Here is a 144,179-nt window from a genome sequence, read left to right as displayed (position 1 = left end):
CAAATAAGAACACCTTATAGAAGTGATTTGTATTAAAATAATGAAAATATTGTGTTAAATAAGGTAAAAAAATGTAAAAATATGCCGATATTTAGGACAAAAAAGACAGAAAATCTTCCCGGTACCAATATACCACTTTTTGAGGATGCTTTTAAGTAACATCTGGTAAGTATTGTTTTCTTGTCTGTTAATAATGTTTGAAAGAAATGTTAATTAAAACAATAATATATCTAAAATGATTGCATTTCGTTCGTAATATACTAAAATTTTCGGTAATTGCGCATGGTGATAACGTTACGGTAATCTGTCCTCTAATTGTTGTGTAACATTAGCAGACATGATCCACTGCTAACTGTTTTAAGCCTAAACACACCTTTATTAAATCACTGGAAACAAAGACTACGTGTCGGATAAAAACAGTATTGCATGTAACAAGAAATTGGTCATTCCCGATCATAAAGTTTTTTAGGTCTAAAAATGTGTTAATGTTACGCAAAATCGATTCTGTCCCATTTTAGCATGACGATAGCACATTTTCTATTCGTGAATAATTTACACCGACTGAGGGTTAACATCCGGGTAAATTGGACTGGTTCACAGTTGACATTGAAATGATAAAAATAGTGGTGAATACCGTTGATAAAAACTTAATCCAAGTTTGGCTCATTCTGTCCTTCGATGTAACGTTAACATTATGTCACGCTAGCATTAGGACAAGCGCTTAATAAAGCGAGAAAATCGTTGAAATTTGATGACTTTCCCAGAGTCAATTATTCGAACATAACAATGTCGTCTGTAAACTATCGTTTGTAAGTATTCATTCATTAGGTAAGTAGTTTATATTGAATTCATACCGCTTTTGTGTTTGATATCGTTATTTATTGGACAGAATTAAGAATGCAAACGTTATAAAATGGACTGAAATATAGATGATAACGTGACAAATGGACATAACTGCAAATGTGACATTGGACAGAAACCTTCTTTTTTTATAAAACACATATTTATGTTTTGTTTTTTGTGATCCATTGTATGCTTTTGATACAGGCTGAACTGTTTAATACTTAATCTGAATTTGATTAAGTAAACTGAATGTTTATGTTATAATTGGGACAGAAATATGTTTGCTGATGTGACAAAAGGACTTTTCCCCTAATGTTACATAGGACAGAAGCAGAGTTTGACATCACAAAGAGAGAATGCTTGATATGAAAGTCAATATTTGTATGCTCATTTTGTGATTCATTGTGTTTCTTATTTGACCAATCTTATTTTGTACACAAACTTGTGTTATATATTGTCTCTTTACCCTATATTAGTCACCTGAATGCTAGTGTTACATTTTGGACAGAACAATGTGTGCTATTGCATGACAATAGGTCATCTCCCCTGGTGTTACTTTTGGATTTCTGTTGGAACCCCCCCCCCCCCCGAGTAAATAAAAGTTGAAGAACATTGTTTCTGTACTTCTAAAACTGTTCACTCTAGAGACTGTTTTTTATTCAATTTCAAACTGTCCCAGATTATATTAACTGAATGCCAGTGTTTTATATAGAATCTATATATATATATATATATATATATATATATATATACAATAAAAAATACGATAAATTAGTTAAAGGCCTACTTTAGGTCCATTTTAATAATAAAACATTGAAAGCTGCACAGCAGGTCTTATCTAATAAGACCTTTTTATTTTCCCTGAACCCCACCCCTGGACCTAGGGTGTGTGGTTACAATTTACTGGTGCATTATAACCAGTGGTATTGTGGCGCAAGTTGACGAACTAAATGTTGTTCCATGTGGAAGGAGTCTGATGAATAGATTTACAGATAATAAATTGACGTTGTATTCTTGTAGTATTTCAAACAAAACTGTTTTTGAATGTAGCGAAACAATAAGAAGTGTTAGTAAAAGTAGTATCTAAAATTATCTGTTGCTAAAAATTTAAAATGTTTGAATTTATGGCATTTACGTTCGAGTGTTTGTTTTAGTTTGTAAGCTCTGTGAATTTAATCTCTCATATCTGCTCCCTTGGAAGAAAACATTTCGTATTGTGTTAGTTTTGTGAGGCAATGAGAAAGTACCCCTGGTGGGGATCAAACCAAACCCACGACTTCTTGTGTTAGAGGCAGACATATATAACTTAGAACACTCTCATATCTCAATAGAAAGTATGTAATAATTTAATTTCTTTTTCAGAACCATACCCTTGAAGACAAGAAGATGATGTGTAAATCGTCTGAATTGTTTGACTCACAGTTGCAATTTACTTACATTAAACATTATTTTATAAGAATTGTCTTTCGCTGTGTCGGGTTGGATTATATGCAAAATTACTGCAGGTGGGGTGGTTCTTGTTACAGGTTTTAAAGTTCTGGATGTCTGTTTGCCTTTCTTATGATAAGATATTTTGATCAGTGTCCATGTCACTGTGTAGGCATATTCAGTTCGGGGTAAAGATTTCTGATCAATCTCTTATGACACTGTGTATTTGTACACAACCTCTGTAAATTGATCTTAATCTAATGCACCAGTCAATTGTAACCAGCCCCCCCCCCCCAAGGTCCAGAGAATAACGGGGACTTTGACTTTCGGTCCAGCAAACCCCGGGTAAAATCCCCGCCCTGCGGGGACAAACTGTTGGTAAAACCCCGGCCAAATACCCCCCGCACCCAGAGACTCCATATAAGTCAATATCTCCGCTAAATTTGGCACTAAGACAAAACCACCGCACTCACACGGCCATGCGGGGCCCCCTGGAAAATAAAACACGGCCCTTTTCCCCGGCTATCTCCAGTATACCCCCGGACCTGGGGGGTCGTGGTTACAATTGATTGGTGCATAATTGCCTAATTGTCTTATCAGATCTCCGATCTGAGTATCCTGCTGCGCAGTATGGGATATTTTAAGATAGAAATGGACCCTTAATGGCCCTGAGCCGATAAACCTACCGGTAAACACAGGAAATTGGCCCCTACTGTCAAACCAGTGTGATTAGAAGGAGATGCACAGCAGGGGATTATCATGCCAAATATTCCTTAAATTAGGCCTTAAAAGGGGGAGGGTCACTTTTAAAAGGCTTAAACTAGGCCTTTAAGACACACAACAGTCTGATCTTTAGTTCTATTGTTGGTTTTTCGTATTGGAAGTTATTCTATCCAGATTGGTATATTTTTTTACGAGATTGTTTAATCAAACTGCTGCGGGAACAGTGTTTCCAGGATTCGTCATTCAGTCTGACACCATATAAACTTAGGTCAACAGTGTATTTATAAATCAACATGAACAAAATTATTAGGAACTATATGAGAAGCAATAGAATTATATTGTAACAACAGGTTATTAAAATCTCAAATGAGTAAAACATTATAACAACATTTAAACTAAATGAAGAGCCAAAGAAACTATTTTCAACTGTAGAAGCTCATAAAATGTGTACGTCTGTCACACTGCATCTTCGTCAATCTTGTATGATTATTATGATTTTTATGTGATTATCAATTGACTGGGTTTATCAATCATTTATATAGTTTGTTTTATACTGTATCAAGCTCAAAGAGTCTGTGGTAGGTCTGTATTTTATTTTGTTGTGAAACATTCTGTCCAACTGCTTATGTGACATACTACTAATGTTACTCATTCTGTCTTGTGGTAACACCAGCACAAGCTACTCGTAATTAGCAATTTATAATATATATATTTAATATCAAAGGTAATGATAATTGCACCATACTAGAGACATTTATATCACCACAACAAAACATTTATGTTTATAGCTTATCTGATTTGATATAAAAAAAAAACCTATGTTTGCAGAAAATATTTTCTGTCTTGTTGTCCAATTTGGGTTTGTTTCAATAAATTTATTTGAGAAAAACAAAACAATCTTTATTTTTTGTCTGTACAATCTGTTTTATAAATAAATGAACCATTTAGTGCAAGATAAAATACTTCTTTGGATCAAAATATTAAAAAAAAACAAGTTTTTACCGGCAATATTGTAACACTAGCACAAATGGTATGGTGATACAAAATTCTTTTTTTTATAAAAATGCATGAATAAATCATTGCAAATGTTCTAAAATATGATAGATAAGAAATTGCTGTAAAAGATTATGTTGAAATCACAAATCTGCAATAAATATTAAAAATCAATATTCGCCGGGAACTTTTTGGTCACCAAAACTTGAAATCTGCCATATGCGGATATGGTTGGTTTTCAATAGGAACCAAGCTCTAATTGATATCTAAATACTGTACAAGTTTCATCGAGCTAGTAGAGCTAAAATCAAAATAGCACATCTTTGATCAGAGTGGATATGTAAAAGAATTGCTACAATGACTAATGTGGATATTAACCTTTGATGTAGAAGCTTTCAGCCTTCTTTTTGTAATGGTGTCTTTTGTTGACTAGCACCCGGCCTTGGCCTCTCAAACTTGGTGGATGTTGTCCATCTGAGAGGAATACTACAATGTCATCATACTCAGTGTTATCCATGGTTGAAACACAAGACTAATCACTTGTAACTAGTATTATTTGCAATAAGTACATAAAGGTTCAATAGCAAAAGTTTTCACTTCTAAATTGATATATATATATATATATATATATATATATATATATATATATATATATATATATATATATATATATATTTTGTATAGAACTACAATTAGAGCATAACATGCAAATAACTGCAGTGAGGTAATGTTTTCTAATTTACACACACACACATATATATATATATATATATATATGTGACCAAGTCTGCGAAAATGGGTCCTAATGAGGAAAAATGACATTTTCAGGTTTTTACATTTTCTGAATGTGCTATGTTTCAGAAATAAAGTCCTGAAGTTTTAAGCTGATATCTTTAAAATTGACTGATTGAGGACAAATTTCGCGATACCACTATTTGTTATAAAATGGCGAAAACAATGAAGGAAATGGAAACATAAGTAAATACAACTACCTTGATTTTAAGAGTCTGTATTCCATTGAAATAGAATGCAACACTTTTTATTTTTGTGGAAACATTATCATAACATCAATAACATCATTTATGGAGAATGTAACACTACATGTGCATTTCATAAAAACGGTTGCCATGACTACAATTTTTTCACGAGAAATTTATCCAAATAAACGCAAAAAACTGCTTAAATACATAAAATCACATTTGAATTTGATATGTTATGTTTGCAGGAAATATTTCAGTACAGCATTAAATTTTCAGCCAGCTATGTAGTAAAATAGAATGTTTACAGCAATTAACAATAGACCATGTGAAGAAAATCTGCCACTTTTCTTAAACAAGGTAAATTGATCAAAAGTAGTGAGCTTATCATTGTATTGATCAAAACACAAACACATTATTTTAAAACAAGCAATTATTTAAAAGATGTAACTTGTCTGGTGAAATCAAATTTTTTTTTATTTCAATAAGAAGACATGTTTTATTTGGTTGCCATAGAAACTTACTTATACCTAGATAGTTCATATTTTTGCTCATTTCATTAGTTTAGAGTTGTAAGATGACACAGACTGAAATGTATTTACAAGGAAAGCATTGACACACATGCCTTATTTGACAAAATTGAGAACAAACATAAAGCAAGGAACATTGAAACTATATGTATGTATAACTATAAAGTTATAACATGTAGATTTATAATGTACACTTGAATATTATACTGCAGTCATGTATGGAAAATATGAGTGCCATCATACTTTACATATAGATGGCCAACTGTTCAATGATATTCCCATAAATGAAATACACGTTTATGCATAGGTATTCAATGATCAATCAAGTTTGTTACTATTGGTTGCCATGGAAACCATACATTCCTAAAATCATAAATATTTTATCTAAAATCATAAATATTTTATCAATGTTACACTAAGAAATATATTCTTTGAATGAAAATGAAAACATTAAACTTCAACTTATACATGCCAATCTGTTTATAGCAAGACACAAACTATACCTTTTGCTGAAACACACACAGAAAGTGTTCTCAATAAAGTTACCTATTTCAACTTTTGTTTTTTGGCCTTTGAATAGCCTTCTTTTGCAACTAATGGCAAAGGGCATGTTGTGTTTTTAGCATGATCCGATCTGCAAAAGTCTCTTATTACATCATGCAAGTACCATTGCCTTTCAGCATTTATTCCCTCACCAAAGATCTGCTCTGGCATAACACAAATATCCACTTGGCAGGTTTTCAGTATGTTAATTTTCTCCTCAGGGGCATCAACAAACTTCCTTACTCTTACAACCCCAGGCTCGTTAGAAGACACCTCAAATGAATGGTATTTCGAAATGTTCTTCAATGGTTTGAACATGCCTTTGAAGAAGGTGCTCCAGTCATAGAACAACACTGGTTTGCTGTTGCCATCAACAATATGGGGGATGTTGTGGCCATTACGGGATGACATTGCTACTGTGGAAGCCACCTCCTGTTTTGAAGAAAAGCATTACATGATGAATGAATATCAGGCATAATTGATCCAATATGACATATTATAGTGTCACCTTAGTGCAAGAACTCAATATCTGCTACTATTTCTATATGCAGTTATTGTGTTATTGCTCTATGGTGATCATACTGAGCAGTACTCTTGCACAATGAAATGCCTACATGAAGTATATAGCATCAGTGAATTTATCAATTATCTATTATATCTAAATATACATGATAATACATGAACTTATTTCATATAATTATCAATTTAATATAACCCAAGTCATATATTATTATTTTCAATCTTAACTATAAAAAATCCCATTTTTTTCATGCCACTTCTTATTAGTTTATAACTGTATTGAAAAGAAGGAAATCAATAAATCTTGAAACATGTGCAAGTAATTTATGTCTATTATTATTTTAAAATATTGGTGTGGTAAACATCTAACTCCCTGAATACCTCAACTGTCTCTGCATCCATGTGTCTCCATCTGTTTTTCCACACTCCAAAATGCCAATCACATGAGAATTTGGTGTGGCCGGCTAGCATCAATGAATATTGGATTGTCTTATGCCCTCCTGTAATAGAAGTTTTAATTGTTATAAGGTCTCTTTATTTCAAATTAAACACTGAATTTTATCTGTTGTTTATTTTTTAAGTACAACAAATTGAAAACTTCTAAAGCTATACATCTGTTTCACTCATCTATAGTGTTACTGGAAACCTTTTGAGATAGTTAAAAAGCAATAACATAATTTAGTTTACATCATGAAACATATTTTATTTTTTCCACTAAAACACAACAACTCTCACCCGTCAATGTTCTCCACACAGCATAACCAAGAACTGCATTATTTTTGTTCTGTCCTTGGCAATTGTCAAAAAGGAACTGGGCATGTTCCTCACCCAGGCCGTAGTTTTCAAGGTAATGGTGGAGGTAGCTGACAACTGTGTTTGCTCCTTTGCCTGGGGCAACACCCTCATCACCAAGGTAAAACACCTGTTTCTCTGAAAAATATTTATCGTCTTATCACTGTTCTTAATCATCACCACCAGCAGCAACAGAAGCAAAATTTAACAGCACCAGCATTCAACATTAATACAAAAAACATTTCTCATAACTAACATATATATACCAAATAAATGTTCATAAACACATCCAATTCCAGATCTTGATATGTACATGATGGCTTTTGACCAATGGAAATGTTACATTCTTAATCAGTTTGTTTGAATGAAGTAAAACATTTATTGCTAAGAAGTGCTCTTTCAATTCTAAATTATTAACATTTGACACCAGGACATCTTATAATGACAGAGAACATTTTGCAATTTTAAACTGTAAAAAAGGAAATTACCAGATCCTTCACAGCAAACTCCAAATACCTCACATCTCCTGGCAGTTTTGAAATACAGGGGTCCAACCTGTAATAGATAAAAGCTTGACAACATAAATTTGACAACAGTATTTACATTCAATAAATACAATATGAAACCATTTCAGTTGAAACATACATTTACTGCAGTAAACCTAAGGCACTCAAAAGTATGATACATCATGCAAATTACTGCACAATAAATCCAATAAAAAAGATTATCTCTTGCAATAAATTGGTAAGTTCAGTGAAAAAAAATATTTCCTTGTACAGTACTTGATAGAAAAAAAACTAACCTGTTGGCTATGGTGTGGAATATGAACCTGCTGTGCAAAGTCCCAGCTGTAGTGGACGGTTGCATCTAAGGAACATGATACTGCACCTAAAATATATATTTTTCACAATTTATATTGTTGGCCTAGAAGGAAATATATAAGTAATATAAAATGATCTGATGGGTATCTTTTCATTCTGTTTCAAAATTTTATCCATGTTTTAAATATTTATACGCTCAAAGTTTACATGTCCAGTATATATATACAAGCATAACAGGCATAAAAAAAACTTCGGTAAAATGTAAAAGTCACTATTATTGATGCAGATGGACATTTTAAAAAATGATTACTCAATGGCCAGCATGTCAATTAAAATGAAATAAAGAATTTAACATATTCTATTTTAATTTTAAGACTAGAAAATCTTGAGGCATGCCATTAGACAGCTAATACTATAGCGCATAGAAATTTATTAACCAAAGCACACCTTCAACTGTAATGTTTTCACTACATGTAACTTTAGAGTCATCACACTGCATTCTATATTGCTCCCTCTGATGTCTAGCACTTTCAACATGACTTTCATATTCATCAAGAAGTGTCATTTTATCATCTTCAGAAAGGGCACCACTTTGTGAAATTTTACAAGAAAATGTTTGGCATCTAAAACACAAGTCTGTTTTTGGTTTCGCTAAGACAATATGTGGGCACAACTCCCGCCATACTCTGGTAAAAGTACTAAGACTAATACTTCTTGCACCGTCTATTTTTTCATATTCCACATGAATGTCTGCTTGTGACTTATCAGATGGCAACAACATCACTTTACTATTGCGGTGGTTTGGAAGTCTTCCGGGAAGGGGCATTGCATTGTCAGATGCATAGCAGATGAGAAACTTTCTTATATTTTCTCTCTCCTCAAATGTGATAGCATTATGAGGTAGTCTTTTGGTATTACCATGAGTCCTAGCAATCAATCCATCACTGTCAAGAGACCGACCAATTCGTTTTAGTTTCTCCTTTCCGATGTTGTATGCAAAACAGAATACTTCACGGCAAACTTCAACTCCCTTTACATAAAACTTCTGACTGGGCCTAACTCTCGCCTGCCGTTTATGTTTACTACTGTCAGTTTGTTGGCCATTTTTTCTGTGGCACAACATGGCTGATTTAATAACAAGATCAAGTTCATCTGTTTGCAAACCAGCTGAATACATACGTAAGTCAGAAATATCATTACCATCCACAACTTGACTGCATGGTTTGCCATAGAGTTTTTTACACTTGCAGGTCTGAGTAAAGAAATCATCTGTTTTCTTTCTCTGTCTTAAATCCTCTTCAGTGGGTTCTAAATCATGGTCAAAACTTTCACAATGAACAGTCTCTGTATTACATTCATCATCATCTGATTCATCATTTACAGAATTACTTTCATGGCTAGAATCATTTTCTGAATCAGACTGACTAAATTCTATCTCACTTGCACCACCCTCTGGACACAAAACTTCATGAAAATAAAGTCTATCAACTTCTAATAATTCTTCGCGAAATAAATGGTCTTGGCTTAATTCATAGGGGATGGTACTTGCTTGACTAAACTGGGACATTTTCATAAAAGTTTCAAGTGTTTTTCAAATTTTCCGCCATAATATCTGTAAACTGTCTGTTGTTACGAAAAAAATACTTCCGGGTCAAACTGTCAAAAGGTTATTTAAAATAAACATCAAATGCCAATTTAAATAAAGGATGACAACATTGATAATTGCATACATTACCTTCCAAATAATCTTTTCCGTGTAATTAATCCGAAAAACATGCTAATGCCGAGTGAATAAACCGGCAAAACCGTCATATCTTTGGTACGGATTTCGACATGTTTTCATCAAAATTGCGGAGAGCGACACCTTCAGATCAAGGGCGATTAGTCATGATTTAAGGTCAGGCAGCATGAATATTATCGACAATAATCAACTGGAAGCAGAGTGATGTTCCTTTATAGAGTGTATACACTTCGATTTTGTAAATACTTTGAAAAAATAATGTCAAAATAGTTGATTGACAAAACGATAATTGCTCAGAAAACGTGTTGTTTTTTACTCTCGCTTTATCTCGGTAACGTGATTACCTCAACAGGACTCATTTTCGCTGACGACGTCACATATATATATATATATATATATATATATATATATATATATATATATATATATATATATATATATATATATATATATATATATATATATATATTCAATGTTAAAGCAATGCAATTCTTAGTAGGCACATTTCATTGTTGAACATTAAATTGACTCCACCTTCTAAACACCATAAATATTTAAGAGAGTCTGTGTACATGGTCCCTGTCACTTCCTGTCCTTGGTAAATGGCTTCAGTGTGAGGGAAATGAAACCCATAAAAAGTGGGATCACAAAAATCTGGTATACTACCTGCCAAGATGACACTTGCTTCACCAGCCTGTCACATACTTTGCAATTCACAAGCATCAATGAGACAAAGGTAATTCCTTTCATGTTGAACAGCCCCTTAAATTGTTAAATAGAAGCAACATTTGCAATTCAAAAACATATTTCTAAAATTAATGTGTCAATATTATTGAAATTAACACTTATGCCATTGCATATAAATAAAAGATCGATTAGTGTATTAACATATCGTGTGGTTACTAAGCCAGTTCAATAATTTTGATGCACAAACTAAGTATTTAGATTATGCAAAACATGCAAAAGGCCCCAATCACACAGAACACAGCTATTTCTTGCTAATTTAATTAATATTTCTTTTAAAAAGGTCATTGCATTAGTCAAAAGCCAATACTTAAATGTATGGGGAAAACTAAGACTTAGTGGTGTTTTGCCTGTCTTGTACAAATGGTATGTGGGGTTTTGTACTCTTATCCTACAAGATGGGAGGTGTTTTTTCAAGGGGCGAGTTATTTTACCATCCAAAATATATGAGATGTTTTTTTTTTTAATTATCCAATAACTTTGCCAAAGCTACAAAATCAAATTTATATAATCCAAAGGCTTAGAAGGGTGATTTTTATAATTCAACGCAACATACAAGAATAAAAATGTAATAGCCATATCTAATTGAAAAAAACTGAATGTAGAAATCAGGACAGTCCAGAGTGTTTGCCCTCCAAGTTTATCTTTTTGATAAAGGTTAGCCAGGGTTAGTCTTTATTAACGCCTTTAATGATCATGATTGCATAGCATAAAGTCACACCAGCTATATAACTATTCTTGTTTACAATGCAATCTATATTCTCAGCCAATGAAATTGCAGATTGGCATTCAATAAGTTCTAGCCTGATTTTTGATCGGTGCCCGCTCAGGGCAGCGTTCATAGTAGGGGCAATCGGCTGAAAAGTTACAAACCGATTTACCGCCTGTCTCGGTCGAAAAAACAGTGCGGTTTTTCAATGCTTAAAACACCAGTAATATTCAATAGCTTACAAGAACATTAATAATTATGAAATAAATCTATAATTCTAAAGCATAAAGGATATTTTTAAAATACATTACTTAAGAATGCATGATTTCTTTATCTTGATTTTTTCCTGCGCGAGCTGACCGTTACATTTAATGACATTGGACCTTTTCCTTTTTTGGCACCAACCAAATTACTTGCTAAAAAATAAAACCGAACTCCAAGCTTTACTAGAATAAGGGCCAGTTTTATTAAACTTCGTACGAAGTCTGTTTTGCGTACGAACTTTGTACGATGTATCTCAGGCTGTTTAGCCGTTTTATTAAGATTTTCGTACGAACAAGCACCTATTTCTTCGTAGATCTACGGAACTTTCTACAAAAGCTCTTAGGGTGGCGTACGAACTTCGTAGACTAAAAAATGGCCGCCACAACAACAGAAATATTCTATATTGGCGATCTTTCATTTATTATGGCGTATTTTAACAAAATCAACTGCTAAAGACAGAAGACGACTCTGTGGAATCAGCAACCCGGTGAGTAACTTAACAAATCGTTACGACGCCTTTTGACTAAATTTTCAAGGGACGCAACCTCGCGCCAACTGTCAAAATGTTTTGAAAAACAAAATGCTCTTATTTCGATGCATTTCAAGAGTTTTGTTGTGATAAAAACACTGGAATATAGACTGAAATACTATCCAACCATTAGACTCATGGTATATGAATTTTACGGTGTTTTAAGGTTAGTAAAACAAACAAGCTAAAAACAGACTGATTTTATGACAGTGTTTTCATCTGTCAAAGTTTTGATCAATTTTCTATAACTTGCTTTGACTTATATTTACAAGATTATCATGTCTCTAATAGTGTTCAGAAATTTTAAATCAACATTGAAGCTTATAAATTTAATAGTTGCCTGGGGGTGGGGATGCGGGGGTGGGGGGGGGTGGGGGGTCAAAAAGTTAGTCCACTTAAATGGCCGTCAACGAGTCTTTTGACGATGTTGTTTTACTATGGCAGATTCGTGACGTCCACCATCCCAACAAAAAGTACCGAACGGTCCTTGCGCAGAGAATCTTCGCGGCCACAATTTTGAAATTATCTCCAATATAAATTCAAATTACTATGAAAATTGCCTAGTTTTAAACACATATTTATTGATGCCAAAAAACATGTTCAGGTATACTGGTTGGAGAGCAGTAGCCGGCGGACAGCAGTAGCCGTCAATCGCTTTTTATTTGTGTTTTTTTTAAATCTTCTTAAAAAAGATGAGAATGGTAAATCCAAGCAACACCATTTGCATCAATTCCAACACAAAGCGTACGTTTAAACATTTTATTTACAAAAAGTATTGGAAATGTCAAAAAGTTTGCCAACTTTCTCGAGGGGGATGATCACGTGAATGTTACTGCGCATGCGCAATTGAATAAATTTGCATATCTAATTTTAGCACTAGCATTAACCAACAGTCAATTGTTGGTTATGAACGACTATTCATCGATAAATCACAGCAAAATGTATTTTTAAAAAAGCCTGTTGAAATGATATTTTCATATTGCCCGTCAATCGCTTTCAAACAATATTGAGACATATTCAAAATTTTATGTATCCATGGTGTGGTTTTAGCGCGTTGTTAAAGCGAGACTACTCCAGCGCTTGGTTACCAGTATTACTTCCCTGTTCAACAGAGGCGCCCGATGGGGAAATTATACTTAATAAGCCGATAAATATCGGTTTTATAGTCAAGGAGCGGTACTGAAATAAAATTGCCGGGTACTGCTTCTCATAATCTGTAAATTGGCACTAATTGATTACCCCCTTTGTGGCCCCAATTAGGCACGCGCTTCGTGACAACACAAATTTTAATATTGTAAAGTTAGTAGACCTTGACCCCTAGTTTAATAAAATGTAAGTATTATTTCCGTTACATTTCGATCTACCAAGAAAATCTTCAAAAACATGCAAAAACTGCCGGCTACTGCTCTCCAACCAGTACATGTGTCAAATTTTTTTATCAAGTGTCCCGATATCTGTAAATCTGGGACAAATCTGACAGGTTGTGTACATGTGTAACGGTATTCGTGACCAAGAATATATTTATGTGAAAATAACGACTCTAATGACAAATTAAATCCAGTTTAGATCACTGTCGGGTATATATTGAACAACTTTGTCATTATTATTCAACATCGATGCATAATATAACTATTTATTCTTTCGCTCAGTGTATTTATTCTTTCGCTCAGTGTTAAATGGTAGAGAGTTCAGTTGTAGCGTTACAGGGATACATAAGAAATGTCAAAATAATAAAAAAAAGAATCGTTGATTGCTCATTATTGTAGCTAGTCAAAAAGTATTTTTAAAATATCCAGAGCAGCCAGAAGGTAAGCATAAGCTCTATTGGTCACAGTTGGGAGACTTGTTTGTCCCAAACTACATTTTTTTTCAATTTTCTTGCGGTTCTGAAAACAGTGCAGCTAGTAATGGGACTTGGACTGGGGACTCCCTGTTTGCAAGCTTGTGCTCTATCAACTTGGCTCAAAGGCCCTTAGAACTTAAAATAACTTAAAGCTTGCAGTTGGATTGTTCAACCAGCTCTACAAACTGTTCCTGATAACTTAATTTGCAACAATCTGACCTGTGTGGGTTAGTACTGGGACACACTCATGAACCGTATAATATTAGTACGGTTAACCTGGGTGCAAAAGTGGGACAGGTTCAGATCTTGAACCCCAAGACTGATGAATACTTGAGCTCAATCAATGGCTTTACTAAAACAGAAATCACCTTGCATTTAAAGAAAAATGTCAACCATATTTTAAGCTTCAGAAAGAAAACACCTGTTTATAAATAAATATATTATTCATTTTTTATTTCAGATCTTGACATTTATCCAAGATGCTGGTAACTAGGCGGGACGGATTGTTTCACAGAACTGCAGGTTTCTGACTGGGTAACTAAATTTCCATATTTCCGGTTTACTTGTGTTATTTATAATCAAGATAAAAGTTAATACACCACAAGAGCAAATCAAGTGGAAATCGTGCATTATGTATGTATTTACAGTCAGTTTGCAGCATTTTTTTTTTACCAAATCTCAATTTAATACAAACTTTTAAGCTTATCATGCATATAGTTTGATGCACATTCTATAATTATAATATTAAAGATGTGCAGCATATATATGGAATGATCCACATCACTGGATACTGTATATATGTAACATTGCTTGTGAAAATGCATAGCAACAAGTGATATAAGACTGCTGAAAAAATCACATTGCAAGTTTTCATATTTATTTTCAAAAATTGATGTTTTATGCATTTTTCAAAAACATTAATTTGCGACAGAAATATGAAAAACTGCGATAAAATCTTTTGTCAGCATTCTTGTATCGCTGGTTTTCAGATGCTTACACAAAATTGGCTCATTCCTGGACAAAAGATAAAATATTATCAAAACTGTTAATCTGTAAGAGTGCAGCCTTAAAGAAAACAAAAGAAATAAAAAGGGTTTTTAATGATGTCTAGCAGATAAGTCTTTTGTCAAAGAACCAAATTCAAGGTATCATTATAGCCGTCCGTCATGTCAGAGACAATACACTAATGTTATTGTATTATATTTGTATATGATGTATAGGTCCTAATTATAAGGTCTATAAATCCGGCTTTAAGAGATTTTGAGTTGTGCCCTTTATATAACTGAGAAAACAACAGATGTTTTATTATACGTATTTTACAAGTGGCTCTGTGAAATATTCGGTGACTGTTAAAAGGTGTAAATTTAAAATAGTTTGTATATGTACTCAATTATTTGTTTATCATTGTTATATTTGCTCTTAAATCATTTTTGTTTTTCGTTTCAGAGACTCAGCGCCATGTCACAAATACTTCAGAACCTAGAATGACAGTTACCGAAAGAGCAATAGACTTTCCAATCTCTACAAAATTCATCTTAACTGTTCTTCAAGGTGATACTTGAGACTACCAAAGACTTTTCAAGGACAGAATTCACAAAACAGTTTATGCCACCATCTCATATCAAAAGATTGTGCTTGAGTTGAACAGCCTTCAAACAGAAACTGTTTCAACACCTTCAATGGATTCATTCTGATTCAGTTTACTCTTGCTGTGATCTGAGCAACTATTTACATCAGTTCAACATTGTAAATTGTTTAAACTTGAAAATTATGTCTTCTTGCAACTCACATGAATCTATTTACTGTGGACTTTGATGTTGACTCTATACAGGAAGAAGAGACTATCTTTATACATCCTGGCATATCATTTAAAAAGGAAACAAATTTTATAACCAACATACTGCACTGTTATGTCATCTAAGGACTCAGCTACTGACTCAAGGAAAAAATGTCTCTGTCAATGTAATTACTGTTGTGCATAATAAGACATTTTTTATGATGCCCCCTTCGAAGAAGAGGGGTATATTGCTTTGCACATGTCGGTCGGTCGGTCGGTACCGTGATCTTGAAAGCAAACTCGACAATTCCTGGACCAATGGTCATCAAACTTGACATAAAGGTTGGGCCTGACCAGTAGATGACCCCTCTTAAATTTGAGGGTCATCGAGCCAAGGTCAAGGTCACAATAACCTTTAATGCAAAAAAGATAACAAATCTTCTCCCAGTGATATCTCAACAATGCCTGAACCTATGATCATCAAACTTGACATGGAAGTAGGGCCTGACAAGGAGATGACGCTTATTGATTTTATGAGTCATTGGGTCAAAGGTCAGGTTCACAGTGACCTTGAATGCGAAAATGTTTCGAGTGATAACTTGACAATGCCTGTACCCATGGCCCTCAAACCTGACTTGGAGTTGTGTCTGACCTGTAGATGACCCCTTTTCATTTTGGGGGTCATCGGGTCAAACGTCAAGGTCACAGTGACATTGATTGAAAAAAGCTTGTCTGTGTGATAACTTGTCAATGCCTGAATCCATGTCCCTCAAACTTGACATTTAGTTTTTGGTAGACCAGCTGATGACTCATATGGATTTTGAGGTCATAGAGTCACCGGGGATGAGCAAAAAAGTCACGTGACCACAAATGCAAACGCCAGTAGTATTTTGGCTCGATTGATCGTCAATCAAGTTTCTTATCGATATTTTTGTTATACGCGAGAGTTCGTTCAAATGACATAGCGCAAAAAAGAATGCATTGTTTTGTCTTTCGATCGGTGTATTGGTCACCTTTCATGTCTGCATAGTTTCCGAGAACACTTCGATACAAATTGTGTCCATAAATGCAAACGCACGTAGGTAGTGTTAAAATGTCACATATTTTGATAAATTGCCACATATAATTCAAATGTTTGTTTTTCTGTTGTTCAATAATTGTTTTTAATTGCTTTATGAATACTTTGTGCGATGCAATATGTACAAAAATGCATTTTCTGAAGTATTTCAAATTTGGCAAACGTACGTAGTCTACCTAAAATGGCAAACGCACGTAGGCATCTTATAATAAGGAGCAAACGAATATTTCGTTAGCCTTTAATTGAAGATATTTATCCGCTTTAATATTAAATATCCATCATAATGAAAGTTATATAAATTTATGATACGTAACAAACATTGACACGATATTATGCGGGAGTGTTGCGGGAAATATGAGTTCTCGAACAAACTCTCATCCGGCCATACTGGTGGTATACAGACTTATCTAACTTAACAATGCTTGTTAAATGTTTATTTCGAACATTTAGAACAGCTGTTGTAATGTCATATTTCAGGAACCACATGTTTGATACAAAGAGTCGGAGTACAGTACAGTACGGGACTGTTTTGATAAACAGAAATGCATTACAGAAGGGTGTGTGCTGGGAGCGGGCCAGACGTAACGATTCTAAGATGCTTGTAACAGATCGCATGGGGATAAACATTTAATTTGAACATAATTTAAACATCTTTAATGAACCTTTTATTTAACCATTCTTTATGTTGTGATGATAATACTGTCATGATAATTGTTAATGACAGATATTGTGATAATGATAACCATAAAATGAATTGCGATGATACAATGACAATGTATGCTCTACCCGGAACAATGTTTATATCACTGAAAATACTCTTTAAACTGTATGTATTAGTGCTGTTTTACAGAAATAAAGACATTATGATGGAAATATTCTTCATTTATTCTATAACTGTATATCTTAGATTAGTTTTATACATTGAATAAATTGATTCACAATAAAAGCGATCACAGATAATCAGATAAAATCAAAGATAAGTAATCAAATAACGTAACGATTAATTAATACACAACTCTTTTGTTATGATCTGCCTGAGATTCTACTTTCTTCCACATCAGATAAGTTGACCTAAAAATTTGGCAAGGGCCAAGATAAAACAAGTACCCGTATGGAATTTATTTTTTAATCGTCATCACACAATTACCTCCCTTGTAGACGACTGTCGTCTGTAGCATCATGGAAACATTGTCTCGTGGCAATTTTAAAAATCAAAATTGATTATTTCTCGCTTCAAATGGAGCAATAGAAAAGTTTTCGCGCTCCATTCAAGAAATAACGCTGTCCTCTTTTAAGAACTATAAATTTTTAATCATAACATAAACATAATCCGAATCACTGCACGCATATCCATAACAACCACGAATTATTACAAATCTATACGCGCATTATATTCTCTACGCACAAAAGATTTCCAGGTTTTTCCAGGATCATCGCCGCTCGTGTAAGATAGGTTCATCCCACCCCTCTCGCAGGGTGTTTTACGGAAACACGGTAAACCCCGCTTCCGCAATACACTCTATGTTCGGGTTGGGATGAACCTTGCACTCTCGGCCATGAAAGATACTTATTATCTAAAATTTGATGTTTTATTTGGTGTGTTTAATAACTTTTGCTTGCACAATCTACTTCTATGCCGATAACATTTCCCACATTCAGCGCACTGGTATGATTTCTCGCCAGTATGGCCGTCCATATGAGCCTTCAGGTCTATTTCTCCTCCATTGAAATCCCACACATGTCGCACGTATAACATGTCGTGCCATCTTCTCCTCGCCAATGCCTGTTCAGGTACGTATGTGTGGTGACCTCCTGCATGCATTTCGGGCACAGAGACTGCTTATTGGATCCATGTGTGGTGCACCTGTATAAATACATGTATGCCTTTAAAGGTATGCAATTAAAATACTTTAATTGCAATATTTTGGTAACCTTTAATAAAAACGCATGAGCTTGTGACTGGTAGATAATTACTTAATTATAGAATAATATAGAATAAAACAAGAATAATATAAGCATTTTTTAATACTAGAATACACTTACATATGGCGCGTCAAGCTCTCCGTTGTGTATAACTGTTTCTAACAGCGTGTAAATGCTTTTACACCGTCATTGCGGCGCTCATGCAATTTCAGCCCCCCATGTCGTTTTCAACGCATTCCCACAAACGTGGCAAACAAATGACATCACTGAAACAGACACTGTCATTCATTAATTAAGCGCCACTTGATTTACTTCGCAAAATATATTACACAAATTGTAGTTTGTTAAAAGAATATCATCTGTAAAAGCATTTTCATAAAAATACGTCTCGCGCAAACAAACACTTATTAAAATTTTAAAAGATGGCTTATCTAGCTAAGTAAAACGACATAAAGCGTTTCACTTTCCCTTATGCATATGACCGTAAGCATTATGATAATAATAATAATTAAATATAAATTCAAAAATCTTACAGCAATAGTTATGGATATAAAAAGAATAAAAAGTTTTAAAAGCTTTCGACATATACGATAACTCATTTTTATTATTATATAAGATGCCTCCGTGCGTTTGTCATTTTTGGTAGACTACGTGTGTTTGCCTTATGAAAATGCCAACGTGCGTTTGCCAAATTTAAATTCTTCAGAAAATGCATTTGTTTGTGCAAATTACATCGCACAGAATATTCATAAAACAAATAAAAACCATTATTGAACAACTGAAAGCCAAAACAATTGAAAAAATGTGGCAATTTATCTTAATATTTGACATTTTAACACTACCTACGTGCGTTTGCATTCATGGACACAATTTGTATCGAAGTGTTCTCGAAAACTATGCAGACATGAATGGTGACCAATACACCGATCGAAAGACAAAACAATGCATTCTTTTTTGCGCTATGTCATTTGAACGAACTCTCGCGTATAACAAACATATCGATAAGAAACTTACCTTGATTGACGATCAATCGAGCCAAAATACTACTGGCGTTTGCATTTGTGGTCACGTGACTTTTTTTGCTCATCCCCGGTGAGAGTCAAAGGTCATGGTCATAACATACTCTATTCCCACACTTTGAATGGTCATTATCTTAAAACTGCCTCAACGGCATCCAATGTCAGTGACTAATCAGTTGTCATTTTGGTCCATGCTATATCATTCAATTGTTCATATAATCCTGACAACATGGCTCTCAGGTGGGGGAATAATGTTTGACAAACATCTCTTGTTGATACTTGGCTCATTTCTTACATGTAGCTGTAACATTTTGGGCAACTTCTCAATTATTTTGTTTAAGACATTTTTCATCCAGCTCATCTAAGCCTAAGTTAGTGTTCATGTTAACTTTTATGACTGCCTGTTTATTGTACTTTTTATAACTTATTTTCAATGACTTTTTCTCAAGAACCATTTGGATAAGTATGTCTCCTCCTGAAATAGACTAATTCTTTTAGCTTGAGTTTTCTGTCTGTCCGTCTGTAATAAATTGTGTCTGCTCCATGTCTCTTTAACCTTTTGAAGGATTTGATATAACTTCCCACAAATGTACACCATATTGAGAGGAAGGGTTTATTATTATAACTGTTGAGCAGTTTCTGAACTTGACTGTATTATATCTTGCATTTACCACAAGCTGTTAAGTGAGCAATATAACATTGACCAATACAAGGAAATAAACCTTCTAGGTCACCATTTTGGAATAAAGTAATACTTAAAGCTCATATTTCCATAAGAATCTGCTCATATATAGTTTAAATAGCTTATACAAGTATATCAGTTCAACATAACATCAGATCCTCCACTGTTTCATGTTTGCAACATTTTTGCTTTAAACTTTGATTTATATATCATGACTTTTATGAACAAATACCAAACAGCAACTCACAGATCTATGCTCATTTGGGCAGAATTTTGTAAATCCAAGCATTGTCATTTGATATTCAATGCTTTTTGGCAAATTGGGGCATTTTCTGTCACATTAAAATCAATATTAACAATCAATCTCCAACTTCAATATTTTCATATTTTTTGTGCCCATTTTTGCCAATTATTTGTTTGTCTATTGGTATACATGTATGTTTATTCATACTGTTTGTCAAATTAACGAATGAATAAAATGTTTGAAATATTTGATTTGTTCATAACTTATTTAATATGACAAAAAGATGACCGCATTTTGTTTTATTTCACATCATGATCACTCATAGAGCGAGACTTGAAGAAGTATAGTGATATAGCCACAGGTGTTTGTCTGACTTTCTCCTACCCAAGAGGGCATGTGTTTGAATCCCAAGTTGGAAAACACAGTTCAAAGGTCAGTTGATGTATCCTGATTGCAGGCAAAGAGAAACACTCTATGATGGGCACCTGTAAAATAGAAGATACATAAATCTTTACTATTATCCATAAAACGTGAAAGTTGTTATTAAAATAAAAAAGAAATGGTCTACCATTTTTTTCAAATACAATTCTTGATAATATTTCTTGTAATAGCACACATTTATCTTAAGAGATAAACAAGAGGGTCATGATGACCCTGGATCGCTCACCTGAGTAATTTGAGCTACATGTTTCAAATGTCAAACTGATTCTAAAATATTAAGAAAGTAGGTCAGCAGGTCCCATTCATGGTCACTGAAAGTCAGTTTTAAAATCACTGTGCAAAACTGTATATGTCATCTAAATTTCAGGGCTGTATCTATAAAAAAACAATTGTAATTTCAACAACCAAAGTTGCCCGTTTATTATCCCCGTCATCATGGAGAGTGGGATCGGAGAGCCATCCCTACTTCTCCTTACAAAGGTTATATACATATAAATCGACAGTTTACAAAAGGAAAAGAGGTAATTTTGAGACCTGGACACTTTAAACCAAATTTGCCGAAGATCTATCAAGGGGTTCATGCGAAGAAAATGTTAAGTTTTTTTACTAATTTTAGCTCTGGTGGCCCTTAAAAGGGGCCAAACAAAATTATTTGAAAAGACCTGACAGAGGCCCATGCTAGGATGCTTCAGACTTGAAGATCCATCAAGCAGTTAATACGATCAAGTTGTTTAAAGGTTTTTCTATTTTTTGCTCTGGTGACCCCAAAACCATTTGAACAAAGTTAAGAGAGGACCATGTAAGGATGCTACATATCAAGTATGGAGTCATTCTGACCTTAACTTTCAGAGAAAAAGATGTTTAAGTGACAAGACAATGTAAAAACAAATGACCCCTGAGCAAGGCCAATTTGACCCCGGGACAATAATTTGAATACCTTTGGTGTAGGTCCACTAGGTAACACTATATACCAAATATGAAAGCTCTAGGTCTTATATTTTGGAGAAGAGGATTTTTAAAGTTTTATTATATAAGACTATATAAAAACAAATAACTTTCAGGGCGGGGCCAATTTTGACCCTGTGGCAATAATTTGAACAAATTTGATAGAGGTCCACAAGATGATGTTGTATACCAAATATCTAAGCTCCTGGCCTTACGGTTCTGGAGAAGAATATTTTGAAAGATTTACTATATAACACTATGTAAAAACAAGGACCCCCTAGGCAGGGTCAATTTTGACCCTGTGGCAATAATTTGAACAAATCTGATAGAGGTCCACTTGATGATGCTGTATACCAAATATCTAAGCCCTGGGCCTTACAGTTTCGGAGAAGAAGATTTTTAAAGATTTACTATATAACACTATGTAATAAAACTAGTGACCCCTGGGGCGGGGCCATTTTTGACCCCAGGAGAATAATTTGAACAAATTTTGTAGAGGACCACTACATGATGACACATACCAATTTTCAAGGTTCTAGGCCTTGTGGTTTGAGAAGAAGATTTTTAAAGTTTTCCCTATATAAGTCTATGTAAAACAAGTGACCCCCGGGGCGGGGCCATTTTTGACCCCAGGGGGATAGTTTTAACAATTTTGATAGAGGACCACTAGATGATGCTATATACCAAATATTAAGGCTTTAGGCCTTGTGGTTTTGGAGAAGAAGTTTTTCCTTTCTGTTGCCATGGCAACCAGAGTTCTGCATGGAATTCAATTCTTTAAACAATTTTCAAAGGGGACAACCCAAGGAACATTCCTGTGAAGTTTGGATGAAATTGGCTAAGCGGTTTATGAGGAGATGTCGTTTAAAGTAAAAGTTTATGGACGGACGGACGGACGACGGACAAACGGACGACGGACGGACGCCGGACAAATTGTGATCACAAAAGCTCACCTTGTCACTATGTGACAGGTGAGCTAAAAACAACACTACAGTACAAATTTGTTTTGTAAAAGCCATTTCTCAAATTCAAATGAAATGCCTGCCTTCACAGTGATATTTTGTATTGTGATTACATATATTGGTAAAAAATCGGTAGTTTGCAAGAAGCAGTACCAAGTATTTTCTTATTTCATACTATGTTTTAATGGCAATTGCATCTGTTTTTGAAAGACTGGGTCTTATAACAATAAAAAATCTAATAATTATCCTACTCCCCGATTACTGTTTGCATAGTTTTTGCAATAGCTGGTTTAATCATACGCTGAGATATATACAGTCATACCCAATGCTTTTCAGTGATGCAACACTGCATCTCAGATGACTGAGCTATTCTTTCAAAAGATTGCAATCAACAACAAACAAAGAGGATACTGTAATTGACAATAGGTATACCTATTTGTAATGACAAATGTCATTTGTATACTGGTTAGTATATAGAATTGTATATTAAAACATATTTGTGTGTTAACTTACATACCTTAAGATACAGTTCAAATAATATTCGCTAACTAAACTCTTTCTTAAATTTGTACTTCCGGGGTTTTCAATCAAATAGAACAAAGAATTAACGAACGTAATAGTACATTTACCTTTTGGGGGGTGTTTATTTAACATGTTAACGCCAAAACAATTATTATACACAGTACAAGCGATAAGAAATGAATATAGTTGGTATCGAATTGTGTCATAACCTGAAAACATTGCAATGTGACACAGAAACAGCTGTTTAAACGGGACAAACCTTGCCGTAGCAACCGTAGTCGACAAAAGGTTACCACCCACTATAATTATTAAAATAAATAGTAAATATCTATTTTGATTATTCGAAAAGCGAAGCAGATCAAATCACTATTTGCGATTTTTTTTAGTACTCACATCTACGGTATGTTTACATTTTTAGTCCGATTCTTCCCCCTTTTGAAGAGTAATTACGTACGAAAGCGTTGATTAAACGGTCGCAGAAATCATCGTACGCAACTTCGTACGAAGTGATCGCTTGCTTAACATGCATTCATAAAAAATAGTTATGCATGACGAAAGTTGGAGCTTGAAATTTATAACCAAACTGTCAATAGTTGATAACAACGACGATTTTGAAAGCAAGCAGCTCTCCCTGTATATTTTTCTGCACATACACCAGAGGCACCGTCCCTCAGCACTTTCAGTGCTTTGATTAACTTTCGCAAGAGTTTAAAGGTCCCCCTACTGTTACGTTTATGCCTCAGGAGGAACAATTAATTCATTCCATATTTTGTTACATCATAGGGTGGAGTCTTATGCTCTGGGACTGGTTACATTCTTCAGCCTGGTTAGGCAAAGCAGGCAATACAGCAACATGTACACTTTTGTTAATAAGATATATAAATATTTTGTTAATAAGATATAAATATTTTTATTTTTACTATTAATAATTCTTAATCTGACCTGGGGCGTCCCCTGTGGTTGGTTATATATGAGCATTTTCATGTACAGGTGCCATTTACCACCCCTTTTATTATTTTAAATCACAAATCCAATTACACCATTAACCACATGGACAGCTGCAAGTTATAATTCAACTCCAGAAACGGGACAGTACTATTTATTTCTGACGTTTCCATGTCAAAGGCATTTTTTTTTAAAATACCATTATACTTAAAAAAAACAGGTAAAAGCACTGAGGAATAATCCTCAGTGCATACCAGCACTCACAACCACTATCATTGCATTAATAGGGGAGGTTTAGGAAACTTGTTGGTATGCGATCCTTCAATTTATTGAATTTCAAACTAGCCAGATTACATACTGTCAAGAAAATATATGTTATACTTGTAGGCTGAGCCTGAAAAAAATTATGATGTTGATAATTTTATTGATATATTTTTGCTGTTCCTTTCACCCATCATTTAATGGGTATAATTGTAAGATGATATCTTTTAAAAAGATGACTAATAATTGACTTCAGATTTTTATTTACTGTGTTAAGACATCAATATAATTTATAATCCAAAGCATCCACGCTACAGTAATTGTAGTTAAACTGAGTAAATGTGACTGTGTGAATAAAAGTGCTGTTTTATGAGTTAATGTTAATAAACGTTTTAATTTCATATCAATCAATACATCAATTATAATTATTTAATATGTGCATTTTATTATACTGTTAAAATGTGTTATTGAAGAATATAGTTCTCCCTATAGTGTGCGGTGTAATTATATATAATAATTCATAATTTAACATCAATTCTTTGTTGTTTTATGTTCTTATTAGTAGTGTTGAACATGATATAAATATATATTCATCATTTACTCCCAGTGCTACGTTATTCTACAGTTTTCTTCATAGTATAGTACATTCTTGCATTTTTAATTATATGAGATTTTATAAATTGCAAATAAAAATCATCTCTAGTCTATAGATTTGTATGTGTTATTTTACGAAATTTAAGAACAATTTTTGCCAATAATCAACTATCAACGTTATTGTTACAATACACAATACATCTTCCCAACCCCAACACCATACCATTTACATCACAACAAACGATTTCAGATAAGGCCACGCCCATATAACATAACCAACCAATAACTAACCATACAAAATTTATAGTTATTAAGCATTCATTCATACCAGCCCCTGATGTAACTTACTATTGTATTTACCTTCAGACCAGAACTTTACCTTCAGACCAGAACCCATAAGAATCTAATTCACACCTTCATGTTATAATTGCATTCATCTAAATGTAAGTAAGTAAGTAAGTAAGTAAATTGTTTATTATAGTGACATGTGTATATAACATAATTACATTTTCAATACAAACATATAGTACATTTTACACCCGGCCCATCGGACCTATAAGTCACCTAAATATTAACGTTAAGTAAAGCATATATTTATAGTTATACATTTTAAATTTGTATGTAACAGTGCAGTTAATCTGGTATAGGTAATCAAGTTTATACATATATAGCATCTATGAGTTATAAATATGGAGATTGTTCAAAGAGGTAATAATTTCATTCGATAAAGATTAAATGAAAAAACGAAAGCAAACGTGTACATGCGCAAATATATGGAGGCAAAATAAATAAACATAAACATGTATATTGAATAGAAACACAATGTCATTCATGCGTTAAGAATATAACGTATTTCTCCTTATGGTGTATGCCTTCACAATATATTTTGCTAACTGTCTGACATGTTTTTGCATGAGATATGTGATTTTGCCTGTATCAGAGAGGTTTACAAATTCATCGTTGGACATAAGTGGTCCTAAACATGTAGTTCTTGCAGCATTGTACAATTGACATTTTAGGACAAAATGGCACTTGTTTTCCACTTCTTCGGAATCACAAAGTTTACAGAGTCTGGAGTTGACTGGTTCACCTAAATAACGGCCTGTTTCTATTCGTAGTGGCAATATACCAGTCCTAATTTGAGCAAGTAATGAACGTTCGTTCTTCTTAAGAGCCAAGCTCAAATACTTTTCACATTTAAATTCTTGTTTAAATTCACGGTATGTTCGTAGTTTTGGCATGGATCCTACATCTGTTGACCAAATGTTATTAATGTAATGATTTCGCACAAGCATATGCACAGTCGGGATTTCAACAGGTAGCTTAACATTGAATTTATCCAATAATCCGATATGCATCATGATGTCCTTGACCTCGCTTGACCAGTTTGTAGTACATCTGTTATAGTCTGTTTCAAATACTTGCGCGCATAGCCGGTCTCGGTCCATTAGCACGAGTCTATTCCAGAGGCGTAGCATATTACTCCATCTGCGGTAGCGGGTGGGAATCAATCCGGTGTCCCGGGTTAGGGCGGGTATTGGAGCAAATCGATGAACAGCAAGAGCGTAACGTAGGGCACGGTTTTGGACGTTATCTGATGATTGAAATTGCTTGTATCCCCACACCGAACTACAGTAATCCATGACGGGCACAACACATGCGTTATACAATTTTTCATAGGGTTTAAATCCAAGGTCCTTCAGTGTGTGTACTTTACTGATGACACTTCCAAGTGCTCTGCCGGCCCCTTTTGAGAGACCTTCACAAGTGAACGAGAAGTCGCCTTTATCTTGGAAAACGATACCGAGGTATTTGTATTTGTCCACGATTTCAAGGACATTTTCACCGATGTGGAAATTAAACTGTGTTCGTTGAGTACGTCCTTTCCGGAAGTGCATGCATTTTGATGTTGACGTATTAATCATCACACGCAACGTTTACACCAGCTGTTGAGAACATCTAGCATTGACTGCAATTTTTCCTCACTGTCGGCCATAAACACTATGTCATCAGCGTACATGAGCATCGATACCTGATTTTCTCCAATAGCTACGCCACAGCCCAGGTCATTTATTTCCTTGACGAGATCGTTGGCGAAGATGGCAAAAAGTGTCGGCGAAAACGTGCAGCCCTGTTTCACGCCTGTTACACAGTCAAACCAGTCGGTGTGAGAGTTATTTATCCGGACACAGATGAGGAACTGGCATAAATATTCTTGACAGAGTTGTAGAACTTTCCATCTACTCTAGTCAGCAACAGTTTGTACAATAGCATGTCTCGATCAATATAATCAAAACAACGTCGCAGGTCGATATATGCCGCAAAGACGTTCTTGTTGTTTCTAACAACACTATTTAAGTTGAATACATGATCTTCACACGATCAATTTGCCCAAAATCCGTTTTGTTCATACGCAAGAAGATTTTCAATTTCAAGGTACTTCGAGAGCCATTTATTCAAAAATGCAGTATACATTTTGCTAACGCACGACAAAAGGCTAATCCCTCTATAGTTCATTGGTATTCGTTTATCAGATTGAGGATCCTTAAGCATTGGGTAAATAATAGCCTTTCTCCATGTTGAAGGGATAATGCTGGTGTCGAACACTAATTGAAATAATTGCTGTAGCACGGCAATAACTGGTGGGTTTTTCAATACGTCATGCGGTAAATTGTTTATTCCGCAGGCCGAATCAGATTTACATTTCTGTATTATAAATGCTATCTCTTCTAATGAAATGTTGTTATTCAATGATTCGTTCGTTTCATATAGGGGATAATTTATATTGTTCTCAAGTAACAGTTTATGTAATTTTGCACGGTTGTAATGTTCATTGTCGAAATTATCAAATTCCTGGCAATTGTACAAGTCTTTGAAGTCCTCTTTCCACCGGTCAAACACTCTGTTTTCATCACTCGTAACAGATCCGTCGGCTTCGTACACTTCAGTAGGGATGCGCGAGTCTCTCCGTGGTCCCAGCGCTTTGATTGTGCTCTGAAACTCTTTGGGGTTATTTGCCTCAAAGGTCTCGATTTCAATGGCTTTGTCCTTTCTATAAACACGTTCTGTTCTATGGAGAGTCTTGTCAAACTTATTCCTGGCTGTAACATATTCCGAGTGCAGACGTACTCTTAATGTCCTGTCATCCCTGCACTTAAGGAATCTATTTTCACGCTCTCTGAGCTCATTCCAAAGATCTTGCAATTCGTTGTTCCAGAATGGTTTTGTGTGTTTCAGTCTTTTTGATGTTCTTTTTGAACTTGACAATTTCGGAATTTTATCATTCATTTCAACTAAAATCACATCGCAAAGAGTTGTGTATAGACTGTCAATAGATTCTTGAGTCTCCCTTGAGTTTTCTATTTGCATGATAAGAGAAAGTAAAGCAGTTCTGACCCTCTCACTGTCCATGAAGTCAGACGGGATACGCCGAAGGTTAAATCGAGCTTCGCGTGGGGTCTCTGTAGCAGTATTTGTACCAGATAAAGGTGCACTATAGCCCGTGTCAATATTTACACTTAATGCGCAGTGATCAGGAACGCGTGAACGCTCACTCAATAATCCCTGTAATCCTTGTTGATCAATAATGTCATGGGGGTTTATAACTTTAAAGTTTTTACAGCGCTGATAAATATCGTGTGGGACACAAATAAAATCAACAACAGCTTTCCCTTTTCTCGAAATAGACGTAAAGTTATCTAGATCACGTTGAAAACGGCCGTTTAATACACAAAACTTGGAGTCACATAAGAATTCAACGAAATCATGGCCGTGCTGGTTTACAGTTTTATCAATAACCTTTCTCTCCGGTATGGAGTCGCATTCATTAAGTAAATCTGATAATGAGCCTATCCTGGCGTTAAAGTCCGAACATATAACCATCTGGTCACAGTTTGCATGCGGGTATATCTGCGTTAGAAGATGCGCAAAGAAGCCCTGCGCATCTCGTCCTCGTGTGGATCCTTCCAGTGGCAAATAGCACGAGAATACAATAAAATCGGACTGCGTAGCTTTATTTGTGAAGTTAACAGCTAGAATTCCGTCGTAGGCTCGGTCAACCACGCTAACATCATAGTCATTTATAATCCGCTGTTTTACCAAAAGTCAGACAGTTCCATGTTCCCCCCGCCTTGAGCGACGTCACCGTCGCCACTATACTGATGCTCGTTGTAAAGAACACTGTTGGCCTCGTTCAGAACCTCGCTTACACTTAAGTCTTTGTCGCTGCCGTCTGGACTTCCGCACCGCCCCTGCTTAAACGTTAATCCTTCGTCGCTCGAAGTACTGGATAATTTCTGTTTACGTTTACTTCGTTTCTTCGCCTTAAACGACATGTAGGCTAATTAGCGTATTCATACAGTTGTCTGTTTTGTGTCCCGTTAATATGTCCGTTATAATAGCTTGTTAACTCCAAGTGAACACATGTCAAAATCCTTCATGCGTGACGGTTTTTTGGCTATTCTTGGTGGGAAATTCGAATTTTTCAATGTCGATCCCCCACCCACAATGTACCCACAATGTACGTGATGTACTATCAATTCACAGAAACAGAAACAGAAAAGTCATTTAAGTCTCAAACACATACCGATGATAATCCGATATATCCTGATACACTATCACTATAAAACTTTGCACTAGGCTGTCTACTTAAATAGAGAATCTTTAATTTATTTTCCTTTGAGAAAACATTGCACCTCACATACCGGAACCGGGTACCAGTTATATCGTATTATAATGTATGTCCAATAATTAAGAACAAGTCTAGCAGATGTCTGTAACTGATATTGCAAAGACTATGAATTACCCACTAGACCATAATAATAAATAGTAATTAGTATCTATGATTTCCACATGTGGCCTTGAAGACAAATGCTTAAGCTTTTCATATTTCCTTATTAAATTTATTTGAGAGAAATATAAATAATATTTATTTTTTTTAATTTCTGTTTTATAACTCTGTGACACAATGATTACTCTGACAGCCCAGTCTTAATAATGAAGATCTTTCTTCATGTCATCTACTTTTTACTTAAATTTCGGCGGCAGAAGTGTATGATATCTGTGTTCTCATATCATATAACATTTTATTCAACATATATCTTATTAATCGTCAGATTATCCATCAGCATTTTCCCAAATGTGGGAGGGCATATGTAACCTTTCTTTGACTGTTCTTGTTTAAGTTATTTCAAAAACATTTTTTTTGGGGGGGGGGGACATTTAAGTAATTATTATCTTTATATTCATCAACATTTTTACAACACGCTGAATAGATTTAAAAGATTGAATATTAAACATGTGAACTGCAAACTTATTATATACCTATGCGAAACCATTGGCTCAGAAACAATATATATCATATAGTCTCTGTTAAAGCTGCTCTCTCAAAGTTTGATTGACCAGTTTGACCACATTTTCTTGTCTATGAATTAGGCATTTTCTGCATTAAAGTCTGAAAAACAGTAATATAAGACTACTGACAAAAGATGTGATTGTTTTTTTTTTAATTAAAATTTGGAAAATGATGTTTTATGGCTATAATGATTTACGCTTTAAGAAATTGGAAATTTTCTGCAGTTCTTCAACTAATTGTGATCTGTTTTATTGTTTTATCTTAAATGACTTAAGTTGAAGGCTGGTTCTGAGACACAAAATGTAAAATAACATCAGACCTGTCAATCTGTAGAAGGCAGCTTTAATGTTACATTCTAAAATTTAACAACACAAAACTATGTTCTCGATTGCTGTAAAGAGTGGAACAAAAAGCCCAAGACTGAAACAATATAATAGCATAATTTATGACGGTCAAGATTCTAAGCCCAAAGCCTCACAGTATTTACAGTTACATGCACAAATAATGATGTGTAATGCTGACAAAGCTATATTGCTGAATTTCAGCAGACCTGTTAAATATGCACAAGACTGGCTGGGAATATACACAGTAAATGACTCATTGCTTTGCTCAATATTATTCAGACAAAAATCTGGACTGTATAAACCAGTGTATATATTTGAGATGGGTTTGTCCAATGACCAAAAACCTGGTAAACGCATTGCTGGAAAACACTTAAGAACATACAATATAGTGTGCAAGGGATGGGGGGGGGCATTGTGTTCATAGACTATTGTGTAAGGGACTGCTTATCATGAATAGGGTCGGCCGGGAAGTGGGGTATAAAATGTCTTAAATACTACCGGAAAACATTTGAAAATTCCTTATCTTACATTATTGTGTGCAAGGTGGTGGGGGAGGGTAGGACTGTCATTGGAGGAGGGTATATTGAGTGAAACAGATGGCGGCAGTAGGAAAGACAGTAAAAGGGTCTGACAAATGCTTGTTTTTAATAGGAAAACACATTAAATTTCTGATAATTTATTTCGTGAGACGAGGGGGTAGGGGAGGGTGGGGGTTCATTCTACATTGGGTGTGAGAAGGGTTTAGGAAGCCGGATGAGGAAGGAGATGCTTAAAATGCCCCAAATCAATTTGTGCAAGGGGGTGGAGGAGACAGGCGCTGTCACTGGAGGGCCTGGCGCTATATCAAGTTTGAGGGGTGGGGGTTTCGGAACGAAAGCCAGAGAGGGAGTGCTATAAAAGGATCTTTTTCTTATCATATACATCATTGTGTGAGGAGGCTTGAGCTCTCAAGAGAGGGCTTAATCAAATGCTATTTTATTAACTAAATGTTTTTCCTTTCACCAAATTTAATGTGTGAGTAGGGTATGGTCGGATATTGTCAGAAAGTTTGATGTTAAAGCGGCACCCTCATAGATTGAATGTTATAGCAACTTTTTATTTCTTGTCTTGGAATCAGTATGTTTTACTTAAATGTTGAGGGCTTCCATTTAGAATGCCCTATTCAACTTACTTTTTGTAAAATTGTATGCATGAATATAAGTACAAAACGGCTTTTATAAATACTAATGTTCCAATATCTCTTCATTTTACTATATGCTTTTATTTCCGGGCCACAGGCTCATTGTTATGTTTTTTATATATTCTGTATGTTTGTTTATCATGTCAAAAAATAGCTCATTCTTGTTAACATATACCTGACTTTAATTAATATTCTTATATATGGTAACTTGGAATTATGCACTTCCTGTCAATCAATTTTGGAAGTTTTTCACCATAATTTGAAAGTTTTAAAACTTTTTTGGCAACTATAACATGCCAATTTCACCGATTTATATCATAATAATTAATTTTACTTGTAAACTGATTGAAATGTTGAGCATAAAAGTAATATTGACACCAGGTTTTGATATTTTGAACTTCCAAGCTTTCAATTTCAAAAGTTTTCTTCACATTTATGGAATTTTTTGTACGTCCAATGAATCAATTCTGGAATCCATTTCTAAGTCCTTAGTCATATACTTTAAAACTTCCTTTTACAGAAGCCCTGAATGTTTGGACACCAGTAGTTGAAGACTGCTGACAAAAGATCAGATTGCAGGAACATCATATCAATGTTTATTATTTATATGCAATTAGACACTAATTTCTTAAAGCATTTGAACGCTTTTAGCCATTCATAAGCACAAATAAGAAAACAGTTGGTTTTAAGACAATTACTGTACTGATTCTGAGACAAACTTTAAGAAAGTTGTCAAAACAGTCAATCTGTGAGAGTGCAGTTTTAAGACGGAATATGATGTTAAAACAACATCTGGATATGTTTTTTAGATAATTTTTAAACACAATTTGGAGAGTTATAGTTTGGGGGGGGTTCTATGGGGTGTGTGTGTGGGGGAGGGGTTAACAACACACAGACAACTGTGCTTAGCACCTGTGGTGCATACCAGACAACCAGAAACAATTGACAGGTCATATTTGAGTACGTTCATGTTTCAATTTGGCCTATTTGAAGCAAAAATATAAAATGTAACAACATGATGTTTATAATGGGTGGAAGTTACTTCAATCAAATGGAAATCTCCCTTAAATTCCTCTTATCGTCAAATATTCATCGCATGCAGTGACGAACCTTGCATATTTCACGGCCATTACTCACTGGCACCGGATTTTCAAACTCAAACATTTTTTTTTTTAAATAAAAAAAAATCTTATAATTGCTTACTAAAAATTATAATACCGAATATGTAAAAAAAATATTGAAAAATATTTTTTTCAAATATGCACTTTGTACTGTATAATATACTAACATGGTATTGAACGCTTCTCTACCCGGGTCACGTAATCATCTTATTACTCAGTTCAAAAGAACTTCTGCAGATTGACAGTCATCGCATGCTAAGGACATGATATCCATCTTCAAAATAATCAACCTTAACCCGCGAAGAAATTCGCCGGTCATACGATTTTTTTTTTTTACTTTATTCCCATTCTCGACTTTCCAATAGACCATAATCCTTTGCGGCATGGTGACTTCCGGTTTATTTCCGGGTTATGACGAAGTACAATAACAGCGATAAATACGGACAAATTATCATTCCAGGTTTGTTATAATTTATTTATTTTTATTAGATTTGTCATTTTAATGAGTTTATATTACATTATTGTGATATTATTTGAATGTCATGAGCTATAAATAGCTTGACTGTTTACTTAAAGAGTTAGTTCTGGTGGGTGGGGTAGATGGTTCAGAAAAGACTGCAGTTACTATTCTTATTGGAGTATTCTAAACAACAAATTCTCATCTATTCTAAAACATTTGTTTTGAAAATTAACACAAATAATACATTAGTCTGTTTTACTATCTGACAGTCATAATCTAATGAGGAATCTGTATGTACATTACCAGGTATAACTAATAGTCTTATGAATGAACATAAATAAATCATCATCAATAAAAATTATGATATTTATACTGCTGTGTGTATTTTATTACTATGTAATAAACATTTTACTTAGAGTAATTATGTCATGCTGTCACCTGTGTAGTCTTCTGAATGATTTGTTATTTTCAAATATTATGATGGCCACCGGACTAGTCGCATACCCACAGGCCTGGAATTAAATCGGGTTCCAGATTGTCTTAAAACTCATTCATAAATAAGTCTGAGAGTAACTTACTTTTTTATAAAAATATGCTTTTTATGTTCCATTCCTTTCTTTACAGATATGATTCAAATATGCTGATGTTACCTTCTGAGATCATTACTTTCAATGAAGAACATCACTACAATTGGTTGGGCTGCTAGATTGGTAGCAACGTGATGGACAGCTAGTACCTGACATGCTATTGTTGGTTTGGCATCTATTGCTTACTGGGCCGCTATATTGGATGGACCATACGTGTTGGTTGAACAATTATAAATGGTTGGACTGGAAGTGTTGGTTGGACCACCAGTGTTGTTTGGACTACTTGTTGGACAGAATGTGTGATAGACAACTAGTGTTATTTGAATCACTGTTGGATCATATTGGTTTGATTCCCATTGCTAGTTAACTTGTTGGATCTCTTTTGTTGGTTGAACTGTTGTTTTTTGACTGTTATTATTGATATTCATACATGTATAATATGTTAAGTGCTTAGTATTCAACACTTATTATTATTGTTATTGTTTTCATAAGAAATATTATTATTCAAAAATCATATAAATATATCAAATTAAATATTTTTTTATGTCCTTGTACTTTAGTTATGTTTTACATTTACAATGTGCATCATAATGTTTTATTATATGAACAAATCTTTTTATAGATATTTAAATAAACATTAATTCTGTACAACCATTTTTTGTTTCTTTTGCTACAATTTGTATGATAGTGTCAGACATTTTCTACAGAAATGATAAATTTGTCATAAAAAAAGCACAGCAAAAAAATCAGTGCTCATGGTAACTTCTTTAAATGCTGATTCTCATCAAAATGAATAGTTAAATTGCATCATTGAATGTATGATTCTTCATTAAATTTGATGAGATCTCCTGCCAATTGACCTTTAGTGACATGCACCTTTAAAACTGCAATCTTACAGATTAACTGATTTTGATATCATTGCCTTCAATTCAGTCAGTCATATAAGATGATTCACAAAATAACAGATCTCAGTTGTTTGAAACACTGTCAAAAGACTCCATTTTCTTAAAGCATTAGAAACGCTTTTTAACCATAAATATATCCATTTTCAAACAAAGATACGTACAAATGTTATCTGATCTTCTATCAGCAATCTTTTATCACTGGTTTTCAGACATTTTTTTGTCAAAACGGTCAAGGTAATTCTGTAAAAATGTTTTCTGATCTTCCATCAGCAATCTTATATCACTGGTTTTCAGACATTTTTTTGTCAAAATGGTCAGTCTGAGAATGCAGCTTTAAACTTGAGCACTGTATTTACAATGATGAGCAATTTTAGTTATGAAAATTAAAATACATAGGAGCAGATGTATTGAATCATTCAAGTCTTGAAATATTATGTATGATCTTGCTGGACATGAGCCTATTGTTTCTGGAAATATGCATGTGTACCAAGTTTCATTTTAATCTCAAGGCTGTTTGAATTTGGGCCAAGAAAATATTCGGCCTACAGTACTGCGCTAACGACACCTAGGCTTATGGACTATAACAATACTAAAGTAACATGATAGAAAAAAGCTCGAACCAAGGGCTGCCAGAAAAAGCACGGTGCTCCTACAAACTAAGTTAACCGGGTGGCTAGTTATTGCCCACAAACGTTAACTCGATTTTATGTCTTTTTAATATTAACCATGGGAGTTTACACAGTCATTGGAATAAAAAGATCATAGACAATCATATTAATAACAACGGTAGTTTTTACAATTTAATAATAACATTAAACATGATTTAATTCAATAACAATAAATTGTCCTTGGTATGCAGTAATCCCTTTAAAGGTTCATTTGCCAAGGGTTAAAAAACCACATCTTGCTTCTTTTTGAAAAATCTCTTGTTCGACTGTTATCGGCTATAAAGTGTTGTTTCACATCCTGTGTCATAATTTTAAGTTCTAAATGTCTACTTTTTGTACCAAACATTTAAATTTATGTCACTTGTGTGCATTTCTTAGGTCCTTGCAGTCAAGGAAAGTTTTCATTCATATTGACACACTTCATTTATTTTATCTCTGTTCTTGAACCGATTCCGTCTCTTGTGTTTTGCACAAATTTTTCTTGTAAAACCACTGATATAGCAGGTGCTATCAGATCAATGGTATCAACTGCCTACTCCTGTTGAGCATCAACTTGGCGGAATCAAACATCCAGAATGGACATCTCTGAAATAAAATAAATAGTGTTATCATCATCCAACTTAGCCAGAAAAAATAAAAATATAAAAGACTCTTAACTGTTAAAGCTGCACTCTCACAGATATACCGTTTCGACAACTTTTTTTATTTGTTGTCTTGGAAAGAGGCAATTTCTGCGTAAATATCTGCAAACCAGTGATATAAGCCTGCTGACAAAAAGTATCAGATCACCGATTTTCATATCTCCATTTAAAAATTATTATTTTATGGCTAATTTTAAAAGCATTACTAACGGTTTAGGAAAAATGCATTAAAAATTATTTTATTTACTTAAAAATAAAAATCTGCGATCCAATGTTTTGTCAGCAGTCTTATATCACTGGTTTTCTTGCACGTTTGCATAAATTGGCAGTCGAAGACAAAAAAAAACAGTTGTCAAAATGTTTAATCTGTGAGAGTGCAGCTTTAATATCAGTCAGATATTTAAATAGTTACAATTTACTAGTACAATATTAATAAGCTGTTATTTTAAGACCTGCATATTTGTTTACATACAACACAGCAGTCAGTATTTAAATGCCCTTCTTAATCACATTTAAGCTTCATTTACTTGACTGTTTTGAAGTTGCAATTTTTAACAATTTCACACTAATTGCAACATATCATTCATTTAATTTAATAACAAACTCAACAAACCACAATTGAATGCATACTTCATAACAACCAATATGTATTTGAAGTCTTTGAGAACTACTATGAAAGTCTTTACCATAATATTTGTTATTTTACCCCACCCACTTAAATGTGTACTGAAGTTGGGTATAAACGTCGAAAACTTCATTGACATTTACAAAAAACGGTAGATATTTATAGAAGAATGTATAACCTGATGTTCCTAACATGTTTTACTCACCTATCGTTCTATTTTGCCAATTATGCTCTTCCTTTCACTCGTATCGATAACTAGGAAATTGAATGCGGAAATAAACCGGAAGTCACCTTTGTCGCAAAGCATTATGGGCTTCTGGAATAAGGCGAATTTTTCTGTTTTCCTGGATTTTTTACCACCCTTGACTTCCGGTTTGTTGTTGTTTTTCGCTCAGTTTGTAACATGTGATTTGATTGGTCGAATGAAAAGGCGGCGTATTTAAATCTCAAATCGTTAACAAATTGAAACTCTAACATTTTGGCCCTTCTTCTCCGTTATCAAGCAAATCATGAATGAAAGTCCACATGAAATATGAATTTGCAATGATTCAATGCAATGGTTATACAGATTAAGGCATATTTATAACAGAAAACAACGGTCACTCTGCACTCAACATAACAATACATTTCCTATTTACGAGTTCACTGTATTGCTAAATTCTTACTGTTCGAAACGAAGTAAAATCGATAAATAAAATGAAGAAACTTTGTTGTTCTTAGTATTTGAGTTACTAACCACTAACAGCTATAGGGGAACGCACCTGGCGCCCCCCCCCCTCTAAAAAAAAAGAAAAATAAAATAAAAATATATATATTATTTCTTTTTTAAAATATAATAAATAAAATTAAAATATATACATATTCCTATAATTGGATATTTTTTTCTAGAGATTCATCTTCTGATAACGTTTCCAATATACTAGTCAAGAAGGGTGAGAGACTTGTTTGCTGGATGAAGATGTCTGCCTCCAATCCAAGAGTTATTTGGTTATATCCAACCTGGTGACAAATGGAACATTGTGATGAGGCTCTTGAACGTACACAGTACTGATTTCCAGGGGCGTATCTAGCCCTCTATTCATGTGGATTCATGATTGTGCTGGGGGGGGGTATGAATATTTTGAAAACAATGGAGCAATCTGGTGTATTCTTGGCGTTCTTAGGTTCTTTAGTACTTGTAAATTGACAGTTTAAGGATAATAAACCAACAAATTTATTTTCTCAGCAGATCTTTTCTACAAAATAGCAAACAAATAAGGTTTGATAATGTGAACAACACTCAGATTGTCTTACAGAAGTCTAATTGTCTGTCCTTTTAGCCATTGAACTGTATAATTACATACTCGATGACAATGTCTGTTACATCATGTACTCAAAAAAAACCATAGTGATTTTGTATCTTTGGTTAAACTGTTTTATTTTTTGTCAGAATCATGCGGATTCAGCCGTGTATTTCGCTTATAGGCAGCTACGCGCCTGGTTTCTACCTACCAAACAGACTTGGCTGTTAAGTTATCAACTTTCATCACAATCAAGCAAATTATTATATATATATGTTTTATTAGACAAATCTTGCAATATAAGTTTAAGCAATATTACAACACAACTACATTAACAACAAACATGAAATGGTTATAGTGACTTCTGACTTGGTCACAATTTATAGAGAGAGCAAAATAATTAATTTCCTTATTGATAAAAACTAGTTAAAAAGGTAACAAATCACTTAAAGTTCCAATATAGCTAATTTAAAAGTCAATACATCACTATTAGTTCCAATATAGCTCTATAATGGAGTTAATTCATTTAAGAAGTTTTATTTTGCTGAAAAGCATTGGTAACACTTGCTACTTTAAAGGGCGCCTCTTTTAAAGCATGGATCTTCAAATGATTTTGCTTTTGCTCTACGTATAGTTATTTAAAGCGGCACTCTTACAGAGTGAATGTCTGGTAAACAGTGATATAAGACTGCTAACAAAAGATTTGAATGCAGTTTTTCATGTTTTTGTCAGAAATTGGATGTTTCATGGTAATATTTGAATGTAGTTTTTCATATTTATGTTAGAAAATTGATGTTTTATAGTAAAAAGCATTATTCACGCTTATTATTTTTTAGATCTTGGCGTTCTTTCTTACAAATGAGATTTGTTCTATTGTAAGTTACCTTTATTTTGATAACTGAATTGAAGGCTTTAATGCCAACATGAGCATGTTCTTAGACAAAAAAACCCAAACATTTCATATCAAAGTCAAACTGTGAAAGTGCAGCTCTAAAGCCAAACTGGTAATACAAATTGAAAGTAATTATCCTGTAAAAACAATAGCATTATGTGCTCCCTACTAAAATGTTACAAAATGGTCTGAGAAACTAAACATTTACTATCCCCATATTGATCTGAGGTGAAATACATACATGTATATACCTACAAAGCAATATTCCTAAATAACATTTCATGCATTTCTAAAGATACTATTTCAGCAACTGTAAGTATCTTTTACTGAGAAAGTACACAAAGCTGGACAAAATCCCAACTCTTGCAAAGATAAAGACAGCAGATTGTCATTATATAAGTCATTGTTTCCAGGTTGTAGCGATATCATGTTAAAACTGTTAACAGCGCAATGTAACATCTCCACTGAGTCCAGATCTAGGCGGTGGAATAGGAGATAGTGCCGGTGTGTCTCACTCTGTGGAACTGCAGCCCACAAGCCTACACTTCAATACATATGACCGTCACAGATACCGGTGTTGCCATCCATCACTTCCCTGCAAAGATACAAACAACCTGATTTTAAAGGTTTATTTTAACCTAGCTACAACTGTACATTCATTTTAAATCTATTAATTAATGCACAATGTGCACATGGACTTGTAGCATCTGCATTATAATAAATGTTTTGAAAATATTTATTTATATTCAACTTTTCAGCAAAAGCTGGGGTATGTGCCTGTATAGTTGAGTGGTTTATCCATTTTCCTAATTTTTTTCTACAATTATGATATCAAACTTTGAAATATATATATATGTGATTGTGATACAGGTAAATGTAAACATAATACTATTAATCATTTTCAGTTTCAGGAAATTAAATTGTTTACCAAAAAACATGACCAAGTCCCTTTAAGAGCATTTTGGCAATTGCAAAGGAAATTGAGATGGCACTCATTTCTGTACGCATGTATAAAAAACAAAGCATTAAGTTAAACTACAAAATGAATTAATCAAAGGTGTTTGTCACATTGCCTGCATGGATACAGTAATACATTTCTTTTTTCTTTTTATTATCAATATTTATTTTTTATTTTTTTTATTTTGCCAAAATAGTGAATATATGTCACTTAAAAATATATTCCACAATTCCACAAAAAAAAGAAAATTAGTATAATATATAAATAAATATAATGTTACTTAATAAATATACATCTGTAAATGAACCAAATGCATGTATACACACAAAATACATGCATGTTTCTACAATTATATTCAGTGTTCGACACTAACGGGGTCCCGGGATCCCGAGGACACAAATTTTTCGGGAGGGACACCTGAACTTCGAAGTCTGGTATTCCGTCGGGACACTTAAATTTTGACCGATAAAAGCTTAATATCAATAAATAAATTGCGTTTCATTTATTTATTACCTTAATTTGGGCCCCCCTTAATTTCTTAAAAGTGCATGTAAAAATGATATTATTAATAATACGTTGCACACAAAACGAAAGTATGGCTGACTTTTTGACTACTATAAGTTACGTCATTATTCTATAAATACACAGGTCATTTCACAGTGCGCATGCGGGTTAACACTTCCATTTCGTTGTTTACATTATCAACAAGGTCAGAGGTGACAGACTTTTATTATCGGTACACTTATTATGTTGAATTAGTTTGCTTATGTGTCAGAAATGCCCAAAAATGATGCCAACACTACTGACTTTGATACCTTAATGATGTGACCATCAAGTTGTTACAGTAACATTTATCGCACAAATACCAGAATCCTACTATTCCACATTCTTTGTTTTATGCTTTGATCAATATAACATAGAAATAAAATTCACAAAGTTTTATTAGTGCAATCAAAGTATAAAATTTTACGACATTTTGGCGCGAAAAATTAGCATACACAATTTTTCGGTCGTCTGCTCTTTTAGTATACACTTCACCTTTTGGCAGTCTGATTGATTGATCAGCAGCTCTACTAAATATAAACTTGTGTTTTCACAGGCTAAATGTATTATTCCAACTGTTTCTTAATCAAAAGCACTGACATATTTATGACAAGACCCTGAACCATGACGTATTTTTTGCGCATTTTCCGAAAATCTAAAAATAGTACCAACCATCAAGTTTTTGTTTACATTGTATCCATCTTTGTTTTTGACTGAAAACAAACGGGACTTAGACGTTCTACCGCTTTTGAACCCAATCTACTTACTAGGAGACCCAAATCTTCCTCTTGCCAGTCTTGCCATTGCCAGAGATTATATGTCTGACATTGCGCTACTAACTTGTCATTGAACACATGTATAATATGGTGTTTAAAATACACTGTATTTGCATGTTAAATTTAATATTAAAACTGGTTAAGTAATGAAAAAAATGTAAAAATGGAAGGGACTCCTAATTTCAGGAAGGGACACCTGATATCAAATGTTGGTGTCCCTTCGGGATCCCTTGGAAAAATGGTTAGTGTCGACAAATAAATATAATGTTACTTAATAAATATACATCTGTAAATGAACCAAACGCATGTATACACACAAAATTCATGCATGTTTCTACAATTATATAGATTATTATTTAACACGGCGTATTGGTAAACAGCTGTTTTTTATAAATAAAACATTTTGCACCTCTTACCTGTGAAACGTTTTTGCAATCAGATCGCTGTCAAGGAAACAAGTCAATCCTGTGGTGCATATTAAGCCACTTTCCGTTGTCTCATGCAATTTCATATTCGGCTTTGATTCGATGTGTAATTCCAGAACCAGTCTGACCCGAAATAAGCACGCTCAAGTCACTCAATGCGGAATTTAATGTCAAATACTTCTCTATGATTAACACTTTAGGTCCAAATATTACAGTTGTTGACACTTATACGCGAAATGTCTCGCGGAGTTCATGGACCAATGAAATGAGCCGTTATAAAACCTTACTCTGAAATCGGAAGTCAAAGGTGGTAGAAAATCCAGGAAAACAGAAAAATGGGAATAAAGTCAAAAAAATCGTATGACCGGCGAATTTCTTCGCGGGTTAAGGTTGGTTATTTTGAAGATGGATATCATGTCCTTAGATTGCGATGACTGTCAATCTGCAGAAGTTCTTTTGAACTGAGTAAAAAGATGGTTACGTGACCCGGGTAGAGAAGCGTTCAATACCATGTTAGTATATTATACAGTACAAAGTGCATATTTGAAAACAAAAAAAAACATTATTTTTTTACATATTCGGTATTATATTTTTAGTAAGCAATTATAAGATTTTTTTTGATTTTTTAAAAAAATGTTTGAGTTTGAAAATCCGGTGCCAGTGCCATTACTCGATGATCATTGACCGCCGTCTGCGCATGCGCAGTATGGTAAGTATGACACATTTCACGGGTCTTAAGAATTTCATGCCACAACGGTACATTTCCGAACAGGGCACAAATCCCGAACACCGACTAAAACACGCGTTTGTTTACCGTGATCGATTATTCGATGATCTAGATCAATACAGAGGCTTGCCTAGGTCACATTTGCGAACTTTCATCTTGTTTTGTTAAGTATTTTCCTAAAAAATGCCATTCAATATTTATACGCTTAAAGATCAAAATGTAGCACATGGGGGAATGACGTCAGAGGAGGCGATACTATTTCCCGGTCTCTCCTCGTAAAATCCGGTCTCATAATTCCCGGTTCATAACTTACGGCCCCAGGCAACGGATTGTGTTGCTGATGTTTATAACACGATTTTGACAATTTTATTTGTTTGTATATGTAACAAAATGGTATAAAATATATAAACATTATGTCTTAATTTATGCAATTTGTTATAGGTCTACACTATTTATGCAATTCGTGTTAAAGGTGTAGAGAAAGATGCGATGGCAGTACAAATGCTCAGGCCAGAGTTTTTTTATATTTCGTTTTACGGGAGCGCCGTACCTAAATATTGCTAAACCCAAATAAGAAAAAGATTCAAATTCCTCACTTTATTTTTATTTTTTCCGCCGCCCGTTTCTTCGATCTCCGATAGAAAATAAAATTTAGTGTTATTTAACCTAATGCTAATTTCACAACAACAAAAAATATCGCGCACAATTCCCAAGATGGCGGAAGCCATGTTGTTCTTGCTTATGGTTCCAACTGAAATATGTTTCATTGTTTTGTGATATCACATGCATATTTTATGCCATGATGAAAACAAAACTTGAAACTTGCTTATTATCATCATCTAAGCGCTTGTTAGGAAAATGGCCGCCTTTTTCGAAATTTTAAAGTGGATTTAGTTTGAGGACTGACACTGTTGTTCATATAATCAGTGCGTTTGTCATTTTGTGATATTTCGGAACGGAATTGTATTTTCTTTATACCAAAGGATAAAATTACTTAAATATTTCTGTGTGTAGACCTGTTTACACGGGGATACACTGAGAATTGGAATTTGCTGTACAGTTTCCGACTACAGTCGTACAGAAAAAGATGAGAATGTGGATTTGGCTTGTTTGTCTAAAGGCAATAAAGTTATACCAACAATGGGCATTGGCTCCTCTTTTCATGTCACCTATTTTAAAATGGATTGTTTGTATGTTGATTAAGAAACTAAAAAATGACTCTACTGTGAAATCTGGTAAATTTTGAGTTACATGCCTCGTTTTTTTTTCTTGTATATCAAAGACATTTAATTTCTTTAGATGTGTTGTTTATCTCAATATATGTACCCAAAATGATATTAATCAACATTTTAGACACAAACAATGTGCCAGATGCCTTATGTTTTGCCAGTGCAGTTCCAGTGACTATAAAAAGCATTACAAAAGTATATATGCTCGTATTAAAATCATGCATATATGATAATTTATGTGTAATTTTACTAATTTTCATTTAAAAGTGCAGTGTTAAATACTGTGGAGTTACAGTTGAAGAATATATTTACATTGGTGTGAATCAGTTGAATTGTGGCGTTTAGGGAGTAAAATGAATATCCAAAATTAATGTTAAAAACAGTTCCTTAAACAGTCAATTGTAACCACGGGCCCCAGGTCTGGGGGTATAAAGGGGATAACGAGAGAAATGGGCCGTGTATTTACCTTCCAGGTGGCCCCGCAGTGCTGAGTGAATGCATTGGTTTTGTTTTTGCGCCGAAAATAGTGGGGAATGGGCATTACCTCAGGGTGCAGGGATTTGACCAGTAGTTTGTTTCCGCGGGGTGGGGTTTTACCAAGGATTGGCTGGACTGAAAGTCAAAGTCCCCGCTATTCTCCAGACCTGGGTGGTGGGCTGGTTACAATTGACTGGTGCATTATTGTGGCTACTTGTGAAAATGACATCTTGTTTTGACTTTATTATACAGATCTATTATACAATAGGCAGTATGGAGTGAGAAACAAGTGTGCACAACTTCAAAACATTCATTCTTTAAATGTTTCAGAAAAAAAGAAAAATATACGAAAAATCCATCTTATTTTTATTATTTTTTCTCGACGCTCATTTTTCGACATCTTTTTCTTTATTTTATTCCCTCCTCCTGGCGCTTATTTTTGAAAAATTTCCCGTAAAACGAAAAATAAAAAAAAACTCTGGCCTCATGTTTTTTGCATAAAAGATTAAGGACGGCTAGAGTATGAAGTAACTTAGAAATGGACCTTTTAAATCATGTTATGTCAAAGTTGTTTATTGATGAAGAGTGTTTATTTGAAGTTGCGCCATTCTTAAGTAATCAACACATTATGTCTCCATTTTTCGATAAAATAAGTGTTTTCAGATGCAATACAGGGAAAACTAATTTTTGGTCCAAAAACATAAGCGATTCTGACTTTAAAGGACTGCATCTAGAAAACTTGGTATATGCCTTCATATGAATAGTTATGGCGATAACACCTGATGTGAAGTTCTAAATCTTAAGTAATGCAGTTTATCAACTGAATACCTGGAATTATTGACCTAAGATTGGATTTTGGATTCAAAAGTGAAGTTATGTTAAGTTTGATTCAGTTGATAAACTATGAAATTAAAATAATGTTGCTTGATTTTGAAGTCTACAGATAATACACAGGATTTATGTAAGAAATATGGTTAGAATCAGTAAAGACTTCAAAGAGAGTCTTAACTGGTTGTGTAAAGAAACAGATAACTTTTAATTTAGTGAAAAAACATAAAAATGGAATTACATGTAGAGAAAAAGTCAGAAAAACATTGGATTAAGAAAGAGATCTACAAGAATAGGTTGGATTATGTAAATATCATTTGAAGTGCTGAAAGCACTGATGGACTAGGGCCTCATTCAGGGTAATGTTGACAACCATGTTCTAAGCCTTGAAAAAATCGGCTCATATCACAAGGGGTCACTGTTTAATGGGCTAGCTTAAACTTTAGACTAAAACTGCTTACAAGCTGCAAAGGAAATTTGAAAAATCTAGTTAAGTGTGTGTAGGGTGAGGGGGGTGGGGGTGGCTAAACCTTAAAATCAGATAAAGTCATAGTTCTTTTGAATTTCCCAAAGTCGTTAAATCAGACTTGTACAAATTAATTTACGTGGTTGGCACACATACTTCTTTAATTTGATCAATTCCTTTTAATCAAAGGACTGTTATTTGCAGTTTCAGAGATTTTCAATGATGTAATTATATACTATATAGAAAACCTGTCGCCTCTTTTTCAGGGGAACTTTAAACCACAGAGCCATACTTTAAACAATCTTTGTAAAAGACATCTACATTGTACACCTATGTCATACTTAATACACAATGCTATTAGGAAGTAGTTTTTATTTAAAAAGTGAATAATTTCTTTCTCCCTCTTAATTTGTGCTTGGTATTCAATTCATATAACATGTTACCATGATAACTTAGTGCTGTTGATAAATATTAAGCACTGCCTTCTGTCTAATGCTATTCATATAACTGCTGCAGACTTTTGTACATAGCAAAGCAAGTTGAATAGACTAAGATGAGATGAATATCGTTTTTAAAGTATGAAATATTGAAGTGTCTTTTAAATACTTTGACCATCAAATTTCATAACATGGTATCAGCAGTTCATCACACTGCTAGTGAGAATGGAATACCAAACATAATTTTATTCTTTAATTTATACCCATCATCAATCCACATGCAATACATATCACAAAATTCTTTAACCCATATTCCGCTCCAGTGCAATACGGCCATATACCACTCTTGTGACGTCGGTACGCCGCTCTTCTATCTGCTGTTGTAGAACCGAGCGTTCACGACGTAAAGCATCCAGAGAGTCGTAAGAGGTCTCCTTCTTCGGAGTCAAATTCACAAGCTCCTCTTGTATTTCCTTGTTCTCCCCCACTAGAGACTCAATGGCCTCTTGAACTTTTCGCGAAGCCTTTGTCTTCGGTCCAGCGCCATTTTCTAATGCCGCCATTTTTTTTAAGTCAAATACTCGACGTCTGGACGGGACGAAATTAAACTGAACAATGAACAGATCGGATTAACACCTAAGCGACTATGGGTGACTGCGCATAAAAGTAGTTCCCATAATTATAACATTTTAGGCTAAAATGTGGTAACTGCGTTTTGATCCGGATATGGCGGAATGTCATATTTGATTCTGGTAGTTTTTTGTAGATTTTGATTTTACTCGGCTTGTGCCTTGTGGTGTCCGAATCTGCAAAAAAACTACTTAGTCGAATACAACCTACTGGATCAAAACGCAGTACTTATAACCCTATTATGTACAAAACCTGTTACCCCGTGGACAGAGCATCTTTAACCCACAGGGCCATTGTAACTTTGAACAATCATTGTAAAAGACAACTACATACATGTACAAGATGCTTAAGGAAGTAGTTTGGAAAAATTTAGAATTATTTTCTCCGTCTTAATTTGTATGCATTAGATAACTCAATAAATGCAGCAGTTGGCCATTCTTATATTGTCCTCTGTCACTGTCCTGATAGCTCCCTATCTCAATAGATGCAAAAGGTTGTAGGTTCATGATTCCCTGGTCCAATATGTCATACAGAAAGAAGATGTTGAATGTAGAATCAAGAAGCTTTCTTTTCAGGCACTCCAAATTCAACAGTACTGTAACATTTGGAGTGCCAAGAATATGGTTCCTAGGCAACAGGTATCAGGTGTTGCTGTACATTTGGAAAATACTTTTCACCCGTCCTTGTAAATCTAAAAAAGCTTTCATTTCGCAAAAGAAGTTCATATAACTAAATTAAGGTTGCTAAATCAGAGTTTGAATAATTCTGAAAACTAGATGTGCCTTTAATTGCAGCAATTTGAACTCTAACTCATAATGTCAATTAAGCTGGTTATGCAATACTGCAATTCCTTGGTGTTGGGATTGCTTTATTTACTTGAATAAACAAACAGTTCTTGTGTTGGAAAGTACAATGTATTAACATGCATTTTTCTTGCCCTGACTCCATCCAAGCCTTAAATCTTAGATCAACATGTACTTGGGGCTATGTGTAATATCAATGAGAACTATAAATTATGTTCAATTTAGTGCCACTTATGATATTTCATTCCACATACAAAAACACTAACATGTTCAAACCAATATCCTATGTTATGATAAAACCATTGCAAAGTTGGTAATTTGAAAAGACAAGAAATTATATCTGGTCAGGGTTTGACATAGTCTTTCTAGACAGCTGGACTTGTTTTGCAGTTACTTTGAAAATCTTCAAAAGCTAAACTGAACAAGACTTGAGCAAAAAACTCACAATACCAAAAGGGGTTTTAAAGACTTATGAGATCATTCTCACATCACCTATACCATTAGTTCTTATCTACAAACTTAAGTCAACATAATAATTGATGTTTTACATAAATATTGCAATGAATAAAACATATTGCAATAAGTGCCAATAACATAGCAATCAAGTATGATCACTATAGGCCTAAACATGAGATTTCAACATTTTCCTGATAAACAATAAATAATTTTACTTAACACTTTTCTCATTTTTTACACAAGCTGAAAAATGGTCTCTTTTTGAATACTTCACATATTTCATGGCTTTCATCATTCAAACTAACATTTCGCTTGTTATTTCAATATTCAATGATTGTGTAAACATTCATAAATGATGATTAAAATTAACATTCATGCTAATCATTCCTACCAAAAGCACCTGACTGACCAATCAGTATCCAATTTTGGCAGGGCTTATTGGTGGTTCATTGAAATCAACCATGACCTCCCACAATCTGCACTGATCAACAGTAGTTAATGAATTGTTTCAATTGTTCTTATTTTCATAAACTTAGAAAACACAACTGCAGTGAATAAAATTTATTCCTCATCACTGAGAGAAAGTTTAGAAAACTGAACGAAGCCGAGTTACATCTAGTAGGATATCAAATCCTACAAATGTATTCATCATTTTTTATAACCATATTTAGTAAATGTTAAATTTTTGTATGTCTAAAAAGTTTCATTTTTTTGTATATCAAAGAACATTTGTGTGTATAAATTTGATGATATTTTGTGATTCATTTAATTTCATTCCTGTTTCATTTAGTGTTCAATCCCAAGCTTTCTTGTTCACATTTAATTGCAAGAAAAGTCACTGATCTGAATAAATTTATTATAATGTAAGGTCACATAAAAGATATATTGTGCTTTTTAAAAATAACATTTTTTTCATCTGTTTAAAATTATGTTAACTGAAGTGCATTGACATTTTATTATGAGTTTAAAGCTGCACTCTCATTTTGACAACTTTTTAAATTTTTGTCTTGGAACGACAATACCTAGTAATCTTTTTTAATGGAAAAAACACGAAATAACTGCTATTAATAAATCATTTGTAAACTATGGGGATCATCAGTAGTAAGTTTCAATGCATTAATTGTACACATCGATACCAAGTTTATGTTGATTTTCTACAATTTTCTTTAAATTTTTGCTTTTTCATCATTAACTTAGTACAGCCCCTTTAAACTGTACCTTATAATGTCTGTGACTTATCAAATATTTAATAGTAATGGTCTACAACCAAGATTTGTTTTAATTATTCAGGTTTCAAACTGCATTGTGTATGCGATTGGAAAGGTAATCTTGAAAGCTCACCTAGTATAATTTTTACAAATAACATTTACCCTGCAGGGTACTCATATTTGGATGATACAAAAAGATTTGCACAGTCATTTATGTATATTTGCATTTATTGATAAAGGATACCTTTTTCAAATCTTTGAATTAGATTACAAAGTATAAGTTATATAGATAAATATTTATTCTTAACTTTATCTGAATACACAAGCTAATGCATCAGTCAATTGTAACCATGCCCCCCGCCCCCCGGTCCCGGTATAGCAGGGACTTTTACTTTCGGTCCAGCCAAACCCAGCTAAAGTCCCCGACCCGCGGAGATAATCTGATGGTAAAGTCCCCACCAAATGCCCCGCACCCAAGGGACATTAGGTTAAGCCCCATCCACACTGTATTTTCCGGGAAGACCTGGCACTGCGCGGCCACCTGAAAGGTAAAAACATGGCCCATTTCGCCGGCTATCCCCGGTATACCCCCGGATGTGAGAGCCGTGGTTAAAATTGACTGGTGGATAATGATACATAGTGATCCAAGCTCATGCCAAGATGATTTCTGGTCTGACATCGCGAGGTTAGATATTCCTAAGCATAAAAAAAGCCTTGACAGCATTTGAGAAAGACTGTTGTGAGATTAAATCTTCATTACTTTACTATTCCACAACATAAGGGATCTTTATTGAATATTTTGATTTTGTTCCCTAAACGCCACAAGTCAACTGATTAATTAATACAAATTCAATTATATCTCCACAATTTTCGGCACTGCATTGTTAAATAAAACTCAAAAGTTACACTTGTAAATTATTTAACCAAATACCTTTCCCTCAAATACTTCACAAATTTATACTGATCTATCAACAACAATGCATCACCATACTGTATCTCAGACTGATTTTTGATTTTCATTCTTGGCTAGAAAACAAAAAGTGAGCACAAAGCGTCTTCAGAAAAAGAACTTGTAAAGTATGCACCAGACAATTGTAACCACGCCCCCCCCCCCCGGATTTTCATCCAGCCAATCCCTGGTAAAATCCCTGCCCTGCGAGAACGAACTGGTGGTAAAATCCCGTGAATAACCCCACACCCCGGGGATCTAAGGTAAGAGCAATTTCCTGATATATTTTGAGGGAAGACAAAACCACCGCAATCACCCAGCATTGCGAGGACACTAGTTCTGGCTTCCATAACTGTAATGTTGATATTTATTTTTTTGATGTTTACAACACGTCCAAAAAGGTAATATATAATGTGTTCGCTGAAGTTCTTTAGCTACGAGGGCACCTGAAAGGTAAAAACACAGCCCTTTTCCCTGGTATATCCTCGAGGGGGCCGTGGTAACAATTGACTGGTGCATTATGTAAGAGAGGAAATCAAAATTGAGCATGCAAGATTGTTTTATCAATGCCATGGCGATGGTTTATCACAATGTCATGTCCTTACACTGAGAGTGGCTCCAAGATTTTTCTATGCACATAGGTAAACAATAATCTTATTCACAGATAAACAATAATCTTATTCACAGATGCTGTGCACATATCCATATATTTGCATGGGTTAATTTAGAATGAAACTTCATAAATAAGTATGCGCATATTTGATATTTTTTTATCTCCATTTTGCAAAATTGAAATCACATGAGTTTTTCAAACGAACTTGTATTGCTTGAAAATTAACGTGTCAATTTAAAAATGCTACCCTCGGTAAGATGAAAATAAATCCGTTTGATGGTGGTAAGCATTCAATGGCGGCTTTATTGATAAATTTCCTCAATAAACCACTATGAAATTCACATCATCAGCATCCGGAAGTAGTGATAACATACATGTCTGAATCATTCGGCCACTCTGATCAGAGTAAATTTCGAGGTCAATAAGTAGTCTCACAGGTGCTCGTCACATTGTCTGGAAACAGTAATACATACTTATTTCATATTTTCTTATTTATTTTTATATTTTTGTATTATTATTATTATTTTTTTTTATTCATTTCGGTCAAGATAGTGAATACATGTCATTTAAAAAATTATTCCACAATTTTTCATGAAAGAAAATTAGTATAATATATAAATAAATATAAGGTAAACATGTGCAAAAAATCATCAATTCCAAACGGACCTAATCAATAAAACATAGTTCCTAAAATAATTGAGATAATCTAATAATTTTTACTGTTCTGATAAGGTAAGATTCCCGTCTACAAGAAAAATATATCTTTTATGCTAGTTAGATTGACCTTTACGGCATATTCAAACAAAATGCACCGATCAGAAGCTGAAATTCGCCATTACGAAAGAACCGGAAGGTTGAAAAACGGGTTTCCCCCTCCCCCTAAAACACGTTAAAAACAGACTGACATGCAAACTTTTCGTATGCATTACAAAAAGAAGCTTAAAATATCATTCATACCGTTAAAAACTCGTTGAGTAAGACTCGTAATTATCCAAATAGAACGTTTTTTGTTGCAGTAGTTCTACTTTCACTTCGAATCACCTTTTTGCAATTTTGACCTTGACCGCGCACTCAGCTATGACTTAAATACACGAAGCGTTTTCATTGGACGGCTACCATCGACTTTCCTTGTTTTGAAGACGTAACTAGAATAACATTCAAATGTTATCCAAAGTGAAAGTAGAAATGTTGCAACAAAAAACGCTCTATTTGGATAAATACGCGTCTTACTCAACGAGTTTTTATCGGTAGGAATTATATTTTAAGCTTCTATTTGTAATGCATGCGCAAAGTTTGCATCTCAGTCTGTTCTTAACGTGTTTTAGGGGGGAAAATCTGCTGTTTTTCAACCTCCCGGTTCTTTCGTAATGGCGAATTTCAGTTTCTGGTCGGTGCATTTTGTTTGAATATGCCGTATAGGTCAATCTTACTAGCATAAAAGTTATATTTTTCTTGTATATATGGGAATCTTACCTTATCAGAACAGTAAAGATTATTAGATTATCTTAATTATTTTAGGAACTATGCTCTATTTTGGAATTGATGATTTTTGGCACATGTTTACCTTATATTTATTTATATATTATACTATAACAGTATGGTAATCCGGGGATATAAATACCAACGCAAGTCATGTTCTGAAGACTTGTAATCTGCAAGATATATTATATACATAAACAATGTAATCAAGACACATACATATATATATAAATAGAAGATGGGATAAAAGACTGCTATAGTGGCCTATATGTATCTGATATACAATATAACACATAACACACAATGACATGTACAAACATGGCATACAATGTAATACAAAAGAACATATAACCACAATGACAAACGGTCAAAGCAAATACAAAACATTGTACAGCGTATACAACATATAACATTCATACACTGTACTTACCAATATGTGGTATTGAAAACTGCTTTGAACAGTACACCTTCCCTCACTCACAGTGATTGAAATGGTTAGTTAGTCTCTAAAAAGTAAGTTAAAAGAATAGTAAGTGTACATAGATTGTATGATAAGTGAAAAGATCAATTGTTATGTTATTTTATAGAATAATATACCGCTTTTCGGATAACACCTTATCTCGGACAATCGCGAATAAAAGCGCTACACAAAATGATATAAATCATCTAGCGAGAACACAGACAAATACATGGATACAACTAGGAATGCATACCTTGAAACAAACCTCCAAAAGACTCGCAAGGATTTTAAAGTTACTAAAAATAAGACTGCATGACGCACGTCTCGACTGCAGAAAATCGTGGGAAACAGTGAGCGAAATATCCACGAACCAATCATATGAAAGGTTACATAAACCTTTGACCAATCAGATTCCTTGAAAGTAAACCATGCTGAACTGATGATTAAAACAGAAGTATTCCAAATGATATCAATAAGTAAAATCGGCAATGCACAGTCCGGTCAGATAATCATCGGTCTGGTCACATACTCCCCCTCCACGTAAAATGAAGTCACGTCATTGCGTCACTTTCAATTTAAGTCAAAGGTATAGTCAGACAATATGCGCTAACTACTTCACCTACCATATATAACAACGTACTTACAAAAAGTATGTCTACACACACTATTAACATTCTTAAGGAAAAAAAAACTTCAGCGATATACAACTCTCTAGTATGTGACTAACCTATAGTTACCAGACAATTCATTAGTGGCAATGATCATTATAATGATTAACAAGCAAATTGAAGACAGTCATAGTTTCCTCCCCTGGTCCCAAAACTATGACCACAGAGTTTACACAAAATGTTACAGTAAAAAATAATAATATAAAAACAACGATTTCACAATTCCAATTGCAGTAAAAGACAATAAAACATGTCACTTCTTGTTCATAATGGCACCAATAAGTTGGTATGCCATTTCACTATCTACATCTCTCAGTACTCCTGACTGCATCAGCGTGTCTAAGGCCTGTAACTTGCGGTCCACCGGCTGGTTACTGTACATCTGATATTTACCAAATCTAGTAGGTGGCTTCCTAACCCATCTGTCAGGCATTCAGTAGACGGTCCAAATAGAGGACAGGCGACTTTCACTTTTTTCGTTGCAGGTGCAAAATGCCGAGCTGTGTATAACGGGCTCTTGTAGGGAGACTTAATTGGTGTTTTGGTCCATTTGCGCTTATAAACATTTGATAGATTTAGTACATCGCAAGTACCTGATGTCCGAAACCGTCGATGTTTTGTTTTTCTGGTATACCGCCCAAGAGACAACTTCTGGCGCACCATCTTTTACTTGTGTTTACACTGCAAAGAAAAAAGGCACGTTTTAACTTATGAGGTTTGGTAACTTTTTTATAGTGTTACATACAAATAAATTTTAAAGGTGGTCTAGGAAGATTAATATTATTTGTTTAAGAGTCTGTTTATTAGATCATTAAGAACCTTCTACTTAAACATTACGGTTTAAAACAGACGATTTTCATCCACAACATCGCGTCACTGTAGTTTTTTCTCAACTGTATCTAGATGAAAACACAGCGAAATCAGATTTGGCAGTTTCGAAATACCTCATCTGGATAATAATGATGTCGCACAGTGTTACGGAAACCTTTAATCTCTCAGAAAGAACAGATACAAACAGGAAACAAAATTACCGTAGGTAATGAACGCCCCTCTCAATAAATGGCACCTAACCTTAGCCACTTATTTGCGTGCACTGCTCCTTAGCATTGTGCATAAATACTAATTTTGAAGCAAATACGTCATTACGGGTTTCTAGACGGATAACTTTTGATCAATACACATTTATATTGCACCAACTTGACACAACAATCATGAAAAGTGTTGCTTATCGTCAAAACAGGCCAATATTATCGAGGGATCCTAACCTTTGCCGTGCCTTTTAGTTCGTTTTCCTCTCGAGTCGATGCCGATGTCCGAATGTTTGACAAAACTACAGCATGTTTCATGGAGATCCAAGTACCAATGGGTGTGAAATTTTCTCTAGCATGTTTTTCACAATATGCCAGTGTCTAAACTGGCTTCCAAAATTTTAAATCGCCGAATAACTCACCTTTTACATGGGCGCCGCCATCTTGTTTGAATGCTAAGGTTAAGCTCGATTCTCCCCCCTGTGACAGTAACTATTATACACTTCTGTTTGCAAATCACGTTAGCATACATAGATCAAGGATCTGAAGCATTGATTGATCTTGGCGTTTGTTCAGGCTTAAACCACCAAGTGAATTTCCTTTCAAGTCTAACAGCTATGGCCATTCATTCAGTTTCATACATCGAAAAAACACTCTTGCTAACACCATCAGCAATTTGACCTGTTGTTTAACTAATCACAGAACTTTCTCTTGAAAAAGTGGGCTCCTTACCTCAGAAACCTTCCATGTACAGTTTGTATCGATCTCCGTTCGACCAGCCTATTGGATCGTAGTTTTAAAGTATGCTTGCAAAGGTTCTGCATCGTTACAAAAGGATATCTTTGAAGAGGTGATAATGACTACCTGGGGTATCTTTGAGAGGTGACCATGACTACCTGGGTATCTATGTTCAAAGAGGTGACCATGACTACCTGGGGGTATCTATGTTCAAAGAGGTGACCATGACTACCTGGGGAATCTATGTTCAAAGAGGTGACCATGACTACCTGAGGTATCTATGAAGAGGTGACCATGACTACCTGGGGTATCTATGAAGAGGTGACCATGACTACCTGGTGTATCTATGTTCAAAGAGGTGACCATGACTACCTGGGGTATCTATGTTCAAAGAGGTGAACATGACTACCTGGGGTATCTATGAAGAGGTGACCATGACTACCTGGGGTATCTATGTTCAAAGAGGTGACCATGACTATCTAGGGTATCTACCAAGAGGTGACCATGACTACCTGGGGTATCTATGAAGAGGTGACCATGACTACCTGGGGTATCTTTAAAGAGGTGATCATGACTACCTGGGGTATCTATGAAGAGGTGACCATGACACCCCAGGTATCTTTGAGAGGTGATCATGACTACCTGGGATATCTTTGAGAGGTGACCATGACTACCTGGGGTATCTTTAAGAGGTGATCATGACAACCTGGGGTTTCTATGAAGAGTTGAGCATGACTATCTGGGGTTTCTATGAAGAGGTGATTATGACTACCTGGGGTTTCTATGAAGAGTTGATCATGACTACCTGTGGTATCTATGAAGAGTTGATCATGACTACCTGTGGTATCTATGAAGAGTTGATCATGACTGGTGTTTCTATGAAAAGGTAATTATGACTACCTGGGGTATCTATAAAGAGATGATCGTGACTATCTGGGGTTTCTATTAAAAAGATAATCATGACTACCTGGGATAGCTATGAAGAGTTGATCAGGACTACATGGGATGTCTATGAAGAGTTGATCATGACTATCTGGGGTTTCTATGAAGAGTTAATCTTGACAACCTGTGGTATCTATGAAGAGTTGATCATAACTACCTGGGGTTTCTATGAAGAGTTGATCATGACTACCTAGGGTATCTATGAAGAGTTGATCATGACTATCTGGGGTTTCTATGAAGAGTTGATCATGACTACCTAGGGTATCTATGAAGAGTTGATCATGACTATCTGGGGTTTCTATGAAAAGGTAATCATGACTACCTGGGGTTTCTATGAAAAGTTGATCATGACTACCTGGGGTTTCTATGAAGAGTTGATCATGACTATCTGGGGTTTCTATGAAAAGTCGATCATGACTACCTGGGATATCTTTGAAGATTATAGGGTGTAGTGTGATGGTCCTGAACAACTGTGTAACAGGTATTGGAGTTTTAAGTGAAAATGCAAATTTGCCCCAAACCTTGAACTGGACAACAACAGCCTCCTTATTCTTCAAATGGTCGAGCTTGTCAACATGGTTAAAATTTTACATGTTCATAAAAAAACATGTTTTTTTGGAAATTCTGAAAACAAATGCCCACTACAGCAAAACAAGAGCTGTCACAGTATGTGACGAATGCCCCCAAATGTGACATTGACCTAGGAACAAGGTCAGTACATGAAAAGTTGATCTTGCCTTTACGTGTCAAATACATATGGCAAGTTATTTTAAATTGCCTCTGAACATAAAAAAATACCACCCATACTTGACAACCTACACTGTTATGTCCTTATATTCAGAATTCCCTTGTGAATAAACACTAAGTGTATTTTTCACCTTAGAGGTAGGGACATGGGTCTTGCACACGACACGTCGTCTTCGTATGTGGAACACATGTAGCAAGTGATTTTAAAATCTGTCTATACAAGGGAAAGTAACAGCCCGGACACGACAACCTATACTCTATGTCCTTATATGCAGCACTCCATTGTGAATAAACACTAAGTGTGACCTTGACCTTTGAGGTAGGGACACGGGTCTTGCACGCGACACGTCGTCTTGGTATGTGGAACACATGTGGCAAGTTATTTTAAAATCTGTCCATACAAGAGAAAGTTACAGCCCGGACACGACAACCTATACTCTATGTCCTTATATGCAGCACTCCATTGTGAATAAACACTAAGTGTGACCTTGACCTTTGAGGTAGGGACACGGGTCTTGCACAAGACACGTCGTCTTGGTATGTGGAACACATGTGGCAAGTTATTTTAAAATCTGTCCATACAAGGGAAAGTTACAGACCGGACACGACAACCTATACTCTATGTTCTTATATGCAGCACTCCATTGTGAATAAACACTAAGTGTGACCTTGACCTTTGAGGTAGGGACACGGGTCTTGCACGCGACACATTGTCTTGGTATGTGGAACACATGTGGCAAGTTATTTTAAAATCTGTCCATACAAGGGAAAGTTACAGCCGGACACGACAACCTATACTCTATGTCCTTATATGCAGCACTCCATTGTGAATAAACACTATGTGTGACCCTGACCTTTGAGGCAGGGACACGGGTCTTGCACGCAACACGTTGTCTTGGTATGTGGAACACATGTGGCAAGTTATTTTAAAATCCGTCCATACAAGAGAAAGTTACAGCCCGGACACGACAACCTATACTCTATGTCCTTATATGCAGCCATCCATTGTGAATAAACACTAAGTGTGACCTTGACCTTTGAGGTAGGGACACGGGTCTTGCACGCGACACGTCGTCTTGGTATGTGGAACACATGTGGCAAGTTATTTTAAAATCTGTCCATACAAGGGAAAGTTACAGCCCGTACATGACAACCTATACTCTATGTCCTTATATGCAGCACTCCATTGTGAATAAACACTAAGTGTGACCTTGACCTTTGAGGTAGGGACACGGGTCTTGCACGCGACCATCGTCTTGGTATGTGGAACACATGTGGCAAGTTATTTTAAAATCTGTCCATACAAGGGAAAGTTACAGCCCGTACATGACAACCTATACTCTATGTCCTTATATGCAGCACTCCATTGTGAATAAACACTAAGTGTGACCTTGACCTTTGAGGTAGGGACACGGGTCTTGCACGCGACCATCGTCTTGGTATGTGGAACACATGTGGCAAGTTATTTTAAAATCTGTCCATACAAGGGAAAGTTACAGCCCGGACACGACAATCTATACTCTATGTCCTTATATGCAGCACTCCATTGTGAATAAACACTAAGTGTGACCTTGACCTTTGAGGTAGGGACACGGGTCTTGCACGCGACACGTTGTCTTGGTATGTGGAACACATGTGGCAAGTTATTTTAAAATCTGTCCATACAAGGGAAAGTTATAGAGCCGGACGGACGGACGGACGGACGGACGGACGGACGGACAGACAGTGCGATTTTAATATGCCGACCTTCGGGGGCATAAAAAGTGTAGGTCCAGCAGAAAAAATAGTGATCAGTCAGGTTTTTGGAAACAAAAACAAAACATTTCACCTTAGCTGTACACTGGGCTTTTTTAAAAGTCAGTCAAATATGACTGCATTTTAACCTTTTATTGTTCATTTAACTAATTAAGACAATTATCTGTCAGTAAATGCAAAGTTCTTAGATAAATTTATTAAAATAATTTGGTTAAAAAGCAATGACTGTAATATTGACTTTTGACCATAAAAAATGTTTTACTATTAATAGCATTATCAGTGATTTCCTGGTATTAAATACAAGCAGGAATTGATATAAGAGGGGGTGAATAAAGGCACAACCTTCTGACACCTGCCTCTCCCTCAGAGATGAAAATTATACAGTTTAAAATGTTTGCAGTGAGGCTCAGGGTGATTTTAAACAATTCATGTGCATGGTGCATATTTAGCCTATTTTATAACCTTTTTACAATATTTAACAATATTGACATAATAAGAAAGTTGAATAAATTACACAGATTTAATAACATGTAAATGCAAAACTTTTTATATAATTATACAAAAACATTGGCTCTGAAACATATCAAAATAGTCTTTGTTTAAAGCTGCTCTCTCACAGCCGGATCGACTGATTTGACATCTTTATTGTCTTGAAATGAGGTATTTTTTGCTAGATGTCTAGAAAACAGTGATATATATGACTGCTGTCAAAAGATCAGATAGTTTTTCCAATAAGATGGGTGAATGCAAAAAGGTTCTAAGTGACATTAAATAAAGAAGCAGATGGAACCTTTTTGCTTTCACCCCCTTGAATTGATAATCGATGTTTTATGGCTACAAACGTTACTTTAGACGCTTTAAGAAAATTAAAATTTTCAGCAGTTTTTCACACAATTGAGATCTGTTCTATTGTTTAACCTTAAATGAAGGATGCTTTAGAGACAAAACATGCAAAATAATGAAACAAGATAAGATCAACAATGACCCTAATTTGTGATGGTCATGTTTCTGACACAAAGCGTAATAGTATTTACAGTTACATGCACAAATAATGATTTGCAAAGCTAATAAGTTCTTGCTGAATTTCAGCAGGACCCTGTTACATATGTGTTGGACTGATATATCAATCACTAAATATCAATGGTATAAGGTCAAAGAATTAAAGAGTCATTGTGCAGAATAACCACTGTTTGCCATGACCATCACCTTTGACCAACAAACTTCAAAAGCAATACTGGTCATGTTCTGGTCAAAGATAACCTACCATTAATCTTTCATGGTCTGAGGTCAACCTACAAAATGTATTTTCAAAAGTTATTTACAAAAATAAAATGTGTCTGTTTGCAAACATATGCTAGTGCATATGCCCATTGTTTTTTTTACAATAGTGGCAAAATACATATAAAATACATTTAAGGTCAGTAAATCAATAGCAAGAAGCAGCCCAGATTTTTTACATAACAGATTCTCTGCAAGCCAAGCAAAGGTAATTCCATCCAAAGAGCTTGCAAACTGTCAACAGCCGGTTGAAGAGATTGTCCAGAGGAACAATCCTGGGGATTCATTCACTTCCATCTGTCAGAGTAGAGACGTTTCAATCTGACAGCCTGCAATTTAAATGTACTCATTTGAAAACTGTTCATATTCACGATGACTTTTAAAGCTTCACTCTCACAGATTGAACGTTTTGACAACTTTTTTATTTTTTGTCTTGGAACGAAACAATTTTTGCGAAAATCCATGGAAACCAGTTAATATATAAGACTGCTGACAAAAAATAGGTGGCAGATTTTTATATTTAAGTTCAAAAACTGCTGTTTTATGAATTTTTCTTAAACCGTTATTAACGGTTTAAGCCATAAAACATTAATTTTCGAACGGAAATATGAAAATCTGTGATCTGATCTTTTGTCAACAATCTTATATGATTGGTTTGCAGATATTAACGCAAAAATTTGCTCTTTCCAAGACAAAAAATAAAAAAAGTTGTAAAAATGGTAAATCTGTGAGAGTGCAGCTTTAAAAACAAAATTCCATTATTAAGTGATGTTACATCAAATGTTGCCCATATACAATTAAATGATCAAGTGATGTTACATCAAATGTTGCCCATATACAATTAAATGATCAAACAGACTATCATTAAACAGTAATTTTACAGGTATGAAGCTATGGCGTTTACAGCATTTAAAAATAACAACACATTTATGAAACAAATGAAATAATTTACTTTGTCTGTATATAATTATTTATAAACTAATATGTTTTAAACAGGTTATTATTTTTAGTTTTAAATACAGAAATGTTGATGCTGAGGTCTTGAAAAGTTTATTCTTACGCAAGGAAGAAGTGCAAAATGTATGCATCCATAGGCAGATGTCATTCTGTTGATGTTGTCATGGCTGCTACTGTGATTCTGGACTCAACGGCGTGGTCAAGTGTTGATCCAAGCAGCAAAATATCTGCCATCGCTGTGGAAGGCTCTGGATGAATGACGCAAAGGTCCATGACCAGCTCCTAATAGCAAATTCAATTATAACAAGCATTTTCAGTGAAAAGATATCCCCCGCCAACGATGGCTTGTTTGTGCTTGATGGCTTTTGTGCTTGAAGGTTAAAAAAAATCTCAGAAAGAATAAGATAAGCACATTGGTTTATCCCTTTCCGAGCCAAATTATAAAATATCGACCGGGACTACTTTATGATAACAAATTTTAACGAAATAAATCAGAGGGATGATTAGATAAAACTGTCTTTTCCGAAACTGCTTACTCGGAAACATCAACCATTGCAAAATAGTACAGTATAAGATAAGACGCCACCTTTAAAACGGCGTCTTATCTGGAACTGCACTATTTTCAACAGCATAGGTATGTGAAGTTTGTTTTCCATTGACTGTCAAGTGAGTCGTACTCCGTTGTTGAGAACGTACTTAATAGTTGAGATAAAAATGTAGCTGTAGAAATTCACCAAAGAAGTTCATTGCAGGATGTTGGTTCATATAACATTCAAGTTTCATTAAATTCTAGCAGCTAGTTACTGAGAAACGGCTGCAAACAATGATTTTTTAATAAATCAAGGGCAATAACTCTAAGGAAAATTGACCAATCCAAAAGAAAAATAGACAGGCATCATCACAGTATGTTGGTTCTTATTTATTCCAAGTGTCATGAAATTCTACAAACTAGTTGCATAGAAAAGGCTGCAAACATGGATCTTTTAATAAATCAAGGGCAAATAACTCATATAGAAATTACACAATCCAAATGAAAAATAGACAGGCATCATCACAGTATGTTGGTTCTTATTTATTCCAAGTGTCATGAAATTCTACAAGCTAGTTGCATAGAAAAGGCTGCAAATGAGTTTTTCAAAAAATCAAGGGCAATAACTCCAAGTACATTTGACCAATCCAAAAAAAAATGAACAGGCATCATCCCAGTATAGTAATTCATAATTATTTTAAGTTTCATGAAATTCTGCCAGCTAGTGACTGAGAAATGGCTGTGAATGTGCATTTTTAAACAAATCAAGGGCAATAACTCCAAGGACAATTGACCAATCAAATTTTTTTTGGATGGGCATCATTCCAGTATAGTGGTTCATATTTATTTTAAGTTTCATGAAATTCTACCGGCTAGTTACAGAGAAAACGCAGGTGACGGACGGAAGGAAGGACGGAAGGAAGGACGGACGGATGGACGCCATTTCAATATCCACCTCCCTATTTCATAGGCGGGGGATAATTAATAGTATGAGATGCATTGTTTATTTAACATGTACATGGGTATATGATTTAACACTACATAAAAATGCACAAGTCAATTGTAACCACGGCTGTATTAAAACAGACTAGACCAGGTGCCCTCTTCGAGCACTTGTTTTATTTCAATATGAAGACTCAAAATTATGCATCGTTAGTATCTTGAAAGAATACATGATTTGGACTAAACATTTACGAACAAGTCAGCAGCTGCTGATCTCTACCATAAAACCTCACAAACATGTGTCTCAGCAAACAGTTGGACGTTGGATAAAATTAGTTCATGAACAAAGCGGGTATAGATGATTGGTTTAAACCACATAGTACCCGTGCCGCAGCGGTTTCACATGCTTTTCACACAGGTGTTCCATTAACGAACATTATTAAAGCTGCAAGTTGGAGTAATGCACAAACGTTTGGAAAATTTTACAAGAAACCTGTTTCAGTAAATAAAAGGGTTAACCAATTACAAACGAGTATTGTTGAATAGATATGAAGCTGTTATGCTATATACGCATGTATAACTATGTAAATAAATAATTTCAACTGGCTGTTCTATGTTTGTGAACTGTATGCACAATATTTAGTCGCAATCAGCTCTAAACAATCTGTAGGGTCCTCAAGGGAAATTTATGTGTTGGATGAAATTGAATGATTAAGCTAGACTTACCTTCGGAGAAGGGAAGGCGAAGGTTCATCATAATTTCATCAGACACAAAACTTCCCGAGGACTCACACGCCCACCCACATCCACCCATTTACGATTCCTCCGAAATATTGTTGTAAAACACGATATGAGAATTTACTCTAAAATATGAATGCCCTGACCACCGAGCTGCGTTCCTTATCTGTGTGAGCCCGGGAAATTTTGTGTTGGATGAAATTATGATCAACCTTCGCCTTCCCTTCTCCAAAGGTAAGTCTAGCTTAATCATTCAATTAAATAGACATACAAATGTAACAATAACATAGACATGACATATGCCAAAGATTGGCTACTAAAGTATCGGGACCTGCATTCTACATACTACAGTACCGGGACCTGGATATGAAACCATTGTATGTCTCTATGAATAGACAATTGCATGTATTTAATGAGAAAAACTGTTTTGTTGTTTTTTTTCGGTGTTCTTTCTTCTTTCTTCTTTCCTTTGAATTTTTTGAAACTTCTGATTGGGAATCTTTATTGGAAAATTGGGATTTTTTTTATATATACTTTTTGCCATCGGGAACGTGACCGAATATCTGCTAAAAATATCGCCGGAAAAATCCCTGCACAATGGGGTGAAGGAACTTGATAAATGATTTGAAGGAAAATTTCTGTAAAATCATTTTGAAAGTGCGCCAATAGTTATTGAAGAGTCTGTTCAAGTTTTCCATATAGACAAATGTTTTTTTACGAATCAATATGGGGTCACATTTAGGACATTTCTGTCATATTATTTTAAAATCGGGGCTAGCGGTTTCTGAGAAGAAGTTTTCCATAAAGACATATTGTGAACAAGAGCTGTCACAGTATGTGACGAATGCCCCCGAATGTGACATTGACCTACGAACAAGGTCAGTACATGAAAAGTTGATCTTGCCTTTATGTGTCAAATACATATGGCAAGTTATTTTAAATTGCATCTGAACATAAAAATATACCAGCCATACTTGACAACCTACACTGTTATGTCCTTATATTCAGAATTCCCTTGTGAATAAACACCTAGTGTATCTTTCACCTTAGAGGTCTTGCACACGACACGTCGTCTTCGTATGTGGAACACATGTAGCAAGTGATTTTAAAATCTGTCCGTACAAGGGAAAGTAACAGCCCTGACACGACAACCTATACTCTTTGTCCTTATATGCAGCACTCCATTGTGAATAAACACTAAGTGTGACCTTGACCCTTGAGGTAGGGACACGAGTCTTGCACGCCACACGTCGTCTTGGTTTGTGGAACACATGTGGCAAGTTATTTTAAAATCTGTCCATACAAGGGAAAGTTACAGCCCGGACACGACAACCTATACCCTATGTCCTTATATGCAGCACTCCATTGTGAATAATCACTAAGTGTGACCTTGACCTTTGAGGTAGGGACACGAGTCTTGCACGCCACACGTCGTCTTGGTATGTGGAACACATGTGGCAAGTTATTTTAAAATCTGTCCATACAAGGGAAAGTTACAGAGCCGGACGGTACGATTTTAATATGCCCACCTTCGGGGGCATAAAAATAGCTCTTGACGACCATTTATTTTTACAAATCAACTTGGGGTGAAGGAATTAGATAGATGGTGACCAAAGGATCATTTCTGTGAAATTATTTTATAATCTGGCCAGAGGATTCTGGGGAGAAGATTTTCAAAGTTTCCTTCTAGACATATATAGTGAAAAGTAGCCCTGCACCCTAGTGGCCATGTTTTTTTATGAAACAATATGGGTTGAAGGAATTTGATACACATTAACTTAAAAAATAGGCCAATTGAAATCAGGCCAGGGGTTTCTGAGATTTTTTTTCCTCCTTTTGGTTGCCAAGGCAACTAGAGTTCTGTAACCACTTTTATTGAAGGACTCTGGAAAAAAAACGCCCAAGGGACATTCCTGTGAAGTTTGGTAAAAATTGTCCCTGTGAGTTTGAAGAAAAATGTTGACTGACGATGGACGGACTACAACAGATGAAGGACAATCGCTCTAACACAATAGCTCGCGCCGAGCACTTTGTCCTCAGGTGAGCTTAACATAGAGATCATTCTTTTACTTTCTCCAACTTCATTTACTTTACTATAATTCACCCCTTGACCCCGACCCACAAAATGTAATTTTTCCCCACTCACAGCGGCAGCAGTTTTTCATGCGGGTGTCTATGCCTTTAGTCTCCAGTTCCCCATCTTTATTTCCACTCAATCTGGCGAATTTTCCGCTGTAATACAAACCCCTCATTCCCTTTTTCTCCAACTCACCATGAAAGCAGTCTCCAGTATGGGTGTCTTTCCCTCAGTTTCCTCCTTCCTGTCACTGTCATCCTGGCCAAATAGCAACTATAATAAAAACAAGCAAATTTGTTGAATTGATATCCCCCGCATGATTAGGTAAAGTTTATGGATTGGAAATGAGAAGAAGGTAGAATATTCCTATATTAACATGTAATATGGCTGCAGAGAAATGGACCATTATGAACGTTGGATATAAGTTTGAGTTTGTTTGGAATTATTTGAAATAAAAGTTTTGTATAATAGAGTAACATTTGTAATTGTTTCTATGAATTTGAATGATTTCAAAGTGAAAGTTCAGATATGTCTGAAGTGATAACAGTAAATAGTGGAAAATGACATTTTAAGGTACCTGTTGATCATGTTCACTGTGTGTTATTTTCAAGTCAATTATAGGACTTTCATGTTGGTGATTATTGATTATAACCTATCATTATCGATTATAATGGAACTTGATGGAAGTAAATCATCATAAAATACATATATTTATTATCATGTGTTCAGTCATACATGTATGAACATAATCCGACCAATCACTACCATGAAATGGTTTCCGACAAGAGTTGACTTAGTGACCTCTTTTTTATCACATGCGACCCAGTTTTAAAAAATGTCAAGAGTTCATCAAGGAAAACATTCAGATCACGATTCATGAATATTAGACCATACATAATGCCTCTAATGTGTTCCAAAGCTTTTTCTAAGATTTGACCTAGTGACCTAGTTTTTGACCCAATGCGACCCACTTTTACAAGCGGTCCTTAGTTCATAAAGGGGTACATTCTGACCAAGTTTTAACAAAATCTGACCAATCATTACCATGATATGGTTCCGGAAAAGATTTTTCTATGATTTGACCTAGTGACCTAATTTTCAATCAAATGTGACCCAGTTTTTTATACGTCCAAGAGTTCATCAAGGAAAACATTTTGATTAAGTGTCATGAATATTAGACCATGTATAATGCCTCAAGTTCGTACAAAAGATTTTGCTAAGATTTGACCTAGTGACCAAGTTTTTGACCCCATGTGACCCACTTTCACAAGTGGTCGAGATTTGATGAAGGGGAACATTCTGACCAAGTTTGAACATTTACTGTTCAATGCCTACCAAGATATGGCTCCGGACGGATGGAAGGTAGGACGGACGGACAACGCCAAAACAATATCCCCCTCCCAAAACATTCGGTTCGGCGGGGGGATTTAAACTTATCCCTGTTTTTCCCCAATTACTGTGGAAGCAGTGTGGGTGCCATCCATTTCTTCCTCCCCCTCACTTTCTCCACCCATTCTGGCCACCTATCCACTAGAATAAATACCTCACTTCTCAGGGTGGAGACATCTCCAGTAGTGGTGTCTTTCCTTCCATTTCTTCCTCCCCCTCACTTTCTCCACCCATTCTGGCCACCTATCCACTAGAATAAACACCTCACTACTCACCGCAGAAACAATCTCCAGTGCGTGTGTCTTTCGCTTCATTTCTTCCTCCACTTCCTCCATTCATCCTAGCTAACTATCCACTATAATACACATCTGTTTACCTCGTTTCCCCAACTTACCATGAAAGCAATCTCTAGTGGGTGTATTTCACTTAGTTCCTTCCTCTCTGTCAAGTTTTCCACCTGCTGCCTCTTGACTATAATACTCCTCCGCCTTTCCTAATAAAACAATTGAAGTTTGTACATGTGCAGAAGCAAAGATTAAATTCATTTATGTTTGATTCATACTCTTAAGAACTTGGAGCCATTTCATCATGACTGCTAGGAGTTATTTCATAGGAGAGACTCAGCAGTAGAAATGTAATCCTGCTTGCTGAAGTAAGCATACAGTTTTAAGAAACTTTACAAATTAAAGGCTATGATCAACATCTAAGAAAGATGACATTGGCACAGCCAACAACACCAAACCTACAACATCTGGATAATTAAAGAAATCAATTTTTCACTTTCTCCTACCAAACCCAGCCCTCGGACCAATACAATTCACCCCTCGACACCACCCCACAAGATTTATATTTTTCCCCAATCCGAGCGGAGGCAGTCTTTAATGTAAGTGTCTGTCCCTCTGTCTCTAGTTCCCCATCTTTATCTCCACTCAATCTGGTGACCTGTCGGCTATAATATGAACAACTTATTCCCTTTTCTCCAAACTTACCATGGCAGCAATCTCCAATATGGGTGATCTTCTTTCCATTTCCTCCTCCCCGTCACTTTCTCCTCACATCCTGTGCAACTATCCACTATAATACAAAACTGTTTACCTCGTCTTCCCCCTACTTACAATGGAAGCAGTCTCCAGTGCAGCTGTCTTTCCCTCTGTTTCTTTCTTCCCTTCACTATCTCCACCTGCTGCCTCTCGACTATAGTACTCTTCTGTCTCCAAGCCTTTCCTGATATAACCATATAACAATGGAAATCTGTATATGTGCAAAAGCAAAATGATAAAAATTAGATTCATTTATGTTTGATTCATAAACTGAGATCTAAAGCACTTGGAGCATTTATCAAGACTCCTAATAGTTATTCCATACCTAGAAGAGACTCAGCAGTAGAAATGTACTGGTGAAAATCACTATGAAATAGATTCTTGGTGAAATGCTCCTCCGGTTTGTGTGTATATCTGTAATGAAATAACTAGTAACTGAAAAAATATCAATTATATAACTGGCATTCAATTTGCCAATTAAGGGATGATATTTTGTCAATATGTAATAGCACATGTGTGTATAATCTAATGGATTACTTTGACCACCTCATACAGCCTCCAGGCGTAGCTATTCTCCTATTGGCATTATGTTAATTGCTGTGTAGTGAATCTTAATAGCTGTTTTAAGCATAAAACTTGATTTTCTAGTTTTAAGGAATAAAATTCACAAAACATTGAGGAAATTTTACATTAACAATGTAGCAAACCCACATACTATGCCCTGGCTTTGATGGCAGCTGTCCTGGTGAGGAGACGACCCAAATAGTCCAGATACTGTGTGAAGCGGTGTCAGCAGATTTCACATAGAACATAATCAGGAGGGCGGCAGTATGACGGGAGTTGCTTATGGCTTCCTCATTCTCCTGATACTTCGGCTCTGTAATATGAAATGAGAATAAGTAGAACAATGTATCAAACGAAATTAATGAACCCTGGATTTGAATGCAGCTGTCGGCAGTAAAGGTTGCCTTATGACTGGAGTTGTTGATGGCTTCCATAACCTGCTGATGCTTTCGCTCTGTAACATGGAACGAGAAGAAGAAGACAATCAAGTAGAGAATTCAACTACTTCTAAAAGATGAGATATATTTTCTTTAGATGATAATAACATAACATACATTTCACAAACAAGATTTTACATGAGCTGCCATTTAATACAACCAAATATGAATGAGTTTAGGAAAAGTTATTATGTGAGCCTTTGTTGAGCTTTTCCTGCAAAAAGTTTCATAAACAAATGGCAATGAATTTAGTATTCTTAACTTATACCATATCACATATTTTTTGACAATAATTAAGATAATTTTATTTTTTATTAAAAGTTTAGTGCTGAATATGTAGACAAAAATAAATTTAATGTCAAGTTATATTACGCTAGTGTTATATATATGAAAATATCTTATGGTTGTACTATACTTGAAACAAGCTGTCATGTTAAAAATTTCTTCAATACTTACAACATGCATACGACAATTTGTTTTGACAGTTTTGAACACAGTATACAGATGTCCAGCAAGATTAAATGCCTAAAAAACTACAAACTTGTACCTCAACATAAAGTCATTGAAATCTAGAATTTAAGCAAGCCTCTAGTAAAGCATTTAACCAGTGAAGGGCTTGTGGGCTCATAGAACTTTCCTTTCAGATGGACAAACAAAATAGTCATCCACCCCACTGTTGAAAAAAAAAATTCAGGCAACATTTAACAAAGTTCTCAATAAGAACCGAGCTGGCCTAAATAGACGGTTTAAATGGCATTTCGGCTGGTTTTAAAAAGTTAAGGTTTCATTTTTATATGTCAATGTCCCTTTGCAAAAAAATCTGTTTAATTCATATACTACAGAACTTGTATCCATTGTATTATGTGATAATAAGGGATAATGCAGTTTAAGCCTGTCCAAAAAAATATTTGTCCATCCGAACAGACAAGTCATTACGTCAAACATAATTAAAATTATTCGATACATAAGGTGACTTTGATGCTGCCCTCCCACCAGCCCGCCCAAACAATAAAGCAAGTCATTCAAATAACTTGATTTCCCATTAAGAAAATGTGGTTAAGAATATACAAATATGCCTTTCAAAGGAAATGAAAAAAAAATCAAAAAAATAATCAAGGGCCATAATTTGCATTTAGGCTTAAAACGGAGTTATGTTTCTTGTTGTTAGTTGGTCGTATATAATTATGAACTTTATTAAGTGCATTAAATGAACAGTATAGAAGTTTTTTTATTAAAATCCCAACTTGCCCTTAACTTTTACTTGCCTAAAACTTTAACCTAAGTCAATCAGGGGCCATAACTAGGATATGTATATAGGTATTAAGGATATGGAGTTATGTAACCTCATTGGGTGATGGTCCTGAACAATTGTGTGAAGTATTTAGTCAATTGAATGAAGGGTATAGAAGTTATTAAACAATATCCCAACCTGCCCTAAAACTTTAACATAAGATCCATAGTCAATCAGGGGCCATAATTTGAAGAAAAGATAATATGGAGTTATCTAACCTCATTATGTGATGGCTCTGAACATTTGTGTGAAGTATTAAGTCAATTGAATAAATGGTATTGGTGTTTTAAGTGAAAATCCCAACTTGCCCTAAAACTTTAACCTGCCCTAAAACATTAACCTAAGTCAATCAGGGGCCATAACTTGTATTTAGGATAATATGGAGTTATGTTACCTCATTGTGTGATGGTCCTGAACAACTGTGTGAAGTATTAAGTCAATTGAACAAAGGATATAGAAGTAATTAATAAATATTCCAACTTGCCCTAAAACTTTAACCTAAGTGCCATAGTCAATCAGGGGCCATAATCTGTGTAAAGAATAATATGGAGTTATCTAACCTCATCATGTGTTGGCCCTGAACAACTGCGTGACGTATTAAGTCAATTGAATGTAGGGTATGGGACTTGCCCTAAAACTTTAACCGGACGCCGACACTGGGGCGAGTAGTATAGTCCACCTATTCTTTGAATAATCGAGCTAATGAATACAAACCCACTGGTTTTAATGCTTTCCAGATTTAATTCACAAATACATGCTAAATTGCATTGAGCAGATTTATTTGGAAAAGAAAGAAGTGCAAATTGATATTGTCCAGCAGAAAAATGTCCAAAAAAAAGCATCAAGATTCTGGTTACTTACAACTATACCGTTTCATCAACCCATCATGTACCTCGAGGCCATCATAATCAAAGCAGTCCAAAATGCCTGGCAGTATTATATTTCTCCTATGTCGCCACTTACCTGTTTGGGTCACTTCTGCTCGTCACTCACCTGTCAGGGTCACCTCTGCTGTGATTCTCTCCATCTCATGCTCAATGGCCAACAACTCTCAATGTTATAGTTATCTCCCCTGTGAGAACAGCTCTTCGGCTCCACTGAAAAGACAGTTTTTGCCAAGGGTCATATCTCTGGAGTGACTGTTTATCAGAACTAACCAAGATATTCTGCCCATAGACATTCTGACCGTGATTTGGTGATGATTGCAAAAAGGCTTTTAAAGTTATTGATCAGAAAATACCAATTTTAGGTAATTTTCTTTAATTAAAGGGCAATAATTCTCCAATGACAAAAAGGATATGCCGGTTATAAAACATGTTCATGTTATTATTCCCATACACCTTCTGACCCAATTTGGTGTTTAAGGCTTCTAAAGTTATGGATGGGACAAGACCAATTTTAGGTAATTTCTATAATTAAAGGGCGATAACTCTCAACCGACTCAAGCAAAATGGCTGGTTATAATACATGTTGATGTTATTATGCCCATACACCTTTTGACCCAATTTGGTATTGATTGAACAAATGCTTCTATAGTTATTGATGGGACAAGACCGATTTTAAATAATTTCTATAATTAAAGGGGGATTACTCTCGAGTGACCATAGTGATATGGCTGGTTATCAAACTTGTCCAAGATATTATGCCCATACACATTCTGTCCAAATTTGGTGATGATTGGACAAAGATGTCTAAAGTTATTGAGTGGACAACATACCGGCCACCGCTCGACGTATGCCGCTAGTGGAACTATAATACGTCCTGTGCTATGAAACGCCGTATAAGAACAGTTCTTAACAAGACAAATGCTACGTTATGTGTACACTGTACCAAACTTCAGGCACAATAATCAGAACAAGAGCTGTCACAGAGACAGCGCGCTCAACTATTCCGCCGCTTTTCAGTGTAAGGATTGAAATGTTTTGGCAAAACATGCATGGATCACTGTTAGATTAGATTTCAATGCAAAACATGATGTGCGGAGATATTAACATAAATTTGGTTACATGCAAAATTTTAACCAGAATTTTTAAGTGTAATAATAAAGGGCCAGTATTTGCAAAACACAGTTATCTAACTTGATTATTCAATTAGGTTGGGTGGTTGAATACCATTGTATAAAGTCTCAATGCAATGACTCAAGTAGTTGCTGAGATATTAACCTATGTGTGCTTGCACGCAAAACCTTAACCAGAATTTCTAAGTCAAATAATAAAGGCCTATTATTGGCATTAAATGCAAATAAGAGTTATCTAATTTAGTTAATTAAGTAGGTTGGATGGTTGAGTACCATTGTATAAAGTCTCAATGCAATACCTCAAGTAGTTGCTGAGATATTTACCTATGTGTGCTTGCACGCAAAACCTTAACCAAGGGGTGATGCCGACGCCGACGCTTGGGTGAGTAGTATAGCTCTCCTTATTCTTCGAATAGTCGAGCTAAAAATGTCCTAGTTGCATTCTACCTGAAAAGCTAAAAGGTTCCTCACATCTTATCATACTTATGTACACATGTGACATAAAATATATGTAACTGGAACTTTAACTATTCTCAATATGTTTATGTTTATTCTCAAACAGTTTATTATAGGCCCATTAGCGGCTGATTTGTCAAACCAAGTGTTAAACTTTTCAATTGTTTTTTAAAAACATCATTGACCACAAATTACTCCTATAAGTATAATGATTAGAAAATTAGAAAATGCCGGCGGCAGGATTTGCAGTCTGATTCTGTAATCTTACACCACTGTAGACCGGTTGACTTGAAAGTTTTATCTATTATTTAAACTGAATTAAAATTGTGGCATTATTTAATTGTGGCATTATTTATCAACAATGGACCGAAAGTTGTCAACATTGAAATAAAATATTTGTTATCATTAAAAGTTTGATTGTTATGTTTTTGTTTTTTTTTAAACCTACTTTAGAACAAAGCTTTCATTTTTGTTGAGATCTTTGCTATCAAGTAGAAACCTTTATGATACAATGTCACGTACCTCATCTATTCTAAAAAGGAATAATAACATAAAGCATGCAAAAATTACTCTTTGAAAAAAATAATTCTGCAAACATATACATAGTTTTGTATGATAATATTATTGAGAAAGTCAAGTTTATTGGTGCGTCCAGCGCTAGCATATCATGGTTTCGCAACCCCCCCCCCCCTTTTTCCACTGGGGTGCTGTGACCCTCATGCTTCACAAATACAGGGTCTCTAGGGCCAAACAGATTATCTTCATCTTGAGTTATGTTTTACTATCTAATATACATATTGGACGTCTTCTCCAAATATGGTACAACTTCATAGTGGTAAGACTTTGTGTTGTTATAAAATCTCTTGTAATTTGCAGGACTTACTCTGTAGACTTCACATGCTATGTCATCCATTGCCAAATTGCAGCTCCTGGCCCTTTAACAACCTAAAAAGCAGAAGATAAATGTAAAGCATACTTTGGAAATAAGCCCATTTATTTTTAAAGCAACCATATTATTTTTACAAAACAATCCAAAAAACACAGGTACATCAATACTCTTACTCATTTTTATGTCGAAACAATCAGTACTATCATAACATCTTTTCAAAACGCATGTGAAAATGTCCTTATTCTTTGTTTGTTGATATCAGTCACAAACCACGATTGTTCCGCCTTTTGCTGTATTTAAAGTGAATCACCGAATGGGCTATTTTTTAAAGTATTTCCACTTCATTGTGTAAGATACAGAAAATACAAAAAAAATGCACAATATTCAAGGAAGCAAATTTGAGTTTGATTAGGCAATGCGTAAAGCAAAAGCTTCCATCAGTAAAGGGAATACAAAACTTAGGAGAATCACCTACATTGTGATAAGGCAAGCATAAGAATTAATCAAGCATAATGCCTGTACAAATTGTGGACTTTATTATACCAGGAGGGGTGGCAGTTGCTGGGGGAGTATGTTCATTCTGTTTAAGGGTGTTTAGGTTATTTTCTTTTTAATATAATATTATATGAACATCTACTAAATGGACATTGGTTTGTTCAAGATTTTTTTATTTTGTTTGAATTACATGACAGAAATTATTACCAAAATCATAACAGCAAATGGAACATACACTTTAAACTTCTCAGGATATAACGCTGCTGAATGGGAGAACTGTAAGTTGAAGTGCATTTCTTGTGTTGTCCATTCTTGTAACTGCCTCATTAGCTTGCTTTCTCTGTTCATCTTGGTTCTGAAAGCAATTATAAATACTAATATTTTATATGCACTGTTTAATGCTTTACTACAAATTTTTAATATTCATAACATAAAAAAAGTTAAAAGTGCTATTTAAAACTGAAAGTATCTTTTTGTGTTAATTAAGGGCCAAATTAAATATTCTTTTTTTTTAAAGACATTAGAATTACAAAAAGTGACAATTTTAGTCATGGAAGCTTTAAAAACATTATACTTAGTGAATGAAACTAACATGAACACTACACATCACGAAATTGCATAAGGGTGTACAATAAACTTTACATAAAAAGTTATTTGCAGCTTGGATCTGATGTTTACCTTGTCCAATAACATGTGAAAAGGTTACCTATTGGGACCGCTGCCCATTTGAACTGGAATCTCCTCAAATTCCATTCAAAATAAAACTCACAAGATAAATTTTTCAAAAGGCTTGAAGAGCTATTATTAACTATGCAATCATTATGACAGATAACTTTGGTGTAGCCACAAAAATGTGCGTTACAGGAACTTTGATAACATTTGGACATTCAACAGTTTAATGATTCATTAGTTTGCCCGTAGTAGAGCCACCAAAACAAAACAAAATCATCAAGATTATGCAGCTGGTTGTATGGACTACCTTAGGTATAACCCACGAGCTGCAGACAAGAAAGTAAGATTCAAAGGATTAATATCAATCTTGATTTAGTTGTGTACGCCGATGTTGCATGAATGAAGTTGTCAACAAGGTTTTTTTGTTATTCTATGGCATGACAATGTCGCTGACAGGTACCACTCAATTTACTGACAAGCCGGATCATGTTAAAAAGAAATGATAGGAGCGGAATAACGGGAAACCGCTCAAATATAAGGAAATGTGCTTTACTGATTTGGTCCGAATTTGCCGCCGTTCTATTTTATTTAACCCAACGAAAAATAACCTCGAGCACCGTTTAACAAAAAACGTAAAGTTTAGTATGCGGTTATAAGCGGTACCCCAAAACTCTCAGGCGGGGCTACCGTTCTTTACAGTTTTCACACTTTTTTGCAAAATAAGCTCATTTTTATAAAGAAACTGCAAGCCCTTTGGTTCTATGTCTGGTTAATTTAGTCCTTATATCGCTCTTGGAGTATGAACACCAGACGCGCAGCGTGCTAAACTCATTAACAAATGAAAAATATGCAACCATATTAAAACTTATCGCTATAAGCATGCATATATAGGATCCAATGACAACATTACCGGGAACCAGGGCATCAGGGGAGCTGAGACTAAACCTTTGTAAATTGGTTTCTTTAAGTTAGCTGGAAATCACCACAATGGTGGCAGCGGATGTCGAAAAGAGCAGTTGCAATTTGCGTCTGCTCTGAAGCTTTGTGACTCAGCTGTTCTGGATCTGTTCACATTTCATTTTAGCTTGCTTTCCAAGATTCAGTGCAATAAAGCTCAATATAATATATGTCTTATAAAGCTCTAGACACTATATTATGTCTACGAGTATTTTTCTCTAACATTAATGAATTCCTTGACCAATTCGTCATATTTTGACATTTTTCCGAGTTTTGTGATATCCGGTAAAGAAAGATTTGTTTTCAAATGGGCCGCCATTTGGTTTCATCGTTCTTATTTTTCACCTTTGGTAGTAGTTTGGACTTTTGCTATTTGTTTACAAAATGAGTTTAAATCCACAGTAAGAAGTACTGTTGTCAGGTAAATCGGATTTAAGGCCGATTGTTACAAGCCTATCAATATCAATCAACATAATGGTTAAACAAAGCCTGAAGATGTCTCCGGCCGAATTTGTACCAAAATCTGTCCATAGTTGAAGCGACACTCATAACACTGCTGTTGCACGCAAAATGACTCGGTTACGTGATAATAGGCACCAAACATTATTAAGATCCATTCCAGAAACCATAAAGTTTGATTGGGAGGGCAATTGGGGTGCAATTACTTTAAAGTCCACTCGTTATGCTGAGTATTCTGGTTGTACAGTTGAAGTGGAGTGTGTTAAGTCTAAAGTCCACTCGTTATGCTGAATGTTCTGGTAGGACATATGAAGATTGTTTGTGTGCTCTCTGCTGGTGCCTTTCAGGCAAAGCAGCTTATTATTACGCTTTGAAAGCCAACTTCGTACTCCAATTTGTGAGGGACGTTTTGGTATTACTGAGCCACAAGATATTAAGTTATGACCCTTGGCTCTTCTTGCCTGCAAAGTTTATGAATTCCCAAATTACCAGAAGGGTTTGTCAGAGTATGCTGGATAAAGAAGCTGGGCTTATGGTTTGCATGGATGAGTCCGGACTCCGGTTACACTTACATAGATAGTGCAAAGACTGCCACGATGGGATAGCAAAGTTACCCGGTCGAAGGTGTTAATATTGCGCAAAGATTCAGGTAGTTAACATTGTACTGTTAAGAGCCCGGTATGTATAGTAACTAACACTTGTCAGTACTGTTCGGGAGGTCTTCGAGACCTGGGTACGGCCTTCCACTGGGATGCACGCAGAAATGTACTCAATTGCCTGTGTAACAGTGTGAACAAGGTTTCACTGTATGTACAGTAAATTATTAGTTGTAGGCGAGTCACTGTGTAAAACGGGTAAATGAAGCCCGCGAAACCCAGTAGACATGGAAGACAAGGCGAGGCGATAGACGATTATCCATAGCTATGGGAGAGTTATGCTCATAAAAGGAGTTCTGAAGCTCAGTAGAAACCAAGCCAGAATAATGTTTTCTGGAAATATAAGATTAGCTTTAAGGTAGCCGTGTCCAAAACCTTTAAGTAGTTCCAAGATAAACTTCTGTGTAGCGATGTCAGTTATCCTACCAGCAGACTGTATTGTCTGGCAATGCAGTCACAACATTGCTGCACTGTAAGATGGTTACCCATCTTCTTTCTATGCTGGAGTCCCTAGAAGTATCTCAACTTTGTGAGATATTCTGTCTCACACATAGGGAGAGAGAGTGGGTGCTGCCCTCGCTGCCGGTGGCCGTTTCTAGTCACTGTCATCTGACATGACTTTATTTGTGTTGCCAATTTGGTAGTTGTGTGGACCTCTAAGAATGCGTCAATGTACGTATGGGTGCTGGCCGTCTCTTGCTGGAGACGGACTCTCCATTTTCAGTCGTTGGTCTCTCACGTGGCATGGGATGTCATCTCTCGGCTCCCTTGGGGTCACTGCGCAAAGCGTTGGTGATGACTTCAGTTGATGGTTTTGTTTTGTGATTGCTTAATGCATTTGAACCGGTGCTTTTTCTTTTCTTTTATTGCTAGTATGTCATATGCAAGTACCACACATATTATGCAAATAGTGTCTTTCGCTCACAGCTGATGTCTATGTTTAGGAACTTTTATTGTTCTGTTAATTTTATTTTAGAAATCAAGCTAAAGGTATTTTTTATGTCTTTTAAAGGTTCAATGTTTTGAAAGCACAATATATGTGTCATTTTAAAAATGTGTAGGTGTTCTGAGAGGTGTTCTTTCTTTCCGAAAGAATATTTTATCAGAATTGGTAGCATAAGCCAATTGTAGTGTAACGCAAACAATCTAATAATATTAGGAATGGTTTCATGTACCCCAATGTTTGACAGTATCAAATCAACACTGTATTTTGCGTTGTTGGTGATTTATTCCATTCTACGAACCATAATTATTTGCATGTTTGTATCAATGAAATGAATTTAAGCCCTTATGGATCCCTATTGTATTGAAACCCTTCTTTTTTAGAAGCCACACGAAATGTATATTGGCTGGTCTGCAACATTTTGACACAAACCATACTCATATTGTCGAAAAACATTTTTATGTAAAAAGGTTTTTCGACAGTATGAGTATGGTTTGTGTCACCATTTTAGCAAACGGAATTTTAACAAATCTCTGATATTTAATATTCTTTCGTTTTTTCTCTCTCTTCCCTATAACACCAAAACTTGTTGCAAAGGATATATGTTTTCCTTTTGAAAAACAAAATTAAATACAAATTAATATATTTTTACCAGAAACCATAACTCTGGGCGAAGTATTTTTTTAGGAATGACCTTTTTTAATGTTAAAAAAAAAATTAATCCTGAGCATTACTTGAAAAGTCCTTGAGTTAACTCTTCGAGCTTCGTATCTCATTTCGGAGAAGTCCAGTGCATAGAAACTAGAGCTCTGGATGCAGTTTTGTATTTATTAATTGACCTTTCTGTATTTTCATACCGTATTTTCTTTTGTCGGGAACATTACTCGAACAATTTTTGAGGTATTGACTTCAATCTTTATATGCAAATAAATCTCATTGAGGAGAAGTGCAGTGTACAGGAAACTTATCGCTGGCTGCAGTTTTGTTTTAGTTATTGCTTTTTGTTAATTTTGTCTGGATCATAATTTAAAAGTCTTTGTAGTATTTACTTCAATCTTCATATACAGATATGTCCCATTGAGCAGAAGTGCAGTGCTAAGGAACCACAACTCTTGCTGCAGTATTTGTTTTGTTATTGGGCTTTGTGACTATACATACATTTTCCGGAGCATAACAAGAAAAGTCTTTGAGGAATTCACTTCATACACCATAGACAGATATATATCACTGAGGAGAAGTGCAGTGCATAAGAACATACTCGTGCGGCAGTACTGTTTTAGTTATATCTATATATTGAGAAGAAGCACAGTCCACAGGAACCATAGCTTTAACTGCAAATTTCTTTTATATATTGCCCTTTGTTAATTGTCATGCATATTCTTTATCCTGTGGATAACTTGGAAGTTGTTTTAAGGTTTTGACTTTAAACTTCATATAAAGATGTATCCCATTGAGGAGAAGTGCAGTGAACAGGCACCATAACTCTGGCTGCAAGACTTTTAGAGAAATCGCGCTTAAATGAATGTTCATTGGTATCCTTTGTTGTAACGCTATTTGACACTGCAGTTAATTCGGAGATATGGCTCTTGTTTGATGATTATTCCTTACAAAATATATCAAGTTTTATTTCGTGTCTTTACATTACTAAGCTCTCAGTCCTTTGTTTTTCAATAGTCAACATGTGAAGAATCGTTTTATCTTTAAAACCTAAATATTTGGAGCCGTTTTGGTTCAGTCGGAATGTCTCAGCGTATGAAGTCACATTATTCTAATAATTTACTGAGGTTTGGCATTTGGAAAAAAAACACAATCAAATATAGTACTGTAATTTAATAGTTAATAACAGTTTGCAATGTTTATTCCCAGCGTTAGTGCAACTATGTTTTTATAATGAAACTCTTATAATCATACAGTTTTAAATCTGTTATTTCTTGTTTGATACGACATTTTAGAGATACGAACCCTCTGCGATTACCCGTCCATTAACATCCAGACAGCGAGGTGGTGAAGGAGGCGGTGGAGGGGAAGTAAAACGAAACAGCCCCTACAGTAGGTCGAATGTTTGGTAGAAAACGGAATTTAGATGATAAAAATTCGCCTATAATCGGTCTTAGTGGGCGGCGTTATTTAAACAGTTCACAATAGTGTTTACAGCTTCCGCTTCCCTAGTAACATGTTCCATCCTGTGTTATATTTTGGAAAAAATAATAAATATAGATTGAACAATAAGTGTTTGGTATCTTGTCAATGTCCCGCCTCCGATTTTAAGGACATAATTCTTATTAACACGTCTCTAGAATAATTGGCACCAGTTCCGGAAAGTATATGATTCCTCCCGAAAATGTCTCAGATTGTTCTAAGCGTTGTAAAATTAAAGCGGGACCACCAAACTACTTTAAACATCATTTGCACCAATTACTTTAAGTCTTCGAGTGTTCCTGAAATTGTCATAGACTGTTCTAAACAATATGCAAGTGAACCGGGATCAAAGACTCAATATCATTGGTGTAACAGACCGTGTTTAACGACGTTATATTGAACCCAGGTGCATTACAAATTGCAATTTACGTTGTCGGCACCGTTTCTTGAAAGTCTGCGAATCATTTCTCAAAAATGTAGACTATCGGTGCGTAAATAGAGTAGCTTCATTCTCCGGACAAAATGACGGAATTTCCGTTTTAGGCGCCTTTTTAAGCGGACTGTTTTGGCGAATGTGATATCTAACAACATGGTCCAATATCAAAACTTATATCATTATGCCTTCTTTTGATATAACTTTTGTTGGTCCTTTATCGTGTAGGTTTATCTTTTTCATTATACGTTCTATAACCGCCATAGCTCGTATTTGTTGAACGGATATATTCGTTTTTATCTTTAGGAGAGATACCATGCTTGATCATGCAGCTTCATGGTGAGATGAACAATTATAACGAGGTGTTCAGGTGTGGAAATGAACAGCGGCTGTAAGACTACGTGTGTCCTTGACCTTGAAGGTATGAAGATCGAGCAAACATGTGCTCTACGTTTGACCGATGTTGTGAACATGTATAACAAATTAATCTGCGACCATTTGATCGGTTAACGAGTTCTGGTGCGCACTCAAAAATGGCCATTGACCCTTTAAGTCATGACGTGTGACATTGACCTTGAAGTTACCGGACCGATACATGCACTCTTAGTGTCATATCCGTGTGGTGAATATTTGGCCATGATAGTTCTTCCAGCGGTTACAAGAGGAACCATAAGTGGACAGACGGACATCTGAGAAAACAGTAACTATCTGCAAAGCTTAGGCTCACTGGTCTATGGGACATGAATACAAACATATTTTCAGATCGACGTAGTTCGAGTTTTGTCCCGTTCATTTATCACGCTGGATGTGTGTACATTATCAATCATATATCAGGAAGGCAACCTCGTAACAGGGGACCATGACCAAATAGCTGAGCTCGATTCTCTTGTTTATTGATTCAAATTGAAATGACTTGGTGCATTGTAAACGCCAATGAAAACCTATTCTCCTGTATTAAATAATTTTGTAACAAATGGTATAACTGTTGACGTGTTTGACAAAACTATCATTTTTATTTTCATCCGCACGTTTGAAATAACCCCTAATTTAAAATTTGAGCTAAGTTCTGTTAACGTGAAAATTTAGTTGGTTTAAAATATTCACTTCCCGATTGAAAGTGCTACTTAAATGTTGACAGGTCATATTATACGTCCTGTTTGTGAGAGCTTCCTTAAATTTAAGATGCTAATCATGTGAAACATACAAATACAAGGATGTAACTTCAATCAATCCTTAGATGATATGTTTCCTGATATAATTATAAACCAGGCATATTTTTCAGGAAGACTTTCAGTTTGTCTATGTTGTAAATATATAGCAGGCACATTGCATCAGGAAGAGTTTCAATTACAATTATAAGAACAGAATCAACAGGAAAACTTTCTGTTTACGTGTTTTGTGTACTCATTTCTATCGTTTTTTTCCTGTTTATAACAAAGATTAAATACAGATCAGGAAGCAAAATGATTACACCGTAAAAGTGCGTTTTACCAATTGTTATACATTTCGGAATGTTTGGTTTCGTAAATTAGTATATACACTCTTACTGTTCTTCGTTCAAAGAACGTATTTATTGCAACTGTATACATATTTCGACAAACGCAACATCTTCGAAAAACGTCTGATGATAACAACTTCTGTGATTGGTCAAATGAGGTTTTATCGCTGTAAAATGCTTGTGACGTCTACAAAACAAGTGAAATCATTGAACCCGCCGCTGTTCAAAAAGCCGAATAAATGCTTCTTTCAGTTATATTTGAAGTGTTATTTTCAGCGTTATAGTTGAATTATGAAAGAGTAAATTTACCAAAACATGCAATCCTTAAAAAAAGCGCAGTGCATGTCCTTACCGCACACAAAACTTTAAAGTTGCGTTTTGCATGGCTCCATATGTCGGGATATTTGCTTCTAACGGTATGTTTTGGTGGAACATAACCTGTGAGGGCGGGAAAATTGAATTACCTAATTTTAAAGATCAAACAGCTTTCTGCACTACATAAATTATAGGATAACTAAGTTTCATGTCTATATATAGCTTAACATACTGGTCTATGCAGTTTTTAAAATTGAACGCCAGCCTCCATCATAACTACTTATAACTGGAGAAAAAATATGTTAAAAGTCAAGGGACTTTCTCTAAGTCCCTCATTTAATAAATAAAACTCGAGTACTTTCGTTTTAGTTTGGCGCCCAAAAACCAGTGCTATGCATTTTCATTCTAAAAATAAAACACAGCTTAAAATAGACATCGTGGCGATTTTAAAATGTAAGTCTTTAGTTTGACAAAATGGACTATCTCAAAACGTTCTTTTCCAAGGAACCATAAATTAAACCCTCCGACATACAGGTCTCTTGTGGATGATGTTTATGCTCTAAGACATCTGTATTGATGCGTTTTATGTGTATTATGTTTCTAAGAATCATGGGTTAATACAGAAACGGTTGTCTTGAACTATTTCATAACTCTTTGAGACGACCCCTAAACGAGCGCTGGAGAATTGTCGTCTGTCCACAAAACTGAATTTCACTTCCTTGTCCATATATGAGCAATTCACCCGTTTCAGGTATAAAAAAGTTCAATGCCAAATTTGAGGATAATTGCACTTGAATCAAGCAGGAAGAAATTTGAAGGGAATGTCGCCCATTTCAACTCAGATAATGTTTCAGTTATAAGACAGCCAAACTCCTCAGGTTTGATACCACTAAAGCTGTTTTATATACTGGATTAATTTTACTTGACATTTCCTACAACGTTCTATCACTATTGTATTACTAGCAGTGCTGCATAGGCTGGGTTCATTCGTTTCCAGGCGATGTCTGTATTGGGCAGTTTAGTACTTTTAGGTAATTTCTGTACATGATGAACCTATGCTAATTGACAAATTCTAACCTTAGGGACAAGACCAGCACAGGAGGTTAAACCCCGTTTAAAAGGAAAAATATAAAAGCTTCAATATAACGTGGTTATGATTAAAATGACACAAAAAAGTAATGTTCAAGGAGGCGACACTGCTATAGTTGTTCGACCATCAAAGATATAACAATTTCGAGCATTATAAAACTACTTTTACACACACTCCACTTTTCTGATGGTTTTAGGAAGGTATAATCTTTATTAATGTAAAAAAATGGCCTTGTATTCTATGTTGGTTATCTTGTGTGGTTTCGTGTTTTCCGATGGTGTCTGTTTGCCTATGATCATAGTGCATTTATACAAGGTCACAGAAACGTGACTAATGCCCCCGAAAGGTCTCCTCAGACAGCCAGCCATTAGTATTTAGGGCTATATGAACAGATAGCATTTAGTATCTAACATATGTTCAACTCCCCTTGCATTTGTTGCAATAATTCATAAATTGATCGCTAACATTTATAAAGAATAAAGTACGGACACGAAGACGATTAGGCATTCCAAGATAGAAACAGAAGGGTCATTTTGGCCTTAAATCGCTCAACTGAGTAAAAGTCCTTAACCTTTATACCTCTAGCCAATGTTAAACGGCACAGTTTTAGACCAGAAAGTTTTCAAAGATTTCCTTAAATAAGAAACTTGTAACCCCAAGGGCGGGGCCAGTTTTGACCGCTTGGACATAATTTGAATAAACTTGCAAGTGGACCAGTAAATGATGCTTCATACAAACATCAATGGTCAGTGGCTAGCAGTTTCAGACAAGTGATTTTCAAATATTTCCCTTTATCAGTCTATAAAAAACTTGTGCCCCCCGATTTAAAAAATATTGCTATATACCAAACATTAAGGGTCTGAGCCGAGCTGTTTTGGACAAAAATATTTTCCAAAAGAGTTTCGTATATATCGTTATGTAAGACAGGTGACCACCAGAGACAAACTTTTAATCCCAGGGGATAAATTTGAATAATCTTGATATAGGACCAATATACAATATTACACACCAAATATCTAAGCTCTAGTCCTTATGGGTTTTGTCAATGTTTTTCTTTTTTTTCTTTTAAGTTACCATGGCAAATGGGGTTCTGCTTATTGCTTAATTGAACGTTTTGAAAGGGTACCACCCAAGTAACATCCCTGTAAAGTTTCAAAATAATTGTTTACGCATTTTAGGAGAAGTTGCGTCATGCAATTGTTGACACCGGACGCTGGATATAGACCAATCACAATAGCTTATTTTGACTATTTCGTGCTCAAGTGAGCGAAGAATGATTAAAGGTAAGGATAGGGGTCGTGTACGCGACTTGTTATCTTTTTGTGTCGAACATATGTGGCAAGGTATTCTAAAACATGTCCATGCAAGAGAAAGTTACAGTCTTGACAGGACCACTTATAATCTATGTCCCTATATGCAGCATCCCATAGTAAACAAACACTACGTGTGACGTAGACTGTAGAGGTCGGTACACGAGTCGTACACGCAATACCTTATCTTGATATGTCGAACATATTTGGCCAATGTTTTAAAATCTGTTCATACAAAAAAGTTATAGCGCTGACACGACCACCTATACCCTATCTCCTTATATGCAGCATTCTATAGAAAACAAACAATTAGTGTGACCTTGACCTTTAAGGTTGGGACAAGAGCCTTGCACGTAACACGCTGTCTTGGAATGTCCAGCACACTAGGCAAGCATTTTAAAATCAGACAAAAGTGATTATCCGCTGGAAGTGTTTAAACTGCATACCAAGTATGAGGCTACTAGGTCCAAGTGTTCATCAGAAATTGACCTTAATACCTCGGCCCACTGACTTTAAAATCAATAAGGTTCAGATACTGGTCGTGCCCCACCTGTCTTACCAAGTTTGATGACCCTGTATCTTCAGTCATTGATCAGAAACGGATTTTCAGTCACCACAACATTGACCTTTGACTTACTGACCTCTCAAAATAAATAAGGTTCATCTAATGGTCAAGACTAGACATGTCTTCCAAATTATAGGCCCCTAGATTCTAGCATTGTTCAGTTATTGATCAGAAACAGATTTTAAGCTGAAGGTCACCATAACCTTAACTTTATACACATTGAACACTATATCAATGGAGTTCATTTTCTGTTCGTGACCCTAGGCCAAGGTGTATGCAAGTTATTGCTCCGAATCCGTGGGGACGGTTCGACTATTATATTCGGCCCTTCAGGGACATACAAATAACACGACTCAATATAAAGAAAACTTTTATTCAAGAATCATGCATACCAATTACACAGAATTAAAATAAAATCATGCAAATATGACCAACATAATGCATATAACAATTATTAAAATTCTAATTGCGCTGCAAACAATCAAGCCAACTACATTCAAGCAATAACCAACACCTTGATATATAGATACTAATTTAATGAGCAAACTTTGATATTTTGATTTTAAAATCAATTAAAATGTTATTCAAGATGGCTTCATGTCTTTATGTCTCATAGCACGTACTCTCCCAATGCAATAAACAAACACATTACGTAATGACACACATTCACGCGACTATGGCACAATGAAAACACATGGTAGCATCCAACACAATCCTTCATTCATAGCATAAAAGGCTGTCATGTTTGATTTGTAAAAGCTTTTTAAAAACAGGTACTAAACACTTGAACAAATGCTCGAAATACAGAACAGCATATAATGGACAAACACATGTATTATACATTTGGAAACACATGTATTATCTATATATTTGACAGAGACATAACAAACATTAATAAACATACACATTTGATGTTAGGGTCAAAGGAATAGCTATAAAGAATATATGCTTTATCGTGCAGTTTGATAAAGAGCTTATTACATGCATAATAAGTACTAACAAGGTCACCTCTATAAATCACTGATAAGGTTTTCAGACAATGCATTTTAATATTACATTATAAATATGCAGTTAACTCTGGCGTATAATGGTATATTTATAAAGTATTCGGATTGAATGAGCATTTTTCATAGGCGTTCCGTTTCAGGGGAAACCCCACTAACATTCCTACAAATAGATTATGTTGCGCAATGAAAGCACTGTTTACTACAGATTGTTAAACAGTGTATCAAATTACTTCCTGAATGACATAAGCAGGAAATATATCTCTAACAATGCATGAAATGAATAAGTAAATGTAACCTTATAATTTACAAATCAAAATGGAATACTGTTTAAGCAATGCATTACAGCATGAATGTACTGTATTAATATTAAAGCATGTATGTTTATACCAGATATTACTGCACTATTAAGATGATATCAATGCAATATTAAGATAGGGCGTTACACTTCTGTCAAGTACAAGTATGCTGTACTGTTTACTTATTATCAATGAGTCATACACTTGAATTGTGACCAATTGTTGGATGAAAATTCCGAATCATATGATCATTGTTTAATATATATCATTTGAAATGTCTCACAATCATTTTTTTATTAAATCAATGTTTATTACAATGCAAATTGTTTCAACTGTTATGCATAAAAGTATCTCATTCATTTAAGGCCCAACTTAAAACGTAATGTTTCCATTAAAATTATTAAACACTGTTTTTGCCTCATCGTCAAGACACTGAGTAAATATTAATGGCACTGGGATACCTAAGGTTTTGACAATCTGGTATCATTCTATTTGCCTTCAAATGCCATTCAATAATTCATATAAACATTTTCATTGACGTATAATATCGTTTTTCATATGATATAATCTGATCAATTCTTATGGAATTTGAAGATTATGCTCACAAAATATTCAACACTATGAGTGATGTACCGTAATATACTTTACATGTTCTAAAACATTTTTAACTGAAGCACAGTGACAAAATTAGTATGCCTTCTATAAATTGCGTTTGGTTTCCGATGAAAAAACTACAACATGCAAGCATTTAAAACTTCAGAACATGTATAGTCAATACTCAATAACAGACTTTAACACCAATAACAAACTTAACCTGCCAACCTTTAGCTTATATACATACCTGATATAATTTGTTACACAATTTGTTATACAAAATTATGGCAATCAATAAGCATAAGTTCTCTGGACATTATTAGGGTTCATTACTAGTCGTAACTCACCTGTTAACAAGTTTGATGACCCTGGGTCCCGGCATTCTTTGGTTATTTGTCGGAAACAGATTTTCAATCTTGACCTATGACTTACTGACCTCAAAATAAATACGGTTCATCTAATGGTAATGGCCGGACAGGTATACGAAGTGTAAGGCACCTAGGCCCCAGCATTAATCAGTTATTGATCAGAAACAGATACACAGTGACTTCTAAATTAATAATGTCCGTCTGCTGGTCATTACATTACCTGCCTACCGAGTTTGTGATCTCTGGGCCTACGTATATGCAAGTCATTGATTGGAAACCGTAGTGACAGTTCGATTACTATATTTGGCCCTTTCGAGACATAAAATAACACGATTTAAGATAAAGAAACTTCTATTCAAGAACCATTTATACGAATAACATAGAAAACAAACATTTAATGCAAATTTAAACAACCTTATACATATAACAATGATTAAAATACTGATTGCACTGCAAATAATCAAGCGAATTGCTCAAAAACATTGTAGCAATAACCAACACCTTGATATATAGACGCTTATACAATGCGCAAACTTTAAATGCCATATTGTATGCTCATTTGATCGCTTTCGATCTTAAATCAATTAAAGTGTTATTCAAGATGGCTTCATGTTTGTATGTCCTTGAGCACGTACTCTCTCAAGGCAATAAACAAACACATAACGTAATGGCATAGATTTACGTAAATATGGCACAATGAAAACAAACATGGTTGCACTCAACACAAGTCTCCATTCATAACAAAAACGGCTGTAATGGTTTGATTTATAAAGCTTTTTAAAACAGGAACTATACACAATTACAGAACAACATGCAATGGACATGAATTTTACATTTGCCATAGACAACACATACATATATAGATACATATTTCATGTTAAGTTTAAAGGAATAGCAAGGTAGAAAACATGTTTTATCATGTATTTTGATAAAGAGCTTATTATATGCAAATCAAGTAACAAAACGATCACCTCTATAAATCACTGACAAGGTATTCAAATATTGCATTTTAATTGCATACCCCGAAGATGCAGTAAACCCGCTGAATATAAACCTGGCATGAAATTAGATATCAAAGGTATGCAGATTGAAGGAGCATTTTTCATTCGCTCTTGTTATTATGGGGAAACCCCCCTAACATTCCAACAAGGATTGAATTTCAACGGTGCACTATTTATGCTGCACAATGACTGCCTACTTTACTACAGATTGCAAGCATATCAAATTACTTCCTGAATAAAATCAACTGGGCAACTTAACCAAATACCTTTTCTTTCAGTGCGTTCAGTGTATCAACAAACGTAACGTTATAAATTTAAAAGAGATGTTTGTCAAACATTATGCCCCACCGCCCACCCCTGGGCGCCATGTTGTCAAGATTATATGGACAATTGAATGAAATATGCATGGACCGAAATGACAGCTGATTTGTCACTGACATTGGATGCCGTTGAGGCAGTTTTAAGATTATGACCATTCAAGGTGTGAGGATAGAGTGTGTTATGGCCATGACCTTTGACGCTATGACTTCAAAATCCATGTCATCTGCTGGTCACCAAAAATATAAATGTCAAATTTGAGGTCGATGGGTGCAGGCATTGACAAGTTATCACACAGAAAACCTTATACCATTCAAGGTCATTGTGACCTTGACCTTTGGCCTGATGACCCCCAAGAACAATAGGGGTCATTTTCTGGTTAGGCCCAATCTCCAAGTTAATATTCAGGGCCATGGGTGCAGGCATTGTGGAGTTTTCACATGGACAACCTTTTACCATTCAAGGTCACTGTGACCATGACCTTTGGCCTGATGACCCCCAAAACACAATAGGGGTCATCTATTGGGCAGGCCTAACCTCCAAGTCAAGTATGAGAGCCATGGGTGCAGGCATTGCAGCACACAAATATATAGACAAATACTTTAACCATTGGTTTTCAATGTACAAAGATTTAATATACTAAATAAACAAACAGTAATCATACACTTAAACTATTGTTGTACAAATTAAAAAGATGAACTACTAGTATACTTTTTCATTAAATTTATCACATCTCTTCAAATTCCTTGGTTATATAATTTTGTATCTAGCTTAAAAGAACATGTACACTTTTAACATTCTAAACAAAACAGCTACTTGTAGCAGCACAGTTATAGTATTGTATGAACACACATCATGTGTATTAACTTATATGCAATGTACTTAAGATTTAAGTACATCAGATATTTATGTATATATCATCATCATATACAATCCTCATATACAGGTAAACATGGACACTTATGCACTGTAATATAAACAATTAAAGGTAATTTCAAAATAATTTAAAATATGAAAACAAGACTTGAAACAAAACTTGAGGACATAAGCATATTAGTAGCAAGTTTGGCACATAACAATGCACCAGATGCACATGATAGAATCATTTATAAATAACATATAAGCATATAAAAAATATTCAAACCTAAACTCAGATATACGCTACTGCACAGCAAGAAATGAGCCTACAGACCTCTAAGGTCTTGTGGACGGATGGCGGATCAATGTTTACCAACACCTCTGTACAGCGAACACAGAGCATATACAAACACTTGTAAACATATTGTTTTTTTTTTATTTAAAAGGGGAATAGCCCAACAATCATTAAAACCAGCTTTATGGGCCTTGATAGATCTGGATGACAAAAAACATTACATGTACAAACAAAAGAAATTGCATGAGGCACTTAATATTAATCATATTATTGGATGATTTAAATTATAAGTATGCTCTTGCTATTCATCAACTTGATATCAAATACACTGTCTGTATAGGAAATAGATACTTAATGATATATTATATACTTGGATACCAAATTCACAACCAGATGACAAGAAAAAATAATAATAATAATGTTTTTTTTTAAATAAACTCTTCATTCAGTCAATACAACCTTTTCAGACAGTCTGTAGGGGAATATTGCAGGTATAACATTAGTATCTACGAATCAATAACTGGCTGTTATGGAACAAATAGGGGAATTCCATATAATCACACCACTATACATAAACGTTCTATATAATGATCCCAGATTTTCATGTTTTGTACTTGAGATAGAAGAGCTTTTGTACTTATGAATAAATAAACTTCCAGTCTTATACGATCATTATAAAAGTTACTTTTATAAAAAGCTTAAGTCTGATTTGTGAAGGTCATAAATATCACATTGTAAATATTTTTCAAAATATCACTAAAACTCGAAGGCCTTGAATGTTCAAACATTTGACAAAACATACCTGAACTTGACCTTTTTTTTAATTGCGTAGTTGCATATATTTAAATAATCATTCAATTTACAAATTCTTCCCTTACAAATAACTAGTTTGTGATTTAAAAATACTTTATCTCTTGTAGTATCTTAAATACAAATCAAGAATTGTCTGTGCGGTGCCATAAGTATAAATCCTATTATGCAGCTAATGTGAATTGAATAACCCATTATGATTATGAATGGGTATTTTGTCCATTTGAAAACTATTGTTTATGCATAAAAATAGGAGGTGCATTAAAAATGAAAAATGTATACCAAATCAATTCTAATATTTGCAAGTCACCAACTATTTCTTTAAATCAAGTCAAGAGTTGCCGTTGTTGGCCAGTTTCAAGTCAGTTTTATTTAATAAGATTGTCTTAATGAAACACATTTCAATATTAAAGATTTTTTAACTATGAAAAATAACCTGTTAAATGATAAAATTTGACATGATACATTTACTCTATCTCTTTTAGTACATTTATTATGTAGTTATTTTAATATATGTTCCTTTTGATATATGTGTGTAAGATAATGAACGGAAGTAATATCACAGCTATTGCAGACTAAGATCATGGGGGTCCAGCAAGTATGAACCATGTCAACTAGGCTCTAGCTACTTTAGTCACTCTTTTAACATTCTGTGTGTGTTTAATTCATTACCACAATTGCCTTTGTCCTTTTACTTCTTCTCCCCACCGCCCTCCTCTGCATCTTATCCGATTTTCTGTTCTATAGGGGGAGACTTTTCTTCTTACCTACCACATCCTTTCCATTCCCTGAATAAGCTTAATGTCCTTGCTGTCCTAATAGGGGCAAATGCATTTCAATCCACAACATATTTTAATTATATCTGTAGAAATGATGCAAAAACTACTGTGTATGATGTCTCATCTTCATCAATCACATACATTGACACAAAAGTAGACCCACTAAAAACCATCATAATATTTACATAAAACAAATCAAAATATTTAAATTCCCATTATGTTTGAGTGATGGAAACTTATTTTTTGTATGTATATATCCAAAGGACTTTTCTTAAACATTTGACCTTTCTTGTTGCAATATGTCAACCCCAACTCAAATTATTCAGTACCAATTATTTTTCCATTTTCAGTAACAAAGGCAATCTCATGAAAGGTCTCTATAAACTCTTCCTATATACCAAGTATGTTCACCATATGACAAACCTATCTAAAAGTATTTGAAACCATAAAATTATGAGAGTTTGAAGCCACCCTCATTCCAGCCCACCCAAACACTTAAGCAAATATGAAAAATGTGCCTGTCAAAAGCAATTAAAATAAAACAAAGAAAACATAAAAGTCAATTGAGGGCCATACTTTCTATTTAGGGTTAATATGGAGTTATGAAATATAACTGTAAGACGGCCCTAAAGAACTGTATGAAGTATTAAGGCAAATGAAAAAATAGGGTAAAGAATAGCAGTAATTAGTGAAAATCCAAACTTAAATCAACCAGATGCCATGATTTGTATTTAGGAAGAAATAGTGTTATGTTACATAATTGTTAGATGGTCACCTATATTTGTGTAAAATATTTAGCCAATTGAATAAAGAGTATAGAAATAATTAATATAAATCCCATATTGCCCTAAACCTGACACAATGTGCCCTAAAGACGTTCCTTAGACAATCAAGGGCCATAATTTGTATCAAAAATAATATATAATGGAGTTATGAAACCTCATTGTGTGGTGGTCCTGAAAAACTGTTCCAAGTATTAAGTGACTTGAATGAAGGGTATTGGAGTATAAGTATATATCATGTGTTTCCTGTACGGATCGAAAAATCCCACCCGAGGGCACGCACGCAAGCCGGTAACAAGGGTTGCAGAGTTACCAGACACGCAGCGTGCCCGAGGGTCGGATATTTCAATCCGGACTGGAAAAACATGATTAATATTTTTTCTTGCATATCTAGAATTATCAATTTGTGGAAAAACTCACGTAGAAAATGAACTTTTGTAAATTTCATCAAAAAGCGTGTGTGACGTTGTTTACTGATGTCATAAAGCTCAGTCATTTTAAATAACAAAAAAGAGCTGTCACAGAGACAGCGCGCTCGACCGTTCCGCCGCTTTTCAGTGTAAGGATTTAAAAGTTTTGGCGAAACATGCATGAATCACAGTTAGATTAGATTTCAATGCAATTCATGATATGCTAAGAAGATAACATATATGTGAGTACATGGAAAATTTCAACCAGAATTTTTAAGTCTAATAATAAAGGGCAATTATTTGCAAAAAAAACAGTTATATATCTTGGTTATTCAATTACGTTGAGTGGTTGAATACCATTCTATAAAGTCTCAATGCAATACAACCAGTAGTTGCTGAGAAATTAACCTATGTGTGCTTACACACAAAACCTAAACCAGAATTTCTATGTTGAATAATAAAGGCCTATTATTTGAATTAAATGCAAACTAGAGTTATGTAACTTGGTTTATTAAGTAGGTTGGATAGTTGAGTACCATTGTATCAAGTCTCAATGCAATACCTCAAGTAGTTGCTGAGATATTAACCTATGTGTGCTTGCAGGCAAAACCTTAACCAGAATTTCTAAGTCGAATAATAAAGGCCTATTTGTTTAATTAAATGCAAACTAGAGTTATCTAACTTGGTTAATTAAGTAGGTGGGATGGTTATGTACCATTTTATCAAGTCTCAATGCAATACCTCAAGTAGTTGCTGAGATATTAACCTATGTGTGATTACACGCAAAACCTTTATCAAGGTGTGACGCCGACGCCGACTTGGGTGAGTAATATAGCTCTCCATATTCTTCGAATAGTCGAGCTAAAAATCATGTTTTTTACGATTATTTATTTTCAATTTTAATTAAAAGTCTTGCATACATATATTTTTTATTATGCTTTATTGAAATGGCATAATGTACTTTTCATAAAACATACAATAAAGAAATAAGAAGTGGCGCGTTGTTGCGCGTGACTCATCCTACATGGGGGTGTAAGATGAGTTTTTCCAGCACTGGTCACATGACCGGAAACACAGCTCCGGTATGCAAGAATGAAATTTCTTTAAATTTTGAAAGAGTGCCACCCAATGAACACCCCTGTAAAGTTTCATCAAAGGCGGAGATGATGTTTATAAGCAATTGTTGATGCCGGAGGCTGGACACCGGACACAGACCGATCATAATAGTTCTTCTTGAGAACAAATCTTGAGCTCTTTGTGCTAGGTGAGCTAAAAATATACCATTCCTGATTTCCATGATACTGCTTTTTATAAGCTTTCAGAGAAATAAATATTATGTTAGACTAAACTAGATATATAGATGGGTTGTCTGCCCTATGGATAAAATCATTCAGACTGATCCTGCATAAAAGATTCAAATTGCTTTGGTAACAAATATGAGATGCTTTTGGAATCAGTAAATTATACCACTACTCGTCTACCATTATAAATGCTATCTAATTGTATAGTTACTGTGTTCTGTACATTGAATTATATTATCTGTCTAACAAGAAATAATTCCTGGATTTAACAGTCAACTATGTACAGTTTACAATGCTAAAGCCTTGCATGTTGATACACTTTTCAAACAAACAGAAACAATGCTGAGTGAATGCCAACACTTGTCTGGGTTTCTTTCAGGAGATAAAAAGGGCATAGCTTGATAATTATTAAAGCATTATGAGCCTTGTTCGATACAGTGCATATTATCACTGGTGTACCAGGTTCCAACAAGAGATGTTTGTCAAACATAATGCACCCCTGAGCGCCATGTTGTCAGGATTATATGGACAATTGAATGAAATATGCATAGACCGAAATGACAGCTGATTTGTCACTGTCATTGGATGCCGTTGAGGCAGTTTCAAGATTATGACCATTCAAAGTGTGAGGAAAGAGCGTGTTATGACCATGTTCTTTGACTATATGACCTCAAAATCCATAGGATTCATCAGCTGGTCACAAAAAAACTAAATGTCAAGATTGAGGGCCATGGATGCAGGCTTTAAAAAATTATCACACAGACAAGCTTTATTCGTTCAAGGTCACTGTGACCTTGACCTTTGACCCGATGACCCCTAAAATCATAAGAGGTCATCTACAGATCAGACGCAACATCAAGTCAAGTTTGAGAGCCATGGGTGCAGGCATTGTTGAGTGATCACACGGACAACCTTTTACCATTCAAGGTCATTGTGACCTTGACCTTTAGCCAAATGACCCCCAAAATTAATGGGGGCCGTCTACTGGTAAGGCCCAACCTCCAAGTCAAGTTTGAGGGCCATGGGTGCAGGCATTGTCGAGTTATCACACGGACAACCTATTACCATTCAAGGTCACTGTGACCTTGACCTTTAGTCTGATGACACCCATAAACGATAGTGGTCATCTACTGGTGAGGCCCAACATCCATGTCAACTATGAGGGCCATGGGAGCAGGCATGGTCGAGTTACCACTCGGACAAACTTTTACCATTCAAGGTCACTGTGACCTTGACCTTTGGCCCAATGACCCCCAAAATCAATAAAGGCCATCTACTGGTCAGGCCGAACCTCCATGTCAAGTTTGAGGGCCATGGGTGCAGGCATTGTCGAGTAATCACACGGACAACCTTTTACCATTCAAGGTCACTGTGACCTTGACTTTGGCCCGATGACCCCCAAAACAATAGAGGTCATCTACTGGTCAGGCCAAACCTCCATGTCAAGTATGAGGGCCATAGGTGCAGGCATTGTCGAGTAATCACTCGGACAACCTTTCACCATTCAAGGTTACTGTGACCTTGACCTTTAGCCCAATGACCCCTAAAATCAATAGGGGCCATCTACTGGTCAGGCCCAACATCCAAGTCAAGTTTGATGGCCTTGGGTGCAGGGATTGTTGAGTTATCACTCGGACAACCTTTTACCATTCAAGGTCACTGTGACCTTGACCTTTGGCCAGATGACCCCAAAAAACAATAGGGGTCATCTAGTGGTCAGGCCCAACTTCCATATTAAGTTTAATGGACATAGGTCTAGGCATTGTTGAGTTATCACACGGACAAGCTTTAAAATTATTTTACCAATAAAGGTCACTGTGACCTTGACCTTTGACCCGATGAGCCCTAAAGTCAATAGGGGTCATCTACTGGTCAGCCCAACCTTCATTTTAATTTTGATGACCATACGTCCAGGAATTGTTGAGTTATCACTCGGATAAGCTTTGGTCTACCGACACACCGACCGACCGACCTACCGACCAACCGACCGACATGTGCAAAGCAATATACCCCTCTTCTTCGAAGGGGGGGGGGGAGGCATAATTAAAAACTTGAATATTTTATGGCCAAGGTTAGTTTATGGTCAAGACCAATGGAAACAAGACATAAAAACAAAGACTGCACAAATGCTTTATAATGACAAGAACGTTTTTTTCTCATTGAAAAGCAGCGAAGATATATCTAATAAATACATGTATGTACCTCATACATTTACAGATAAAAATACAAAACATGTTAGTTAGTTTACCTAAAGTTGTCCAGGTCTTCCTCGTCTTTGTTGTCTGGTGATTTGTTTGGAGCATCGGTAATTCTGGAATGACTCATACAGTCCCATCCGTCCCCTGTTGTAATGGTTATGTCATACATGTAGTTTTATCATTATTTTTATTATTATCATTATTTCCAACAGTATTATTATTATTATTATTATTATTATTATTATTATTATTATTATTATTATTATTATTATTATTATTATTATTATTATTATTATTATTATTAAAAAGAAAGGAAAGCCAGATTATCCTTTCTGCAAGCTGTAATACCTATTTTGAAAAAGAACAATACCAATTTGTATCAGATGGATTAAATGCAGATTAATTTGGTCTAAAATGTTTATGTTTCCAAATAAGTTAAAAAGTTAAACTTCTGAATTGAAACTAGTGGTCCAGTGAAAGGTGTTGGTTGATTGCATTTAGATCAAAGTTAAATTTTCATTTTAATCAATTTTCAAAATGTAATGTATCATACTAACATATTTCTTAAGTTTGTTTTCCGAAGAAACAGGTTCTTATGTGAATTGTTTGAAAAGGTTTTATTTGAATTGTTGTGAAATATGTTTGTCAGAAGACAGCCAGCTGTGGTGCCTGAGAATGGTGTTGTTTAATTATTACCTTTCCCTCTTTCCCTCTTTTCCCACACTTTAGTAGTTATGTTTCTTTGTATATATTATTGACTTGTTGTTTGTTATATATTTGTATTCTACTAATTGACATTAGTTCCTTAATTATATAGACATATTTTTGGTTTTGAAGATAAAAGTTTCATAGATTTATTCCTGTGAATGACATTTATGAAGTATCTTGATAATAAATATATATAATTATTCAGTATACATGGTGAACATAAAAAGTGAAATTATCAACAAACCATTTATTCATTGAAATATTACAAAGAAGAATAGAAAATACATTAACAGAATCATATAAATAAGAGCCAACACAGAGACAGCACGCTCGACTATTCTGCCGCTTTTCAGTTACATGCAAAACCTTAACCAGAATTCCTTGTCGAATAAAAAAAGGCCATTATTTGAAGCTACTGCAAACTAGAGTAACCTCACTTAGTTATTTAAATAAATTAGATGGTTGAGTACCATTGTATAAAGTCTCAATGCAATACATCCAGTAGTTGCTGAGATATTAACCTATGTGTGCTTACATGCAAAATCTTAACCAGAATTTCTAAGTCAAATAACAAAGGCCCATATTTTGCACTATATTTAAAAAAGTGTCTATATTCATACATTCAGTAAGTTAGATAGTTGGGAATACATATTTTAAGTTTCAATGCAATACATGATGTATTTGCTGAGATATTGACTTAAATGTGGTTACATGCAAAACCTTCACCAGAATTTCTAAGTCGAATAATAAAGGGCAATAATTTTGCATTAAATGCAAGCTAGAGTTGTTATCTTATTTGGTAAATTAAGTAGGTTGGATGATTGAGTATCATTGTAATAGGCTCAATGCAACACATCAAGAAGCTGCTGAGATATTAGCCTATGTGTGCTTACATGCAAAACCTTAACCAGAACTCCTAAGTCAAATAATAAAGTCCCATTATTTGCATATACTTAAATAAGTGTTATCTTACTTCATTTATTTACTAGATTAGATAGTTGGGAATACATATCCAAAGTTTCAATGCAATAAATGATTTTACTGAGATAATGACTTAAAGGTGCTTACATGCAAAACCTTAACCAAGGTGTGACGCCGACGCTGACACTAGGGTGAGTAGTATAGCTCTCCTTATTCTTCAAATAGTCGAGCTAAAATTCTGCACACTAGTATATTATTATAATTAAAAATCAATAAATAATTAAACAAAAAGCAAGACTTCATGTTTCCAATACAAACAATTAAGCATAAAAACTTTACATTTTTTCTTCCTTTCTAAATCGTTTATCTGCTTGCTATTGGACAAATTACGATGTACTACTGCATTCATTAAAAAAGCTGTTTAATTGTATGTAAAAGTATACAATATTCAATATTTTACTATACAAGTTCTTACACATATCCTCTTTTGTATTAAAACCTTTCAAAAGCATTATTGTACAATACAATCGTACAGCAAAAATATACACAAGTTACACTTCCAAAGAGAAATAAAAGTTCACACCATGAGAGTTGTATGATACTGAGGTAATATTAGGGAAACAAAAAACAAGATTTCAGCAAATTGGATGTGTTACTTATCTGAGCATTCATGATCTTTCTAGTCACCTTGACCCTTAGCTTCAATTTACTTAACCCAAAAACCAATAGAGGTCATTTACTGACCATGACTCTACACCAGGTCATTTGGAAATAATTGATCAGAAACTAAAGCAGCTTTTATAATATCTAAATTTATTATATTATATCAACCATAATTTTTCTAGTCAAGGTTAACATGACCATGACCTTTGACGTGTTTTCTCGAAAATCAATAAGAGTCATTTATTGACTAATATTGACCAAGTTTGAAGAGTCTTAACAAAATTGTTCAAAAGTTATTAATTGGAATCAAAAGCGACCACAATTCATGTCCCCATGGCCTTGCACTAAAATTTACTGACCATACCAAATGTGCTTTGCAATTTGAAGACAATAAACAAAACTGTTTAAATGCTATTGATTGGAAACAAAAATGTGAAGCCAAAGACAAAGCAATTCCTATGCAGGTGACAAAAAATCATCAACTGATTAATAAAAAAAAATCATGAATTAAAACGCCACAATTATTTTAGAGTGTTTTTTCAATATTCCAACAAAACTATTATTATTGGTCAGTTAACTGCCATTTTAAATGACATTTGAAATACCTCAGAATCTTACATCCCTCATTAAAAATAAGTACAATTCGTATCAAAGTAACATCGGGCTACTATAACTCAATAGTTAGCTGAAATAGAGTTATGGTTCTTGTATACTGCACTTCTGCTCATTGTGCTTAACCATTGAATGAAGTTTAATTAAATTCCATTCTGTAGTTTTCAAGTTATGCTCTGGACATGAAAAGGTTACAAAGGGTAGTTACTCTGTAATAAGCTGAAATCAAGTTATGATTCTTGTACCTTTCCTCTCATTATATTCTATCATTGTATGAAGTTTTATTGAATTCCATCCAATTGTTTCAAAGTTAAGCTTTGGAAAATAAAAAGTAGCAAAGGCAATAACTCTAACTACCAGGCTATGCCGGAGACATAACAAGATTGAAACATAACTCTATTATTCAAAATGTCAAATTGTGATTAGGGCCTGATCATACACCATTGATTGTAGAAATAAGAACACTGATGTAATTGTTTCTAAGGCTAATTACTAGTTGTAAAAAGAGTCACTAATTCCATACTTTACTAAAGTATTTTACTTCTTTAGAACAATATGTAGTTTTCCATTACTAATTACTATTACTAAATATAGCATTATATAAGCCTTCTAATAGTCTGTCAATATCTCCAATCATAAATATCATAATCAAACCTATATTACAAATACAAAGTTCATGTCACTCACATTGTTTTCAACCGACAATACTAAATGATCTTATTATATAAGATTAACAGAATATGATACAGGAAAGGTAAAAAAATGAAGATAAAATATATATATATAATGGTACACAATTTTGAAAGGTCCAAATCACAGTTGTTTTAAAGACTACAACACTAATACTTTTAAAGTAATTTAGTAGGAAAAAGATCCAACTAAAACATTGAATAATGTAATATATAAATTAAATCAGTTACTATATACCCTTTGATCATTAGTGTTTGCAAGTGAATAAATCACCTGCATTTATGTAATTATAGGCATGGTCGTCTCAAAAATCCGTATAATAATGTGTGTTATATTATTTACTATTAAAAGTATATCTCTGCAAATTGCAGTCGATATGTATTAATAACGATTGATACATAATTGTTACTACCAGTATATGAAACAGTTAAAACAATCTATACTTCACATCCATCTTTGGCAGATACAGCAAATATCCATTAAAATGATTTCAATATCTATATTGCATTATATTTGTGCTGAGCAAAACAAATTAGTTATATCATACTTATACACACGTCTCTGATTAAAATTAAATTAAACAAAAAACAAGGGTTTTGCATAACTAACAGGCCAAAATGTATCATTATTAAAGTCACAGTTATGGCCTTGCTGTTACATAGGCATTTTGACTTTTGTTTGTGTTCCATCACATACTGAAAGTTGTATCTAAAGTCATAAACTTGTTTGGCTTTTATTGCAGTCCTTTTTTTATCTACTTATATTGTTCCTGACAAATAAAAATAAAACTATTTACTTTCCTTATCTGTGTATGTGTTCATGTTTATAATCACTACATTAAGAATGTGTTTTGGGAGATTAGAATAGACCTTAAAGTCCACATGGTAACACTAACAAGACAGTCATTTGTAACCTCCTTACAATACACATCAATCACCGGGAAAGGCATCAACAAGCATTATACAAAGTAGGGTAAGATTAAGATTAATATAAAACCAGTCCTACCTAAATAATTGAAAAGCTTACAAAGATTTTATTAACATTGAAAGAAGCAACTATAAGGTACGCTCTCATTAAGGAGAGATCCACATATATCAATTTAAGTGATCCACCATTTCAGTTCTTTCAATCAGATGTAAGTTTAAAAACAACATCCTTTTTCGTGGGTGACTAAGACTTATTGGACTTGCTGCTCATCTGCACATTGTCATCATAAATGTGACAGTGAATACCAAGTTTCTTTCAAAATGATTTATAAGTTATATAGTTTAACACAACATTCAAGCAATGACCTCTCATTGGCCAACACAACCAATTCTATTGTAAATGAATGCATCTGAACATTAAGCAGTCCTAATACCCTCATCACAATAGAAGAAAACCATGAAGACAGCAATACATCCTGTCAATTTCAACGAACGCAGCGAGGACGCAGACAAATTCTCAAAAAAATGCTTTACTCACATTCAAATTACGTCCTTAATGCGTCTCTGCCAGGCATTCACTGCAGTCTCACACGTTACGAATACGTTCTTATTGCCCGCATCTTCTCGCGCCCACCACGTCCGATGCGTTCTTAATGAGTGCGCACCACGTCCAATGTGTTATTTGTACGTTCGTTCTACGACTAGGAAGATTGCACCACGCGACTACTAAGTTCTTATCACGTCCTCATTACGTTCTTATGACTTGAATTTATTGGAAAATGTGATGAAGATGGAAATACCATGTACTATAATTTATAACTGGCCGATTTTTTATGCATATCTAGTGTTGGTATAAAATGAAGTTATACCGGAGTTGAATCACTGTTCAGAACCTGACAGGACGTGGTAAGAAGCTCATACAAAACTGTCTAAGACGTGTTAAGCACAAAAAGGACATATTACCAACCAAATGATGTCTTCAACAATATTGCATGAACGTATCATAGTGGTAGAAAAAGTGTAGAGAGGTTGTGGTGAGAACTCCATTGACATACAAGAACGCAATGACAATCTAGAGACAACGCAATAAGAACGCCAGTTAATATTTCCCATATAGAACCACGCTTGCACTACATCAATCAAGTTCCTACTAGGTTTGAGTTACGCCGGCACTAACGTCAATACATTATTATTACGTTCTTAACACGTCTTGATTCGACCACGTCTTCACTACGTTTTTTAACATATTTATAGTCTGCTCATGTCCTTCACATCCATAAAGACGTCCTTATAGGTGTCTACTGTATTCCTTCTACATTGACCAAGCTCTCACTGCATCCTACCAGATTTTAGAGGACGTAGTGCGAACGTAGCCTAAGGCTAAGTGTGATTGGGGCATAAGGGCATTTCAGACTAGGCAATAACTTTTTAATATACAATTTTGAGACGTTACAGAAAATATTCTATACAGTCATGCAACAACATCTAGTAATATGCACAAGCAGTGATATAAAAACAGATTGACTAACAAGAGACAAGTGAATACTTAGCCTAGTACAGTGTATGGTATAATTTCAATGTACAAAACAGTTTTCATAAAACATTAATTTAAGTAAGGACAACAATATATTGAAGTCTAAAACATTCAAAACTAATTCTTCATAATTTTAGTTTTTTGTAAGATTTGTTTCAGCATCACCTTAAACCAAGAAGACCATCGTTAGCAGAAGTATTACACAATTTAATGCAAAGTTACTGAATGTCTTTGGGTTGCTATGTAAAAAGAAATTTTAATATAGATGAGATTAAAAACAGCGAAAGTTCATGATTATATATAATGTGAGTATGTATCAAATTATTGATTTTTGTTTTGTTTTAATGAACAGTTTTTACTTTTTTATTTTCACATAATTTTAGCTATGTTATTAATGTTAAGCAATTTAACTTTTAATTTTTTGCAAATAATATATTTCAAAATTTCAATGTTCCATATATGGATTCATCTATCTGAGTAACATATGGGAGTATAAATCCTTGTGAAAAACAAATATGGTTGATCAAGAGTACATTTGGTCTGAACTAAATATGTTGTATTGTATAAAAAGTGCTGTTTAAAGAGAAGCATTTGCTCATAGTGCTAAAAGATGTGCAAAACTGGTGGACAACTAGCAATGTAAGAGGATAATTATCACTATATATAGGGGTACATAGAATTTTAGTGCTTAATCAAACAGCATTTCTAGCTAGGAAATAAGTATTGTTCTTCCAATAAGAAGTTCTTTGTATTTTATCATGTTTTAATTAAAGCTCAACCATTCCATTAAGCGTCTTTTTTATTGCTCTTTTGAAAATTAAAATAATACATTATTGTACATGCTTTTGGGTATTTCTATCTTAAAGGGACTAGACACCAGATGGTCCAAAAATCGGCCAATACAGTATATCCTCAAACCAGGCTTCGAATTGTCAATGCCAGCTCTTATGAGGCTGATAATACATCATTTTACATGAATAAAACAATAAACGCAACAATGATGTTGCTGTCTCATCTGTGTTTCCCTGTTTAAAATAGCGCAAAATGGTTTCCCAGTTTAAATCATATCTATTTATTCGCACAGATAAATATACCGATGCTATTTTTAAACTTACTGGGATTTACGTGGTTAATACTGACAACCCCAGTAAATTTTGATTCGGAAAAATGTGCAAAAACTGCGAAAGATTCATGTGTCTTAAGGCATGTGATACATCGGTTTATTTAAGTAAGATTCAATGCGCTGTACAAAACGATGTTGAGTTTATATTAGTTTTTGACAATTTTCTCTTTTTCTTGCATCATCTGGTGTCTAGCCCCTTTAATGTCACAAACATGTGATATTGACCAAATATATTTGATTAAGCAAAGTCCCATGTGCTACAAGCAGAGAAGTAGTTGAATCTATCTTTAAATATTCCTCACTTGCCATGACCCTCCTATATGAAGCAAAGATACAACATCAGATGTGTTTAAGCAAGAGAAGATAGGATAACAGGGCCATGCAAATAATACCCCACACATACACTCAAAATGAAAAGAATGTAAAGTATACATGTAAAACCTTTATTTGTCTCAGATTTTATTACCCTAAACTTGAAAAAACTATTGTCAACAAATATATTCATAAAACTGAATAAAATCACATAAGTTATGAATTAAATATACCGTAATCTGTTTAAAATTCAACAAATACACTGCTTCATTCAGCTTTTACAATCATGATTAACCACTCCGAATAACACCATCTTTTTCTTTGATTTTGCTGTACATCAGTTTTAATAACTGTAAGCTTTTGTAACATGGTAACATTCTAACTGTTAATTTATTGTTTTTGGTTGATAAACAAACAATTATCGAATTCAACATGATTATCCAGCATTTTATTAATAGACACATTTCTTTCCTCATTCAGAGCATCTGGTTGCTTTTTGCCTTAACCTATAAACAGAAAATGAAATGTTGATCAAATCTATCTTATATAGACATAATGATATAGAAGAGGATTGTTATATAAATATTGTATCTAGCATAAATTAGATAAAAACCTACATTTGCAATGGGATTGCATATTGAACTTCAATTCAGTACCCCACTTCTTGATAAGAATTCCAGTTTGATATCTTAGCTATGGTGGCACAAAGGTGACAAAGGCATCACTTTTTTTACAATTAGTAGCTTGTGGCCCCAGTTTAATAACTTGAAGCCGTAACTTGAGGCCACAACTTTGTAAATTATAGCCACAACTGCGTAACTTGAGGCCACAACTTAGTAATTGGTGGCCACAATTTAATAACTTGATGCCACAACTTAGTAACTTGAGGCCACAGCTTATTAAATCATGTCCACAACTTAATAACTTGTGGGCACGACTTAGAAATACTTGTGGCCAGGACTAGTAGTAACTAGTAGCCACGACTTAGTTTATTTAATCAAGACACTTGTTTTGCCTTTCACGCTTTATTGTAATTACATGGTTCGAACCCCTGGTACTAAAACACCATTTGTACCCAGCAAAAGTGAAAAATATCTATGAAGACAGGGATAAGTAGTCTTTTATCAGATTTTGTGACGCTCGTTCTGTTTACACTTTGTTGTCAACATAATTGAGCATTCTAGACAAACACATGGTTACACAGTTATGTGACAACGATGCTTGCTATGGAATGAGCGTTAGGTTTGAGTTTATCATCCATGTCCAAATCATGATTCGCGACCATGACAGCATCCCATCCTTGTTCTTCTTCCAATTGCTTCCATCAGGACTAAAAAAAGCCGGTATGTGCAGACAAATTATCCGGGGTATCAATAGTACAGTACTACCACTGGTAAAAGCCATAAAGAGCTAAAGATGACACGGCTGTTTTTATTGGCTAAACTTAGTTTGGGTCACAATTTACTAAGTTGAGGCCACAATTTAAAAAGCTGTGGCCACAAGTTACTAAATCGTGCCCTCAACAAGGTACCAAGTAGTGGCCACAATTTACTAGGTTGTGGCCACAATATAAATAAGGTGTTGCGCATGTCACCTTTGTGCCACCAGACTAAACAGTCATGAAATTTGCTGAAAATAGGTTATAATCTAATAAACTGTTACAAAAACTTAATCAATTGATAAGGTTTTACTTAATAATTTTATGTTCTATCTATTTCCTTGTTTTATTGAGGGTAAGAATTTACACTATGTACCTCATTGGCTCATACACAGACACCCACAATAAGAAATTTTATTTAGGTCATCTTACTAACTAAACATACTACCACATTGGCTTATACACAGCCAACGCAAAATCTGACGTAGGGAGTGTGTATCAGATGAGTGGCAGAAGGCAGACCTTTAAACACCTGCCAAAGGTAAAATTCGTAATGATAAAGCGCCTAATGATAACCTATCTGCAATTTCATTGGCTTCATCATGTATTTGAGTCATATGTCACATTATTTTGCTTTAACAAGCATTTTATCATGGAAAACCAAAATATATTACTATTTCTAATGTTAAAAGGTTGTATTCTAAATTCTGATAGTTTTGTTGTTCAGGCTGGATCCATTTTCTTTCTGTTTATATAACAAACTTATTTTTTTTGTTCTTTTTTCCAGTTGAAAATGGGATAATTACTATTAAAGCCAGTGTAACAGAATATTAAATAGACATGTGTGAATCACCACCATTAAGGGCATTGCAATTGTTTTCCAAGTTTTATGAACGGAACACAAGTTTTTTGTTGAATATCAAAATTAATTTTTTGCACAATGTCACATCGCCAACAACACCAGGGCTAATTACTTTTTACTACTTTCTTTTAAATCCAGACAGTCAAGATATTTTTTTTTTCACTTCCTTCATTTGACTTGAATTTAACGTCAAATTGGAAAAGTTAACAAGATTGTGACTAACAGAAGCAGCACTAAAACTGATGCGGGAAAACAAAAATGAAGAAGAACAACTTCACCATAATACATTCAATTAATGTTTATCAGTCAACTTCAAAAATATATTAAAATTAATCAGTTGGTTTTAAAGTAACTCAAACGAAATGTTATTTACCAGGTTCTCCATGATTAAGGAAAATCAGAATTCCTACTACAATTGTTCCAACTACACTGATTCCTGCCATACTGAATCCTGCAATGGTGTCGTCTTTAAAGCAGTTCTTTGCTGAAAAAGAAACAAAGCAAAAAGAAGTAATAAGTGATGGCTTATAAATAAAAACAAGAGGGCCAAGATAGCCCTATATCATTTACCTGATTGGACAAAGGGTTCTTAAGTTATTGATTGGACAAAATATTTGACAGTCCTCCCACCCGTTTACCACAGATGAAACTATTTTATGTCCCATTTTTAAACGGGCTTATAAAAACATGAAAATATGTAGCGTATGTGAACAAGTTTGGCTGATATTGCTCTTTAGCGCCGACTCTATTGACTACTCGATGCAGACACATCAACCGCATCTCAAATGGGTCATTTAAATATTTCAATCTTGCAAGTTCCTTTTTGTAAACAATATCCCAGATGTTTATAAAAGCAAAGTGAAGCATTATGGGTATTGAATTTTGTTTGAATGATCACAGGATAAAATCAGAAGGTGTTTATTTATACTATCAATCACAGGTATAACTTTCAATTATGATGTAATAGCACGAGGCCGAGAATGGAAATTCCTGGAATTTGGGAGGTAAATTGGTTGAAATTGTCCCAGTGGTTTAGAAGGAAGTTGATTGAAGGAAAATGTTGACGCTAGATGGACGACTGAGAGATGATAATGGAAAACGGACAGTCACCCTATCACAATAGCTATCAACTATCACTAGTACTTTAGTCAGTGAAATCGAATGGAATGACTTTTCAACATATAGAAAACATCCGCTCATGATGCCTGGCAATCTGTGAAAGATTGAAGCAATGAAGAAGACTCAAGTTGAGTTCATCAAACAAGCTTTTTTAGTTTACTCTATAATATTATTATAGATTTTTTTTCCAAAAGGTCAATAATTCTATTAATGGACACTGCACAAAATTGTTCCTCTTTGGTTATCTGCACACATAACACCTGATCATCTGATATTTTTAAGCAAATACTCAAAGGGCGGAAAAGGATTAAGATACACAAGAGTGTTTCACTACTAAGGGTAAAACTCTGTTAAAAGTGGTATCTGCACAAAATTCTGTCTTTATGATCATCTATACAATCATGACTTGATAGTATGTGAAAGTAAATCAAAAGCAAATCCTCCTTATGGTTGAAGAGGTCAGTTCAAAACACAATATATTTACATGTCCAAACTTGACATGTCGATTTTCTGCTTGTGTCAAACTTTTTCCCCAGTCCTGAATTTATTCCTCCTTTTTCTTTATAAAATGATTTTGCATATGTCTGTCTTGATTTTCCCGCTAAGCCGAAGTCATATTGCAACCCATGTGGTGGAATTTCACACATTTTCTATGTTCTTTATGTTGAACTGCAGATATAGCGTTAGGTGAGAAAGAAACCATGACAGCGTGCGGCATGTCGCTAAATTACCGAGCATGTCAAAATAACAAACTGTCATAATTTGGAGTATACAGTCAAACCTGTATTAAGTATTAATCAAGGTTGGACATTTCCGCCATTTTATCTTTGTTTAAACAGAGGTCTTTTATGCAACTTCATCACAGTCTCACACCACAGTCAGTATCATCAGTAGTATTATTATTAAAGAAGATTAAAAACAGATGTATATAAAATAACTTTATTTCAAATTTATAAATAAAATGCATAAGATGAATGATTTATGCTCTCATATTCCTCCACAATTTCTGGCTTATGCCTAAGCAAGAAATTGACATAAGTCAGTCCACAGTTAATTTCCTTGGCAACGCTTTTTGCACGACGGCTATTTTATAATAATTGTATACACTCGACACGTTTTTTTAGAGTCAAACATGTTCGATTTGTCTTATTTTCAGCCATTATCAAAATTTAAAAAAAAATATCGAAAAGAATGCAATGTTAATATCCGTTCGTAGAAATATAAATGAAAATTAAAATGGAAATGTATACATATCGTAACTCGTTTCACACCTTCAAGTGACAATGCAAACTGTAAATTCATATTAACCGGTGCTCTTCGTCGGTTTATGATACTTTAGTTCGTTATTATTAAAGTATCATCATAAATTGTGTCAATTCTGATCAAAACATTCGCCAACGTGTTATAAATCTAATTCCTGGATGAGTAAACACATATGGCAACAGTATGCAACAAGAGCGGTCACAGACAGCTATATCCTCCGCCTCATGGGGGCATTTTTTGTAACGAAAGCCAATCAATGGTGAGGGTAGTTTTTCATGAACATAATATATGCGTAAAAATAAGAAATGCAATGACTCTTCCATACAAAACGTAGGAGTAGTTGCGAAGAAACCAATTTTAAATGAAAAAATGGCAATGACTCTTTCAAAAATGGCCGAATCGCGAAAGCCCGACAATATGCGCTGCGTCACTATATAGTCGTCAATCTGTGAACGTTTGGTAGAAATCGCATAAAGAACGTAAAAGGAGTTGCGAAGAAACCAATTTTAAATGTAAAATAAACAAAGGGCTGTAACTCTTTCAAAAATGGTCGAATCGTAAAAGCCCGACAATATGCGCTGCGTCACGATATAGACATCAATCTGTGAAAGTTTGGTAGAAATCGCATGAAAAACGTAAGAGGATTTCCGAAGAAACCAATTCTAAATGTAAAATAAAGAAAGGGCAATAACTCTTTCAAAAAATGGCCGAATCGCGAAAGCCCGACATTACGCGCTGCGTCACTATTCAGTTATCAATCTGTGAAAGTTTGGTTGAAATCGCATGAAAAAAGTTAGAGAAGTTGCGAAGAAACCAATTTTAAATGTAAAATAAGCAAAGGGCAATAACTTTTTCAAAAATGGCCGAATCGGGAAAGCCCGACAATATGCGCTGCTTCACTTTATGATCATCAATCTGTGAACGTTTGGTAGAAATCGCATGAAAAACGTAAGAGGAGTTGCGAAGAAACCAATTTTAAATGTAAAGTAAGCCAAGGGCAATAACACTTTTAAAAATGGTCAAATCGCGAAATCCCGACAATATGCGCTGCTTCACTTTATGATCATCAATCTGTGAAAGTTTGGTAGAAATCGCATGAGAAATGTAAGAGGAGATGCAAAGAAATGAATGTGGGACGGACGGATGCACGACGCACGCACGGACGCACGCACGGACGCAAGCATAGACGCACGGAATCGCGCCTACCATTACTAAATCCCCTCGCCTTTTCAAGGCGGGGAATAATTAAAGCTGTGTATTGGAAAGAATTACAAGCGGAAGTGTCAGTGAGAAGGGATTAGTGGCCGCAATTAAGCGTTTATATGGCTCCATTGGGTAAAAAATATAAAGGCCGTGGCCGCGTTAGACAGTTGGCCGTTAAATGCACATACTTTATGCACATACTATATATAGTAAAAATGTACTGGGGAAATTCGCAGTGGCGAATAAATAGAGGATATTTGTTTATTTCAGTGTAAGATCGTATTTTATTTCACGAGTGTCATAGAAAAACATATTTTCACTGATTGGCCTACTAAGTTCATCTTCAGTACTACATTTTATGACTGAGAGATATATTCACTAGCATCCTGAGACTAAGTTCAGGGCTTTTTCTTCCAATTTTGGGAAAAAGACCCTAGTCTTCTGGGAAAACTTGCGTCGCGGAATATGCGGAAATTGGGAAATTTTACAGTAAAAAGAACAAGCTTTCCAGTCTCCTACGAATGAGGAAATTATTAAGTATTAGCATTTCCCTTTCAACAGACCTGAAAAGGCTGAAATATCAATTGCAACAAATCATGACAGATAATTGTTCACACTGATCTCTGAATGTGATGGAAATCAATGGTTTCTGAATTTAATTACCCCCAAAACTTTACATCACATAATTTATTATTATATTGAATGAACCAGTACAGGTAAAAAGTCATTCCCAAAAAATATATATTATATTTTGCTTTCGAAATGGGTTTGATAGTCGGACCCATGGGTTCTTTAAAAAAGCCCTGGAGTTTCAGATTCAAAAGCAAATCTTATTTTATTGTTATTTTTCTACTACTAAAGCATTGATAGTGATAATTGCTGAGCATGTTCCAAATAACAGGTACAGGCTTTACTATAATTAATTCCCAGAGGTAGATACAGGACTTGATGTTAAAGTGGGCGCATGCAACGTGGACCCCTGGATTCCTCCCTCCAAGTTTGGTCTTAATGTTTAGAGTCCTCCTTAAGAGGCAGACTTTAGATGCTTAACCAATTTTAGTATAAAATAATCCATTCAGGTATATTCTATGCATATTTGTTTTTCTACATTGCCTTGAAAAAGTTAATCCCATCCCCTGGATCTGTTATACAACACAATGAACTTTTTGTTTCTGATTGTGAGTTTCAAACCTAGACTTAAGACATAAGTGAATATGTAATAGATACAGCGAAACGGTTTCTTACGTCTGTAAAAGGGCACTTTTGAAGAAAAAAATGAGTAACTGTATCTAAATTATTCGATAATAAGTGTATTGCATAAATTAGTGAGCAAATAAATGCATTAATAAACAAATACAGATTTATATTTCCAAAATATAAACATTAGATTAATATCATGGCCTTTCTAAATAGTGTTTCAGCTAGTTGGATTACTCGAAATTCTCGTGCACGGTCCACTAACAACCGTAAGAAGACACTTTTTCAATAGCTCTGCTGGGGGTATAGTCGTATAAGCAAAGATGAGCGAACATTTACTTTTTCAATCATGTTAATGGTGTAGCAAACTTTACCTTTGCTCAGACAGATGGCACTAAAAATCAACCCAGTCAATGCAACAATGAAGAGAATTATTGCGCAAATCAATAGTACTGTTGTTATTGGCTGATTTGGAGGAAAGACTGAAATAAAAACAGCTTTATATATCAATGCAAAAAAAAAAAAAAATATTTTCATTTTAAATACCTTTATAACAGATACATTCAACAGTTTACTTCAAATACCTCCTGAAATAAATATTCATTAACATAATTAATAAATGGCTCAATATGAACATTATATATATATAAGTATTTAATTATAACATCATAGCTGATAGGTTATTATGAGCTATGCTTAATACCTGTGTTCATATTCATAGCCTTCAAAAAGCATCAATTAAAGCTACATATAACTTTACTTTAAAGTGACACTCTTATTCAAAATCAATACATACAAATTCATAACAAACCTCAATTGAATGATAAACCTTAACAGGTGGAAATGCTTTGTTTAATGCTCATTTCATTTAATTTAAACTCGGTATCCTTCATAAGAACAATTGTTTTCAACATTTATTCATCCTTAAAATTTTGAACATTAAACAATATTATTAAGTGTGATAAATCTTATTTGGGAGTAAGAGTGCATCTTTAATATTAGGCCTCATACAAATTGGGTCAGAAAGTTTATAAATCCTTTTCCACATCTTCTTCTAATATTTATACAATAACAATGATCTTATAATTATTACCTCTATAACCGCGAAACACTAACACAGCCATTGCGCAAATGTACACTGCTAAGAATGTCCCGCAAACACTATCCCTCGTCTTTTTGTCTTTGCAGCAATAGCAGTCAGGGATTTCTGAAATGAGACAACTTACAATAATACAAAGAAACTACAGAAACAAGCTACAAAGTAGTACCTTCCCATAAGACAGATATTGATTGCAAAGCACAACATTTCCTGCACTCTGACAAATATTCCAAAAATATTACTGGTGATTACACTGTTGGCCATCAACAAGCCACCTTTATATGATTGACTTTCAAAATAGTTCCGAAGAGATATTTTAAAATGAATGGATGCTGAAATTATGCTACAGTGCCTTTAATGAACTGTGATATTTTAAGTATCCAAGAGGTATATAACAAGAGGGCCATAATGGCCCTAACTCGCTCACCTGAGTAAAAGAGTTTAACCTTTGTAATCAATATAACTTGATATTTGTTCTCAAAGAATATTGAAAAACATACTGGTCAAACATGTTGCCTGGATAATCACTGACAGGACTTGCTACAATTGCCTGCACACTGACAGGACTTGTCACAGTTTCCTGCACGCTGACAGGACTTGATAATTGACTGCACTGACATGACTTGGTACAGATACCTGCAAACTGACAGGACTTTTTTCAGTTGCCTGCTCACTGACAGTACTTTGTTCAGTTGCCTGCACACTGACAAAACTATGTTAAATTGCTTGCACACTGAAATAACTTTTAGTATAGATACACAAACAACAAACAGTGCACCATCCAATAAAATCAATAAACTGCCTAAAAATAAGCTTTAAAAATCAAATATCAGTAAACATTCAGCACCTTCCACTAATATTCTTACATCTAGGTTCACATCACCTTCCTTCTCATGTTCTAATTCAAATATGTCTTTATATAAATTAAGGCTTATTCACTATCCACACAGAAGATAAGATTGTAGCTTAGACTAATGTACATGAAGTTTACAATAATCTACATGAAGTTCAATGGAAAAGTCTAATTATTAAATATATCATTAAGTAAAAATGAAATTTCTTCTGAAGAATAAATTGTATAATAATTATTTGAATATATGAATCTAAAAATAGAACAATAATTACCTTAGAAGTGACTATGTTGAAGACTTGATAAAACTTAAAATCTATTCCCTTGTTACTAAAAATAGAAAGTTGTGGAATCTCCAACAAAAAGGGAGACCATATAGCAAGACTTGCTGCCCTTGCTTCAAGAGTAAACTTTACATTACTATCAGATTTTAACATTTTGGCCATTTTGTTGTTGTTGTTGTTTTTGATCAATCATGACCCCTTGTTGTATTTTTGTAGAGGAAAAGTTTAATTGAATTTGGACTGGCAGTTTTAGAGGAGATGTTTTTTTAAAGCAAACTAGGAAGCTGTCCGTTTTGTTGTTGTTACTGTTGTTGTTATTGTTGATCTATCGTGACACCTTGTTGTTTTTTTGTAGAGGGTCACTTAAGGAAGCTTCCTGTAAAGTTTCATCTAATTTGGAGCGGTAGTTTCAGAGGAGATGCTTTTTTTAAAGCAAAACAGGAAGTCAGCCATTTTGTTGTTGTTACTGTTGTTGTTGTGGTTGATCAATCGTGACCTTTTGTTGTATTTTATAGAGGGTTACCCAAGGAAGCTTCCTGTAAAGTTTTATTGAATTTGAATCGGTAGTTTCAGAGTTTTTTAAAGCAAAACAGGAAGACGGCCATTTAGTTGTTATTGTTGTTGTTCAATTGTGACCCCTTGTTGTATTGTTGTAGATGGTCACCCAAGGAAGCTTCCTGTGAAGTTTCATTGAATTTGGCCAGGTAGTTTCTGAGAAGAAGATTTTTAAGCAATTGTTGACGGCCGGACTGACTGACTGACGGACGGACGGACTGGCGGATGTACATGAAAATAGTCAAGCATGCACTGGACAGGATGTAAATTTATGCAGCAAAAACAGAACATTGCAAAAGGGCTGATTCAAATGAACAACATTTCAAAAGGTACAAATAATCTTCATGTTTATCTTAGTGAATCTGCTGTTTGCTTAGGCTCTTTAATATTTTACACAGATGGATTTTAAATTAGAAATATAACAATAAGCTAGACTTAATTAAGTTATTCTTAAAGTTTATATAATGTGCATTATATCATGTTCTTTATAAAATACAATACTGTTTCATATGCCTCAAGACTTTCAGACAGTGCGAAAAACTTTTTTTCTTCACAGGACATTGTGACAGGTAAACACTAAAAGTTTACCTGTCGCAATAAATATATACTTGTCGCAATGTTCAGTCATATTTGCCTATATGTTCATGTTTAGATTTTCTTAGTTAGATGTGTCCTACTGTTATAAAATAAAGTGGAAGCTGAACAAAAAGGCATACAAATCAATATTTTGATCTTTAAGTAATCATTTTTTCTCTCCTTTGCCAAAAAAAAACAACAACTCATATTAATAGTCCTCCTTCGGTTCGTCCAACCATAAAGCAGCTAGATCTAACTATTTTATTCATCTTTAAATTTAAGATACAGAATGGTTATAAAACATAATGAACAGTAGTACAATTCAAGTCAGACACAACAGTAATGCAAAAGCAAAATTAGAGTTATTGTTTTGACAATGTTAAACAGAGCGGATATAGTGTCAGCAAGATATATTCTTCATCATATTTAAATCGGTTTGATTGCTCGGAACCACTTTGTCGAAAAAAATAGATAATAAATTTTGTAATTTCCGAACATTTCTCTCAAATCCCGCCTATTAATAAGTCTAACAGTACGAGCTGAAATCAGAGCCTTGCGTGTATTTTCAGGTTTTATTGAAACATGTGCAAAATGGTTTTTAGAAATAGTGATACACTGACTAACACACTAAATAATCATGATATAATAGTCGAAAATAACATTAAACATTTATTGAAAACTATCAAATAGAAAGTAAAAGTCAATTTTCCGAAAATTAAACAGTGCTGACTGTAATTTTTACAAGACAATGTGACAAACCGATAACAACGTGTCGCCGGTCAAAATGGAAACATACCGGACATGTCTGACTGTACGACAGACATTCACATTGATTGGACGTTTAGTGTTAAGTTACTGCATACTATTATATGGTTGCTGTTATAAATTACAGGGATATACATGAAGCTTAAAAACAAGATTTTTAATAACTACATGTATATGCACCTTTTAAATGTTTAGCTATTTCCTTTCTTTTAAATACACATGAATATATGATGTCCACATCACCGGAGCTAGTCCTTGAAAAGTCAAACGAATACATGTAATAATTTGACTGCAAAAATAAGTTACGGGCCTGTTTTTATGAACCAGACAATAAATGTAACCACCCCCCCTCCCCCTAGAATAGCGAGGACTTTGATTTTTAGTCCAGCCAATTACCCCTCCCCCCAACCCCCCCCCCCCAAAAAAAAAAAAAACAAGGCCCATTCCCCACTCTTTTCGAAGTGAAAACAAAACCACCGCATTTACTCAGCACTGCCGGGTCTCCTGGAAGGTAAAAACACGGCCCATTTCCCCTGCTATCCCCGGATTTATTTTACATGGTATAAAATATAAAGATCAATCCATTTACCAAACGAATATTGTGTTAAGGAGCATACATTTTCACGATTGGCTACAGTAACATATTTTTAACACCATGTAGCCAAAGAAATGAGTAGATTCATAGCAAGAGTGTGAGTGTATGTACCATGCATTAGACAACGAGAGAAATTTACATTTTAAACTATGATATAGGGTGTATATAAATAATAATTACCTGGAGTAGATTGTGAAGATGTTGCTGTTAATACTAATGAAATAATTCAGCTATCCAGAAAAAAAGTGTTAAAATCAGTCCGTTTGTCAATTTCAATTATATATAGAATTTGCTTGTTTGAAAAGTGTTTGTCTCCCCCATTATGTGACCTTGAAGTGTGGCCAATTAATACATATTAAATGATCATGACCTTGACCATTGGCCCACTGATCTCAAAATCAATAGGGTCATGCCTAAGTCATAAAAGCTTGCATACCATGCAAGTATGAAGTTTCTGGACCCAATATTTGACCTTTGAACATTTAACATATTTTTCATTGTTAATGTCATCCTTGCAAACTTAACTGCTTTGCAAGTTAAATACACTTGTGAACTGCAATATTTCTGAAAAGATTTGAGACTGTTTCAGCTGTACTTGTTTTATTTAAATATATATGAGCAGCACATAAAATATTTCATCTTTTAAACTTTTAAACAACACACCGTTGACAATTATTGTAACATAAGCAAGCTCCTGAACAATCCACCTATTGTTCATATTGTCACTGATAACATAATTTTCATGTGATTGAAATATTTTTTTCTGTTTAATAGAATCATCAACTTTTTTCAAAAACTCAAGGTAAATTACTAAATTGAATATGGGTCTTAGATTGCTTCACATGTGCATCATTTAATTTATTGTCTATGTTACAATGTGTACATGTTGGTTAAGGAATTGGTTTGCAGGTATGGAATAATAATAAGGGGCAAAATTAACTCAATAATTATTGAAACTATTAATTTGGGCCTTCAACTAAATATATATGAATGTATTGTCGCTGGTAATATTTGTCCAAAGTTTCAATTGAATATCTTCATTATCCTTATAGTTCTTGCTAAGATTCTAGTTTTTGAAAGGCAGTGCCCTCGCAAAGGATATCACAGTATCAGCCAACTGATTTTGACTGTGCCTTGTTGCAAATCAAGAACCAATCAAAAACAGTTGTAATAAAATGACATTACTGATGCATCGTATTAATTCGTTTACCCTGGCAATCAACATCATGATCCATATCGGAAATAGCTGACTTTTGGCGATATAATATGACGTCAATTTTTAATATGGGATAAACTAACTACCGCTAAGGCAAACTTTACAGTGTTTACAGACTTGTTCAATCTTACTAGAAATGTCCGGCAATCTAGCACATTTCGGGAATACTGTGGTTTTGATTACGTATTTATGAAACTAACATCTTATCTGTAACTCAGCATTTCAATACAATTATGCTAATAAGTTAAACTTTTGCAGGTGTTAGTTTAGATTGCAGTTGGTTCAAATATAAGACTTACATTAGTCAGAACAAATAACCATTGATAATTGCGGATAATTTTATGTAAGGATTAATGAAGTGTGTATTTAAACCTGCTTTTTAGCCTGTAAATAAGCAAAGCCTTATATTAACCTAAAAGTAAGTTTTTCCGGACATGGAAAATAACATGGCGAACAATATCCAAAATAGAAGTTATCGAGTGTTCATCATAGCGAAACAAAGCAGATGGTTGCGTAATTCTGATGGCTGTGATCTTGTCACTTTTATTGGGTTGTGAATGACAAACCTGGTTTGTGCATCAAATAGTTTACTGACTTAGCCGTTTTGAATTAAATTGAAAAAAATAAAAAAATCGCACCATTTTTATAATCATTTTCTATTCCTGATATTGTTTTGGCGTGCTCAAAATCAATCCAGACCCAGGCAAATTGTCAGTTTTTAAAAGCCCTGATCATAATGTTTACACATGTGTACTTTTTCATTAACTTAAGTTTCAATTTTATAACCATCATCGATATATGAATATTTTACTTATTTTGTATGCATTCCGTTACTACCAATATATCTGTTTATTTATAATACTTTCTAAACTGCAATTCATTTAGTGTTTATATTGACTATAAACCAATACATATATCACATACTTCTTTTCTCTTGATGTTGACTAACATAATTATCAAATACAAATGAGCTAGTGACCTAGTATTTTTAACCAAAAAGACCCATATTTATACTTATTAGAGATATCGTTCATACAAATAACCTGATCAACAGAAACTATTGCATTTGTGTGAGGAAAAATGAACATGTTATCAATACATCAGCTTTTCTAATAAGATCTGTCCCAGAGACCTAGTTTTTGACCCTAGATGACACACTTTATCATCTAAGATTTCAAGTACACAAATATTTTAAAAGTTAATTAAAATTAAAATTTAAAAAAAAATATGGATTAAAAAAAAATCATGATTGGGATGTGTGTTTATAAAATAGCAATTGAATGTAGTTGTTGACTGATATTGATAGTTTTGGTAAGCATAGAATTATCCTAAGATTTGACCTAGTTTTTGATCTGAGGTGACCCATATTCACAAATGTTTAAGACAAGATGTAGACAAATATTGTGACTAAGTTTCATTACGATTCGACAAAAATTAATGAAACTTTATGACTGTGGAATTCTTTCTCCTAAGATTTGACCTTGTGACCTATATTTTGACCGGGGATGAATAATATTAAAGAACTTTCAAGATATTATGCAGACAAATATTCTGAGCAAGTTTCAAAAAGATTTGACAAAAATTGTTGAATTTATTACGTTGAAAGATTTTCCTAAGATTTGACCTAGTGACCTAAAATTTGACCTGGGATGACCGATATAGAAAATAAGCAAAATATTATGCAGACAAATATTCTGACCAAGTTTCATCAAGATATGAAAAAAATGTTGAATTTATGACGTGGAAATATTTTTCCTAAGATTTGACCTAGTGACCTAGATTTTGACCCGAGTTGAAAAATAAGCAAGATATAATGCAGACAAGCATTCTGACCATGTTTCATCAAGATTTAATAACAAGAGGGCCATTATGGCCCTAAATCGCTCATCTGCGTAAAAGAATTTAGCCTTTGTAATCAATATAACTTGATATTTGTTCTCAAAGAATATTGAAAAAGATACTGATCAAACATGTTGCCTGGATAATCAATGACAGGACTTGCCACAGTTGCCTGCACACTGACAGGACTTGTCACAGTTTCCTGCACACTGACAGGACTTGGTGATTGACTTCACACTGACAGGATTTCGTTCAGTTGCCTGCACACTGACAGGACTTGATGATTGACTGCACACAGACATAATTTGATTCTCATATCTGCACACTGACAGGATTTTGTTCAGTTGCCTGCACACTGACAGAACTTGATAATTGACTGCACACTGACAGCACTTGGTACAGATACCTGCACACAGACAGGACTTTGTTCAATTGCCTGCACCCACAGGACTTCGGTCAATTGCCTGCACACTGACAAAAGCATGTTAAATTGCTTGCACACTGAAAGAGTTTTAAGTATAGATACACAAACAACAAACAGTGTACCATCATATAAAATCAATAAAGTGTCTTAAGCTCTAGTAATCAAATATCACAGCACCTTCCACTATTATCATTGCTTCTTCCATCTATTTCAACATCACCTAAAATATCTATTTGCAAATTCAATTATTGTTAAACATGAATAATTAAGTATACAACATTTTGGTTTAAAGTACTAAAATGAAACAGGGTAATGCATTTCGATAATGGTGAAGCATAAACATTTAAAACTATTAATAAATATTCAGTTTCCATAATACTGTATACAATATAACATAATTATGGCACATGTATCTTAAACAGGCTCTCAAGAGTTAACGTTCCACGGGCTGTAAAATGATAATCGATAATCGGCCCTGGCAGCGAAACTGATAATGCACCGAGTCATTTAAATAATCGTGAAATCCCTGTGTTACTATATATAGAAACATATGTATTAAACGCACACCTATTCAACTTGTACTATGGAAATTCGGACAATAAAATTGGAGCAAGTGGGCGTAATTTCAAGCAAGTACCCCATAAGGAATTCATTTTACATAACTACCCTACTGACATAACTGTAATAGACCTTTGAGAGTAAAAACAACTCTTTCGAGGCAAAAGGTCATGTGTTTTTTTTTTGGATGAAAACTAGGGCAAATGCTTTGTTTTTATAATGCAAAATTTTTCACAAAAAAAAAACTGTTTCAATTGTTGTAAAATTATTCAATCCATACCATAAAACAGAAGTGCCGCATTCTTATGTTACGAAGTCACTGGCTTCATATGGGAAATTAGAAAGTATAGCCAATTAATTTCTTGTATGTGTTCGAAAAAAAAATGTATTGCTGCAACATTCATACTTTAGTTCATGTGAAATGGTTAAACTTTTTGCTAGCCGACAATGAGTTAATTGAGGAAATTTAAATCTAAATGTAATTTCACTGTTTGTTCAACAATACCGGTAATTGATGAAAACTTGGTTAAATATCACTGCACAATCAACTCAGTGTCAACTCATAAAATATCACCAACTTTAAAACTGTTTTTGTGTTATTGTCAGAAAAACATATATATCTATCCTATAACTGCCAAACATTCCTATGAGATTCAAATTAAAAAGGTAAAGGATTTAAAGGACTGGCAAGTATCTAAAATTCAGAAAGTAAAACATACAAATGGTAAGTGCAAAAAGCCTACACTGAGATGTAAATAACTCCTTTAACCCTTTAGCACATAGACAAGTGGCCAGATAACACCTCCCAGTCAATAGCTTACTTACTGATATTTAGTCCTTATAAGTAAGAAAGTAAGTTGTTTATTATAGTGAAATGTGCATAACACAAATGACATTCACAATACAAATATAAATGATGATAACACCCGGCCCATTGGGCCTATAAGTCACCTTAATGTTAACATTTCTCAAGAATTGGTACATATATTAACATATATAAGTATGTAAGTCGCGGTGCTGTTTCTCTTTAGCAAATAGTGTGTACTATTAAAAAATAAAAGTAATCATTATAATTTCCTGAATACTGAACAGTTAACGTGTTTATCCTAGTGACCTAGTTTTTGACCACACATTACCATGATTTAAACTTGACTTAGAGATTATAAATATAAACATTCTGACCAACTTTCATGAAGATACAGTAATTAATGTGATCTTTAGAGTGTTAACAAGCTTTTCCTTAAATTGGACCTGGTGACCTAGATTTTGACCGCACATGACCCAGATTCAAACTTGGCCTAGAGCTAATCAATATAAACATTTTGACTAGGTTTCATGAACAAACAGTCATAAATGTGACTTCTAGAGTGCAAACAAGCTTTTCCTATGATTTGACCTAATGACCTAGTTTTTGACAACACATGACCCAGATTTAAACTTGACTAATAGATTATTAATATAAACATTCTGATTAACTTTCATGAAGAAACATTTATAAATGTGACCTCTAGATTGTAAACAAGCTTTTCTTTAAATTTGACCTTGTGGCCTAGTTTTTTACTACACATAACTAAGGTTAAAAATTTCCTAGAACTAATCAATGTATACATTCTGACTAAATTTCATGAATGTACAGTCATAAATGTAACCTCTAGAGTGCTAACAAGCTTTTCCTATGATTTGACCTAGTGAGCTAGTTTTTGACCGCACGTGACCCAACTTTCATGAAGGTATAGTCATAAATGTGACCTCTAGAGTGTTGACAAGCTTTTTCTTCAATTTGACCTGGTGACCTAGTTTTTGACCGCACATGACCCAGAATCGACCTTGACCTAGAGATTATTGATATTAACATTCTGATTAAATTTTCCGAAGATACAGTCATAAATGTGACCTCTATAGTGTTAAAAAGCTTTTCCTTTAATTTGACCTGGTGACCTAGTTTTTAACCCCAGATGACCCAATATCGAACTCGTCCAAGATTTTAATGAAGGTGACATTCTGACCAAGTTTCATTAAGACTGTTCCCAAATTGTGACCCCTCGAGTGTTAACAGTCAAATTGTTGACGACGGACGACGACGACGACTGCGACGGACGACGGACACAGGTCGATCACAATAGCTCATCTTGAAAAAGGAGTGGAAAATAAGCTGTGCAAAAACTATTTTTGACATTAACCTTGACCGACATGACATTGATATAAAATACACTCACAGATTCACATAAAATAACACAGGAACTTCAACTGACATTAATTATAATGAGAATGGAAACACCAGAGAAGATGGCAGTGGCATGAAATACAATGATGAGAGCATTGATGGATACAACAATACTATAAAATATGCTGATGAAAACATCGACTGATACAGGTATGATTTGAAATATTCCGAAGGGAGTATCAACAGACATGGCAATGATATGAAAAACATCAAAAGGAGCTGTGGTGAGCAATTTTATCAATAGCATCAGAAACAATGATCATTAACTATATAATTTAACATATAGCTTGATGTTCTCTGGTTCAATACAAATCAAAACTCAATTTCTAAATTAAACATCCTGACAAACATTTCACTGTTTGAACTGTAGACAAAGTTTTCTTTAGACTGTTTATCATGGCTTGATCTTTGATCTGACTTCAAAAACCAATCATCTACTCTGGTCAAGGGCAACCTACTTTTGAAGTTTCCTGGTCATATATTAATCTGTTCTCAATTTATAGTGTGAACAAAATATTCATCACACTGTGTAGACAGTGAACTTGATCTTTGACCAGAAAAACAATAATTGGGAAAATACTGATCAAAGGCAACCTACCACTGATGTTTCATGGTTGTAGGTCAAACCATTCACAAGTTATATAGTAGAAAAGTTTTTATTAGACTGGTGAAAAGGATCTTGACCCGGTGGTCGAAATTAGCACAATTTAAGCATGCATACCTGAAACTCATAACATGCCTATCAGACTTGTTCTTTATCCAATAAAGCATTTTAGTCTGACAGGCCTGTGGACTTCACTGAGAACAAAATCTACAATTGTATCTATTTTCTTGTCCTTTCGAATATGTTTAATGTTTTTTATCAGTATCCATTTTACAATAATCTAATAAAGCTTACTCCAGTTTTCCCGAAATTGTAAATTTTTTGCTTGTACTCCAGACAAGCACATTGAAAGTTTCAGCCTGTCCGGAAAAATATTTGCCTGTCCAAACAAATATGACACCGAAGCAAAAACATATTGAGTGCTGACGATTTTGATTGTGCAAAATGTTGCAAACCAAGAACCAATCAATAGTTGAAATATTCCGTTACAGATGCATCATATTTACTTGTTTATCTCCGGCAACCAACATCATGATACCATATCAGAAATGGCCAACTTTCGTCGATGTTTTGTGACATCAAACATCAATGTGGGATCGACTTACTATACTGCTAAGGCAAATAATCAGTGGCAAGACAAAAGTTTTTGCATACATTTGGCTTTCGGGTACCTTTTTCGGTCAATATCCGTCTCAAAATATTACATCAAGACCATTATTTACGAAAGAGTTGCGAGACACGTACAAAATATGCGGGACATGTCAGCCGGACTAGCACATTTCGTAAGACTGTTTTTGGAATGTCTCAAACCTTTTCCCTTAACATGATCATTTGGTTTTCATTTCCATGATTCAGTTGCCAACCTTCAGTTTTCGATCTGCCATATGATTGGAAAAGCCTAACCAATTAAACAAGAGGGCCATGATGGCCCTAGATCGCTCACCTGTAAAAACGGACTAAAATGTTAGGCAGGGATGACTTTGACAAAAGGGTCAGGATTTGAAGAAAACTTTTTAGAAATCTACTATAAACAGACTTGTAAACCCCTTCCAAGACTTGTCAGTTGACTGGCAGTGTATTATTATTAGTTTTTGACATTGGGCTGAAAAATGTAGCCTCTAAATAGTTTACAAGACTTTTCAATACTAGGGCCCTGTGATCATGTTTTTGACCCAAAAGAGCCATACAACCTTTCTGACAATTTTCCAGGATATTTGTGCCGAAAATATTACCTCTAGAGTGTTCACAAGGTTTTTTTCTAAATTTCGGCTTTGTGACCTAGTTCTTGTCCCTAAATGACCCATATTCGAACTTGAGCTTGAAATCAACAAAATATATTTCTGACAAATTTCAAGGATATTTGGGCTGAAAATGTTACCTCTAGAGTGTTGCCAAAGTTTTTCCATATTTGGCACTGTGACCTAGTTTTTACCCCAGATGACCCATATTCGTACTTGAGCTAGATATTTACCGAACAACCATTCCGACAAATTTCCAGGATATTTGGGATGAAAATGTTACCTCTTAAGTGTTAAAAGTTTTTTTTTTCCATATTTGGGCTATGTGATCTAGTTTTTGACACCTGATGACCCATATTCGAACTTGGCCTAAACATGACCAAAACAACCTTTGTGACAAATTTCCTGGGTATTTGGGATAAAAATGTTATCTCTAGAGTACTAACAAGGTTTTTCCATATTTAGGCTCTGTGACCTAGTTTTTGACCCCAGATGACCAATATTCAAAATTGACTATAAAATTACCATAAAACAACCATTCTGACAAATTTCAAGGATATTTTGGCTGAAAATATTACTTTTAGAGTGTTATCAAGGTTTTATCTATATTTGGGGTCTGTAACCTTGTTTTTGTCCCCAGATGACCAATATTCGAACTTGAGTTATAAATAATTGGAACAACTTTCTGACAAAGTTTCAGGATATTTGATGTGAACATGTTACCTCTAGAGTGTTTACAACGTTTATTCCATATTTGGGCTCTGTGACCGTGTTTTTGACACCCCAGATTACCCATATTCGAATTCGAGAAAGAATTCATTGAAACAACCTTTTGACAAATTTTCAGGAAATTTAGACAGAAAATGTTACCTTGAGAGTGTTAACTAGGTTTTCCCATATTTGGGCTCTGTGACCAAGTGTTTGACACAAGATTACGTTCTACTATGTTCCTACAGAGTTCTAGTTTGTGGTTGCGCTGTCGGCATGTTTTTTTGATCTGCCCACAAAAACGATATCTCAATCAATTCTCCATTTTTTCAGACTATGCTGCAACTGATTGCTTTCATTCAGCCATGATCAAATCCAAAGCCGCATACGTCTTGGGTTCCTTTTCGTCATCGTCTCAGAATGACATCCAAAGCATCTGCATCATCCTTGATCTGCTGGACTTACATATAGGCAAGCAGTAGCCATGCTTGCTGTTGCACATCAGTCATGGTGAAATTAATGTTTAATTGCATACAATGTACTCTATACACTATTTAGTTGGTTCATTGTCATGTAAACGCTGATCAACGCGGGAAAAGTGCATTGTTAGCGCAATGATCACCGTACCTGCTCCGTACAATTGCTAAAAGAGCGCAGTTCGAAAAATAAAACTCATGGTAAGCGCCATAGACGTGACGTAGAACACCAAACGCAAGCGCCACCTATAACCTTCACGTTAGCACTGCGACCCATGTGTGTGTCAGTGGAAACATATATTAAGAATGCATGCTCTTGAATTTCTTCATGCAAATACCTTTAGATTTTTATAAGTTTTCTATGAACCATTCTCACCCTTGAATTATTTTTTTTTTAATTTGGTGCAACATAAATCCAAGAGGGTCAATTGTCCGCGAAATTGCTGACCTAGATCAGTTGCCTCAGTAGGTAGAAAGAAAGAGCGTTAAACTTTGTAATAACATGTTTTCGGCAATGGCAATTTTAAATATAAACTCTGCACTTTCGTATGATTGTAAGTAGGTTTATTTACAAACAAGGTTGCACTGTCTGGCTTATCCTTAGTAGGCTAAAATTTAAGGGACAAGTGGATTTCTTAATGCCTTAAAGAAATAAAAAGGTATATATATTATATATATATATATATATAATAGAAACTGCTGTACACTGACAACAACTTGATTATGTCTATCAGTTCACCTTTCTGACACTTTCATTAAATTGACAGGTTAAAGTAAACAGGCACCTGTTTCCCATGCTTTTTAAACAATGTGGGAAAAATAAACATTTTTCTGTTAAAAAAATTGAGATTTATATTTAAATTTTAGCTGATAAATTAAATATATTTCAATGCAATGAATAAAATTTTGGTATTTTGGTATTTAAACATTATTGTTTTTTTAAAGCCCTCTAGTTAGCTAAATCTGCCTTTAATTTACATAATGGGTGTCTATGGAGGTCTAAAAATGCCATGTTGTTACATTTGTCTCCATAATTAAATTATAGAAACATATTTTACGTATCCAAAAGTCAAACAAATCCACCAACCTTGTATAGTCACTTTAACAGTATCCTCAGTAGTTGCGTCCCCAGGTGACGTTGCTTTGTATGTTACAAAGATTTTGTAAACTCCAGTATTGTTTAGAGCTACATATTTTAAGGTTAGGCTCCCGTCAGTAGTGTATTCAATGTTATAGTTATTTTAAACAATGCTTGTTCCAGAAGCAGAAAACCAGACAAGGATATCAAATGATGTTGTAGTACTAGAATCTAAAGTAACGCTCCATAAAATGTTTGAAATGTGGCTAAAGTGCATTATATCCAAAGTTAAGGTGACATCTTCAGCAACAGTTGCTGTTACATCTTCTGGGAGGGGAGTGTTGAACTGGCATAGGACCCCTGAAACAAATATTTAATTTCAATGCACATTTAATCTTTATATATAGTTATTCATCATGCTTAAATATAGTTCTTTTAAGGCATAAGTAATGATGGGACAAGATTGAATATCATATAAGTCAAAATTTATTGTAATGTTTGTCACCAATTATTGGTATAATAGTGTGTTATTAAGAACCTGTGTACATAATAAGCATAAAACAGTACATTTGCATCTCAACCTATTCATTTCCATCACACCGTTCACAAAATTTAGTCCACTTTCCACACCACACAATCTTCCACTTTTCGCGGTAACCCTGCTAGTAATACAAGTAAATTGCGGAATTCATCGGAGCAATTAACCCGTTTCCGTGCTAAATTCTGCTGAGTTTCACAGAGTTCCTTTTTTCACAGAGGATTTTATTATAGGTTTATAAGCGTCGGTGATTGCCCGATCATATTGATTTTTTGACTATGAAGCTGTTGATATTACTTAAATATATTACTGTGATGTAATTAAGGTTTTAAAATATTAGTCAATCATTCTCTTTTTAAGAATAATAAAATACATGTATAGATTTTATTAGTGTTCATTTAATTTTATTTCAATTGGCTATTACAATTTACCTTTAACCAAACATTTGTTGGTTTAACATTAACCTTCATCGCCATAGTAAATAATGCTTGTTGCATGATTTCCATTTTATTAAAATATAACACCATACATGCCAAATCCCCCGGCGGGAGGAAAAATCCCACGGAATTCTGACCCATCACCTTGTCCCCCGCCGGGGGACCCATATACCCATGGAATTAAAAAAATAATAACAATTAAAACTTGCTACTAAAAATACCCAGGGAAGCCTTTCAGAAATATGGCATGTATGTTATACCATAACATGTGTTTGTTCTTTATCATTGTGCCTAAAAAGAACACCTTTGGTTCGGGCTACCCAACCCCACCTATGAATAAAGGGCTGACCCTACCATTTTTTTCTTAAAAAACGCAAACAAAATCATAATGGCCATGATATCCCTAAATCGCTCACCTGAATAAAAGTGTTTAACCTTTGTAATCAATGTAGCTTGATATTTGTTCTCAAAAATGTACAAATGATTCAAATTTCAAAACTGTACATATAGCTTCAAAAATAGAAAGTAGGTCAAAAGGGCACCTGGCAATGTCAATATTGACATATTTTTCAAGCTGTACACATGCTCGAAATTTCATAACAGAGACTTCAAAAATAAGAAACATCAAAAAGGTACAACAAAGGTAATCCAAACACTGCATTGATTTTGTTTTCAAAACTATACACATGGTCAAAATGTTATTGAATTGCTGCACCTTAAAAAAAGAGAGTAGGTCAAAAGATCAAAGTCAAGGTCATTCGAGAACAATATTGATATTTGTTTTCAAAACTCTACACATGGCCCAAATTTCATTGCTGTAGTTTCAAAAATAAGAAAGTAGGCTAACAGGTCATCCAGCTACTACATTGCTATTTGTTTACAGAATTGTGATTATGGTCAAAATTTCTTCATTGTAGTTTCAAAAAAAAGACAGAAGGTCAAAAAGGGTGGGACCGAATTTAACCCAATGAGCGTAAATGCACAATCTTGGTAGAGGACCACTTATTCATCCCACGTTAACTCAGTAACTTTTGAAAATCGGCTGTCCCATGCATATATTTTGACAATAAATAATGTTAAGGTGGGTTTGGAGGCATCTGTGTGTTGAACAATAATATTTCCTCAAACCAATCAGTTTTTAGTATACAAATTGTCACATTGCATTGGCTATATCAGATATTGGTTGTTTTGGGTCATTTTGAGCTGTCACAAATAATATACACCACATTATACATGCTATACTATGCAAACTGAAGTTAATCAAACATTTACTTTTCATTTTATCATAACTCAAACCAAAAAAACTAGTTTGCCGCAAGCTCGTGACAAGTTCACCATAAGTTTGCGCACGCTTGCTGCGACCTTATTAAGATTGCAGCCCTAAAATGTTATGCATGCGGATGTGCGCGAAGAAATTAACCTTGCGAACATTTTATGTTTCGTAAGCTTCCAAAAAGCACCCCGCAATCTTAGTATAGGTTACGATTGCTTCACCTTTGCAGTCTTGCAATCTTAAAAAAATTAAGATCGCAACAAGCCTGCAATTTCTTAAGCTTATAAAATTAAGATTGCGCGACTAACAATAATGAACTTATGCATTTTTTTTTTTTATGTGGTTAATTTATTATAATAGTTAGAATAATACTATAAGAAGGGCACAGCGAGCAACCTTAATTCACAACAGTTTATTACAACTGGAACAAAATTACCCTATATCTCTCAGCAGAGATCTTCTTTTGACAATATATGACCATATTATATTATATATTTTTTATATTTTTTATTTTTAATATATTTTTTTATTTTATTTTTTTTGTCAAGATAGTAAATATATGTCATTTGAAAAAAAGTTATTAGTCACTTTTTTATGAAAAATTGTGGAATATTTTTTTAAATGTCATATATTCACTATCTTGACCAAAAAAAAATATTAAAAAAAAATAAAATATTTTTTTTTATATATATTTCTGTATTCAGGCAATGTGACGAGCACCTGTGGTCAACACTGGTTAATTATTTGTTAAACAGGTTAAATATTATATTTACAAAATAGCCATATTCTAACGTAGCTGTATTCTAACGGTTACGCATTTAAGACGAAACGCTCTTCACTGGCGGAGGTAGTTTCGAACTCCCGCCATGATTGTCAAATTATAGCGCCAAATAAACTGAAGTGTTGTTTTGCTTATTTAAGGTAAGTTCAAGCGATGTAAGGAGTATAATTCAATAACTTTTATAACGATCTTTTATGCTATATTATTGTTTAAAATAACAGAGCAACATTTTGAAGTAATGCGCAAATATGTTTTGTTGAACTGCCTTTTCGCGACAAACGTACGAAAAACGTTTGTGTAGAAACACAGTTTAATGATTGTTTTTGACTAGCGTACAGCTAATACTTCATTTTTATATATTTTAGCAGCTTGTTAGTTCTTTATTATATCTTGTCAAAACAAATAAAAAAGTTCTTCAGGAAAATAATGAAAAGTAGTGAATGAGAAATCATTTCCAGGTTTCAAATATGTTAATATCTTTTGAAATATAGCTGCAATCAATACAAAGCCCCAAGACATTGTTGATTGGACAGTTTAAATAAATTCGACTCAGTCACAAATATACTCTTTTTGTTTAAAGACATTATAGCATTTTGATTTGAAATCGAATATGCTCAACTCCTAATTACAGCTTCTCATGTTGCAATGGATAAATGGGTATGATTCATGCTTGTTAAATATTGAACCTCAAAACTTTAAAAACATTTTAAATTTTGGTCCTTCAATGGACTTTTGCATCGCCCCCCCCCCCCTTGACCTTTTAAATTAAATAACTACTATGCAAGCAAATTGTGGTTAAGTATCTGAAATGTTGTTTCGTCTATTTTAGCCAACCCAAAGGAGCTAACAAAAAAATCATCAGCCCTAAAAAGAATCAACCAGTGAAGGAGAAAAACATTCAAAGCCGTAAATTGCCAAATTCATCAGTGAGTAGACTATTTTTTAAAGCACATGGTAAGATTTTCATTCTGATTTTGAAAACAATATGGTGGATGTGTGGAGTGGATTTTATTTGTAGCGGACAAACACTAATGAGAATCTTTAAAAAAAATCAGACTCAATAAATTTGAGCTCTTTGGTTTGAACGAATATATATATGCGACATTGAAATCTTAATTCGCACTGATTTGATAACCAACTAGCCGTTAGTTATTTGAAAATGTTGGCAGTCAAAAAAAAAAGAAATATTTTTCAGGTTGGAATATGAATGTCAAAGTCTCAGACAAAAGCTTCCAGAGTTAAGAAAAGACCACTTCAACAAATCAAGCATGATAAGAATGACTGCAAAAAATATTTTCGCAGATGCGTTTCGTCATCAAGTGTATAAGGAAAACGGACCTGTCTACAGAGACAAGATGTAAATGTCAAGGATTGAAATGAACAATTCAATGCCTTCTTACTAATTGTGTTATGCGTCATAAAAATTAAAACTGTTATAAATGGATATGTAGTAATGATGAAATTATCACCCTGTGGCGAATGACATTAACTATTCATGAACTTAGTTCATGAATGACATTTGGAAAAAATCGTGTTCATGAACTGTCAAGTTCATTCACTAAGCGGGAGTTCATGAACTTAGTGTGAGTTCATGAAAATGATTTGTCCAAATTGTCATTCATGAATAGTTGATGGCATTCTCTCTCAACAAACACACGCTTGACGTCACTGACATGGATAAGTCATTTGCTGGACTAAAGAAGCTCGATACATGGAAAATGACAAATGCGATTCAATAAATACGCTGATATTCTAGAATCAAAATAACAACTGTATAACTAACTTTTATCAGTAAATACAAAACTGTGAGTCTGGCGCGCTGATGCAAACCATAAGGTCATTAATAACTATGCATATAAACTCCAGAACCTTAATGAACCATTTATGTACAGGTGCATACTAATTGTTTCTTAAATACAATCATTTTATCAACAGTGTAAGTTTGAATTTTTTATCTATGTTTTTATGCACATTGGTTAAAAGTACATGTTCGAAAAATATAATGATTTAATTAAGTAGAGATAACGGTTTTACTTGCGTCTATGCTGTAAGAGCACAGTAGGGCATGTGAGCGAATTTCATAAAGCCTTTTAGAGCATCTTGGGTCATTTGCTTTCTTACCCTGCTGCGTTCATACAGCATAAACGCAGTAAAATGTGAGCAAAACTTGTAACTTAAATACATAATCATAAATGAAAAAAAATGTTCATTGCGGTTAAACAGTAGCAGTATCTTTTATCTCGTTCTGTGCGTCACAGATACAAAAGTTGAAGACTTTCGCTAATGTATCAAATAATGCAATTGAGTATTTGTTCTTTTAGAAATGTAACCAACAACATATGTTTGTGTGAAAGAATAGCTGATTTTGTAATGTATTATAATATGTTTGTTTTAAATGACTACTCCTTAATTAAGAAAAGTAATCTACATTTCATGATGAAATGAAATTGGTTACCTAAAACAGGAGCTTACAAGAAAGTGTTTTTAATTTTCTTGTTGACTAATTTTTTTCATAATAGTGGTTGACATTTTAAACAAGAAAGTTATAATGTACCTTTTGATAATAAATAGTTTTCTACAACATGTGCAACATATAACATGACATGTTGTCTTTAAATTTGTCTCAGTGTGTTCACATGCATTCTTGTGAACAGGCTTTATCACTAATCACTCAGTAAAACATAGGATTACTTAAGAATTGGTAGATACAATTTTCGATCAAACTTGGTCAGAAAACATGTTTGTTAATATAAAAAGTTGATTAGTTAAAACTACCAACATGAAGGTCACTTGAGCTTAGTAAAATCGGTGTAAGCCCTTCTCAATTGTATGTCGATTATCTTAATGCTTTCTAATTCTGGTAGCAAATGTTCATTGCCCTTAATTTGATATTGCATTAAAAAATTACGAACTCATTAAAATTGAATCTGACATATTTAATGAGACCATTAATTAATGCTTAAAAAATAAACAACCATTAACAGAGCATTAAAAAAAATAATGGGCATCTTAGTTCTTACTAATAAATGCGATATTAAGGGGTACTTTTTCATGGAGCTTTAATGGCACATGAACTTAATGCCAGTTAAAAAATCCATGGTGTTTACAATTTTTAATGGTTTATTTTAAGAAGCTTTTCAAGGCTCTCAAAATCATTTTAACAAGATATAATTTAAAAGGGTTTTAATGTTCTTCTTGTTTCATGGCTTTTTAACATATTGCATTAAAACTGTGGTAATGAAAATGCCATTAATTAGTAAGAAGTGAGAGGTAAATTTTAATGGTGACCTGTTAAAACTCAATTAAAACTGTTTGAAAAAAATATGGCCAATTTCATTACCCTTTTAATGGCATGTGCATCCAGTAGTGATAGTTAGATGGCAAAACACCTTAGTCTCCCTCTTTTTTACTTAAATTGGAAAACAGCCTTAAGTCTTCAAAGTTTTCATATGACTAAATATTGTAGTGGATGTGGACACCTGTTGAAGTCTGATTCTTTCTATGTACAATATCTGTTCTAACAAAATATGTACATAATTATTTTCTATCAAATACTTTCCGCAAGAATATGCCATACTTAAGTCAGTTATCTTTTGTTGTATGTAATCTAATAGCAGAAAATACAGAACTGTTAGTATATACTTTGTCCTCGTTTTAGTTAATATTTAGTTTTAGTTCAATTGTGAAGAAAACTTGCATCTTATCAAGTCAGTCGAGTCTGCTTCATGGAAAAACCAGTAATGTTGTCATGTGAGAAAACTCATAACCTCCAGGATGACATAACTGTTACATTATAATTTACCTGCTTGTACATGTTCGAAAAACCTTGTATAGCAATTAGGTTGTATTTTTCATTTATTCTTCATGAAATTTGGTTTGAATGATTGCTTAAATCAATTTATGGTTGATTTCAAATACTAGTCATTGGGGATCAAAAACTAGGTCACCATTTTCTTGGGGGTCATAAACTAGGTCACCAGCTTATACAATTCGACCTTAAAAGCACACACCTAATAAGGCAGCGCGCGAACTGCGCAACCTTGCTAGCTTGCGCAAACTTGCATGCTTGCGAACCTTGCAAGCTTGCGCAACCTTGCCAGCTTGCGCATCCTCGCTAGCTTGCCTTACCTTGCAAGCTTGCACAAGCTAGTAATTAAGGTTGCAATCGTTCCAATCGCAAGCGTGCGCAACCTTACCAGCTTGCGAAATCTTCGAAAGGTTGCAGAAAACTCTCAAGAATCTACCATCAAGGTTGCGCAAGCTTGCGCATGCTTAGATTTAAGGTTGCGAATGTTCCAATCGCAATCTTATTGCATACTTAAATAAGTTTGTCGCACGCTTATTATGATTGCGACTGCAATCTTGATGCGACCTTGCCACAACCTTAATTTAGATTGCGGTTTTGGTTTGGGAAGAAGGAAGGTTTATCTTATCGCTTTCAAGGATTAAATGCTGCTGTGTTCGCTATTTTTGGTATGCATGCCAGATATCCATTGTCCCAAATTTACGAATAAGATACGTTCCTTAGATTTACAGCCATTTATTTTGGTTATAAATGGCAGCGTAATATCTTAAAAGGGTTCAATCAAACAAAGAATATATATAGATAAACTTAATGAAAAGTACCCTTTAGGTAAAATGGATAAAAAGTAAGTTTTAGGCTTTGTTTTAATCACGACTGGGTTTACACAAAAAATCCATCAGATACGTTCTTAATCGATCCTCATAATACGTTCTAAACCTATATATAGGTACAGGCAGTTATGTGCTTTAATATATAACTAAAATGCATAAATGTCAAATCAGCATTGACGAAGTAATTAAGCATTGAATTTAATGTGCATTAGATACGTTCGAATGAGATACGTTCTAGAAATAATTTAATTTAATTGAAATAAATCTAGCTAAATGGCATAGATGCAAATCATCAATATTTTAACATCCGCCGGAACCATGATGTAGACGTTTTTGTTTATTACACATCAAGTTTGAATGCGGCGCGAACGTTTGAAACGTCAAAGATACATGACAAGGACAAAGTGAGTACAGTTTGCGATTGAAATTGTTATATCTCAGTTATTTTAGGATAACTTTTAAATATATGATTTTAGTAATGGTCTATTCATACTTAAGGTAAATGAAACATACCATGTAGTAGTTTAGAAAGAGTATCGGGATGGCAAATAAATAACGTATCTTATGCATGTCAACGTATCTTATGAGGTATGAATATATGCAAAATATTTAAATAAAACCGTGAAAATCAAACAATTATTGGACTGATAATCCATCCACACAATACTGTACATAACTGTTTATCATAGAAGTTGTCGAGCGGCATAATGAGCTTTTTGGGGTTGAGTGAATGTTGGAATTATTTTAAATCCAGACATGGTATGGGGCCATGTGATGTAATCGGTGGAACAGCCAAAACAACAGCATATGTGGCTGTCAAAGAATGCCAAATTAGTATTCAGAACGCTAGTGATTTCTTTGCATGGGGAGTTCAGAACCAAAAGTATCATGCAACTACAGATTCTACTCTCAAAATGAGTATGAGAGTATATTTTAGAAACAAAAAAAAAACCCAAAACTATATGCTGCCTTTCTAAAGAGCAAAGAACGGTACACCTCAGTTCAGTTGTTTTGTTTCACTGTGACGGTTGCTTGATAGAGGGTGAGTTATGCAGCATTTGGACATTGCAGCAAAGAAAGGCAACATCAAATCACAAGAAATGCAAGAAAATCAACTAAAGAAACAAGCACAACTATCTGAAGAGTTGGTAGACAAAGTTAAAACCAAGAACACACGACCAGACACTCCGAATAGTCTTTCAATTACAGATCTAAAGTAAGGAGAGTTTGTTGCTGCCATTTATGAAGAAAAATGGTATGTTGGAAAGGTTACTGGAATGGACATAGAAAGTAAGACCATTGACATAACATTCATGGAAGAAAGTTGAAGTTTAAAGTCAAATTGTACAGAAGGCCAAGTGCTCCCGATGAGTTAGGACTTAATATAAAAGACGTTATTTGCCGTATTGAAGGTCCAACGCCAAAAGGAAAGTCAAGAGGACTATTCAAGTTGAAAATGAAGTTGAATATTGATAAATTTATGGAGTGTATAAACTACAATAGTAATTATGGTAAATCATTTATCAAGGCACATGTTACAATGTTTTGATTTTAAGCATCTTATTTATATTGCGTAAGATTAGTGTCAAGTTGACTGAAGAGATGAAAAGGTGAATTTTCATTGGTTAAATTAGATTTTTCGTCCAATCAGAGAGCACGTAAAATAATAATAGTAAAATATTCACATTGTGTTATAAAAATCCATCTATTTGAAACAAATGGAATACAATGCTTGAATAAATATGCCAATAAATTAGTTAGTACACATGAAATACATATATATACCATGTTTTGTCACCATTTTTCAAACCTAACTAAAAAAATATTGTTTACCATAGGTGTCCTGCCCCAACAACAGAGTACATCATTCTTACAACCTGGTTACACTTTGGTTAAAAAAAAATTGTGCCTGTCAAAAGCAACAATAAAGAAATAAAAGAAATCAATCAAGGGCAGTATCAAGAATAAAGGGTTTGTAAGTAATTACGGTATTGAAAACCCCAACGTTCCTTCCCATTGCCACAAATTGGACGTGGAAAATGGGTGGCAGTTGGTGGAGTATTGGAACGGGTGGCACTTCTTAAAAACGATGAAAAACAGAAGACAATGGGACTTTGATATAATTTTCAACATTTCTTTTTTTCACCAAATGCCACCCAAACTTGGCAGTTAGTGGATTATTGGAACATTTTCTAACAGGTGCCACGTGACCGTTGGTAAAGTATTGGAACATTTTCCAACAATTTTCCATCAAATGCCACGATCATTCTTTTTTATCTTTTTTTTTCTCCAAATGCCACGCCAACGTGGAACTCGGTGGAAATAATGTTGCACTTAGGATTATGAAGTATGCATAAAACAAAAAAACACATAATCATTCTTTGCAGTTATTTAGTTTCATATGTACACAATAACACAAAGTGTCACAGTTGATGGTGAAGAGCTGTCTGCATTTCTACATTTGAAAAAATCCTAAAAAAAAACAGTTTTAGTATTATTCAATTTGGAGGTTTCATTAGCATACCATTATTCAAAATTTATTTATAAGATTAGATGCATAAATAAAACAAAAACATTATAAACATATTCTTAGATATATATCTTGAGCTTTGGGCCTAGCAATAATAATACCAAGTATTACAACAAAATTATATATAAAAAAATGTTAGAATCCAGCCAGACAAATCCCCTGCGAAATAATTATGAATCGTTCATGAATGATTCATGTTCTTTTCTTGAACTGTTCATGAACCAAGTGCATGAACTATTCATGAACGTTAAATGGACCATTTCACAAAAAATCATGAAAAAATAAGTTCATAAACAATTGTTGAACTAATGCAGCCATGAACTATTCATGAATATTTGAGTTTATGATTTCTGTTCATGGGTAGATATTTCATGAATGTACATGTTCATGAAATCTTCTAAAACTGTTCTTGAACCAAATAAAATCAATGTGACTATTTGTTCATGACAACTCAGAAACTCTTCATGAATGTTTGGAATTGTTTTGCAATACAAGAATATGAAACACAGATACTGGAACTATCAAAGAAATTTATGAATACCCAACAAAAAATACAGTGTGTCAAATTGCTAAATGGCAACATGCCATTTTTTGCATCTGGTTTGGGTTTAGCCTTCCCTATACAGGAACAGTTTTTCACTTCTTTCTTAGTTAAGATGGCAAACTCAGTTTTTTGTCACAGTTTCCAAAATGGCATCTGTATCAATGTTGAAGCCTGCAGCAACTGACATGGAGTTATTATGGCAGGGTTGATTCTATACTGCAGGAATAGGTTCCCCCATTTCCTCACTTTCTTTCTCAAATGGTGGTTGTCTTCCTCTTTTGTTTTCTCTAAAAAAATATATGACATTGAATTTAGATGTTGATGATAATAAACAAGTTTAAATATAATTAAATTCTTTTTTTCTTCAAATCAGGCCAATTTAAGATTATCTTATCTCGAGAAATATTGAAGAGATATTAGGCTGTTCACATGGAAGTTTCATCGTGCTGTTGGAACACATTTCGCAAGCACTGTTGGTACAGGGCGATTCGCCTAAGCCTTAAGGTAAAAGTAAACTATTGGTAATCAACCGTCAAGTCCTGGAGTCATATGACTGCTACAAAGTTGACAGTTGAAGGGCATTGCTCTCAGAGTAGGAGGGCTAAGTTTGAGAGAAATGTGTCGTCCAGGGAAAAACAATAAATGAACAACTTGGGATACACAGCTTAATAAAATGAATCAAATATAAATTGTATTTTTGAAATTAATTCAACAATGATGACGCCCTTTCATGACAAGAAAAAACGTCATAAATTCTGAAATCTCTTAAATAAGCCCCTTACCTGTTACTCTAGTAACGGGGACAGTTGACATCCTCACTTTCGTCACATAGCAGATTAACTGTATGCATTGTCTTCATTGCGTCTAAAATGGAGAATCAATTCTCTGAATATCATAAACAATTATGAGTAAGACATGATATCTTCACCCAATCACTCAGGAATATAAACAGAATGCAGTCACTATCATTAATTCTGAACTGTCACATATTTTCGCGACTTCTTTAAATTGTCTTTTTCCGACGAATAAAAGTATTTCACTAGGAAAACCATTTAAAAATGATGATGCAAAATTATTATAAGCGCTAATAAATTGTTTTGTAAGAAAACATATTATTTATAAGTAGAAAACGTAAACTGACAATTAACATGCTCTTTCCAGCAATATACACAGTCACTTGATCTTGTCATTGAATAACATTGTACATTTAGTATGGAGTCAAAACCAATTTAGTTCAACACTATGTTCAAGTGATTGGTATAAACTCACCAGTTCTCCATTATGGTCAAATAAACTACACAAAAATAATTGAAAGGCTCATCCAGTATCGTCTGCATAAATGTACTTCCGGTGCACCGGTTCAAATTCAAAATGGTGGCTTTTTGTTGTCTTTCAGCTGTGTTTACAAATTTGGTCAGTGATTAAAGCTGCACTCTCTCACAGATTTACCATTTTTACAACTTTTATTTTATTTTTTGTCTTGGAAAGAGCAAATGTTTGCATAAATATCTGCAAACCAATGATATAATGTTGCTGACAAAAAATCAGATTGTAGATTTTCATATTTCAGTTCGAAAATTAATGTTTTATGGCTTGGTTTAAGAAAATTGCATAAAACATACATTTTTGAACTTAACTATAAAAATATGCGATCTAACTTTTTGTCAGCCGTCTTACATAACTGGTTTCCATGGAATTTCGCAAAAGTTGGCTCGTTCCAAGACAAAAAATAAACAAGAGGGCCATGATGGCCCTAAATCGTTCACCTGATTCAATGGTTTAACATTTGTTATCAATATACCTTGTTTCTCAAAGAATATTGAACAAGAGCTGTCACAGTATGTGACGAATGCCCCCGAATGTGACAACAATTGACTTATGAACAAGTACATGAAAAGTTGATCTTGCCTTTACGTGTCAAATAGCAAGTAAAAATTGCCTCTGAACAAAAAAATACGACCTACACTTGACAGCCTACACCCTTATGTCCTCATATTTAACATTCCATCTTTCTTCTAAGATGTAGGGACCTTGGTCTTGCACACGACATGTCGTCTAGGTATGTCGAATACATGTGGCAAGTCATTTTAAAATCTGTCCATACAAGAGAAAGTTACAGCCCTGACATGACAGTCTATACTCCATGTACTTATATGCAACATTCCATTGTGAATAAACAAAAAGTGTGACCTTCAACTTAGAGGTAAGGACACGGGTCTTGCTCGTGACCTGTCGTCTTGGTATGTTGAACACATGTGGCAAGTCATTTTAAAATCTGTCCATACAAGAGAAAGATATAGCCCGGACACCACAACCTATACCCTATGTCCTTATTTATGCAGAATTTCATTGTGAATAACACTTAGTGTGACCTTGACCTTAGAGGTAGGGACATGGGTCTTGCACGCAACACGTCGTCTTGATATGTCAAACACATGTGGCAAGTCATTTTAAAATATGTCCATACAAGAGAAAGTTACAGCCCGGACACGACAATAAAAACATACTGGTGGAACATGTCGCCTTGATAATCACTGACATGTCTTGTCACAGTTGCCTGCACACTGACAGGACTTGCCACAGTTTCCTGAACACTGCCAGGATTTGGTTCAGTTGCCTGCACACTGACATAACTTGATGATTGACTGCACACTGACAGAATTTGATTCTCACCTGCACACTGACAGGACATACAGTACAGATGAAAAAAGATTAAACTATATTTTAGTATTAAAATACAAATCATTTGATCTTCCCCACCCAGATTTATATTGTTCAAGGACCCTGAGTTTATTCATTACATGAGTTTAAACATATTGGATAAAATACGTAAGGACGTTTATACCTGGAGCTAAAAATCCAATAAACAAAAGAGTAGCTGTACACATTTTTAGGCTGATTTTCTTTCACATTGGACAATCATCTCCCCTGCATAGTTAACTATTTTCTTGTGGCCGTACCTTGAATCTTACCAGTATGCCAAAGTATATATACTGGTACGCGTGCAGCGTTTAGTTCCCTTAATGATTTTCCATAACACTGCCCATACAATACGGTATATCAAAGATATCTCAGGCATTCCAGAAATGCATGCTGTTATTATGTTTGTAAGTTTAAAAACAAAGTGAAATTGATGTAACGGATATTACATTGAATGTTGAAATGATTTGTTTACATTTTAAATAAGCTTTACAAATATTAACACGTGTTTAACTGTTTCATCTAATGTATGAAAGTACTTAAATACAAACATGTAGACAAACAATACCCAACAAGTGCATAACTGTTGAAATGAATAAGTAGTAGGTTGAATGAATTTGCAACTATTTATTAACGTCTTTGTAAAAGAAGCAACAAAAACAACTCACAGTGTACAACGAAAGAACAGCTCATTCAAGATGTTTGAGGTTGATTAGCATATTCCATTGTAAAACAAATTGTACATGCCCACGGAGGAAAAGGTGAAACATATGAGAACAGCACAACATCATGATGTTGTGAACAGATAAAATAAGACCACATAATGTTTACTTTTGACAGAACAGAACAGAACATTTATTGATAACTTGAATATATACAGTTCATCGTTATTACAATAACAAAAGCACATGGCATAGCGTTATAATACGAGAGTGCATAAACATATTTAAATATATAAGTGGTTTTAATATTTTTATAACATGTTTAAAGCAATAAAGTTAAGCATTATTATTCAAAGCGTTATATCGTCACTTACCCGCTATATCTTAAAAGCATTCTTGCAATACAAAGCTTGTTTTCGAAGACATGCAATATTCGAAGTTTGATAATTGTTTAAACTTAAAAGTACTTGGTCTTGCATAGTAATATTTATCTATTTATGTATTTTTCCTTATATCATTATATTTTGGACAAATCAAAACAAACTGATATTTGTCTTCAATATCATTATGAATACATAAAACATATTTACGTTCATTTCTTTCAATATTTTCATATCTGCCTATATACATTTATGTTCATTTCATATTTTTAAAACTTACTCCTAAAGAAAGAGGATTGATTGGGTGTTTAAACGCCTCTTACTACAAAATTAAGAATGTATGTCTTTGTTGTTGTTTTTTGTGATAACATAACAAGTTTACAAATGGAATAACGGATGCTAGATCATGTTTAATAATTTTACATGCAATATTTCTTCATCAACACCATTTGCGAAACATAGACCTTTAATCTTTTGAACAATAAAGACATTTTTTTATCTAAATGACGTTTTTTATATACTTTGGACAATCCATATTGGCTCACACTAAGCATGTATTTATATAATGGCTACGAAAAAACTGATGTCTTTATAGTAACGGAAGTTAGATATAGCTTTTGTTTCTTTCGAAAATGCATATAATGGTTCTGTATATAGCTCTAAATAAATGGAGCTTTAAAGTACGGTTTACTAAAACAGAATGTAATCAACACTGTGAAAATCATTTAGTGTCTAAAGCACCATAATTCATACAACATAAACACGGTTTCATGAAATCAACACTATAAAAGTCATTTTATGTCCGACTCATCATACTTCATACAACATAGTAGCAGTCTTTAATTGCTACTTTTGTAATTGAGATCTAATATACATAGTTATGTATGATGGCATATAACTGCCGTAAGGTAACATGCGAACGTTCGCAAGTTGTTACGTGTTAATAACTTTATTTTCGCGATGATTATCTAGCTATTTAGTTAACATTCGCAAAACTGTTTCGGTAAGATAACAATCATCAGGCTAAAAACTGACTTTAAAGTACCCAGACCTGCCACCCGTTACCCATTTTAGCTGTACAACATTAACAGGTTAACTAGTTATGGTTTGCGAATTCCACTTAATCAGTAACATACTAATCGGTTAACTGGTTGAGATTCGTGTTACCAGTTACCTACATGTATGTATGCATTTTTGGCTTTAAGCAGTAACTGGTTATCTATGATTTGCGAATTCCACTTAGTAAGTAGCTTACCCACTGGTTAACTTGATAAGATTCGTCTTTCAAGTTACCTATAATTGCATTCCAGATCCAGGCGCTAACAGGTTATCTAGTTATGGTTTGCGAATTCCACTTAGTAACTAACATATGCACTGGTTAACTATATGAGATTCGTGTTACCAATTACTAAGTGGAATTCGCAAGTCAGAAGTTGCTAACCAGTTGTATAAATATATTTATACATAACTGGTTACACGAATCTTATCTAGTTTACCAGTAATTATGTTGTTTAATAAGTGGAATATGCAAAAAGGGTAATGGGTGGCAGTTCTGGGCACTTTCAAGCCTGATTTTAGTCTGACGATATTTATCTTACCAAAACATATCGTTAATATTAATTAGATAGCTAGATAATTATCACGAAAATTAAGTGGTTTACGCGAAACAAATAGCGGATGCTATCGGGTTATCTTACGGCAGTAATATGACACCATAGTTTTGTATTTACAAAAACACAGGTTTTTAAGTTCATTCTTGAGTTTAAATATACCTAGGCATAAAGACTCTGGACTGAATGTTGAAGCTTTCTCTTTGCATTTTGAATCTCATTTCTCTTAACATGGGCGTTTTCAATCATTTTGATGATTTCAGCATTCAAATTATATAATCGTTTTGGCTTTCGAGATGGCCGCAGCTCAGGAACTATTGTCAACATTTTTTTTTTCGTTGAAAGGGAAAGTTCATCTTGTACTGGTGGCGACTTGAACCTATTCCTGCCCTTTCCTGCTTGCTGCATGAACTATATCTGCACCTCGCTCTTATGGTCATCCTACCGCCTACCACCAAACATTGCTGAGACGTATGTCCAAACCTCAGGAATAATGCTTTCAGTTTCCTTACCTTCGTTTCGCTAGGTTTACCAATACATTTTCTTCATTATATTGTCTGTGTATCATCAACTTGCTAATTGATTGATTGAGTGCTGCTCCATTTTATCTGATTGCTTCATGTCAAATAGTCCCCATCCCTAACATGCAGTTGTGTTGACGTCCTCAGCAGCCACGATAGTTGCATGATGTATCGCACACAGCGACACTATTATTACCAACAGGTACCACAGACTGCAATTTCAATGTTTCAGGTACGACTCTAAGACCATTGGTTTGCTCATTAGGATTTCATTTGATTACCCATACTCATGATCACTTACTAAGATGTATTTTTGGTAGATTCGGTGTATTTCGCCCGGGCGAAAAAAACTTCTGCACTTAGGTTGATTATTTTTGCCCTGTTTAACAGTTATGTCTGCTGACCCTTTCACGCGGTCGCCCGGACCATCGCAGGGGCTTTTCCATGTCCGGGTTCAAAATAGGTAGGCCCACTGTGCCGTAACACCAATTTTGTTTGGTGGTCACATAAAACTTGAAATATCGTTTTGGTACGGTATTTGGGAAGTGGGGGAATCCGTCATAGAAGATGTGTTAAAGGGCCGGGTATGATGTGCGAATTCCACTTAGTTTTTTCAACATTGAGAATACTATGCTGGCATTATGTGACAGATCTGCAGAAATGCCAACAATGCTTTTGTGTGTCATTCCGTGGGAAGAAGGAAAATATACCATGTGTGTATGCAGAGTGACTTAACTCTTCAAGGGATGAACAGGTGAATTTTCCCGCGATGTCCATCCAGACCAGCACATGTCTTTCAGGATGTTTTTGCCTAAGTCTTCGCATCTCTGAATATTGAATTTCTTTTTGAAATTATTTCTACATGCATGACAAACTAATGCTTTCCAGAAACTGTTCAATAAAAATATGTTTGTCTATTACAGTCTCCACCTCTGCTTTTCCTTATCATCCACTTTCTTCCACTAATTTTCAATATCAATGTTCTTCACATTTACCTTCAGATTTTGATTGTTTGAAATAATCGTGTCAGGAATTTTGCTCATTACAGGTTCTACTGGTGAATTGCTCTTAACATTAATGCCATCTTTAAGTGGCGAAAGCATAGGCATGTTGCTCGGTTGCAGAAGTGTGTAAGTAAAACATGTTTCGGTCGCATCTGGCAGAATCTGTTCCTTGATATTTTTTGTTCAATGATTATCAAGGCTAAATTTGGAATGCTAGGTTTTGTATGTAGTCATTTAGAACCCTTTTCTGCACCTTTCTTTTCCTATGGCGTCATTCTTTCCAGGTATCATTGTAACATTGACTTCCCTTTCAAGAAAGGATTCAACTTTCTGTTTAAGAATCTTCTTCTTTTTATAAGAATCTTCTTCTTTTCATATACTATGCCTAACAATTCCATCTTTTCTCAGGGATCTTGCATCAGTACTTAGTAAACTGCCAATAGCTTTTAAGAATTTGTACTTTCTTACAAGTGTTATTATCAAGACCTTGGTTTTTCTTTTTGTTTATCTTTGACATGCTGGTGTTTTGGTTTTTAACGCGTCCGGATGCACGATACCAAACATCAGCTGCTTTCTTATTTGCCGTTCTTTTGTCGGGCTTAACTTCAGGGATTTGAGTTGATTCTTTGTACGGGATTTTCAGGTTCAGGTTTTTTGTGTCACTCATTACATGTGTTTCTTATTCAAGCGTTCTATTCGTTTCAACAATTTCCCACTTTCCCTTACTTTCTTTGCATTATCAATTTTGAATAAAATTCAAGTAATATACTCGTGTTTAATTCTTTCACTTTTTTTATTGATTAGTTCCCTAAGAACTAGCTCGTTTTCTGTATGACATTGCAACTTCAGAAGATTGGACTTTTGCCAATACGTATCAGAGCTGGCCACGGAAAAGGTACTGTGTGATTATTTTCTATACTGTCAGTTTCACAGTTGAGATGGTCATGACTTTGATGAAAATAATGACGCCCTAATCTTGTGTTTACATCACTTTGGCTGAATCAGTGACTGAGTGAGTGTG

The 144,179-nt window shown here is 34.5% G+C and overlaps 1 protein-coding gene and 3 long non-coding RNA genes across 4 annotated transcripts; 1 reads left to right on the top strand and 3 right to left on the bottom strand.

The window, feature by feature from the left end:
• Nucleotides 1–5,631: 5,631 nt before the first annotated feature.
• LOC128235108 (uncharacterized) lies at nucleotides 5,632–8,991 on the bottom strand. The gene is made up of 6 exons (XM_052949843.1): nucleotides 8,617–8,991; nucleotides 8,151–8,236; nucleotides 7,837–7,903; nucleotides 7,292–7,486; nucleotides 6,938–7,056; nucleotides 5,632–6,469 (listed from the first exon to the last, which is right to left on the bottom strand). The coding sequence occupies exons 1-6, from the start codon at nucleotides 8,948–8,950 to the stop codon at nucleotides 6,041–6,043; spliced, it is 1,230 nt and encodes a 409-aa protein (XP_052805803.1). The 5' UTR covers nucleotides 8,951–8,991; the 3' UTR covers nucleotides 5,632–6,040.
• A 64,784-nt stretch (nucleotides 8,992–73,775) lies between these two features.
• LOC128233834 (uncharacterized) lies at nucleotides 73,776–81,411 on the top strand. The gene is made up of 3 exons (XR_008260790.1): nucleotides 73,776–74,167; nucleotides 79,529–79,625; nucleotides 80,455–81,411. It is a non-coding gene; the product is annotated as an uncharacterized LOC128233834 (long non-coding RNA).
• Nucleotides 81,412–106,043: 24,632 nt separating this feature from the next.
• LOC128233836 (uncharacterized) lies at nucleotides 106,044–125,803 on the bottom strand. Its single transcript, XR_008260792.1, has 4 exons — nucleotides 125,553–125,803; nucleotides 111,548–111,661; nucleotides 110,829–110,936; nucleotides 106,044–106,156 (listed from the first exon to the last, which is right to left on the bottom strand). It is a non-coding gene; the product is annotated as an uncharacterized LOC128233836 (long non-coding RNA).
• A 9,789-nt stretch (nucleotides 125,804–135,592) lies between these two features.
• On the bottom strand, nucleotides 135,593–137,631 carry LOC128233835 (uncharacterized). Its single transcript, XR_008260791.1, has 3 exons — nucleotides 137,551–137,631; nucleotides 137,064–137,145; nucleotides 135,593–136,568 (listed from the first exon to the last, which is right to left on the bottom strand). It is a non-coding gene; the product is annotated as an uncharacterized LOC128233835 (long non-coding RNA).
• Between the last annotated feature and the right edge of the window lie 6,548 nt (nucleotides 137,632–144,179).

This window comes from Mya arenaria, chromosome 5 (assembly GCF_026914265.1).
Source record: "Mya arenaria isolate MELC-2E11 chromosome 5, ASM2691426v1".
NCBI lineage: Eukaryota > Metazoa > Mollusca > Bivalvia > Myida > Myidae > Mya > Mya arenaria.
This window is presented reverse-complemented; position numbering and strand designations above follow the sequence as displayed.

Excerpts from the sequence above, each read along its gene's own strand:
- LOC128235108 (XM_052949843.1), bottom strand. The coding sequence starts at position 8,950 with ATGTTGTTGCCATCTGATAAGTCACAAGCAGACATTCATGTGGAATAT. Across the intron at positions 8,237-8,616 it reads TGAAAACATTACAGTTGAAG|GTGCAGTATCATGTTCCTTA; the intron begins GTGTGCTTTGGT and ends TATATATTTTAG. Across the intron at positions 7,057-7,291 it reads TGTGTGGAGAACATTGACGG|GAGGGCATAAGACAATCCAA; the intron begins GTGAGAGTTGTT and ends CTTCTATTACAG.